The 144,179-nt window shown below is 40.2% G+C and overlaps 4 protein-coding genes across 4 annotated transcripts; 1 reads left to right on the top strand and 3 right to left on the bottom strand.

Moving 5' to 3' along the window:
- Window positions 1-44,711: 44,711 nt before the first annotated feature.
- LOC109428511 (uncharacterized) lies at window positions 44,712-58,535 on the bottom strand. The gene is made up of 3 exons (XM_062857431.1): window positions 58,475-58,535; window positions 49,397-49,698; window positions 44,712-45,502 (listed from the first exon to the last, which is right to left on the bottom strand). The coding sequence occupies exons 1-3, from the start codon at window positions 58,533-58,535 to the stop codon at window positions 45,059-45,061; spliced, it is 807 nt and encodes a 268-aa protein (XP_062713415.1). The 3' UTR covers window positions 44,712-45,058.
- Window positions 58,536-62,134: 3,599 nt separating this feature from the next.
- Window positions 62,135-63,313, bottom strand: LOC109414557 (tRNA (cytidine(32)/guanosine(34)-2'-O)-methyltransferase). The gene is made up of 3 exons (XM_019688400.3): window positions 63,114-63,313; window positions 62,392-63,047; window positions 62,135-62,331 (listed from the first exon to the last, which is right to left on the bottom strand). Exons 1-3 carry the CDS (start codon window positions 63,232-63,234, stop codon window positions 62,188-62,190), a joined length of 921 nt encoding a protein of 306 aa, XP_019543945.1. The 5' UTR covers window positions 63,235-63,313; the 3' UTR covers window positions 62,135-62,187.
- A 1,285-nt stretch (window positions 63,314-64,598) lies between these two features.
- On the top strand, window positions 64,599-65,690 carry LOC109414568 (heme oxygenase 1). Its single transcript, XM_019688410.3, has 2 exons — window positions 64,599-64,845; window positions 64,922-65,690. Exons 1-2 carry the CDS (start codon window positions 64,746-64,748, stop codon window positions 65,536-65,538), a joined length of 717 nt encoding a protein of 238 aa, XP_019543955.3. The 5' UTR covers window positions 64,599-64,745; the 3' UTR covers window positions 65,539-65,690.
- Window positions 65,691-77,046: 11,356 nt separating this feature from the next.
- On the bottom strand, window positions 77,047-137,776 carry LOC109423421 (putative fatty acyl-CoA reductase CG5065). Its single transcript, XM_062858955.1, has 5 exons — window positions 137,338-137,776; window positions 107,460-108,154; window positions 78,211-78,756; window positions 77,603-77,860; window positions 77,047-77,539 (listed from the first exon to the last, which is right to left on the bottom strand). Exons 2-5 carry the CDS (start codon window positions 108,080-108,082, stop codon window positions 77,365-77,367), a joined length of 1,602 nt encoding a protein of 533 aa, XP_062714939.1. The 5' UTR covers window positions 108,083-108,154; window positions 137,338-137,776; the 3' UTR covers window positions 77,047-77,364.
- Window positions 137,777-144,179: the final 6,403 nt, after the last annotated feature.

The raw sequence follows: 144,179 nt of genomic DNA, 5'->3' as shown, positions 1-144,179 counted from the left end.
ATGGGAGTGAATTTTAAATATCTATTAGGAGTTTTTTTTTGTAGAGGCAATGATACCTTGGAAAGTTGAAGAAAAACTTCAAAGCCCGTAGTAGCATATTTTCCCATGCTTTATAGCTCGTCGCACAATCTCAAACTCCCCCTAACATGCTTTGTCTTTTATGGACGCTCCCTAAAGGACATTTTTTCTAGAATTCGTGTTTTCGGTATTTTAAATCGTAGTAAGGACATTTGTTATTATGGTCATATCTCCTCAGTAGACGATCGTGGAGGGACAAACTAACCCTAATTTGAAAGCTCTTCAGATCCCGAGCAGAGGAAAAAAAGCTCAATAATAGCATATTTTGATACGGAGATCAAAAAGTGATATTTGTTTGTTTGAGATAAGAGGTAAAAGTACTGAGAATAATATCTCAATTTTACTCCTGGAACATCATCATCATAGCACATTTAGCTCTTGGTAAGATGTAACCAATAGCAGTGAGCTATTTAATTGATCTTCAAACATCAAATTTTGCTATTGGTTAGATGGTTCAAGAACAAATTTTTGCTTTATCTTCAGTACTTTTACCTCTTATCTCAAACAAACCAATATCACATTTTGATCGTCAGTAATTGGCCTCTGCCCGGGATGTACTTTCTGATAAGGGTATCCTCAGCTGCACCTTTTTGCCCCTAAAAAAGATACATACTTATCCCTGAAAGTCGACGAAAAAAATCATATATTTATCTATAGCTCGTGTTATTTAATTCTTACAGCTTTGGTGTTTTCCGCAAAGTTGCGTATTTTATTGATACATACAACTTTGCAGAACAATTCAACAAATGTATGTTTTACTTAACAACGTGTTTTTAGGGTTAACTTTCAAACACATGCCTCTATCTCCATTGGTGTAAAAATTACAACATTGACGTCTTCTGGAAAGTTGTTTGGAATCAAAAATGCTACAACTTTTCCGAAGACGTCAAGCGTGTATCTCAACAATTTAAGAAAAATATTTTTTCTAACTTTTAGGGGGATTGACCCGAAAATTCTTACTGTTGAAAGATGGCGCTGGTCATTCCCGTCAGCTTTGTCGAAGACACCATTGCTCTATTTCCTCAATTAAGAGCGTAAAAATGGGAAAATAAACCGAAGTCTAGTGCCTTTACCCTATACATATATTGAGGTCGAGAAAAGCAATGTTTTTTTTTTTATTCTTTTAACTTAACCCTTTGGAGCCGGAGGGGTCATATACGACCCCAACATAGAAACGGCCGTATAAATTCACCAATTCGATAAAACTGAATACTGTCTCCGGCAAAGTTGCTGCAAATTGAGTCCTCTATTAGGGAAAAATGGGTAAATTTGTATTTTGGGCTTCATTGACAACCTAGAAAATCCTGAACACCATGAAATTTGGAAAAACGAAATAATTGACATACCATTTGATCTAAAAGCTGAACTTCGATGTGGGTTACGTTTACATGTATTCATTTAACCTTTGTCAAGAATATCAAAAGGTGTTTTATATTCTGGGATGTTCTAGGTGTTCCAAACTGGCCTATAGTGAGGTCCTTCAAATCTACAAGAATAATTTTATGTATTTTCGCCACAAATAATAGCATTGCAAAACCTACTGGGATCCATGAAACTCTTGACATCTACAATGTCATTTATAGACACTATAGGGATATTCCAGGTCAGCCAAACTACCTTGGAGTTCAGAACTTCAGGTCTACACTCGTAACAAGCGCCATATCTGTTATACTGAGTAACGTTGCATAATCAACGGCAGTTACTGTTCTATAATGAAGTCCTTCAAGTCTACAAATCGCCATAAAAATAGTATTGTATAATCTACTGGGCTCCGCGAAGCTCTTGAAATCTCAAATGTCATTTAGTGACACTATGTGAATGTTCCAGGTCAGCCAAACTATCTTGGAGTTCAGAACTTCAGGTCTACACTCGTAACATCAGCTATATGTATCTGACATACTGAGTAACGTTTTATATCAATCGCGGTGACTGGACCAACCTGAAGTGTACTATATATTATTATGAATCTTTGGAACATTAAGGGTCGTTCAAACTATCCTGAAGTTTAGCTCTTGGTAGTAACAGTAGTTATATTCACAATGAACTTGAAACTGTAATCTGTAATCCCCCTGGCATAGCATACGTCATTTCAAGATAGTTTTGATATGTTCCAGATCAACAGCGCTATTCTGGAGATCATACCTTCAGGTCTACACTTGTGATAAGGGGCTGTCCATAAACCACGTGGTCATGAGGGGGGGGGAGGGTTCGGCCAATGACCTTTTGTGTGGACGAAAAAAAAATTTTGTATGGACTAATGACCACGCGGGGGGGGGGGTTGAGAAGTCCCAAAAAAATGACCACGTGGTTTATGGACATCCCCTAATAAAAAAATTTTCACACTTGTTCGCTACCTAGCGAATTCTATCATATCTATCATTTCATTATCCACTTTGATCTCTACTCCCTTATACTATGAGTAGAAAGAGACCGATATAGCCACAAAATCATCAAGTTATTAATAGAATACGGTCGATAAATCTGCATATGCCCCTAATAGCTTTTGCCACTACGTTAAGTAGGGTTACATATTCCACTGTGCTTACCAAAGTAGTTGAAGGCACAATAAGCCATGTTGAATATTTCTCAGATAATAATGTTACACAATATTTTTTTTGATAATTTAGCTATGTCGTAGTCTCAGGTTGTATTCTGTGAGCTCCAGTAAGTATAACAGATTATGCAACATAACTCTATATAGCCAAAACAGAAACTTCAATTGCTGTAGATTTTAGATGATAAACATCATAATAGTTTGAATGGCCCCGCCTGATCTTATGATGTCCATTGAACATCCAGAAAATTAATTGGACATGATAGATTACAAACCGTTGCTTTGTATAATGAAAGAAGTTACCGTTACACCCGTAGACTTTAGGATCTAAACTCAAGAATAGTTTGGATGGCCTAGGATACCCTGAAAAAATATTCTGCATGCTTTTTAGGCTATTGAGCACCAAAACAACAGAAAAATGTAGAAAAAGTTCCATAATAACGCTTGGAAAAATTCCGGCTTCAAAGAGTTAAAGTATGGGTCCTTAAGAATGCTCTGTTAAATTTTCATAATTTCATAGCGTTTGCGCCTCGCCCCTTTATGACCAGCCAGCCAGCGATCAGGCTAAGGCCGGGGTGGCCTCTGCTATACATAGTAGCCGCCTCCATTCCACTCGGTCCATGGCTATTTGTCTCCAGTTCCGCACTCTGCGTAGGGTCCGCAGATCGTCATCCACTTGGTCGACCCACCTAGCTCGCTGCGCTCCACGTCTTCTTGTACCGGTCGGATGACTCTCGAGAACCATTTTAGTCGGGTTGCTATCCGACATCCTGATGACGTGACCCGCCCACCGTTGCTTCCCGATTTTCGCGGTATGGACGATGGCCCAAGTAGCACCTGCAACTAAAATGGAAATGACCATCGTTGCAAACATGTTGCAACTGAGTTTTCATGAAACAAACAATATTAAAATCCTGTTGTTAATGCCAAACTGAGGTGTAACAGTTTTATCACAACTAGCAAAATGAAAACAAACGTCATCATTAGTCGAAACTTGCGAAACCAATTTGTAACTGAAGTATAATCTGATTGTTTCAACGAATCTTGGTTACAACCGTTTACAAACCAAATCAACCAAAACATTGATTCTGATTGTTGTAAACATGTTGCACCTGGAACTTATTTAGAACATAACGAACAATTTTGACAGGAGAGATAAAAGTACCAAAATGTGCGGCAAAATGTTTTTGTGATCACGAAAAATATTAAATGCACTATAAAAAACCAAAATGTTTCAAAAATAACGAAATCATGTACAAATAAAATGTTACCTTTTCTTCATAAATTTATCGACATATTCAAAATTTTATAAAATTTAAGTGGTAGAATAGAAAAAAAATCTGATTGGAAGCATAATATACCGCATTTAGTTCACCACTGGACTGCGAACTGCGACTTCATAAGTGCGAAAACGTAAATAAAAGTGCGCGATTGCATCAAATCAGGTTGATGTCTTCGGCGCACTATTTCTTCAATCTATGGTGAACAAGTGCTCTGAAGACACCGATTTGATTTGATGCAATCGCGCACTTTTATTAGCGTTTTCGCACTCGTGAAAACTAGTGCGATAGTCCAGTGGTGAACTAAATGCGCTATATTGACCCAATAAAATAAATTCGGCCTGAACGGCTGGTACCTACCTCTGGGAAGATTTGAATATATGGGGTTTTGAGAAATCTAACGTAACGTACAAAACTATTAGGAGTTTCCCACGAAAAAATTTACAATAGGTTTACATTTTTTACAAAAAAACGTGAAATTTTCGTTACGTAATAAATGGCCAACCTCTTGTCGACGCAAATGGGAAGTACACGTCCAAGTGTCTGCTTTTTTGGTTATTTATGTCCTACACGGAAAATTCAAACTACCTTATTCTGGGTGGATTTTACCCTAAAATGAGTATATCAAATTGATAAGTCACCCAAAATTAGGTTGTTTTTCCTCTCTCCCCCACAGATGTTGTCGTAAATAAACAGAGATGCGTCTATCCAACGGGGGTCCTTGAGGCCAATAAGCCAATTTTGGGTAAATGTATTTTTACCCAAATTTGGGTTGAATGAGGGTTGTATTGGGTTGAATTTACCTACTCTTGAGTACATTTTTAGTTGGAGGTAATAGCAACTTACCTTGCGTGAGTTTAATCGATTCACTCAAATGTTGACTTATTGGGCCGAACTATAGGATTGCATCAAAAGAATCCAATTTTTGGTAGTTTGGCGGTTCCGTATGTATCTAGCGGTGTACACAATTTCAAGTTCAATTGGTTTGGAATTGACTGAGTTATAATGAAGAGTGCCCAAAATACAGACAGCTGCCCAAGTGGTTCGGTACCCTACATACATTTATTTGTTCAACATCATTAAGGAGAAACTTCAAAGAATACCAATATGGCTGCCACAATGGCCGACTTAGACCCCTACTCACGTTTTCAAGAGCACAAATCTTAAAAAATCGTAAACAAATGCGCTCAATTTGGAAAAGCTGCCTCTTTTTGCAAGTGAGCAAAACCAGGAAAATCAAGTGCGGCTTGGTTCGATGCTTCGTTCGTCAGATTTGTGCCACTAAAGTTTGTATGCAAAATTGCAAAGGGATTTCTTGATGTTTCACCTTAAGACAAGACATAATCAACAATAGTACGCCACAATACTCGGTTTGTGGCTGCCGCTCTCCATCCTCGGTCGCGCCCGATGCTCGCCAAGTCACGCTCCACCTGGTCCGCCCATCGTGCTCTCTGCGCTCCACGCCTTCTTGTGCCAACCGGATCCGTTGCAAACACCAGCTTTGCAGGGTTGTTGTCCGGCATTCTTGCAACATGCCCTGCCCACCGTATCCTTCCGCACTGATAAAATACTTTCGTAAAAGCTCAACGAATATGCTTCGTAAAAGCAGTTTTCGTAAATTGAAAGCAATTTGCGTAAAATGTACAGCTCATTCGTACCACCACGCTGAAACAGTACAAATGAAGTTGTATCATGTACGAAATCACGAATCCGACAGACGCTAAGCTTGCTCATTCGTAGATTTTAGCTCCCGCTTTGTAGAATGAAATAAAACAAACAAATGTCAAACGTTTTTTACTAACCATGCGTAAAAAGAAAATTTCGCTTCGTAGAATGCAACAAAGTTTGGCAGTCATCACTGATGTTTGAGTGGAGCGCAGAGACAACAGAGCAACCTGTTTTTATGTGCATATGACGGTGCGTGTGCGAGAAGAGGAAAGGAAGCATGCTCTCAGTTGGAAGTAAAAGTTATTTATAAATTGAATCAGAGCAGAAAGCGTTCTGGTTGTTTCCGGACGGTTTCAACAAGCGCCTACAGATGGATGTCTAGCACTGGTAGGTATCAATCAGAAGATACGTGTTCGGAGCCTGTGAAAACCAAGCTGATATGCGTGCTATTTTTTTTTTTCAACATGATTTATGTCGGTCCGACAAAAAAAGAGACAGAAAAAATCTGTGTTATTGTGTCGGAGTGATCTTTTTTTACGAAACGAACTCAGGCGCACTACGAATCTTTTCGTTGCAGAAAACAACGAATGGCATTCGTAAACCGGACGAGCGATTTCGTACAATGCAACAAAATATTTTTTCAGTGTAGAGTTGCAAACTTCAAAGTCGTTTTTCTAGAAATTAAGTAAAAGACACATGGTCCTTTCTGACTTAACGCCGACCAATTAGATATGGTAATACCAAATGAATGATAACTGAATATTAAGTTGTCTGATTGTAGAATCAATTAAACGTAAGGCCGACCCTGTTGACTACACACAGCACGGGATGAGCAGCGGGTTTGGATATAGGGATCAGATCAGCAAAACTATAAGCTCCGGTATCCGGTCCCCTTCTTAGAACCAAAACATTGTGTATCAACCTCCCAGCCTGAGCCAGCCATGGATGGGCACAATGGCATAATATCGTCACTGTATAATGAAAACACGCCACGACACTCCACCCATCCCGTCGTCGTCGTCGTCGTCATCGAGTCAATGTGTGCATTCTGTCCAGGTAATAATGTATCTAAATCATGTTTAGGTAATAAACTTAGCCTCACCCGTAGAGAGAGATCCCTTTATCTTTAGCTGCTCATACGTGCACACATAATGTTTCGTTTGTACATCAATGGCCCGGCCAGAGGGACCCGTTTCGTCTGAAGTTGCAGAAGCTGTGGAAGGGATCCCGCTGCGTTGGTGCAGATATTCACCTACTGTTGACAATGCAATGGATGCATCTCGGTGCGGTGTACGAAAGCGTGTTGCGGGTTATCACGTCAAAGTTTGTCCAAAATTTCACGGTCTATTTGTTGGGGTTGATTCCCATTTCAAAGGGTAATGTACCCACATCGAGGCACGGTATGCCACACATCAGTGAGTGCAGTTCTCACTTTCGTGCTTGCAGGAGCATGGACTCGGTGTACGGTTCACTGGGAATTGCATATTGCTGAAGGATGGGCGAAGCAATGACATCTTTGTACAATTATCGTGCTAGTGGAGCCTCGTAGCCGTGTGGTTAGGGTCACCAAGCTTCTAATCGCACCATGCTGTGGGGTGAGGGTTCGATTCCCGCTCCGGACGATGAAACTTTCCGTGAGAATAGTCTCTTCTCCGTATCCACTGGTGCATGCTCCGTGTGTCCGTTGTCTAGTGTTAAGTTTAATTCAGTCTGTGCAGCCTTTGGCTGAAGACTGAAGACGGTGTCCACGTCTTTAAAAAAAAAAAAGTTTAACACTAGTTTTGACTAGTTCGAATAACAATTTTTAAATAGCGAAGGTTAACTATAAGTATAAGTTGATTACTTGCAGATCTGCTGATAGATATGTAGGGGCCCTTTCGTGATTATCAAGAGTTTTTGGAATGGATTGCTTTAGAGATTTCTCCAAGAAGGAATCTTGCAGGATTTCCTCATGGAAAAAATCTTTCATGAATTTCGGAGATCATGCTTGGAGCTATACCTGAATGGATCCTTGGGAGATTTTCTAAAGGAGGTTTGGAGGAATTCCCGAAATTGTAGAAATGCTTGCATGAATTTTTGGACGAATTTTTGAAGGAATTTCTAAAGGAATCTTTAAAGAATCGGTTAGGTGAATTCCACGATGTATTCGAAAAGAATCATTGGGTTGATTTTGACGGTATCTTCGATGACATTTTTGAAGGAAACTGTGAAATAGTAGTGGATGTATTAGGAATACTTTGAGGATTTACGTAAAGAATTCCTGAAGAAATTTTGAAAGCAAAGGGATTTTTTGAAGAATTAGTGACAAAAGTCTCAAAGAAATCAATGGTGGACACCTCAAAGAATTCCTCTCAAATTTTTTTTAACAAATCAAAAAACAATCTTCAAAAAAAAATTGCCATATATTTCCTTGGAGGATTTTTGTGGGACCCCCTGAGGAAATTTCTACAGGAATTCTTTAGGGATAAATGTGTTCATCTTTGTAGCGTTATCTATAGGAAAACTTTGAGAAATCCTGAACGAATCTTTGTAACATAGCTTGAAAAATCCTTGGAGGAAAACATTAAAACTTAACTGGACTTTCTTTAAGGATACTTGAAAGAGTTGTGAAAGATATATCTAAGGAATATTTGGACGACTTCCAACAGCAATTGTTGGAGGAATTTCTGCGGGTATAACTAAAGAAATACTTGAACAAATTCGTAAGAAATCCTTGAAAGGACCCTATTTTTATTTTCATTTCTGTGTATTTTACACTTACAAGAACAAAAAAAAATTAAAAAAAATCGTTCGAGACATTGCAAAAGGAATCCTATTATCACTTAAGAAATATTTAAAGTTATGAATGGAAAAAAACCTAATGGAAACCTTGGAAGAATACCTAAAGGATTCATTGAAAGAATACCAGTAGAATTCCTTGGAGGAATTTCTGTGAGAATTTCTTAAGAAATGTTTTGCATTTTTTTTCTGAAATTTCTGCAGTATTTTTCCGGATTTTTTTTCTGGATTTTTTTCAGTAATTATGTACTTTGGAAATCCGTGCAGCAAATCGTTAAGGAATATTTTAATCCCTTCAGAAATTACTGTGATTTTTTTCTTCGGAAATTCCTTAGAGATCCTCCTTTTCTGATTTCTAGAAAATTTCTTTGGCAATTCTTTTGTAAACTGTCTCAGCTATTGTGTTGAGTTCGTTATTCCTTTCGTGAAAAAACAATTTTTTTAGGATATCCGGTCTCATTGAACATTTCTACGGGAATTCTTTCGAAAAATTGTTAAACAATTCTTTTGAAAACTTCTTATCAATTCTCAGCAATGCTTCAGCAATGGCTTTGCGAACTGATTCAGATTTTTATTTCTACGGAAATTTCTTAAGAAATTTCATCTGCAGCTTTTCGCTGTTTTTTTTTAACAATTTGAAAAATCATCTGATAATTATTTTGGGAATAACTTCAACACTCTTCTGAAAACTTCTTTGTCAATTCCTACGGAAATTGATTGGTTAATTAATTTAATATTTACTTTTGCAATTCATTCGCCGAATTTCCTGTAAGTTACTAGACAAAATCTTACAAATTACCTTTTGCGGAGTTTTTTCGGAATTTTTTTTGGAAATCCTTTTAGCAATTTTTATTGAATTTGAATCAAAAATTCCTATGAGATTATTTTTGGGGTTTTCTTGGACAATTTTTTTGAAAACAATTTCAGCAATTCCATCGGAATTTACTTCTGTAACACTTTTGGAAATTTCTTGGCAATATATTTTAAATTGATTTATTTTCCTTTTTTTGATAATCATAACTTTTCGAAATTCTTTGGGCAATTGCTTTGGAAATTTATCAGGCTACTCCTACGGAATTTAAGCAATTTCATTGAAAGTTTCACCAGCAGTTTCTTTGCTCATATACCTGCCAATTTCTTTCATTAATTCTTTAAGAAATTGATTCGACAGGTACTTTGAAAATTCCGTAGTCAATTAGTTTGTGAATTTTAGAGGCACTTTTTTAAAAACTTCCCGGTAATTCTACAGAAAACTCCTTTGGTACATAATTCCTCTGGAAATTTCTTTTGATAATTTCTTACGAAATTCTGTCTGTTATTACTTTCGAAATTCCACGAAATACACTATTGCGAGAAATTTACGAACAATTTCTCAAAAAATTTCACAAAGCAATTCTTAAAAATATTTTAAGAAATTTCAATAGAATTTCTTGGAGGAATTTCTGTGAGAATTCTTGAAAGATTTTTTTTATTTTTTTATTTGAATTTCTTAAGAAGGATTTCCTGAATTCTTGAATGGCTTATTGGAGGAATCTCTTATGCATTTCTAGCAAAAACACTGGAGGAATTCCTACAGAAATTCTTGGAGAAATTTGTATAAGAATCTTAGAAAAAACCTTGCAGGAGAAATTATGTAAATACATGAAGAAATCCTTGCATGAAAGAATTCCCAAAATTATTTGTAAAATACCTAGGGAAATCAGTTCCACCCTTAAATGACGCTTCTAGGCATTCTTAAAAAATCCAGAGGAAAATCAAAATAGTCTTAGAAGGAATCCTTGGAGAAACTATTTAAAAAATGTTTGATTTGATAAGATACGATATCTGCTGCTTGACTATGCAAGCAAAGGGCTCCAATGATTATCCTATCCAAAACAAAGGAATGAAGCGCTGTTTGTTTTTGAATGATTACAAAAACTACTATCGGAGCCGTAATCGCTTTGTTTCCGAATAGGATGAAATTGGGATTGTTACTAAGGGCTTGTTAACCAGGAATTCTCAGAAAATTTTTGCTTGGTTTCTTGAAAGAATTTTGAAGGAGTCTTATCAAAAATTGCAGTAGAGGAATGCTAGCAAAAACCCCTGAAGGAATCCTTGGGAAAACTCCTAGAGTTGATGTTGATGGATATTGCAGAATTCATTAGAGGTATACCAGAAGCATTTTTCGAAAGAATTCCAATAGAACTCCTACAGAAGTTCCTCTGAAAATTTCTTTAGAGGAACTTCTATAGGAATCCGGAAAATTAAAAAAAATATCCAATGAGTTCTTTGGAAATTTGCTGGAGGAATTCCAGAATGAATCTCTTTGTAAAACCTTTGATAAACGCCTGGAAGAATCCTTGCAGAAATTTTCCGAAAATAAAAGCGTTGCAGTAATTTTTGAAGGAATCTTTGGAGGAGATTCTGAAGAATTCATTGGAATTCGTTAAAAAAAATCTTCAAAAGAACGCCAAGATGCGTTTTGTCTTGAGGAAATGCCATGATAAATTTTTGAAGAAATCTCTGAAAGAGTTATGTGAAGGAATAATTGAGAAATCCTTGAAGAATATATGCAGAAATACTTAACTTAACTTAAACCGTTAAAGGAATACTTGGAGGATCTGCTGAAAGAAATCATGGAGGAATGTCTGAAGAAATTTTAGAAGGACTTCTCTTCCTCCAACGGAATTCCAATGTAATTTCTTGGAAGAATATCTGGTTCCAAAAGAATCATTAAAGATTTTTTTGTAGTATTTTTTTCTGGATTTTTTTTAAATTCTATGGATGATCTTCTAGATCTAGATGAATCCTCAGAGATATCATTAATAGAATCCCTGGTTGACTTCCTGAACAATTGTTTCGAGAAACACTCGATCGAGCCTGTGCAAGAATCTTTTGAAGTACCCTGAAGATATTTTGAGAACATCCTCGAGAAATACTCAATGATATTCATGCATAAACCATTTAAAATATTCTTGAAGACAAATTATTCTTCAAGAATGATTTTTTTAAGAAAACGGTAAAGCCATATTTTTCTTATTCCTAAAAGATAACTTGGTGTAATTCTTAAAAATATTGTTAAAAAAATCGACGTAATTATTAGAACAAAAATCTTACCCTCATTGATGGAACTCCAGGATGTATCCTTGCAGAAATTCCAGAAGAAATTTATAAAAGAATAGGGAAATAATGTTTAACCTTCCGTCAGCAACTGCCAGCATCACGCTTATGCAAAGTACAAAAGTCGAGATTTTTTTCAACGTTTTATACAAAATACAAAAGCGCGATCATTTGAGAGTTAAATGAATAGATTAATCATTGTATGTAAGGACTGTATCGGAAATTAACTATATATGTTCAAAACATCCTAAAAAATAATTTATTCAAGTTATAAATAATTTTATTTTTGGAGGTACTATATAAATCCTCAGAAAAAGGAATGGCACTTTTGCTTTTGTAAAAATAATTATTTTACATGGTCATCAATCTCAAAGTTTAAACGCATGATCTTGAAATTTTGGACACCTCTTAAAAATTTGAAATTGCGGAAAAAGTGGATTTTTTTTTTGATTTTTTAAAATATATTAGCGCAAATATATTCTTTCCCAGATTGCTCATAATATATGTAAAAAAAATTTTTCAAGAAAAAATTCGATTCCATTTTAGTGCAATTCTTAAAAATGAAAAAAGGTCATTTTTCAGGGACCCTATTTTTTGATGCTCATTCAAAGCACGATTACGCAAATAAAAAATACATCAAATTGATGATTCATTTTTTTTTTAATTGGAAATGTTTTTAAACTTCACGACGAGGTAGCTTTAGTAGAGAACGGAATTGTATAACCTTTGAAGATATTTAAAACAGACTGTCAAAGTTCGACAAAAAATTAGTGTTTTTTTAGGATAGGTCATTTTTTAAATGTTGAGGGTTTTTCGATCATAAATATTTTTTTTAAGTTGGTGTTCGGTAATATGTTATGTGTACATAACTGCTAACAATAATTAATATTTTTTTGGATTTTTCGCCGTACAAGTTTTATTCGCTACAGGTTATTGAAACGCTGAAAAATCTTTAAAAAACAACAATTTGTCCAAAATTTTAATTTGTGAGATGTATTCATTCTACAATATTTTCAATAATGCTAAACATTTTTCATTTTTTTTCAGGCTGTTCTAAACTTGACTGTATTGTGAAGATTTCATAGAAGAACCGAAATGATAAGACCAAACATGCTTCGAGATAGAGCATCCTGAATGTTTATAGTTAATTTCCGATACAGTCCTTATCAAATATGTATATCTATAATTTTCATGGGGACCCACAAATTTGATTCTGCACCGGGCCCCTAAATTCCTAGCTACGCCACTGTGCGACAGTCATGGATCTCAACTTTCTGGGTGTCGAAAACTAATTCGTAGAACAGCAAGGCACTGTATGTTGTTCTACGAATTAGTTTTCTTTACATTCTAGAAAAGCCATCGTATGTTCGATTTTGATTTTATTTCGAGCAGCTTTTTTTAATCTTTTCAACTAGTAACCCACAAACTAATCGCAATATTCGAGAAACCAACCCTGTCGCAGCATGCACATAAATACATCGTAATCCCCAAGTAATATTACAGCCAAAACCCTCCGAGCTCATGAACCGGATCCATGTAACAAACTGCAAAAATTATGCCCTTTTTCTTTGCTACACTAATCCCGCTGTTTTTGCATAATCCTCTTTCAGCTTCATGAAAAATAATAAATTTTCACCACATTGCGCAAAACGCAACAACCAAGCGTGTACCGTACCCTAGACCGTACCTGTGTTTGTCCGGGTCCTCATCGCAGTCCAAAACCGTCGTCGTCATCAACGTGTGCCACCCCCACAGCCACAGCCATTACAACTTGCACTTATTCACTGCTCTACGCGGCGCATCTTTGGTTCACTTCCCCATTCATAGACCGCGGAGGGTCCTAGATGGCGGCAGGAGAAAAACATGAGAAGGATCTTCACCAACGAAAATAACCACGACAATTTTCACGGGAAATACAGCGTGTGTACTGTTTGGCTAGGTATGTATGTATGTAGTGCCGTCGATCGTTGTGGATAGTCTCGCACCCAAAAATAAGCACCGGTAACCGAGGTTACACTGACTGTTTTTCAGTATTTTGAAAGATTGTCTTTCTTGCCACTTTCATGGTTCTTTAATACTAATTAATGATATCTCAGTTTTCATCATTTTACATAAACGACCAATGCATTCAATGAATCACAAAAATAAAAGATTACTATGAAATAAACCATCATGCATTTGATGCATCATGGAGATTAGCTGTTTCCCTGTTTTTGTTCTATCTGGAACTGGTTACGAATTCCCTTCAAGTCCAGATTTTAAGACGAATCCAAGCTTATACCCCTTTTTGGGTGTGTGTCACTTGGCATAAAGTCATTTGGCATGAGTCATAAGGGACACTTGACATAATAACGAAGAGTACATTTCGATTGTGTCAAATGACCGTTATGCCGGCTAAGAATAGGACTACTAACCCTTGGACTAATAGGAACAGGAAGATGAAACCGCAGGTAGAAGTTAAACGTAAGATGGATGAAGAGCGAAGGCAGTTGGAAGAGGAAAGAGCCTTATTGGAAAAAGCAATAAGGCAACTTTGATGGCCTTCGAGATGGCCGTTAATCAACTGTGCGACCACTTAGAAGCGACTAATCTACAAGGGCATATGTTGAACCCAACGCTCCTCGAAGAACTGGTGGAGAAATTACCGGCGACCGTGAAACTGGAATGGGTTCGATTCAAAAGGATGTATAGGCAGGCACCCAACGCTTAAGGAGTTTGGCGAATTCATGGAGACGTTGGTAGCCGATGGTAGTGAAGTTACCACTCAACTTCAACCGGTTCTAAGTTGGACAAACTGCCACGCCGCGCCGGGAGAAAGGACAAGTCTTCACCCATGTTTCGTCTTCGGTTGAGAGCAATACCGAAAGGCAGCCCTGTCCCATATGCGGTGGATCAGACCATCGAGTTCGGAACTGTGAGAAGTTCAAGCAAATGGACGTGGAAAGCAGGATAAAGGCAGTAGAACGATGGAAACTATGTGGAGTGTGCCTCCTTGACCATGGAAAGTGGAGATGCCGTACGAAGATTCGCTGTGACGTCTCCAATTGCCAAGGACGGCACCATCCGTTGCTGCACAGATCGGCCACGCCGGTACAGCGAGTCATACAAGTTCATGAGCGGTTGAACAAATCTGTTCTCTTCAGAATCATACCGCTGATACTTCATCACGGAGCTACGGCACGTATGCGTTTTTGGATGAAGGATCCAATATGACACTAGTAGAGGCTGACTTGATCCGAGAGCTAGGTATCAAAGGTGTACCGGAACCGCTCGAACTAAAATGGACTTCGGACATCTGGCGAACCGAATATGCATCGCGACGCGCTGATATTATCGTCACGGGAAAAGGGCCGACAAATAGCTACCGTTGGAACTCAGCCCACACTGTGGACTGCCTCAATCTACCACGTCAGAGTCTCTCGATCAGGGATTTGCACGAACGTTATCCGTATCTACGAGATGTTTCCGTGACGTCGTACGAGATGGCCGTCCCTCGAGTTCCCATTGGACTGGACAACATCGAACTGTTTTCTCCTCTAGAATCTCGGACAGGCGGATGGACCAATAGCGGTTAGGTGCCTACTAGGATGGACAATCTACTGACCGGTTGCGATCGGATCTGTTACCCCCGGCGTCGTCAGCGTCCATAGATGTGGTTGTAATGAGGATATAGATCTGAATGAAATGGTTCGTAAGCAGTACGTGCTTGAAGATGCTGGAATTTCGCCTTTTCCGTTGCCGGAAGCTACAGAGGAGAAGCGCGCCCTAGAGATTTTGGAGCGCACTACGGTTAAAGTCAACGGACAATATGAAACTAGGCTCCTATGGAACATGGACGATATAACACTGCCGGACAGTCGTCCGATATCGGCCTTCTCCAGATTGCGAAGTTTGGAGACAAAATTAATGAAAGACTCCGTGTTGCGATCGAATGTGCACCCGAGGAAGCCCGACAAGAAACGTCTAGTTTGGAATGCTGCAGCTCGCGTGAACGGCGTTTCACTCAATTCTCAACTGTTGAAAGGGCCGGACCAACTTGTTACATTACCCTCCGTTATCTGCAAGTTTCGAGAACGCAGCATTGGATTCGGAGGGAACGTGAGGGAAATGTTTCATCAGCTGAAGATGAGACAATCCAACAAACGTTTCCAACTGTTCCTCTTCAGATTCGACACCAATAAACCGCCTGACGTGTATTTGATGGACGTCGCGACCTTCGGAGCAACATGCTCCCCATGCTCTGCATTGTACGTCATGAGATTGAATACCGACAGCTGCAAAGGAGAGTTCCCGGCCGCTTGTGATGCCATAAAAGAGAACACGTTTGTAATTTGTATTTGTATTTAAAATAATCCATCTGACAATGTTGTCTTAATGAATAAAATATACTAATCTAGTTTACCACAGACCTAATTCTATTAGAAAACGCCCTGACGACTCATTGACCCCAAAAAGCTCCTCAACTGCCGTTAACGTACGGATACACGCAACATAGGTTCATAGTAATGGCTAGTTTCCACTTCGTACGTACTGTGTAAAAAGACGAAAAACGCATTTTAACGATTGGCAATGCTGCTTTTCAGGAACAATGAAGCATAAAGCATTAGTTTATGTTGGATAATCACTGGATTTGCTATTATAATCACAATAAAATGCACTTCCCGCACTTCCACTAGTTCTTCACGAATAAAATTCATGAGTGTTTCTGTTTTTGTTTTGCTTCTTACTCACGAAGCAGGCGGGTGCGAATAAACTCACACGCTGTTTACTCTCGGAATCGTGAGTAAGCCTTGTGTTGGCTTTACACTCGCGAATTGCTTCATGATGAGAGTAATTCCATCACTGCTTATCACACTTTCACAAAGCACCTGCCAACCCCCCCCCCCCCTAGGACCGTGGCGTACTTAATGGATGGCCCCATGCCCCTTCGTCGAAGCATGATATCTTCCACCTTGGCCTTGCCCTAGCCGCCACTTCTTCCACCCGCTGCCTGCTGTTGTTGTAGTCGATACTGTAGCGAACCACCTCGCTGTGATAGCTACGGCTACTCTCCAGTTCGAACTACTTGTTAGGCCAGGTCACGTCAATAATTGACTCCGCATCGTTTCGACTAAAGGTACTCTTGGTACCGACATTAGCCAAGTCAACATCTAATATGGCCAGTGTCTCTAGCAGGATCTGATCCCGCTGGTTCGTGAAGCGGCTTCCCCATTCCACGGTCGATTCATAAAAGTTACCCGCTATCGCCACCGGCCTTCACCCTGTTAACACGGTCGTTATGCGGTCCAGCATTTGCGTGAACTGCTCGATCGTCCACCGCGAAGACGCATAACAGCTAGGTACAGAAGAAGACCCCGTTTACTTTGGCGACCACGAAGCCCTCATAGGTAGTAGACACCAACTCCTGGACGGGGTATTTAGCCGTGTCGTCCATATCGCCGCCATTTTTCTGGACCCATCCGCGACCCAGTTGCCGTTGCCGGCAGGTACTCGGTATGGGTCCGCTATGATGGCGATATCCGTCTCCCACTCAGAAACCGCCTGACAAAGCAGTTGCTGAGCCGCGTCACAGTGGTTCAGGTTCAGCTACGTTACCGGTACTGTGGTTTGTTCACTGCGGCTTTCTTAAAGGCCGGGCACCTTGGGCCACCCGTTGGATGTCTGTTGTTCACGGATTTCCCGATACAAATCATACAAATGGGTGGACTTGCAGGCCCTGGCAGGAGCAAACTGTGCAGGATATGCGGCGCCGAGGCCACCCATTTGCTTGATCTGTACCTTGTAGTAGTACTCTGAGCTTTCGGATAACCAGTTTGACTTACATAAAGACGATTGACGGTGAACGCTATCAGATCAGTGGCCAAATTGACCGAGATAGTACTTGAAAAGAAGCAAGTGTGCGGCTGTCACGTTTGACGTGAAGAACGCGTTCAACAATGTTAGCTGGGTCTCAACGAGAACACCTACTGAGTCCCTTAAAGTCATCCAGGATAGAGAGAGAAAAGCTACAATATCACCGAAGAAAAACTGACAAGAATCCTAGGAAGAGACATACTGAACTCATATACTCGGAGAAATGCTCAGAGGCTCTGACCACCATCAGAGGTGACGCAAAGCTCATCTGGAGCAATCTGGAAACCGACGCGTTGGATTTGCGCAGTGTTGCACCTGTGAAAAGATTCTCAAACTAAGGAACGATACACGCAGAAATTCCTTGCCTACAAATATTTTGCTAGAAGATGGAGGTGATTTTCTGTGATAGCTAAAGTAGGATGGTCATTGAGAATTTACCAGTTACTGCAGGCTTGCATCAGATGTTTCAAACTGGATCATAAATCTCAGCACTGTAAAGGCGTTTGACTGGAACGGAGCGTTACTTTTTGTAGTCCTGGCTCCTAACAAGAAGATCGAGCTGGATATCAGACATGCCTACACTCACAGCAACCACCTGGCAGTTTTTTACTACAACAACATAAAGCAGGGGATGTAGGAAAGGGCGACTAGGCCAAGGCCAAGCCCTTGTGATGGAAGACATTGTACTCGGTTGGTAACGGTTGGTAGCGGTTCTCTCACTCGTATACGATGCCAGATGCCACCATGCCTAGACAAGCCCACCCTATGAATGAGAGACCACCGGCGTATTGATGGAACCTGCGCCGCGCCTGCCTACGGGCCAGGCAGCGGATGCAGCGAGCACGTACTGATGAGGAGTGAATGAGCGACAGGTGGCGGCGTTCAAGACCGAGCTAAGGGCAAGAAAAAAGGCCTGCTTTGACGGTCTCTGTTCAGAGTGCCCGTGAGGTGATGCCTGCAGGATCGTGATGGTCAAGACGAGAGGTATAATGACTCCTACAGAGCAATCTCCAGAGATGTTGGAGGAGATCCTCGAGGGGCTTTTTCCGCGTCATGATTCCAGCCCTTGGCTTCCTTTCGTAGGATAGCCGGGGACTGAGGCTGGCGATGAGGAGAGGGTTATCGATGTGGAACTTGCGGGGATAGCAAAGCCCCTCAGCGTAGGTAAGGCCCCAGGTCCAGACGGAGTTCCGAACCTGGCATTAGAAGAAGCTATTGCAGAGACTTCCGAGATGTTCGGGTCTGCTATGCAAAAATGCCTGGACGAGGGAGTTTCCCCGTTTGCAAGCGGCAGAGCCTGGTTCTATTGCCAAAGGCGGGGAAACCACCCGGAGACCCGGAGACTTGAAGACCAATATGCTTGATCGACACGGCAGGGAAGGTACTCGAAAAGATTACCCACAACATACTGTTGAGGCACACCGAGGATGTAGATGATCTCTTGAGCATCTAGTTCGACTTCCGGAAGGGGTGATTGACTGTAGACGCTATCCTGTTGATTACAAAAACCGCCGAGTTAGCGCTCCAGCGTAAGGGAAGGGGGATTCGCTACCATGCTACCATGCTACTGGATGTAAGGAACGCGTTCAATAGCGTCAGTTGGGCGGCCATTGCCGATGCGCTTCTGCGTCTGGGGATACCCGGGGACCTGTACAAGATTCTCGGAAGTTACTTTCAGAATCGAGTACTACGAAACAGAGATGGGTCGGAAGCAGTCTTCCCACAAACTTGACACATGTTCAACTTCAGTACGTTTTCTCGCACTTGTGTTGAATCTTGTGTTGAACATCGAACGCCAAACATCGGAGTACCCGTGTTTGCTACCGTACTCCGTACCGAAGAGTACTTAAGTACAAAACTTGTGTACCTACAGAAGTACAAAACGAAAATCGATCCGAGCGCAAACCGAGAATGGAACCCGAAGCGGCGTTCGGATTGGTAAACGATTGATGCCGAACTGTCAATCGTCGTTCGAGAAAGTTATTTTTTGCACGATTGCTTCCCACTTCGTTTCGCACCGTACACGTGTACAGTACATATGTTCGAACTTGTGTTTGAAACGAACTTTGAACATAAGTACACGTTTGGGTACAGATTTGTGTGTTGCGGTTCGAAGAACGCAAGTCAGAGTACAGGCGGAGTATAAACACAGCAGTACTTAGCGAGTTGGGTGTTCGTTTGGGAAGACTGGTCGGAAGTGCTTTCTCAGGAGACCCGCAAGGTTCCATCCTGGGTCCGGTGTTATGGAATGTCATGTACGAATAGGTGTTGAGGTTAGAGTACCCAGTGGGAGTGGAGATTGTCGGATTTGCCGACGATATTACGCTCGAAGTCTACGGTGAAACGATCGAGGAGGTGAAGTTGACTACCAACCAGAACAACCCGAAACTGGGTTGGATCCGAGCCCGCGGTTGAGAAAGGGTCCCCGGTAAGGGCCGGGGGGCAAATGGAGACCCTGTTGTCAGCAACCTTCTGGTGCATCTGATAGGGCCTGAAGGGTAGTGAAACCCTCCTTGCGGGCAGATCAGATCGGGTTGCACGTAGTCATCAGTTCTTGATGTCTACAAAACAGTTGGGCGCGGGCGGGGTTGACCCTGCCCGCCTTCCGAGGACAAAGGGAGTGGTGAGGACCACTCGGGAAACTGGCTAAGCGACAGCATGCTACCATGATGGACTTTCCAAAGCGAGTCATCGATGTTCGTTGCTACAGGCTACGCAGCTAAACTTGAGTGTGCGATGTGCACTAGCCCCTCTCTGAAGCAATGCTTTTTTTGGTGGTTCCGGAGAGACGAAGGGTTTGGCGACGATAGAAATGTGTTTAGTGGCTCGAGGAGAGAGTAGTCCTGGCTTTTACTTTTGTTGTAGAAGACGGCCTTAACCCCACACTACCCAAATCTTCCTGTTCGGGTGTCTGTTGAGCAGATTTTCCCACCAAGACACATTTTCAAAGTTACCCAATTAGACAGTACCATAATATTTCGAGCAAACGGAAAAGTCAAGACTGCTTCTAGTGCACCGGGAATAAAAACTGAACAACCAACAACTGCCGGAAATAGCTATCCAGTCAGCTAGCAGCTCTATTGGCTCTCTGTGCTTGGCGTGTACAAATTCCTATTGCTTCTATCCGCTTCCGAGCGAGTAGCCAGCCATAGTCGAGGATATCACTACCGAATGGACCGAGTATGATGTTCGTTGTACCAAACCAATTCATGGCAACAACTTTTACCTACTCCACACAGCGCGGTAAAATAGGAGGAAAACGAAGATAATAACACAAAACAAGAGAAGTGCATTTTTTCATGTTCCTTACTCCACTTGCCATTGCCGAAGCGCTGCAGGGAGACGAAGCCAAACAACACCAATTGGGGGATTTGGGGGGATTGGGGAAAATACGAGAATTATCCTTGGGTTTTTCTGTCGAATGAAAATGCTTCGAATGCCGGTCCCATGGTCTTCCTGCCTGAACGAAGAGAAGAAAGCACAGATGATGAGAGAAAGTGAAAAAGTATAATAAAACCATCATCGAGCACCACCGACGGCCGACCGGTGTGCTATAGTAGTGGCAGTGGGACACGCTGTTCTTGCAGCCATTTATGCTGTGTTGGGTTTTGGAGCAACCACAAGAACCAATTAATTAAATACGTTACCGTCGTCAGTAATGGAATGGAACGGGAGGCGAGAGGACCAACGCTGGAACGCGGGGGTATGAAAGAGTACAAAAGGTGAACCAGAAAAAAGACTGAAGACTTTTGATTAATTTACGATAGATGTTGTTGAATTTCTGGTGGATAGGTAGTTGAGGAAAAAACCGTCTTGAATTTTTAAACATTTCCAACTGAAATATTATTCTCTTCGCTTGTTCTCGAAAAAAAAAACTATCGCTAACTATACGCCAGCAGGACTAATACCCTTAGCATATTTACACCTTCCAGCTTTTTTTAACTAATCACAATACGATAAAATTAAATTTGATAATATTATATTTAAAGCATTTTTTAATTCCTACGAACATTTCGCGACCTTGATTCGAAAATGGATATTACGTTAAAACAGTGCATTCTGAAAAATAAAAATGAGATTTAATATTTTTGAATCGAAAGAAAAATCCTGAGATCTAGATATTTCCCAGATCTCTGAGAAGTATTCCCCAAGAATCTTTAAAGAGACTGCTCTGAAAGGAGTTTCTCTAGAATTATGAGAGAGATTTCTTCAGAATGCTGAACATGATTACACCAGAATCCTAAGCGAATTATGTAGAAAAGAAAGCAAGACGCTCCCGGTATCTTGGTAGGAATTCTCTCTTAATTCTTCCTAGTTTTCTGAGAGAGATTAGTCCATATCTAGTCTCGAGAGGAGTTCTCCCAGAACTATGTGATAGATTGTCTCAAAATCCTATGAGAAGCTTCCCCTTGGCCATTCTTCTTTCCCCTTGGGATTCTCCAAAAATGTTCCAGAATCCCAAGTTGATTTCTCCCAGAATCCTGAGAGGAATTCCAAGAGCGATTCTTCCACATTCTTGAGATGAATTCATCTAGAATGCTGTGGAAGATTCTCTAACAAAAATTTTTTGGGAATTCTAAATTCATCCCAAGAAACTTAAAAGAAATGACCCAGAATCCTGAAAAGGGGAGCTTAGAACCCTAGGAAGGATTACTCCAGAATCGTGAGAAAGGTTCCCTCAAAATACTGGACTGTATTGCCAAAAAAACCTGAGGTATACTCTCACAGAGTTCTTGGAGATAGGATTCCCCCAGAATCCTGAGAATAATTCCTCCAGAATCCTTCAAGTATGCTATCAGAACTCCCCTACAACCCTGGGTAGAATCCTTTAAAATGCTGAGAATAATTCTGTCAGAATCCCGAAAAGTATTCCCCAGAATTCTACGAGTGATTCCCCCAGAATCCTGAGAGGAATCATATGAGGGGTTCCTCCAGATTCTTAAGAGAAATGTATCTAGAAACCTAACATTTTTCCGAAAATCTGATAAGGATTAATTCTGGAAGGGATTACGAAAACTTCTATAATGGACTTCCCCAGCATCTTGTTAAGGATTCTCTGGAGTTCTGAACAGTATTCCCACATAAAACAAAAAAAGTACCGCAGATTCCTGAAAGACATTCCCTCAGAATCTTTGAAAGGACTCCCCTAAACTCCCGAAAGGGATTGTCCCAGAACTATGAGAGTGATTCCTCTAGAATAATTTAAATTATTACACCAGAATATCAAGAGCATCTTCCCATAATCTTGTCAGGGATTTTCCCTGATTACTAAGAAGGACTCTCCCAGAATCCTGAAAAAGGGATTTCTGGGAGCAACTGCTCCAGAATACAGAAAACTGAACTCTACTGGGATTCTCGAAGAATGCTGAGAAGGATTTCTTCCGAACCCCAAAAGAAATCACAAAATCTATGCGAGGGATTCTCCAAAATCCAAATTTCTCTAGAGAATTCTGCCCAGAATCTCGTGAGAGATTCTTCTTTAATTAACAATTCTGAAAGAAAGTGCCCTAGAATATTGAAAAATATAGCCCCAGAATCCCGAGGATTTCTCCAGAATATGAGATAAATTCCCCAGAATCTTGACGGGGACTACAAGAATCTTGAGAAGAGTATCCGAAGAATATTTAATAATATTTTCCCAGACTCTAAAAAGGATCTAACGCAGACTCCTGAGAAAGATACCACTAGAATCCTGTGTGGATTTCCTTCAGAATCCTAAGAAATTTTCCCCCAGCATTCTGAGAGGAATTTCGCCACAATTCTAAGAATGCTGAGTTTGATTATCCAAGAAGTCTGGGAGGATTTCTTGAGAATGCTAAGAAAGATTTCCTCAGAATTCTGAGTGGGATCCTAAGTGAGGGTCATTCAGAATTCTGAGAGGAGTAAACCCAGATCATCCTGAAATTTCTTATAATCCTGAAAGGGATTTCATCCTTGGTAGGGAATCCTGGTAGGAAAAACCCCAAAATCCCTCCTGCAGAAATGTGTGAAAGAATTTTTGGAGGAATTATTGTAAGAATTCCTAATGGAATCCCTGAGTAAACTTCTGATAAAACTGGCAGTTATCCCGCTGGAGGGATTCCCGAAGGAATCACTAGAAAATGTTTAGGCAACTTCTTGGAGAAATTCCAAGAGACATTTCTGGAGAAATCCCTACACAAATTTCGGAAGGAAATCCTTGATAGAACTTATGAAGGATTCCTAGCATAAGTCCAAAAACAATCGTTGAAGGAAACTCGGAATAATTTCTGAACGTATCCCTTGAAAATTTTCTGAAAGAATCCCTGAAGAACATTCTGAAGAAAACCCATCATAACATCCCTAGAAAAACTCCTAGAGTAATCTCTGTAGCGATTCCTGAAGAAATCCTTCCAAGCTCTACAGAATGTACCGCAAGCACCATGCAATCTACGTTATTGGTTACACAGCGTAACAAAAATTAGCTTTCGGTCTGTCTCAAGAGCAAACTTATGTGTCTCTGACAGATTTTGCGCCGCTGAATCCGAATCCGGGCTCAGATTTGCTCCAACACGTCACAATTTTGAGCTATACCTCAATTTATAGGGCAAAATATGCGATTTTGGGCTTTTTTGACTGCAAGCCATTAAGCATGGAAATATTTTTTTTAAGCAATCAAAAAGTTAAATGGTCAATTAACATCTAAATTAACGACTCAAGCAAAATATTTCGTTTTACCACATCGAATTTGATAGTTTTAAGCGATTTATGTTAGGTACGATATTTCCCATACAAGTCACCCTCCTAAAGTTGCATGCAAGTTTTCATACTAACATAAAATGCTTAAATGTATCAAATTTGATTAGGTAAAACGAAATATTTTGCATGAGTCGTTAATTTAGATGTTAATTGACCAATTAACATTTTAATTGCTCAAAAAAAATATTTCCATGCTTAATGGCTTGCAGTCAAAAAAGCCCAAAATCGCATATTTTGCCCTATAAATTGAGGTATAGCTCAAAATTGTGACGTGTTGGAGCAAATCTGAGCCCGGATTCGGATTCAGCGGCCCAAAATCCTTCGGAGACACATAAGTTTGCTCTTGAGACAAAAAAATGTTGCGCTGTGTTATCGGTCATTGTTATACATGCTACTCCGAAATGTTACGAGTAAATCTTTCTGAGGTTGTACGATATTATAGGGTATGCAAAAAGTCCTGGAGTTTGTTCAGGACTTTCAAGGTCTACAGAATCTACCGCAATCACCATGCAATCTACGTTAGCGATTATCGGTCATTTTTATCCATGGTACTCCGAAATGTTACGGAAAAATCTTTTTGTAGTTGTACGATATTGTAAGATATACAAAATGTCCTGCAGTTCAGGACTTTCAAGGTCTACAGAATCTACAGCAATCACATGTAATCTACTTTAGCGGTTATCGGTCATTGTTATCCATGGTTCTCCGAAATGCTACAAGTAAATCTTTCTGAGGTTGTACGGTATTGTAATATATGCAAAATGTCCTGGAGTTTAGGACATTCAAGGTCTACAGAATCTACCGCAAACACCATGCAATCTACGTTAGCGATCATCGGTCATTGTTATTCATGGTAAGTTTGCAAAACGTCTTAGTGCTCTGGACTTTCAAGGTCTAGATAACGTACCACAATCATCATTCAATCTACGATTGCTGCTTCTAATTTCGGAGTACCATGGATAACTATGATAAATAACTACTAACGTAGATATATCATATTAGAAATATCAGAAAGATTTACTTGTAACATTTCGAAGTACCATGGATAACTATGATAAATAACTACTAACGTAGATTGCATGGTGCTTGCGGTAGATTCTGTAGACCTTGAAAGTCCTGAACTCCAGGACATTTTGCATACCTTACAATATCGTACAACCTCAGAAAGATGTTCTCGTAACATTTCGGAGTACCATGGATAACAATGACCGACAACCGCTAAGGTAGATTCAATGGCGATTGTGATAGATTTTGTAGAACTTGAAAGTCCTGAACTTCAGGACATTTTGCAAACCTTGTGATGTCCCGAAACAGTGAAACATACTTCTCGTTCAATTACAAAGCAACTCGGAACATAACTGTCAAAAGCTGCAAAGTTATATTGAATTGGAGCTGCGGTAGATTCTGTTGACCATGTAAGTCTTAACTCCAGGATAGTTTGGATATCCTAGAACATCCGAACAAACCAAATACAGTTGTCTGCTTATGTCTTGCGACTCTATAGAGTATTCTGCATAATAGTTCCATGAATTTATTGCATTGATTAGATTCAGGCGCTTACAGATCATTTGGTTTCAATTCCATAACGTATTGGAGGCCTTGAGGTGATCTAGGTTTACTGGACGTGATCACCGAAGTAAATCGGGTATCAAGAATCTCCGAAACCTATTTTTCAATGACAAAAATCATGATTACAAACAATTTCACGGAACATTTCCGAAAATTACAAAAAAGCCACCTATTTCGACACCCCACCAAAAGGGGGAAGGCGCAGGGGACCATGGGATGTCCATGAATACATCTTATAGTACAACTATTCCCCCTTGATGTATACAAAATTTCAGCTTAAAAGCTTGAAAGACCACTGTGATCTCAATTTTTGAAAATTTTTGGACCGTCCTGCCATTTTAAGGGTTGAAGAATTTCTTGGCAAAAAAATTCAGGATATATTCCTGAAAGAATCGTAGGACGAATTTCTGAAAAAAAAAACTCGTCTGCAGATGCTTCACGGAGTATTCTTGTAGGATTTCATGAATGCTGATCCACGCATTCTTTCAAAAGTTTCTCCACGGATGTTTTAGGAGATCCTTGGAGAAACTTTTGAAAGAATTCCTGGATGACTTTTTGGAGAATTTCCTGGCTTCCTCTACAAATCCTTGAAGTAATTATAAACAAACTGCAGATATTCCTGCAGTTCTTGTGTGCATCTCTGGAAAAGATGATGGAAGGATTTCAAAAATTTCTGGAAGAACCTGAATAAATTTTTGGACAGATCCCGAAAGCAATTACTGAAAAAATCACAAGAGTGGTTTCAAGAGCAATCCCTGGAGAAAATCTTGGATGAATCCTTGGAAGAATGCATAGTAGAATTCATGGAGGAATTCCTGTAGGAATCTCTGGACAAATTCCTGGCGGAATCCCAGAAGGAATCCCTAGAGAAATATTTGAAGGAATCCTTGGATGAATTACTGAAGCAATCCCTAGAGGAATCCCCAGATGAATCCCAGGAGGTTTTCGTAGAGAAATTCTTGTTGGAAGTACACGAAGAATTTCTGGAGAAATCCTTGGAGGAATTCTTGAAGAATCCCAGGAGGAATCACTAGAGGTATCCCTGAAGCAATTCCTGGAGGAATGCCCGAAGGAATTCCAAGAGAAATGGCCGGAAGAATTCCTGGATGGATGCCAGGAGGAATTCCTGAAAGAATATCTGGAGGAATTTCTGAAAGAATGCCTGAAAGAATTCATGAAGGCATTCATGAAGGAATCCTTAGGGGAATGCCTGGAGAAATGACCGGAAGAATTCCTGAATAAATATGTGGATGAGTGTCTAAAGTAGTTCCTGGAGGAATCCCTGAAAAATGCTTGGCGAAATGCATGATGGAATTCCTGGGGGAATGCCTGGAGAAATGACTGGAAGAATCCTTGGAGGAATTCTTGGAAGAATCCCTGGAGGAATCACTAGAGGTATCCCTGAAGCAATTCCGGAAGGAATGCCCGGAGGAATTCCAGGCGAAATGGCCAGAAGAATTCCTGGATGGATGCCTGGAGGAAGTCCTAGAAGATTACCTGCAGTAATTCCTGGAGTAATACCTGTAGGAATACACGAAGGAATTTGTGGGGAATATAATTCCAGGAGGAATGCATGGAGGAATTCCTATAGGAATTCCAGGAGGAATTCTTGGAAGAATTTCTGGAGGAATAACTGGAAAAATTCCATGAAGAATCACTGGATCAGTTGTAGGATGAAATCTTGGAGCAATTCCTGGATGAATCCCCTCAGGAATTCCCGGAGGAATCCGTAGAGTAATCTCTGGAGGAGTTCCTGGAGCATGAAGCATTCCATGAGAAATCCTGAAGGAATACCACGAGGAAGTACTGAAGTCTGAAGAAATCTCAGAAGGAATTCCTAGAGCTATCTGTGGAGGAGTTCCCGGAGCAATCCCAGGAAGAGTTCCTGAAGAAATCGCAGAAGGAATTGTTGAAAAAATCTAGAAGGAATCCCAAGAAGAATTCGTGGAGGAACTTCTGAAGGAATTTCTGTAGCAGTTCCTGAAGGAATCGCTGAAAGAATTTCAGAAAAAAAACAGGACAAATACCGGAAGCCATCCCAAGATAGAGGAATTCCTAAGGAATCCTTAGAAGAGTTCCTGGAGTAATCCTTGGAATAATATTTAAAATAGTTCCTGGAGCTGAGAGAATCCCAGAAATAATCCCCAGAAGTCAACCCCTAGAGGAATTCCTCGAGGAAATCCGCTGGAGGAATCCTGGAAGCAATCCCATGAAAAATTCCTTGAGAAATCCCAGGAGAGATTTCTTAACGAATTCCTGAAAACATTAAGACTCCCTGGAAAAAATTGAAGTAAACCATGTCGGCTCTACCCCATTCGGCATAACGCCATTTGGCATAACGCCGATCGGCATAATGCAATTTGGCATAAAGGTCATTTGACATAATGCGTTTGGCATAATACGAAGAACAGCCTTCTTGGTAAGAATGTGCATAATCCTTGTTATGCCAAATGGCATTATGCCAAATGGGGTAGAGCCATCCATGTCTGCAGTAATTTCTGAACGGATTATTGAAGAAATCCTTAAGGATTTTTGATAGCAAATTTTGAAAGAATTCCTGCTGAAATACCCAAAAAAAATCTTTGGTCAAATTCCTTTTGAAAACACTGAAGAAAGTTCAGAAAATCACTGAAACAATTACTGGAGGAACCTCTTAAATTTCCAGAAGAAATTCCCGCACGAAAGTTTTTCGAAACCCCTAGAGCAATTATTAAGTATTTCTGGAAGAAACCATAATCGTTGACGGAAGCATGGGAAAAAATCCTGGAGAAATTATTCTGCAGTAGTATCTGTCAGAATTTATGAAGGAATCGTACGAGAAATTGCTGAAGCATTGCTTGGAACAAGCCTGAGACAATCACATCGGAACCCCGTAAGACGTCCATGGCGGAATTCACAAACGAGAAATTCCTGGAGAAATCCCTTGAGAGATTCCTGAAGAGATATCCTTCAGGGAGTTCATAACGAAATTCCAGGTTTTCTGTTCTTAGCATGACGTTCATTTGAATTGCATAGGTACTAGTGAAAATTGGTGAATTACGAGCTACTCCACGGTAGCAGCATGTGGTTCTATAAAGCATGTGGTTTTCGCAAAAAAAAGTTTCATAATTTTGGATAGAATTCTAAATTATTGAAATAGTTTATTTCTTGAGAGATTTTTTCTTCACCAAAAATTGAGTTGACTCGAATTAACGCTGGTATCTAGATTGGACCTTTAATTTTATAGGTACCTATTTGCTTTCGGTAAACTCTGAACAATTACTCAGTCATTCGTCCTCATTTTACTCTAGATAATTTCTGCAGTTAAAATCCACCAGCTCAGTCTTCATTGATTTGTCTTGTTTGGCATAGGGCATTAAACAGCACGGAGGCTATAAAAATGCAACTGCATTCAAACACGCACCCGGTTTGTTTTATTGCATCTGCATCAAATCATCTTAAAAGCCACCAAAGCTTCTCGACGCCAAAGGGAAACTCTTCAAAAACAAAAACCGTTCTTGTTTCGTCATTAGCAGCATGCTTGAAATTCATTAAAATTTGTTGCCATACCAAGTTTCAGCCATCAAATGTTTTCCAGCGCTCGAGCTTAACCGCACACTACTGCTCCCCAATCCAGAGAGATACCTACCATACCTCCAGCACTATTGACACAGTTATGAAGTTAATGCTAATTTGCACAACCATCAATCTGCTTAATAACCAACTGCATAAATCCATACTGTGGGAGAGTCTATTACAAGTGGCTTGGCATACTCTGCTCATCCACTTGAGCAGAGGAGTTGTTGCACTACCTAGGACGACGACGACGACGACGGTGTAAAGCACCTCCCGACACGACCACGGGTGGAATCCAAAAGCGGCGGTGACGCTGTGGATTAACCCTTTCACCTCGTCAGAGCTCTGTAGCTCAAACTAAATCAAACTCCTTGCACGGGGCAGGAGGATATGATAGATTGGCGTCAGTAGGGGGACTCCAGAGGGGATGTGACCCCTGAAGATTTTTTTCGACAATTCGACTCGCTTATGTCGATGTCCTTTTCTGACGCATTCACGAGACTTACTTCAGGAGTACCTTCAGGAAAAAGCTCCGAGAGTTCCTTCAGAAATTCTTTTAGGATGATTCAGGGATGCCTCCTAGAGAATCATCAGAAATTCATCCAGAATGTCCTTTAGGGATTCCCATAGGAGGTTCTTTAGAGATTACGCAGAGAGTTCCATCGGGGATTCTTTCTGAAAATCCTTCAGGAATTCCTACAGGAGTTTCTTTAGGAACTAGTCCAGGAGTTTCTTCAGAGGTTCTTCAGAAATTCCTCTAGAACTCCGGCAAGGGATTTCTTCTGACGTTCTGTAGGGATCGCTCAAGGAGAACTTCAGTGATCACTCCGGGAGTTTCATCAAGCGTTTCTTCAGGAATTCTTTCTGGCATCTCTCTTGAAATTCCTTCGGAGGTTCATCTTGAAATTACTGCGGGATGCCTCATACATTTTTTTCAGATTTCTTATAGGAGTTCTTTTAAGGATTGCTCCAGAAATACATCTCCCAGGAGTTCGTTCTGCGATCTCCTTAATAGCTCCAAGAGGATTCAGAGATGCGCTCAGGCGTTCATTAGAAATTCCTTTTAATTAGATCCTTTTGATTTCCTAAGCTATTTCAACAGGAGTTCACTCAGGTATCTTTCCTAAAGTCCCTTCAGAGAATCTTTCATGAGGATTCATAAATGCCTCCTGGACATCCATCAAGAAATCCGTAACAAGTTTCTTCAGAAATTCCTGCCGGAGTACTTAAATCAGTCCAGGAATTGCATCAAATATTCCTCCAGGACTTTCAGGGATTCTTTCAGATGTTTTTTTCAGAGATTTCTCCAGAATTTCTTCAGGGATTCCTACACAAATTCCTTCAGATATTTCTCGAGGAGTTTCTTCAGGGAATCTTATAGGAGTATCTAAGGATACCTTCAGATGAGTTCAGGGATTCCCCCAGAAGTTTTTTTTTTCAGGGATTCCTATATAAAAGTTCCTTCAGGGTATCCTTAGGGGTTACCTCGAGAAGTTTATTTAAGGATTCTTCCAGGAGCTCTTCCAGGGATCGCTCCTGGGATTCTTTCAAATTGTAGATTGAGATTAAGATTTTTCCAGCAGGACTTACGGATGCCTCCAGGAGCAACATCAGAATTTCTCCAGAAGCTCATTCAGGAATTCCTACAGGAGTTCCTTAGGATTATAATCAGCCATTTCTCCAGGATATTTTTGAGGATCTTTCATGGAGTTTCTACAAGAATTTCTCCAGGAAATCTTTAAGAGATTCCTCCTGCAAATCCTTCCCCCAACCCGGACAGATTCTCTTTGAGATTGTTCTGTCCTTCAAGGACTTCTCTTGGTAATCCTTCGAAGACTCCAACCGGAATTCCTTCGGGAATTCCCCCTGGACTTCCTTCTGGGGTTCTCCTGAAGTTCTTTAGAGGATTTCTGGAATTCCTTCGGGAATTCCTCCTAGAATTTCTTCGGAGATGCCTCCTAGAATTCCTTTGATAGTTCCTACTGGAATTGTATCGAGGATTCCTCTTGGAATTACTTCGGGGATTCTTCCTAGATTTTCTTTCGGAGTTTCCTTCTAGAATTTCTTCGAGAATTCTTCCTAGAATTCATTAGCGGTTTCCTCCTGGAATTCCTCTGATGACTCCTCATGTAATTCCTCTAAGGATTCCTTCTGGACTTCATTTTTGAAATTCTCTTAAAATTCCTTTGGAGATTCTTCTTAGAATTCATTTTCTTTCCCCTGGAATTTCTCCTGGATTCCTCCTGGATTTCCTTCGGGGATTTCTCCTAGAATTTCTTAATGGATTCCTTCTGAAATTCTTTCTGGGATTTTTATGATATTCTGTCGTGGATTTCTGATGAATTTCCTTCGAAGATTCTTCCTGTAATTTCTTTAATGATTTTTCTTAGAATTCCTTCGGAGATTCCTCTTTGATTTCCTTCGGGGATTCCTCCTGGAATTGCTTTGGTGATTTTTTATTCGAGAGACGAACCAGGGCTGAAAGTCTCTTTAATTAAATCAAATCAATCAATTAATTTGGTGATTTCTCCTAGAATTCCATCGGGATACCTCCTGCAATTCGTTCGGGGATTCCTCTTGGAATTCCTTCTGGGATTCCTCCTGGAATTCCTTCGAAGATTTCTCCTGGACTTCATATGTAGATCCTCTTGGAATTGCTTGGGGTGTCTTCTTGAAAATCATTCGAATATTCCGCTTGGAAGTTCTTTGGATTTTCATCCCAAAATTCCTGCAGGGATTTCTCCTGTAATTTCTTCGGGGATTTCTCTTGGAATTACTTCTGGAAATTCTCCTGGAATTCCGTCGGGTACTTCTTCTGGACTTATTTCGGTAATTCCTCCTGGAATTAATTTGAAGATTCCTCTTAGAATAACTTCGGAGATTCCTTTTAGAATTCCTTCGGAGATTCCTCCTAGAATATCTTCGGGATTCCTCTTGGACTTCTTTCGAGGATTTCCCCTGAAATTTCTTCGGGGATGCCTTCCGATATTCCGTCGGAAACTCCTCCTGAAATTTCTACGGGAATTCTTCCAATTCCTTTATAAATTATTTCTGGAATTTCTTTGGGGATTCATCCTGAACTTCGTTCATGAATTCCTTCTGAAATTCTTGCGAGGATTCCTCTTGATATTCCGTCGTGGATTCCTCCTGGAACTCATTTGGTGATTTCTCTTAGAACTCTTTCGAAAATTCTTCCTAAAATTCCTTCAAAAAATCATCATGGAATTCCTTTAGGATTGCTTCTGGATTTCCTTCGATTTCCTTCTTGAACTTCTTCGGTGATTTCTTCCAGAATTCCTTTCGGCATTTCTTCCTGGAACTGAGCCATTATTCCTAGAGTTCCTTCGAACATTCCTTCTTGAATTTCTTCGGGGACCTCCTCCTGGACTTCCTATGGGGATTTTTCTTGAAATTTCTTCGGGATTTCCTCTTGAAAAGCTTTTGAGGATTTCCGAAAGATGAATCCTTCGGAAATTCTTCCCGGAATTGCTTTGGATATTCCTCTTAGAATTCATTCGGAGATTATTCCTAGAATTCTTTCGGGGATTCCTCCTGGAATTTCTTCGGAGATTCCTCCTGATATTCCGTCAGGGATCCCGCTTGGAATTCTTTCAGGATTTGCTCTTGTGATTTCTCTCCGAAATGCTTCGGAGATTCCTCCTGGTATTCTTTCGGGGATCTCTTATGGGATTCTTCCGGGATTCCCCATAGATTTTTTTTTATCTGTATTAACGAGATTTTTAGCCCTGGGCTAGTTCATCTCGGGACCCACGTTTTACTTCCCTTCCGAAGGAAGAACTCACATTTTATGAGTTTGTCGGGAGTGGGATTCGATCCTAGGTCCTCGGCGTGATAGTCAAGTGTCTAACTGCGCCTAAGACTTCCCGTCATCAGCAATGTACGGTACCGGTGACCGCCACGGTACAACCTAGACTAGAGCGACTAGAGCAACCGCATGTTGCCTCAGCATACGCAAAGTTTCGAGGCAGCGTTGCCATACGAGGGTATACTCGCTGTGGCCGTCTAGAGGACTGCTGAAGTACAATAAATGCAGCCATCAACGACGCAGCAGAGAGCACCATTGGATATGTGAAAGGAGTCGACGAAATGAGAGGTTTAAGGAGGAGTGCAGAGCGATTTTGGAGGAGAAGAACGCAGCACGAGAGGTAATGCTGCAGTAAGGAACCCGGCAGCACGTGGAACGTTATAAACAGAAGCGCAATGAGACAAATTATTACCTCACGAATGCTCAATCTACTTATCAATTGTGTTTTTATCGCTTGCGATTGAACTGTACACTGCTCAGCGATGACCAGAGGCTAAGAGGTGGCAAAACGAACATGATGTAACTCACAGACGATTTTGCACACGCCGGTCAGTGCTGCCACATGCTCACTAGTATGGGACACGCTTATATGAAAAAAATAAATTCTCGCTCCAGTCGACTTTTTAGATCCCATTTAGGTCCCATATGAACTGTACAAAATTTCAGCGCAATCTGTGAAACTATAATTTAGCGCAAGTGGTTCAAAGTTTCCATAGGATTTACTATGGGAAAAGTTATACTTTCAAACAAAAAATCCCAGAGGTCGCCCTTTGTCTCCTTAATTCAAATCGATCAACGCTTCTTGTAGATTAATCATTTATAAAACTTTCCTTCGGAGACCGCAAAGCGATTGAACGCTTGTGGAAAAAGTTATTGATTTATTACCGATTAGTGATCCAACGAACGACTTTTTGTTTTGTTTTATCAGCAGCACTGCTGTTGCCGTTGTTGCATGGGGTGGCGGGAGGCATCACCACCCCCTGAACCAGCACCAGCCAGAGCAGTAGCTACAGTGCTGCTAATAAAACAAAACAAAACAAAAGGAGTAAAAGAAGGGTAGATTCCAAGCGCTTGAAAGGCGCCGCGCTCGTCATCAAGACCGAACAGTCGGAGTACTCGGGCGTCTTGAAGGCGATGCGCAGCGACGTCAAGCTCGTGGATCTGGGAGCTGACGTGCGCAGTATCAGACGTACTCGTACGGGCGATATGGTCCTGGAGCTGAAGCGCGATAAGGAGCACAAGGACGCCGCCTACACAAATTTAGCGGAAGAGGTCCTTGGCGAAGGGGTAGAGGTGAGGACTCTCACACAAGAGGCGACTCTGAAGGTGAAAAATCTAGACGAGGTCAAGGTGGAAGAGCTCGTCACGGCACTGCGGCAACAGTGCGAGGTGCAGGCGGCCGCCGCAGCCGTTAGGCTACGGAAGGAGTCGGCAGGGACACGGGTAGCTGTGGTTCAACTACCTGTAGCGGACGTAAACAAGTTTGTTAACCCTCTAATACCCAAATTTTTGATTTTGATCTAAATATCATTTTTCGTCATCTAAAATCGATTTTAACATGTTTTGGAAGACGATTCTTTTTAATTCTCGATTTCGTGAATTTCAGTTTTTGATTTTTCTAATTTTTATTTTTGAACATCCCCACACTTTTTTATTTTACCTGGAAGCCTATTAGGGGTACGGATTTTTTTGAGATGAAAACATTTTGAGATTTTATGATTATTGTTGAAATATTTTTATTTTAATTTTTTTTCATAAGAAATTTTATTTACCGTGTAATTTTAAGGAAAATAATTTTAGAGTGTATTCAATTCCCTTAAACTATTATATTAGGATAGAATGATTTGGGAAAAATTTAAAATATATTAATTATAGCGATTAAGTACAAAATAAACAATGACTTCTAAAAGGTGACTAAAACATCAATTTTTCAATTATTTTTTAAAAAATATAAATACATTTTAAAATACACCAAAAACCATTTTGAGATATACAAAACAGTCCTTAATATCAGCCAAAAATATATAAATTTTGATTTTCCACGAAACAAAAATTACAAAAATGCTCAAATTATACCCCGTCTAAAGGCGGGGTTGGGTATTAGAGGGTTAAAGTAGGGAGAATTATGGTAGGCTGGTGCGTATGTCATCTAACGTTGCACGAGTCACAGGAGGTTTGTTTCAGGTGTCTGGAACCACGAAACACCTGATGGAATTTCAAATACCCTGACAGGAGCAAACTGTGTAGGAGATACGGCGCCGAAGGCCATAAAGCACAAGGCTGCACGAGTACACCCATTTGTCTGATCTGTACCGGGAAATCCGTGAACAACATGCATCCAACGGTTGGTGCAAGGTGCCCAGCCTTCAAGAAAGCCGCTGTGAACAAATCACAGTGCAGGTAACGCAGCTGAGCCTGAACCACTGTGACGCGGCTCAGCCAAAGTCCAAATCTGCTGAGTGTGGGACGGATATCGCCATCATAGCGGACCTATACCGAGTACACGTAAGCAACGGCAATTGGATTGCGGATGGGTCTAGTAAACGGAATCTTCTTCTGTAGCTGTTATGCGCCTCCACGGTGGCTGACCGAGCGGTTCACGCAGATGCTGGACCTTTTGACGACCGGACTAACAGGGCGAAGGTCGGTGGTAATAGCGGGTAACTTTAATGCCTGGAATGGGGAAGCCGTTTCACGAACCAGCGGGGTCAGATCCTGCTAGAAACACTGGCCATCTTAGATGTCGACTTGGCTTATGTCGGTACCAAGAGTACCTATAGCCGAAACGGAGCGGAGTCAATTATTGACGTGACCTTTTGTAGTCCTGGCTTAACAAGTAGTTCGAACTGGAGAGAAGATGATGGCTACACTCACAGCGACCAGCTGGCGGTTCGCTACAGTATCGACTACAACAACAGCAGACAGCGAATAGAAGAACAGGCGGCTAGGCCAAGGCCAAGTCCTCGCAGGTGGAAGACATCATACTTCAACGAAGGGGTATTTAGGGAGGCGCTCCGCCGTGAGCGAAACCTTCTTAGTTTAGACGGCGACGAGCTGGTAGCGGAGCTCTCGCGTGCGTGCAATGTGACCACCCTAGAAATGGGAGGCCACCGGCTTACTGGTGAACTCAAGCGGTTGCAGACCTGCGCCGCGCCTGCCTACGGTCTGCAGCGGATGCAGCGAGCACGATCTGAGGAAGAGCGGAACTAACGGCGGGTGGTGTTCGCCGCTGCAAAAGCCGCGGTGAAGACCGCGATAAGGGCAAGCAAAAAAGCCTGCATCGAGGATCTCTGCCAATAATGTGAACCCGTGGGGTGATGCCTGCAGGATCGTGATGGCCAAGACGAGAGGTGTAATGGCTCCCACAGAGCAATCTCCAGAGATGTTGGAGGGAATCATTGAGGGGCTTTTTCCGCGTCATGATCATAGTCCTTGGCCTCCTTTCGTAGGACAGCCGAGAACTGGGGCTGGCGATGGTCAGAGGGTCACCGATGTGGAACTTGCGCGGATAACAAAATCCCCAGATCCGAACAGAGTTCCGAACCTGGCCTTAAAAGTAGCTATTGCAGAGGCTCCCGAGATGTTCAGGTCTGCTATGCAGAAATGCCTGGACGAGGGAGTTTTTCCAGAAGTATGGAAAAGGCAGAGCTTGATTCTATTGACAAAGGCAGGGAAACCACCCGGAGACCCGTCGGCATATATACCAATATGCTTGATCGACACGGCAGGAAAGATGCTCGAAAAGATCATCCTCAATAGAAAGTTGAGGTACACCGTGGGGGTGAGTGGTCTTTCGAGTAGACAGTACGGCTTCCGGAAGGGGAGGTCGACCATAGATGCTATCGTGTCGGTTACAAAAACCGCCGATATATCGCTCCAGTGTAAGGGAAGGGAGATTCGCTACTGTGCAGTAGTAACTTTGGATGTAAGGAGCGCGTTTAATAGCACCAGTAGGCCAGCTATTGTCGATGCGCTCTGTGTCTGGGGATACCCGGGTACTGGTACAAGATTCTCGAAAGTTACTTCCAGAATCGAGTACTAGTTTACGACACAGAGATGGATCAGAAGTGCTTTCATATAACCTCAGGAGTCCCGCAAGGTTCCATCCTGGGTCCGGTGTTATGGAATGTCATGTACGACGAGGTGTTGAGGTTAGAGTTCCCGGTGGGAGTGAAGATTGTCGGATTTGCTGGCGACGTTACGCTCGAAGTCTACGGTGAAACGATCGAGGAGGTGAAGTTGACAACCGACCACTCGATCAAGGTTGTGGAGGCGTGGATGAGGTCCAGGAAACTGGAGTTGGCTCATCACAAGACTGAGGTGACGGTTGTGAACAGCCGGAAGTCGGAGCAGCAGACGGAGATCAGTGTAGGAGAGTGCACTATCATGTCTAAGCGCTCTGTCAAACACTTGGGCGTGATAATCGACGACAAGCTTACCTTCGGTAGCCACGTCGATTATGCCTGTAAAAGAGCCTCCACAGCTATTGCGGCACTGTCCCGGACGATGTCCAATAGCTCTGCGGTGTACGCCAGTAAGCGCAAGCTTCTGACTAGTGTCGCTACGTCCATACTAAGGTATGGCGGCCCAGCGTGGGGCACTGCGCTAAGGTCTGTATCCGCAATAATCCGGACACAGAAACACGGCTGTAACTCTGCAATGGATCGATAAAATTGGCCAAAATTTTCAATGGAAACTCTTTGGTGTATGTTTATTATTTGAGCAAAATTTGATGAAGATCGGTGCGATACTTTTTGTTGTAGCAATGTAACAGTAAAACGTGCGCAAATGAATGTTGTACAGCACCTGGTTTAGCATGTCAGCGCTGTAACTTTTGAAATTGGCAAAGGAAATGGCTGAAACTTTGAGCACAAACCTTTCAATATACATCTACTGTATCGACAAAATTTCAAAAAAATCGATGCACTATCAACAATTTTATAGTCAAAACACGTATTGGGACTAGCCATGGTTTTAGCCTATTCGACGGCAATTAGTTAGCACCTCTTATTGTTCCGATTGTACTGTTGAAAGTACTATTCCAATAATCATGAAATTTTACGGACATAATATATACATGATTAAATAACTTCTGTGAAAATTTCATAAAAATTGGCAGAGGTATTCGATAGTTATGAATGAGCATATATAGCATATGGAAAATACGGAAAATATTCGCAAATACTCACCCACATCAGCAGTGACAGCTTTCCAACCAGTTGATTAAAATTGATGAAATTATGCAAGAAAGAGTATGAATGTATATCATAACTGCTCACGAAATTTCATCATTATCCTAACTATACTTTGGACTGCAGTGGAAAAGAACCATCAGTCATGCAGATGAAAATTGGTCATGATTGTACAAAATGCTTGAATGTACCGCTTTTTGTTTTTGAGCTATAATTAAAAGTATCGCACCGTTCTTCATCAAACTTTGCTCAAATAATAAACATACACCAAAGAGTTTCCAGCGAAAATTTTGGCCAATTTTATCGATCCATTGCAGAGTTACAGCCGTGTTTCTGTGTCCGGATTATTGCGGATACAGACCTTAAGTACTGAATGCTACCGACCTAAGCTGGAAAGTACTTACAGGCTGATGTACCTGAGGGTTGCGAGCGCGTACCGTACCGTGTCATACGACGCTCTCTGCGCGGCACAAGAGGCATATGCATAACTACCCAGTCAACCAGTGATCGTATACGATGTGGCATAAGATGTTAAAGTGGAGGCGATATGCGTACATTTTACATGCGCCTAAATGGAGGCATGCACGCATATGGCCTCCACTTTATCATCTTATGCAAGATCTTATACGATAACTGGTTTTCTGGGTATCAGAATGGCCTCTACGGTCAAATGGAAGCGCGCGTGGGACAGTTCCACCAAAGGAGGGTAGATAGGTGGATTAATAGGCGCCTTGGGGAAGTCACATTCCAGCTGACACAGGTCCTTTCAGACCATGGTTGCTTCCGACAGTATCTACATCGTTTTGGGCATGCGGATTCTCCCGAATGCCCAGTGTGCACTGGTTTAGAGGAAACGGCGGAACACGTTATGTTAGTGTGCCCGCATTTTCGCACAATGCGTGACCGTATGCTTGCCACATGTGGAGAGGACACAACTCCGGACAATCTTGTGCAGAGGATGTGTTGGGATGAGTTTGGCTGGAACACCGTTTCAACGGCTATCACGCACATCGTTTGGGAGCTACAGAAGAGGTGGCGCGTGCACTCGGAGAATGGCTAGTTCAGATGCGATGCGATACAAAAGGTCGTCTAGGGATTCGGAGTCGGCTTCGTAGGTCATACCGGTGCCCTGCGGTCGAGACCGACCCTTGCAGCGATTGAGTGGCCGCGGAGAGAACGTCCTGATAGCGTGCTGTCGTGGCATCGGTCTACTGGATTGGATCCGAGCCCGCGGTTGGAAAGAGGTCTCCGGTAAGGGACGGGGCAGGTGGAAGCCCCACTGTCAGCAACTCCTTCTGGTGCTAGCTAATAGGGCCTGAAGGGTAGTAATACCCTTGCCTTCATCGAGTTACACGGAAGTATCAGTTCTTGGTGCTTGCAAAACAATTGGACGCGGGCGTGGGGTTGACCCTTCCCGCCTTCCGAGGACAAAGGGAATAGTGAGGACCACTTGGGAAACTGGCTAAGCGCCAGCATGCTACCTTGTTGCAGGCTACGCAGCTAACCTTGACTGTGCGATGTACACTAGCCCCTCTCTGAAGCAAATATCTTCTTGGTGGTTCCGGAGAGATATAGGGTTTGGCAACCATGGGAATGTGTTTTGTGGGTCGAGGAGTAAACAGTCCTGGCTTTTACATTTGTTGTAGAAGGCGGCCTTAACCCCACACTACCTGGACCATCCCGTTCAGATGACTGTTGAGCACTCAAGGTTTAGAAGAAAAAAAAAGACGGAATGCACTGTGCTGGTTGCAGATTTAGCTCTTCATCGAGCAGTGTAAGATCGGGGCCATCGTTAAGGAAGCCGTGTGTATGGATTGATCTACGTTTGACGTGCAAAACTACCGGAAGGTAGCGAAACAGTACGTCACTTGATTTAGTCTGGATCGCAATCTATGACACTTGCCTTCAATTTCTTTTTCACCGCGACTAGAACACCACCACCGATGGACTTCAGACTATTTCCGATAATGAAAACTGCCCTTCGCTTCAAAATATTATGAAGTGTCCAATTTTCTAAAACTCTTCTCAGTAAGAATCATTTTCATGGTCTCCTAACTTACGCCTATGAGGAAAACCCTGCAAAGGGCTCGGTAAATCCCAAACAACCGAATCGCATACGCCAGAGTTTACAGATTATAACGTAATAAAAGCAGTACAAGACTAATGAAATCCAGTGATATTATCCTGGGCTGCCATCCTACTGACTGTGATATGTTGGGTGCTTACCTTAAGCTCCCCACGGCACTGATATCCCCACACCGCACCGCAACCACACCAACGACCACACGCTTAGCATACATACCGGCTGCATGAATGACGACGACGACGGACGGAGAGAGATGCGAACGTGTGCCATGCCAGTTTGCCAGTTGGGAGTTGAATTGAGAGAAAGGCCAAAATGCAAAAAGCATCCCGTAAACAAAAACCAAAGCGGAAAAAGCCCACGTTGACCCCATCCGACGCCAAACCAGATTTACACGATGATGCATGTGTGCAGAAGCGCGCGCGCGTTAGTATGTAAATGTGCTTGGCGCGTACTGCAGCAGAGCAGTTATTATGGAGGTAGGTACATACTAGGAAGGTACCCGGCGAAGTCACACTCGGGCTGTGTTTCACAATAAAACAGAAAGTCACACAAAAATAAATGCATAACACGGTTCTCGAGCGATGCGAGGGAGGGAGGATGCGTGGAATGGTTGCAGTAGAGGAATTCCACGGAGTCATGTCAGTCGATCCTGAGCGACCATTTCAAAAATATCTGAAACTTTGCACAGTTTTTCAATTTCATATAAATCGCCATTTTTTGATATTAAACCTTCATATTCACTCACGACTAACTTTTCAAAAGGGTGTATGCGAAAATAGTTCTAAAATATTCTAAAAGCTGTACAGCAAAAACGGATTGTTCGATTGTTATAAATTTTTCAGCAAAGTTAGATAACTAAATGATGATTCCTTAGAAAATATACACTGTAAAAAATTTCTTTTTCTACTTTGAAAAAATATGATATTTGTCACAAAAACTCAAATATCTCAAAACCCTATCTTTTTACCAACTTCAATTTTTTAGGGGAAATGGTCCATTATATCAGCTATCTACCATAAAATTTTGGTGATGGTAAACTGATAAACAAAAAAGTTATGACATTTCAAACATTTCACAATTTTTACATTTAGTAACAAAAAAAAAATTTTCTGTGTAAATTATTTCGAGAATTATATTTTGATGCTGATTTTATTGTAAAGGCTACCGCCTGAATTAAACAAGTTGTTTTCATGATACTTTAGTTTGATTATTCGTAATTACTATAGTATCTATTTGAAACTTAGACGCGATCCAGTGTTGTGATCAAAAATATTGAGATTGTCATACTTTTTATTGTACGTGACTGGTGAAAAAATCCCTTGATAGTGTTGAAAAGCTGTTGATTATAAGAAAAATGGAATTGAATTTATTTTTAAGACAAAAGCTGTATAATAAAAGTTTTTTTATACGCGTATACGTCTAGTTTATCCGCAAAAAAAAAATCCCTCTTACACACTTATTTCTGAATTGCCTGTTCGGTACTTTTTTGACGAGATTATAACAGCAGTACGATCTCGGTAGTTTCGGTAATCGATTTTACTGAGGCTCAGTAAAACAACTGTCAAAATCGTATGGAAAAGGTGAACAATGCATTTTTGCTGAACGAGTTCGGTGCTCAGCAGTTTTAATCTCGTCAAAAAATTACCGAACTCGGTAATCAAAATTAAGTGTGTAGAGAACAGACTTTATGATCGGAAGAATGCGAGTAACTTCAACAACAACAAATGCATAAGAGGTACATACCACAGACAAACAGACGAAACGCCTAGAACAATTTTAGTGAAAATTCATCGCCCAGTTCACACTATCACCACCTGGTGGAAATGTTTCACGAAACACTGCGTTGTGCAATATCGTCATCAGAAGGCGCTAGTGTGAAACGTCAAACGCAAAGAAAAACGATGGGCGCTCTTCTTGTTATGAAAGCCACAACCAAGATTCAAAATGATCGTTGAAGGCGTGGTCAATGAAAATTTCGCCAGTGTTACGTTTGTTTGTCTGTATACATACCTGACAATGCTCACGAAAAAAACAAAAAAATGGATGTCAAAGCATTTTCAACAAAAAAATACTACCGCTATGAATATAAAAAATTGTATAGTATTTTTTTTCTTCAGCCACCAACACCAAACAAGTAAGTTAAAATTAATAAGTGATTTTGTTTATTATAATCTAACGAACAAGATGAACAGTCGCTTTCTCAAAGGTCTTCAACTCAACGCTCTCTTGTAGACCGTTTGATGAAAAAAATGTTCAAAAGAGTTACGAAATCTCACCGAAAGCACCATTGATAAACTGAAAGAGACTGGTTATGCCCAAATGTCCACATTGTGTACAAAATTACGCATTTGCACGTCCTGCCGTCTAGAATTTGACAAACGAGCCATCTGTATATCATCGGTAAAGCAGGGCGCAGGAAGTTCGAAAACGACAACAACTGAGAAATTGCCATCAGCGACATCTGTTTAAACAATTTAATTACGCCCCTTTTCAAAAATGCCCTGTAATATTCTTCAACATCTATACCCATTTCAATATTTTTAACGTTGCAAAACACGCTTTCAACATTCATCTTGAAGAAGAGGGAAAACACTTGTCCTCAAATGTAACAGCAAATTAATGAATAAACGACTAATGCGCGGAGGGCGTGATAAAATCGGAACATTACGGTACATAGTATATTATATTATATGTATATATAATATATAATAAAAACAACTTGTTTTACTCACGCAAGGCCATTAACAATAAAATCAGCATCAAACTTCAATTTCCGGCCGAAATAATTTACACTAAAAAAAATTATTACTAAATGTGAAAATTGTGAAATGTTTGAATTGTCATAACTTTTTTGTTTATTTTCATGGTAGATTGCTAATACAATGGACCGTTTTCTCTAAAAAATTACGTTGGTAAAAAGATAGGGTTTTGAGATATTTGAGTTTTTGTGACAAAAATGATATTTTTTAATGTTAAAAAAAAATTTTTTCACAGTGTATATTTTCTTAGGAATCGCCATTTAGTTATCTAACTTTGCTGAACAATAAAATCAGCATCAAATCGCGATTCCCGGCCGAAATAATTTACACAGAAAAATTTTTTTTACTAAATGTAAAAATTGTGAAATTTTTGAAATGTTATAACTTTTTTGTTTATTAGTTTACCATCACCAAATTTTTATGGTAGATTGCTAATACAATGGACCGTTTTCCCTAAAAAATTCAAGTTGGTAAAAAGATAGGGTTTTGAGATATTTGAGTTTTTGTGACAAAAATGATGTTTTTCAATGATAAAATAGATTTTTTTTCACAGTGTATATTTTCTTAGAAATCACCATTTAGCAATCTAACTTTGCTGAAAAATTCATAACAATCGAACAATCCGTTTTTGCTGTGCATATTTTTGAATATTTTTGAACCATTTTCACATACATCCTTTTGACAAGTTAGTCGTGGCTCTAAATAAAAATTTGATATCGAAAAATGGCGATTTAGATGGAACTGAAAAACTGTGCAAAGTTTCAGTTCAATAGAAAATCATGAATTAAAAATTTTCCTTAATTTTGATGCTGTTGCTTGGAATCGCTCAGTAGTGTTTCGTCGCTGGGCTTAGTTGCTGGTTAATCCCCAGCGATGCCTTTTTCGAGGAAGACCCAACTCCCTAGAGCAACCTATTTAAAGCCTAAAGTTATGAAAGTAGGTATATATCAAATATTTTACTTGTTGCTGACTATACCACCGCAAGTACGCACTATTAAAGGTACTTGAAAGATAACTTACTTCCTCCGACAAACATTAAATGGTCCGGATCGGAAATCCACTTCATTGCATTAATTGTTACATTTTTATATTTTTTGTGTATGCAAAACGCGATGCGAGAACGACAAGGGGGACACGCAGAATAAAAGGAGAAACCGACTCGCATTCAATGCAACTGGAAAATGAAATTAAATTAAAAAAAAAGAAGGAATGAGAAAAATGAAAATGATACTCTTTATGAAGCTGCCTGCACACGCAGAGAGATGGAAAAACCGGTATATGTACCATCCAGGGTCGCGCGCGGTCCGGTTGGCTGGCAAGGGTACTGGACGGGAGGACTGGGTACACATTCATCAGCGCAGTGGAGACGACACAAAGTATTTAGGAAGGTAACTACACACAAACGCCCGCCCGGGTTGCACTTGAAGCAGCAACCAGTCGGTAGGTACCTACCTAGTGGGGTCGAGGGGAGACACCGAGAAACTGGGCTACACACAGCCAACCGAACGCGCCGCGCGCGGAGAAAAAGATGCGCTTCGCGTAAGTCCCCTCGAGCGGGCGAGCGAACGCTCGCTGGCAGGGGCAAGTCCACGATTTGTGCGAAAAATATGATAAAATGGGATGGAAAAAAAAACTGGGGAATTAGGGGGATCCCTTTGACGGCAAGGTAAGGTATCCCTTCGGAAACGGGGTTCTCAAACTTGTTTTAACTCGGGAAATAGGGTTTCTCGGTACACCAATAATAAGACCGCTTTGGTTCGTAGTCAGAACATAACTGATTTATTACTTCCTAATCATTTACAAGCGCAGACCCCTGAAGTAAATCTCTCTCATCTCTCTTGATCAACTCTGAGCACCCAACCTGCGGGTTGCGCTATTTTACCGAATGCTACAACTTCTTTCCCCTTGAGAAAATACTTCAATCATTTTTCAGCTCTTCCTACTATGTTTCTTAACATCGAGATTTACGCCATTCAAATTTTGAAAGTTCACAAATTCATTTAATTAGTTTTAAACTCAAAAAATAAAGGATCTCAAAAGTAATTCAATAATACATATAGTCATCTTTTCTTCGCTTCTTTGTACTACGTTTGCTTCGTCTTTTCACTGGTAGGTCGCTCAAACCAACATGTGTTTCCATTTCTAAAGCAGGCGCGCTTCCGGTGACTTCATCTCGGTCGGACCTCGGATCAGACATCACGGCATCTTGATTGGCCCAAAAATCTCTTGCAGAGACATTCTCCTCCCCAAAAAGGAAAGAATCGGCCGCAAAACCGTAAAAATCCGAGTCCGAATCCTCAGACTCACCGTCGTCATCCCTCTTACGCTTGTTGTTGTTCGAATTTGCATTGTTGCTGCTGCAGGGTTGGACTGCTGTGCTGGGACTCTCTCCATTGAAAACAAAACGTCTAGCTGATTGCCGGCGAGAGTCCGTCGGGATCTTGAGCTGGCGTTTATGCGCCGAAATGATCCGTCCACCCAAAGAAATCTGGAAAACATTTGGAGAAACCTGTATTATAAATTTGACTGGCAACCAAGACCTTATATCTGTTTTATTTGGATTTTTATAGAATATAGTTTGTCCTTTTTGCAAATTAGTAAAATTTCGTTCCGTTGTGTCCTTGTCTGAGTTTGCATTAGTGGAGCATGCATTATCTGGTGAATTGTGTTGTTTATCTTCCGATTCTGTCAAGTTATACTTAAAACTTTTCTTAGGGTTGATTAAATCCAACGTTGTTTTCGGCTTGTAGGAAAGAAGGCGCTCTGAGGGAAATTTGCTATCCGTTCCAAGGCAGATATTACGGTAATTCATAAGAAAATATGAAAGCTGCTCATCCATGTCCAATTTCCTTATCTCCGGATCCAACAAGAACTTTTTCAGGACGTCTTTAATTAGACGTACCATCCGCTCTGCTTGGCCATTACTTTCGGGGTGGTACGCAGGACTTTTCATAACAATAACCCCCTGCTCCTTGAAAAAATTGACAAAGTGGCTGGAGTTGAACGGCGGGCCCCCGTCTGTAACTAATACATCTGGTAATCCATACCGCGCGATTATACTCATAAATATTTTGATTACTTTTTTGCTGTCAGTGCCGTACTTCATCTGTTCAATCTCCAACCACTTGGTGTAGCTATCCACAACTACCAAAAATACCTTTTTTTCAAAAAAGAAAAAATCAGCGTGTATCCTGCTGAAGGGTCTATTTGTAGGTATCCAAGGTGAATATGACGGACGCTTCGAAACCGCTGTTGTTTCCTGACAAATCCTACAGGTCCGAACGTACTCTTCAATATCTCCATTCATTCCGAACCAATACACAGTCCGTCTGGCCAGTTGTTTTATCTTATGCATCCCAGCATGATTGCGATGAAGCAGTTTTAAAACACTATTCTTCATGGAATTTGGTATTACAACTCTGTCCTGGAATATGATGCAACCATCCACATCTTCTAAATCTTGATAATGTGAATACACGTCCAAAAATTTCTTTTCCAACCGGTCTGGCCAACCGTTTTCAATATATTCTCTAATTCTTAAAAGAAATTCGTCCTTTTTCGTTTCAGCTGCAATCAATCTATAATCTAGAGGGAATTCGCCAGTAAAATTTAAGCTCTTAACATACTCACGATCTATCTCTTTAGGCACTTCCTGGGAAACTGGAAACCGCGAACAAAAGTCCGCGTTTCCCATTCTGGTTGATGGTCTATAGATTATCTCATAATCATAGATTGAAAGATCCATCACATAGCGTTGTAGCCTTGTTACTGAAAGAGAATTTCGTCCCTCCTTCCCGAAGATACCTATAAGCGGTTTGTGATCGGTGTAAATAATGAACTTTTTTCCATACAAGTATTTGTGAAATTTCTTCACCGTACTAACAACAGCCAGCGCTTCAAGGTGGAGAATCGGGTATTTTTTCTGGGCATCATTTAGGGAAAATGAGGTAAAAGCGACCGGTCTTTCTTCTCCGCTGACAACGTGAGCAATCACTCCTCCTAAGCCGTAATTACAAGCGTCTGTAACCACAACCACAGGTTTTTCTGGATCAAAAAACTCCAAAACATTTGGGCTTAATAAAAAATGTTTGCATTGGTTGAAAACAAAGTCGCAATCTGGAGTCCATACAAACTTAGCGTTCTTTTTCAAAAGTCCGTATAAAATTCTTATTCGGGAAGACAAATTCGGAATAAACTTGGCATAATACGTTATTAGTCCCAAAAATGCCTTGAGCTCTGTTACATTTCGTGGCGCCTTAGCCTCACGAATAGTTTGAACTTTTTCTGGGCATGGCAAAAGACCTTTCTCAGTCAAAACATGAACCAAATAAGGCAAGCTACTTACAAAAAATTTGCACTTTTTTAAGTTTACTTTAATGTTGAATTTAGCCAGTCTTTCCAGGACCAAATAAAGCTTATTTTTGCAGTCTTCAAAGTCTTTCCCCGCAATTAGAACGTCGTCCAGATAACAGCTCACATTTTCCAACCCTTTCAACACTTGGTCCATGACCTTCTGAAAAATGGCGGCACTTGACGATGCCCCTTGAGGAAGTCTATTGTAGACATAAAGGCCCTTAATGGTGTTTATAACCATAAATTTCTTAGAACGCTTGGAAAGCAAAAGTTGGGAATAGGCTCCGGCTAGATCTAAAGAGCAAAACACCTTAGATCCAGAAAGCGTGGCAAACAATTCCTGTGGCAGTGGTAAAGGGTATTTGTTTGGTATAATCAACTTATTAATAGAAACTTTACAGTCTATAACGAGCCGAATCCCTTGATCTTTCTTAACAACCACTACCACCGGAGACGCCCACTCGCTCGCCTCTATAGGCGTGATAACTCCGTCTTTTTCCAGATTGTCAAGATGTTCAACGACCTTGTCCCTCAACCTCAACGGTACCTCATATGCCTTCTTAAATACCGGGGTGTCATCCTTGAGGATTAGATCACCCTTAAAACCAACGATTGGATTTAAAAGGTTCTTGTCAAATAAAGTTGGAAACTTACGTTTCACGTCAGCTACAGCATCCTCTCTTGCTCCATCTACCGTCAACGCATTCACAAACTGATTCGTCACAACTGGTCCCGCAAAAGCGTTTCTCCATCCGCTGAAAAAGACATCTAACCAGCTGCGACCCATTAGAGGCACGAAATCTTTATCACACTGGAGCACAATCAAGTACAGATCTTCCACAAGTCCATTGAGCTGCACAGAAACCTTTACTTTCCCAAGAATACTTAGTCTGTTTCCATCAATTACGTAAAGCCTCTTGCGACTCTGTTCAACTGGAAATTTACTGAAATATCGAGTATAAAGTGCCTCAGAAATGACACTCTCAGCAGAGCCGCAATCTACCTCCAAAGTCATCCTACGCCCCTGAACAATTGCCTCCGTATAACATGGCTCATTAACTTTGCTTCTAGCCGCAATCATCATACAGGGTGAGTCTTCGTCATCCGAATCATCAGACATTTCTGCCTTAAGTCTTTTAAAAAGACCGGAAGTATGAGATGTGCTTGGTTTGGGTGAGTCAATAAATTTTACTGCCTGCTTACTCTTCCGAGGACTCTTTCTCTTCAGTCTGAAGCAAAATTTTTTGTATGACCAGCTTTATGGCAAAAAGAACAGGTGAATGGTTTTTCCGTGTTCCTATCGTCATCTCTTCTACCATTGCTTCTGCTCCTGTAATAGTAAGGTCGGTTTCTATCAAAGCTTCTACTTCTATTGCTATACGCTTGCTGAGTTGGACCGCGCTCCATTCTTCTACCCAACCTGGCTACAATACTGCCTCTTTGTTCATCATCACGATTAACAAACCTAGTCCTGTCCGACGATAACTCCTGATTAACTATCAGTTTCTCTGCCTTAGCTGCTGTTAAATCTTCCTCGTCGATAGCACGATCTTTAAAAGCTCCAAATCCGCACAGCTCAGCCAATTGTTTAATAGAAAGGACGAAATCTTCCGATTTCTCATGCTGTCCCTGTCTGCGAGTCCAAAATCTATACGTATGTATGACGTCAGAGTCCTTTTTGTCGTATCTTTTCTTTAATTCATCCGTGATCTGCCTATAAGTCAAATCTCTGACATTTTGGCCCGGAAATAATAACTTAACCTGATTGAAAACCTCCGTGCCACACACGGCCAAAAAGGAAATTTTATATTTATCCTCTGAATAATTGTTATGCTCAAAAAGAAATTCGAGTTGCTCTAAATATTGAGAAAACGGGATTGATCCCGGCACATATGGTTCGGTAGTTGTTGTCAGGGACATCCTATCGTCCAAAATAGAAATAAAGCACCAATATAATGCACCCTTAAGGGAAACTGTCTTAAAATCAGACGAAAAATATGGGCAAAAAGAATCCAAACAAACCACGTACCTGATCGCTGCTTCGTTCACCTGACCTGAACGCCAAAGGTATCAGTGAAAGCACACAGCCGCTACCGCAGCAGTAGCAGAACCGATGAAAATAAGGCAACTCCCAACAACAGCAACAGCAAATCTCCAGCAGCAACAATTGTCTCCAACCAGCAGCAACAGCGATCCTCCACGAAACAGCCAGATGCAAAAAACTCCAAACCGCCGGCAGTAAGTCACCACAATGACAAAAGATCTGTGAAGAATTCACACCCAAGGGCAGCAACACAAAAATGCACTTGTGCAATCCGGCCGGTATGGCAGCTCGTTTAATTCACAACTGCAGCTGCATCAAAGAGTGCACTTTTTTCACTTTGGCTGTTTCCACCTGTTCCGATGCGAGTTGTCAGGCTTGACGTCTCCACACTGTCATTCGGTAAAGGGGTGTGGATGGATTTTACCGCCACTCTACCACAGTAGACACCGACAGGGATAAATCAAAATCCGCGCTGTTGACAAAATGAAAATGGTGTTATTTATAATCGACTCCAGCAACTTTCAATGGTGGACAACAAAAAGTCCTTTATCTCAATTGTTTTATGAGATAATCGTACAAAATAAAAGTACGCTTCTATTTCTCCCAATAAAAGGCTGTTAGCGCAAATTGTATCAGCAGAAAGCGCCTAACACGGGAGCAAAAATGGTGTTGCGACAAGAAAAACCGAGAAAAAAAACCACCGAAGCACAATCGTTATGATGTACTGAAATGCACGCTATGTTCACAAACGGCAACCTTGCACTAATCGCCCAAAATCAACTTACACCGCAAAAAATCACGCCAAAAGCTCACTAAATTCACCGGTGGACGTGACAAAAACGGAATAAGTTGACGAATATTTCTCCTCGCCGACACTGTTTTAACTCGGGAAATAGGGTTTCTCGGTACACCAATAATAAGACCGCTTTGGTTCGTAGTCAGAACATAACTGATTTATTACTTCCTAATCATTTACAAGCGCAGACCCCTGAAGTAAATCTCTCTCATCTCTCTTGATCAACTCTGAGCACCCAACCTGCGGGTTGCGCTATTTTACCGAATGCTACAAAACTGAGGTTTTGTGGATCATACATACATTTATTTGTTCAACATCATTAGGACAAGACACCTGTCTGCATCGGCTGATAGTCAGGATCTAGGAAACCGAACAGCTACCGGAGGAGTGGAAGGAAGGGGTGATCTGCCCCAATCACAAGAAAGGCGACCATTTGGAATGTGAGAACTTCAGGGCGATCACTATTTTGAATGCTGCCTACAAAGTGCTATCCCAGATCATCTTCCGTCGTCTGTCACCTAAAACGAATGAGTTCGTGGGAAGTTATCAAGCTGACTTCATCGACGGCCGGTCGACAACGGACCAGATCTATACCGTACGGTAAATCCTCTAGAAATGCCGTGAATACCAGGTCCCAACGCATCACCTGTTCATCGACTTTAAAGCGGCATACGACAGTATCGACCTATGGAGAATCATGGACGAAAACGGCTTTCCTGGGAAGCTGACTAGACTGATTAAAGCAACGATGGACGATGTGCAAAACTGCGTATGGGTTTCGGGTGAACTATCCAGTTCATTCGAATCTCGCCGGGGACTGCGACAAGGTGATGGACTCTCATGCCTACTCTTCAACATCGGTCTGGAAGGTGTGATGCGACGAGCCGGGCTCAACAGCCGGGGAAAGATTTTCACAAAATCCGGTCAATTTGTGTGCTTTGCAGACGACATGGACATTATCGCTAGGTGGCAAAACTGTACACCCGCCTGAAACGCGAAGCAGCAAAGGTCGGACTGGTGGTGAATGCATCAAAAACAAAGCACATGGTGGTAGGTGGAACCGAACACGACCGGATCCGTCTGGATAGTAAGGGGCTGTCCATTAATTACGTAAGGGTTTATGGGGGGAGGAGAGGTTTGAGAAATCTTACGCTCAATACAAAATTTTTTGGATTCTTATACAAAATATCTTACAAGGGGGGGAGGGGGTGTCGGAAAATCGCAAAAATTCCCTTACGTAATTAATGGACAGCCCCTGATAGACGGGGATACTTTCGAGGTGGTGGAGGAATTCGTCTACCTCGGATCCTTACTGACGGCTGACAACAACGTGAGCCGTGAAATTCGGAGGTGCATCATCAGCGGAAGTCGGGCCTACTACGGGCTCCAGAAGACACTGCGGTCGAAAAAGATTCACCCACGCACCAAATGCATCATTCTTACCTTACCGGTCAGGCTAAGGCCGGGGTGGCCTCTGCTGTACATAGTAGCCGCCTCCATTCCACTCGGTCCATGGCTGTTTGTCTCCAGTTCCGCACTCTGCGTAGGGTCCGCAGATCGTCCTCCACTTGGTCGACCCACCTAGCTCGCTGCGCTCCACGTCTTCTTGTACCGGTCGGATGGCTCTCGAGAACCATTTTAGTCGGGTTGCTAACCGACATCCTGATGACGTGACCCGCCCACCGTAGCCTCCCGATTTTCGCGGTATGGACGATGGTTGGTTCTCCCAGCAGCTGATGCAGCTCGTGGTTCATTCGCCTTGCACCATGTACAAAACGCTAATAAAGCCGGTGGTCCTATACGGGCACGAGACATGGACCATGCTCGAGGAGGACCTGCAAGCACTCGGAGTTTTCGAGCGACGCGTGCTAAGGACGATCGTCGGCGGTGTGCAGGAGAACGGTGTGTGGCGGAGAATGATGAACCACGAGCTCGCTGCACTTTACGGCGAACCCAGTATCCAGAAGGTGGCCAAAGCCGGAAGGATACGGTGGGCAGGGCATGTTGCAAGAATGCCGGACAACAACCCTGCAAAGCTGGTGTTTGCAACTGATCCGGTTGGCACAAGAAGGCGTGGAGCGCAGAGAGCACGATGGGTGGACCAGGTGGAGCGTGACTTGGCGAGCATTGGGCGCGACCGAGGATGGAGAGCGGCAGCCACAAACCGTGTATTATGGAGAAATATTGTTGATTCAGTTTTATCTTGAATTTGATGTAATACTAAATAAATGAATGAAACGAATTAGTAAAAAATAAGTTGAGTTGTTTTTATACATTTGGAAAAGTGCCTGCAAAGTTCTCATGGACGTTTTATTAAACAAGAGTTTATTTCTCAATTACACTTAAAAACAATTCGTCACAAATTAATAACAATACATATTATTGTTGCTTGGATCATGTTATTCTACTCTGTATAATCAAATACAAAATCACTTGACATATTTTTTTTAGCTTTCGTTTTAAATTTGAGTACAGTAGATATTGGCAAGGGAAGCTGTCTATTAAAACCTGAGGAAGTACTTATAGAACACTTGCTGAAAAGCAGGTTTATCCAAGTGAGGACGTTTCGACAAGAAAAAGATGAACAATGATTTACTGTTGTTTTCCAATAAATTAAATAAATCTAGTAAAGTACCATTGATAACAATACAAAAACAACTAGTTTAATGGATTCGATTGAACCGATGTTAAAATAAACATGCAATAATATTTGTTGTTATGTTAACAGATTTCGCCTTCGAAAAACCACATATTGTGAACGATTTATGGTATGAATCATATGACCTGAGCTCTAACTTGTGATATTTGACAGTTATTTGAAAAATTCATGGTAAATCTTATCAACAGCTGCCAAGCAATACATACCAGACATCGGCCATTAGTGCTTGTTGCGGGAAATATAAATTCTATGGGTTTTCATAAGCGAAAACTGCTTACAAATAACAACAAATATTATTTTATTTTTATTGTAACAACGATTCATTTGTCGTCATTAAATTTATTGTATTTGTATTATAAGAACAATGAAAAAACATTAGGATATATTGTTTTCTTTTGAAAAATTCCCTAAAAATGTCTCATAAAAACACAATACATTCTACTGCTTTTCGCGAAAAAATGTATGAAAATTTTCTTAAAATTGTATGGTTAAGATACATAACGACCACCCAATGACCACCATTTTTTATTGTAAAACTGCCATTTACCATGCGCCGAATGGTATAGAACAATGGTGTTGTAACAATAAAATTTATCGTATTTTTAGGATATTTTTTATCAGGGTCAATAACCAAATGTCCAATCGAAATAAAATTTCAGGGCCTTTTACAAGGATACTGTAGCTTTCATTTGGTGCTGAGAGAACCCAAATCGGTTGACAGACGGCTGAGATATTTATGTAGCATCACAGCTGCCAACCAGCAATGTCGCATCTCTCTCGCTACATCTTCGTTGCGACACTTTGTGGTGGGCTCGAAATTCATGTCTCATTAAACAGCCCGATCGCAAAAATGTATTCAAACGAATTGTTTGCACCACACATCATTGACTCTATTGAACTATTGAAGTCAAGGAAGTATTGTTTGATGACCTATATAAGTTAGATGCCCAAATGGAATAGATTAGTTTTATCTGGAATTAGAACACGCTGTTTATCTTCCGAGTGTCCGAAACGTCGTTCCATATTTATTATGATACACTTGGTCAAAAATCTCAAAAAGTTTAGTTGTATAACTCCTAAGTACTCTTCGAAAGATATCTCAGTAGTCAAATGTCCAATCGAAATAAAATTTCTGGGCAATCTACTAGGATGTTGTAGCTTTCATTTGGTGCCAAGAGAACTCAAATCGGTTGACAGACGACTGAAATATTCATCAATATGCTAAATGTCAAAAATCTCTCAAAAAGCTAACCTATATTACTTAAAAGTACTCTTCGAAAGATATCTCGATAACCAAATGTCCGATCGTAATAAAATTCAATAGGGTTCTACTAGGATGTTGTAGCTTTCACTTGCAACTAAGAGAATCCAAATCGGATATCAGACGGCTGAGAAACGTGCGTGACTTTTTTTTTGTAACATACGCACACACACATGCACATACACACACACACGCACACAGACATTTGCTCAGTTTGTCGAGCTGAGTTGATTGGTATATGAGACTCGGCCCTGCGGGCCTCGGATCGAAAGTCGGTTTTTCGAGCGGTATTTATACCCTTCTTATGGGTGTAAGAAGGGTAAAAACGTTTGAGAACCACGGTGTAGGTAAGCCCCGGGATCGCAAGTACCTATAGCATTATTTTGAGCGGCACCACCGCCAGTCCCAGGCCAAGCGCAAAGATGCTTCTATACCACGCCACGCCACGCGTGTATTTCATTTCATCCAACCTTGCGGGAGCGGCACGGTGCGGTGTGGCCGCGGCAGCCAGCGTGCAAAACGATCGCGTTAGGGAGGGAACAAATTAAAAAGAAAGAAAACGAGAAAAATGATGCTTTTATACACCCAGATAGAAGATTCATTGCCAACGAAGCGCAGGGCTGGGGGCGGTGCACAACGGTTCGAATCCACAATTTAGTAGGAAAGTAGGTAACTCCAAGACTCTACGTAGTTTATACGGATCTCAAACGATATTATTATTCCGAGCAACTTTGCCAGTCACTTTTGATCTAGCTATAGATTTTAAAGTAGTGACAATTTTTAGGTTTTGACTTAGAGTAATCTTTGAAAAACCATTATAACTATAACACTTTCGTTTCGTTTTATGGTCTATTTTGAATAAAAACAATGCTGTCAAAAACAATAGTTATTTATGTAACTAGTTGCAAAACGTTGATTTTTTTAAAATCGAGTTTTGCAACGAGTTTCATACAAAATTTTATGAAATGTTTTTTTTTTTTAATTTTACAACTCATTTCAGTTGCATAATGTTCATATTGCAACTCAAATGAGTTGCATAATGAATAGTATGCAACTATTTTTCATTATGCAACTCATTTCAGTTGCATAATGAACCGCTATGGAAAAATAAGTCATTATGATACTGAAATGAGTAGTATAAAATAGAAATTATGTTACTGAATTGCATAAAGCCATTTTACTTATATCTTATTTAATTGGTTCATAGGTTTAATAGGCATTGGAAAGGTCACATTCAAGTCCAAATCTGGAGCAAAATTTGTAAAAAACGTTGTTTTTTAGTTTGTCTAAATTGACTTTGAAAACCCCATTAAAAAACGAATAGTACATAAGTACACATTTGTATGATTATCGCAATATCACAGATAAGGTGAAATAAAAAAGCATGATATTTTATTCTTGCAAATTTTGATTTCTTAAAAATATTGCATGTACATATTTAATAGCTTTCAAGTACCTACTGCAATATTTAATAAAAAAAAAATAAAAAGTAGCTCGCTACCATCCCTGTAATGGCAGGGCACCGGGGATGCCGCTGCTGATGCAGCTCATTGCTTAAGGTGCGTCCTCACGGGAGCTTACGCGCTCCCATCTCACATTGCATCCTGGTCCACCGGTAAGTTGTGGAGAGAAAACGAACGACAGCAGATTGAGTTTGAGGTAGGTAGAAGCAACACAGGCGGAAAGAAATGCAAAGGATTCTCGCTTTCACTTTGGTGGTGTGGAATACGATGGTTAAACAGCAACGCAGCGCGAAGAACACAGAACGACAAGACAAGAAAAAACGTTGTTCGAGAGAATGATTAAAGTGAAAAGTGCCGGGAGCGCCTTATGTCTCTAATCACGTAAAAGATGGAAATATAAATGGTTTTTAGGATTACCGAGGACGAGGACGACCCGAATGAATGCGCGCGGTGTGGTGGATATGAGGATGAAGTGCAACATACAAATGTAGGTGAAAAACGGATTAAGGTGACATGATGCATCACTAAGCTGTCATGGGAATCGTTGAAGCGGTAATTCTACAGCCACGCAGCTGAAAAAATAAATTTACACTCATTGCGAGTGTGCATATAGAATGATACTTTTTCATCCAAATATTCACTGGCTGAGATTGATCAATTTTAAATTTCTTTCGGCATATCCAAGATGGTTGCTGATGCTAATGATGGACGACTACTCAGCCTTAAGCGGGGGTATCACGGGTCGACCTGAGCGGGTCGACTAGAATACATACCGTCTTACCCCGCTGGTTCGACACGTTTTAATACGACACTTTAAAGTGTTCAAAGTCACAGCGATGTACACTGTAAATGCAAAACAGTTTGATATTGTGCTTATACTCGCACCCGCAGCAGCTCCTCTTGCAGTCGATAATTCTGGAAGTTCTGAGTTGGTGCTATTCGACACCCAAACCGCATGGAGACCAACCGGAATGAACTGAGGATGGAAACAATCGTAGAAAGAACTAGCTTTTCTTTCGCACCACCGCAATATATGTTGAAATTATGTTTCATAACATATCCGGAAATCAAAACAAAAACAAAAATAGAGTTGCCAAATTTCAATGAGTAAGATGGTGTACGGTGATCAGTTTGTCGAATTAAAAGTTTACCCCGGTTATTCGACAACAGTCGGTGTCGTATTAGCGGGGTAATACGGTATCGTTGAATGAGGTGACGACTCTCTTACCGTGGTTATTGTGGAGATGTAGGCAAATTCTCAACTCCTCCACTCTTATTATTATTATTAGCTTTATTAGGGAGATTTTCAGCCCGAGGCTAGTTCATCTCCAGTCCTCCACTCTTTCATTTCCCAACTGACTGTAAGGACTTGGTCGGCGCTATTGATTATCAATGTATGTGCTGAGGCTCCAAATGTGGGAAAACGTTCGAGAGATATCGATCAAGGCAGCAGTGGCGAAAAAATCGGATGCTTAAAGGTCGAAATCGTCACTACGCCTGGCTACGTACACAAAGCAGAATTACCGGAGCCTGTATCCACAATAATCGGAGCACAAAAGCACGGCTGAGAACTCTTTGGTGTATGTTTATTATTTGTGCAAAATTTCATAAAAATCGATGCATTACTTTTAACTGTGGATGAAAAACAAACAGACGTGGTTTTAAGCATTTGTACAATCAAGACCAATTTTCATTCGCATAATAGATTGTTATTTCACGCTACAGTTCAAAGTTCTGTGATGATATTTATGAAACTTCGTCAGCAGTTATGATACTTATGGAGACATTTTCTTGCAAAATTTCATCAACTTTGATCAATTGGTTTGAAAGCTACTGGTGTAGAGAGGGGTGAGTGTTAGTGAAAATTTTTCGTTTTTTTAATGTGCGATCGCGATGTTTGCATAATCATAACTTCTGAATTTCTCTGCCAATTTTCATGAAATTTTCACAGAAGGTAGTTAATTATGTGTATGTAATGCCTGCAAAATTTGATGATTATTGGTTAGTACCTTCAATAGTACAATCGAAACATTGATTGATTGATTGATTTGTCTTTATTAAAGAGACTTCCAGCCCTTGGCTCGCAATCGAAACAATAAAGGGTGCAGACTAATTGCTGTTGGAGGGGCTAAAATCACGTTCAGTCCCAATATATGTTTCGACTATAAAATTGTTGATCGATTTTTTTTGAAATTTTGCCTATGCAACAAATGTAGATTGAGAGGTTTGTGTTCAAAATTTCAGCCATTTCCTTTGCCAAATTCAAAAGTTACAGCGCTGACAAGCAAAACTAGGGGCTGTACAAAATTCAATGGCGCACATTCCACTCTTTCATTGCTACAACAAAAAGTACTGCACCGATTCACATGAAATTGTGTAGGTGAAATGAATACATCTGAAGAAGTTATTAGGTCAAATTTGAGCAATTTAAATGCATATATTGCATAGTTACAACTGTATTTCTGTGTCCCGACTATTGCCGATATAGGCTTTAGATGTAGCTGAAAGACTTAAGGTAAAAAGTTCATGAAATGTCCATGAAGTTCGAAGGCTGATTGGAACTCAGGAGGTTGCTCATTTAGGAACGAGGCAAGTCTGGTTAAAGTTGCAATAATCCTAAACAGGGTTTCTAGCAAGCAAATGCCACCAGCTCAACTTGATGATGTACAAGGTGCTCTGCTTCTAAAAAGAGCAAACACATGCAACGGTAAACCCTTGGTAAAACCGAAGTTTACCTAATGTTGCTACGAACAACGATATTTGATTCTTGCCTGCAAGGATCAAGCAACTGCGTTGGGGCTGAAGGAGGTTACTCGGTCAGTTACCCCATGGGAAAATGCGGAGCTACCTGCTCTGGATGAGAAAGACATTTCTTTCCTTTTACGATAGTAGAATGTTGGGGTCAATATGACCCAGACGTCGTCGTGCTGCGAAAAATCGAACATCTTAGGAGGGTTAAGCGCCGACTACAGCAATGAGAGACTGAAGGGTCTAATAGAAAGCCAAAAAAATGATGGGATAAATACAGCTGGCTGGATTATCCTTAACCGATCGAATGCAAACAAACATGCAGAGTGTATTTGGACGAAAAATCGTTAAGGACTTTAATTATCTGATCGCACTTTCGCTTTGGCGAAACACAGATAAGAAAAGTCAAAATTCAAGGTAGGAGTCAATTCGAGCGGAAATGAGCCGATACAATACGTAGAGGAAGAAACAACGCCCAGCGTCTCGGAGGCAGGAACAAGTGGAGCCAAAATGGATGCCTCAGCTAAAGCTTCTAAGAAAAGTTTTGGGAACGAAGGGACAACTGACGATCAAACGCGGACGAGCAGGCCCCATGGCGAGGTGAATTTTCACTTGATTCAATTTCTGTCAGGCCATGGGTGCTTTAGGTGGTATCTGCACAGATTCGGACACGCAGGCTCCCCCGCATGTCCGGAGTGTGCAGACTGCGACGAGACCGCGGAGCATGTGCTCTTTGAATGTCCACGTTTCGTGGAGCAAAGGTCGAGTATGCAGGAGGTATGCGGTAGAGATATCACGCCTGACAACATTGTTGAAAGGATGTGTATGGGGGCGGACAAGTGGGACTCCGTTACTTCCACGGTTTCTCGAATCGTACTTGAACTACAGAGTAAATGGCGAGCCGAACAACAGCTAGTTGAGTTGGCCCCCCTTCCCCATCCAGGAGCTTGAGTTCAACGGGTAGTCTAAGTACTAGCCAGGACCCGAGCCTCCAGGGGAGAGTGAACAACTTAAGGCGGTAGCTGGTGGAACGCTTACTATTAGAGTGTACTCATGTACGGTCCCCCCCTTCTCGAAGTCATCCCTAACGGGCGTACCGCGAAGGTAAGGAAGAGAGAGAATGAGTTTTTAGTGGGTCGATCCCCACATCACCCGAGGAACCACCTCTTAGGTATCTGTTGCAGATTTTCTCATTCTATAAAAAAAAAAATACATGTAAGTTGACACGGTAAAGGCTGGGTAATTCGCGCAATACAGATCCCATTAAGATCAACCGGCTCTGCCTAGCAACTCCTATCCCTGCTTCCGATGGCACCGGCCGGACTGCGAGCAATGTTGGGGAAGATCGGGTAACCAACCCCGGTGGGAACTTTGGTCGTAGGCTGGAAAAGGGGTTTGCTTCTGCAAACCTGAGCGTCTGTTCTCCAGGAGGAGCGGCTCACAACTGTGTCTCATCTCCATGTTAGGGGCGGCTGATCAACGTCCGAGTGCCAGGGAAGGACTCTAACCCCAACTGTGCACTATGGTCCTCCGGCTAGTAGGGGGTTGGTGTCAGACCCTACGAATCAGCCGTAAACACCATTGTAAACGGAAAATCAGCAACAGAATAATACGAACCGAGACCAACGGCAACGACCCCAGCGAACAAAAAGGACTTGCGATTGGAAATTCGGTACGAGGAACTGCCGATCTCACAACTTCATTAGGAGCACTCGCATACTCGCCGATCTACTGAAAGACCACGGGTTCGGCATCGTAGCGCTGCAGGAGGTGTGTTGGACAGGATCCATGGTGCGAACGTTTAGAGGTAATCATACCATCTACCAGAGCTGCGGCAACACACGCGAGTTGGGAACAGCTTTCATCGTGATGGGTGATATGCAGAGGCGCGTGATCGGTTGGTGGCCGATCGACGAAAGAATGTGCAGGTTGAGAATCAAAGGCCGATTCTTCAACTTCAGCATAAAAACGTGCACAGCCCACGCTCCGGAAGTACTGATGATGACAAGGACGCATTTTACGCGCAGCTCGAACGCGAGTACGATCGCTGCCCAAGCTACGACGTCAAGATCATCGTAGGTAATTTGAACGCTCAGGTAGGCCAGGAGGAGGAATTCAGACCGACGATTGGTAAGTTCAGCGCCCACCAGCAGACGAACGAAAACGGCCTACGACTCATTGATTTCGCCGCCTCCAAAAATATGGCCATACGGCACCTTTTTCCAACACAGCCTCCCTTATCGTTACACCTGGAGATCACCACAGCAGACGGTATCTCAAATCGACCACGTTCTGATTGACGGACGGCACTTCTCCGACATTATCGACGTCAGGACCTATCGTGGCGCCAACATCGACTCCGACCACTATCTGACGATGGTCAAACTGCGCCCAAAACTCTCCGTCATCAACAATGTACGGTACCGGCGACCGCCACGGTACAACCTAGAGCGATTGAAGCAAACGGATGTCGCCTCAGCATACGCGCAGAATCTCGAGGCCGCGTTGCCAGACGAGGGCGAGCTCGATGAGGGCCCTCTAGAGGACTGCTGGAGTACAGTCAAAGCAGCCATCAACGACGCAGCAGAGAGCACCATCGGGTACGTGGAACGGAATCGACGGAACGAATGGTTCGACGAAGAGTGCAGAACGGTTTTGGAGGAGAAGAACGCAGCGAGGGCGGTAATGCTGCAGCAAGGGACTCGACAGAACGTGGAACATCACAAACAGAAGCGGAAACAGCAGACCCGCCTCTTTCGGGAGAAAAAGCGCCGCTTGGAAGAAGCGGAGTGTGAAGAAATGGAACTGCTGTGCCGTTTCCATGAAACGTGGAAGATCTACGAGAAGCTCAATGCATCCTGCAAAGGTCTCGTGCCGCGAGCCGAAATATGCAGGGATAAAGACGGGGGCATCTTGACGGACGGACGTGAGGTGATCGAAAGCTGGAAGCAGCACTTCGATCAGCACCTGAATGGCGTGAAGAACGTGGGCACGGGAGACCACGGCAACAAAGGAACGACGACATCAGTGCAGCGGAGGACGGAAATGAACCAACTCCCACGCTGAGTGAAGTTAACTAACAAAACAGCTGGCGAGGATGGTATCGCAGCTGAACTCATCAAGATGGGCCCAGAAAAGTTGGCCACCTGTCTGCATCGGTTGATAGTCAGGATTTGGGAAACCGAACAGCTACCAGAGGAGCGGAAGGAAGGCATAATCTGCCAAATTCACAAGAAAGGCGACCATTTGTAATGTGAGAACTTCAGAGCGATCACCGCTTACAAAGTGCTATCCCAGATCATCTTCCGTCGCCTGTCACCTAAAACAAATGAGTTCGTGGGAAGTTCTGCTGGAGGTTCGACTGTATGGTTCCAACAATCAATTAAAACCGGCTACTCAGTGTTGAACTAGGGGAGTTATCAAGCTGGCTTCATCGACGGCCGGTCGACAACGGACCAGATCTTCACCGTACGGAAAATCCTCCAGAAATGCCGTGAATACCAGGTCCCAACGCATCACCTGTACATCGACTTCAAAGCGGCATACGCGCAGAGCTATGGAAAATCATAGCCGAAAACAGCTTTCCTGGGAAGCTGACTAGACTGCAACGATGGACGGTGTGCAAAACTGCGTAAGGGTTTCGGGTGAATTATCCAGTTAATTCGAATCTCGCCGGGGACTGCGACAAGGTGAAGGAATCTCATGCCTTCTCTTCAAGCTTGCTTAATGCTAATGCTAATACTTTGAAAGCGATTTGAATGAAAGTGATATCTTACACATTAATCATATATATTCCTTTAAAATTTGCTTCAAAAGCATGTCCATTTATCGTTATTATTTACTAAGTGATTAATCTTTCTTTTTGTCATACTCTACCTTAATACTACCGTGCTTCAGCGACGTGGTCTTCATTCGCTCTAGCACCTCACTGTACGCCGGGGCCAACGGCTTCTGAACGACATCTCGATACTCATAGTCTTTCTCCGGGTCCAGCTGGAAATCAAAATTAACATGTTGTTATTTGTAACATGAACCTATGTTGTAAAGCCTTACATTCAAACTGTAGGACATATCCGAATCATATCCTCGCAGATCCCCGCAAACAATGAACGGAATAATAGACCGATTCACCTCGGATTCCGTCTCGCTAGCAATCTTTTGCACGTCGTCCAACATCGGGTTGATCATCTGCGGAATGTAGCCCTCCGGTGGTTTGTAGCTCTGGCACACCACAAATGCTTCGATACTGGAATTTCGCGAACTAGCCGGTTTAGCTATGGACACCTTCTCGAAGAAGATCCGCAGCTGCGAGTACAGCAGGGTTGTGTCCTTCCCGCGGAAGATTTTCGCTATAAATGTGCCACCTTCCGTCAGAACGTGCGTTGTGATGTTGAGGGCCGCCAGCAGCAGCTGCGATTGAATGTACTCGTCGATGTCGTGCAGCCCGGTCACATCGGGAGCCCCATCGCAGATAACCAGCTGTGCTTTCTGCCCGTTTCCAAACTGTTCGATAATTGCATTGGCTGTGCTCAGTTTAGTAATGTCACCCTGCAGCTGGGTAACTCCCGGCAGCGGTGCCATGGCTTGCAGATCGACGGCAATGATTTTGACATCATCCGCCTCCTTGTCGCGGTTCTCGTAAAGCTTCTTTGATAGAACCTGGCTCCAGCTGCCCGGGGCAGCGCACAGATCGACGGCCCGGGTCACACCTGTTGGGATGGGAGGCAATCAAATCACGAATGGGAAATCCCAAACAAAAGCAAAACGGGACAAACCTTCAAAAATATTAAACACTTCGTCGATGTGGATCAGCTTGAAGGCGCTCCTGGCACGCCATCCTTCTTCCTTGGCCAGCCGGTAGTAAATGTCCCGTTTATCTTTGCTAGTTTTCCCCATTTTTAGGGACAATTTCGGGATTATTGATTTTTCCTGACCACCGACTACACACGCTGGAACTTCACTTTTTGTTTTATATACAAAGCAAGTAGCTGTCAGATTCAGAGGTTCCGTGTTTTGGTTGGTTTTATTTCGACTAGTAACACACGTACAGCCTTCCACACTGAACGAAGACATATGAATGATTTTCACTATAGTCCACTGCACGAATTTATGCTGGCTTGCTTACTCTCACAGAAATTTTGACGTTTGAGCGGTGCCAACACCTCCCAAACGTCAAATTTCATGTGAGAGTAAGCAGGCCAGTATACATTCGTGCAGTAATCCATTATCACTATTATCACCAGAGGTGCCAGAACGGCCACAAAACTTCGTTTTGATGGATATTTTTTAGCTGCAACGGCAAACTTTGGCTTGCCTACTGCGTTTTCTGACGTTTCAAGTGCAAATCCCTGTTAAAAAGAAATAAAAATATACATACATACACGGAATTACTATTATTTATGCATTTTATATCCGCATCTCTCTTACTCTTTTTCTGTTTTCATGCTATCTGCTGCTTTGCCTGGGTTGATGAATCACTTCGCTTTAACCCAGGTTAAACGGCAAATAGCATGGAAATATAAAGAGAGTGAGAGAGATGCGGATACAAAATGCATAAATAATAGTAATTCCGTGTATACTTTTATTTCTTTCTGACTGTAGCGAATATTTGAATCAATCGGAAGTGAAAAGAGTGTAATGCAATCTATAATGTCAAGTTCCTCTGTATATTGCGGATTTTACCCCGTAAAAACACCTAAAAAAATTTCTCCCATAGATTGAGTTTTGCCACTGCTAACGGATATATCTTTGAACACTCCCGATTTGTGCAATGAATACATGGTTCAATCCGTTCAATCTGACGTGTAAGTATTATTTTTTTTCTTTTCGAAGATTTTTGTTCAAAGGTCTATTATAATATAACGAATGAAAAATGCAATATTCAGGCCAAACATTTCAATAGGTCCTATCTGCATTTGAGAGGCTCTCTTTGTTCACTTTCTCTTCCAATTATTGCAATGTAATGGTATACTTTTCAACTATTTTTGCAGTACAAATCAAAAGACGATTGTTTTGACCATCGTTCAATGCAAGGAGACAATCATAATACAAATAAATAGCTGAGATATTAACGAAAGAGAGGGAAACCAAAGAGAGCCTCTCTTCTGCAGATAGGACCTTTAGACATGTTTGGCCTGATTTTCGATTAAAAAAAATAGTTTAGAGAACAATCTCAACGACCCTTTTTTTCCGTGTACAAAAGGTTAGTTTCATTTCGTTTGGCTCTCGGTTTGTTATTATTTGCGTAAAATTCACAACAAAAACAGTTATTCATCGGCCGGCGAGCTACTGGACGGAACAACGGCACAGCTCATCAGCTGCTGATCTTTTGTTATCACAAGAAGCCAGACGGAGGATAACGGTACTCGTAGTACGCACTATTGTTTTCATAACAAATTTGGAGTAGAATGGCCACCAAAAAGATGTCATTCACAAAGGAGATGCGTGTGGTCACGCGCGATATTCATAACGTTAGCGATGCGCTGGTGAACGCAAAGCTGGCTTTCGGTAAGTCCATTCTTGCATTTTATGCTGCGTAATATTCTTTGTTCCCTGCTAAATTGAATCTTCTTCCTGTTGGTAGCTCTTTATGATAGTGCAGTGTGGGCGGAAGGTCTGTTGATCTTTTACGAAATATTCAAATATCTGGAGCAAAATGTGTCGCACGATTTCCTCCCGGAGGAATACCATCGGGCGCATCAGTTCGAAGAGGATTTGACTTTCTACTTGGGTGCCGATTGGAAGACCGGGCATCAACCTCGCAAGGAGGTTTGCGATTATATCAAACATCTCGAGGAGATTCAAAGGGAAAATCCTAATTTGCTGGTAGCTTATGTTTACCATCTGTATATGGGACTTTTGTCTGGTGGGCAGATTCTTCAAAAAAGGAGAAACCTATCTAGGAAATTCAATCCTTTTGCCAATAAAAACGGCAAACAAGGAGCTGCGTTGACAACATTCGAAGAGCACAGTATCTACGAGTTGAAGCAGAAGATGAGAAAGACTATTGATGATTTTGGGGATCGGTTGGACGACGGTACCCGGAAACGTATGATGGAGGAAAGTCGGAAGGTATTCGAAATGAATAATGAAGTAATCAAGACGGTCAAGGGAGTCAACCGAGCAAACTTGAAAACATTAGCATATATTTTGATCTTGATATTTTTGTACTTTGTTTTGAAACTAACGGTTTTTAATTAGCATAGACGATTTCATTTTTCTCGGAGTGTGATAAAACCAGATAAAACTGTTTTAGTATAATTAGACTACAAACAAAATTGTTTAGGTTAATTTTCGAATGTTCCTTTAACATTCTAAATTCAGTATATTTACAAAAAAGAAGAACAGTAGAACAGTAGTTTTTTTTTTTTTGATAGAACGAAAAGAAAATTTTAAAATTAAATTATGGGTTCTATTTCCATCCTTCTCCAAAAATCTTATAATTTGCAGTACCTACAAGCAACCAAGCAATTTCGGTCACGTCAGCTGCTACAGAAGATTTTATTATTTCACTGGTGTGGTGTATTTTATGAGTTTCATGTCGTCGCCCATTATCAGGTATCAGGTATCAGAAGGCCGGCTCCAGAGGCACGTTATCCTCCATTTGGGACATTTGTGCCATCGCCAAAATAACAGCCTATTTCATCATCTACCTGAGGGAAAAGGAAGGAAAAAGGATTTGGATGGGGATAGGGACAGGTAGGGAAATAGGAAAAATACCCTGGAAGAGGGTACTAACGCACAAGCGTACCACAATGGGTTCAAACAGCGCCCTGAAAAGGGCACTGTAATAACGCATAAAGCGAAAGACCTAAACCTTTTCTTATGGTGTGTAACATTTTTAGGTTTTGCGCATTCTCCTCGTCTAATCAGAAGACCGAACATCACCTTTCATACATTTATTTTTTTTTTTTGTTTCTTTTACATCTGCCCGCTCTCGATATGAAAAACGCCTTCACAATCTTCCCTAACACGATTCGTGCACCATCTTCGCCTCCACGAGGCTAGCAGAGTTTCCATTCCTGCCCACGACCTTCTGCACGCCGCCTAGGTGTCGTCGAGAACGCCACCAAATCTCGTCCACAGACACCTTTGTCTATCGGGATGAGGGTTTCCTCCGTACTCCACTTCTCATGCTCCAAGTGAGGGGACTCCATGCCCGAGCCCACCTGGCTTGCTTCCCGGGCTGATAACTACTGAAGAAGCGCACCCTGATCGCAGACGAACGAACCGCAGCCTCTCACGATAGACGGTGAGAATTCTGCTTGCGCCAGAGAGCCGACGTCTATACCGAGGTCTCCACCGTATCTCATATCTCTCTCCTCCCGCCTGGATTCATTTCAACCACGCGTTTGCTGTCCGAACAATCTCTCGTTGCCGATCGCCGATCGGTCGTCGAATTCTCCGAATGCATCGACTGGTCTGCGTCTGAGGTATGTGGCATTGTTAACTGATGTCTGGAACTGGTGATCGTTGCAGGGGTGCTCTACACGCGGTGCACGAATCGTTACATTTATTAACAAAACCTCGGCTTTACCATGATACATATTTCAACCGTAACAGGTGAAGGTGAAGATATGATGAAGCCACACCTGAAAAGTTATTCGTTTGGTTATCCACTGGTCTGGTGGTGATTTGTTTATTTAGATTTGTGCTCTTGAAAATACAGGATATATTGTCATATCTTCACCTTAAAAAGAAAGAGTTTATCATCTTACCATACAAAAATCCAGCTCATTTATTACAAATCTACTATTCTACCGAACGTGCCCCATTGATATGAATTTGACTTATTCATTGCAGAAAGTGCCCAAAATTGGTCCCCCTGTACTAGGAGACGAAGTGGTGTCAGGGCAGCAGATATTATATCAATTCAATTCAATTTCATTAAAGATTCCATAGTAAAATTACTAACCGTACCTATGATTCTCAACCGACAACAACTTCCAGTCAATTCCACTAAAACACTGTCAACTTAACTAGGAGTGCAGTTAACATTACCAAAAATAATCTTAATTTATCAAATGAGCATTGTATTTTTAACCATACTGTGTTGTAAAATGCGTGTCCTGGAAAAATTAACAATGTTTTGTTGTTGAGACGACTATGATTTTAGTTGAATTTACTACAATGCATTGTAATTTCAAGCATATTTCAATCACAGAGAACAGACATCCAGGCTAGAACAAATTTCATTCGGAAAGTTGTGTAAGGATTTGAATCTTTACTTGAGTATGGTTGCAAACCATACAACACTAACGCCACCAAACACCATATTGCCACAGTCAGTGGTGAATTGAAACATTTCAAGTGGTGAATTAAATTAGTATGGGAAATTAACCGATTGCAGCGCCACGCCATTGCCACTTGTGTTGCCGATTTCAAATGGCCGTTAAATTCCTTACACTGTTTCGGAACTGGACTTGGATGTCTGTTCTCTGTGTTTCAGTTACCTTAACAGATTTTGTTGTCGGTTGAGAATCATAGGTACGGTTAGTAATTTTACTATGGAATCGGTAGTTTCCACAACAAAATTTATTTCAGTGTAATGTTCCGCTAAAGAGACAAAAAGCACTGTGAGGGTTGTTGTAGTGGTGTTACATTGGCCCGTATGAATAAAAAGTAGTAACTACTCGTGCTTTGTAGTTACTACTTTGAAATATGATGCACTCTAAAGTAGTAGCTTTGGTATGAATAAAACCATTTTTCGAACAATGTAGTAGATACTACTTTCGAAATTTCGAAGTAGTATTTACTACTTTATTTGTTTTTATTTTGGTAGTTGATTCTCGGTTGCTCTTCTTCCACCAGTCGGCAATCCAGAACAAACTATGGTCGCAAAATAGCGATTTTACAACAGTTTCCTCATTTAAGTTGACTATACTGAAGAACTACTCCATACCCGAGCAAAGTCTGATAGCAAATTGAAAACTAATTTTGATGTTGTGATATTGCAAATTTTGATAACTCAGGTTGTTGTCGTTTTGGTCGTTTTAACGGTTAAAACATCAAAAATGAGAGCAGAAAAATGTTCCTGTGACAGCAAGTTGAAAACAATTCCTGCTATCGATGATAGCAAATTGATAACTGTTTTTGTTATCAGCGCAAGAAAAAATCTTCAAATATAGAATTCTTTGGTTGATATCAAATCATAAATGCAATAATATATAATTGCATTAATGCTATATCCCTGGAATTACTTTACATAGTTTACTAAAAGATTTAAAACTATTCTAACACTAAATATTAACAATGATTTAAAATGACAGCAAACCGAAAACAAAATTTGAAATCAAATTAAGTAAATATAAACTGATATCAAAATGTAATATCAATTTGTTGCTGAATACAAATCATGTTTTCGATTTGCTGTAATTTTGATGTTGGACTTTGCTCGGGTATTCGTTATACATGATGCCGCAGTGATCGTGAGGGCACCTTAGCAGGATAAAAATTTGTCTCAAATGCGCCATGCGTATCGGCATGCGCTTACGGTCGCCGCTGCGCCACAGGCCACGCTTACAGAATACTCCCTCGGTAACTTCAACTTACCAGAACGTAAATGAAAAGCCGCAGCAAAAGCCTGTAAAAAATCATGAAAATTCAATTGCCACATCATCACCTGGTATACTATACAGCGCACCACTTCCGAAGTTTGGTCCTACGCACGGATTTGGAGTAAAATCCAACTTCGCTAGTCGAAAACTCCGATTTTCAACTGGATTGATATTGTTTTGCTAGAACTTGATTGATCCTGAATCGGTTTCCGGTAATGTCCGTCGAAACTTGCATCTAATTAAACATTCTCAAAGATTACCCTTTTTGTCAAATAAAATAAGCGCAATCGTCAAAAGAGAATTGCAAACACAAGTTGTGATTTCATACACACGCATCACAGGCTTTGTAGCAACCTACATGTTCCACAAAAGTAGTGAGTTCGAAACTTGTAGTGTAGTAAATGCTTTGTTTACTTTTATTCATACCAATAATTGTAGTATTTACTACAAAATTGTAGTAAATTGTGGATTACTACTTTTTATTCATACGGGTTAATGACTGTTTAAATAATAGTAAGCTATAGCTTTTCCTTCCTATAGATACCTGTCTAGATTGTTATTTACATACCTTTTCAAGTTTTTCCTAAATATAACTACAGATTCAGAATTGCTTACAGTAATGGGCAAATTATTATAAATGCGAGGTTCAATTGCTGTGAACCTTCTTCTATCTACCTACATATCTCTGAAGTAAAATTAGATGCAATGATTCGATCTAAATTGCGTGTTTCATATTGATGTGTTATATTTTGCAATTCAATATTATGATGTATATCATGAATGTGTATGGATTATTATTGATTATTATTGATGTTTGATATTCGTGCAAGGCGCCGATTGAAACTGTTTAATGGCCCAAACAGTTAAACAAGTTTATTATAGGATGGATGAATGGAAATCGGTAAATTGCTTTAATACATCGATTTTGCTGAATTTGCAAGCCTCTTAGCTGATGGTTTCCTACCGAACCCCATACACAAATCGCATATTGGTAATGACTATTTATAAATACATAATAAATTTTCAAAAGCACATGTTGAGGAAGTTAGTATGATAGTTTCCTTAGCATACCGCACATTAGCGCGCAACTCTGAACTACACTTTTTATAGCTTTTTATATGTTCCTTCCATGACAGCGTAGAATCGAGAAAAATACATAAATAGGACCCATATAGCCGAGGCGGTAAACGCACGGGTATTCAGCATGACCATGCTGAGGGTGACGGGTTCGATTCCCGGTCGGTCCAGGATCTTTTCGTAAAGGAAATTTCCTTGACTTCCTTGGGCATAGAGTATATACGCATGCAAAATGGTCATTGGCAGAGGAAGCTCTCAGTTAATAACTGTGGAAGTGCTCATAGAACACTAAGCTGAGAAGCAGGCTTTGTCCCAATGAGGACGTTACGCCAAGAAGAGAGAGAGAGAGACCTAAATGTTTGAAAGAAACAACTTCTTCAATTTCTATATTCCTAATCAGAAGTCGAGAATGTGTCGAAACGGTTGTACGAGGCCCTCGGAATAACATGAACTTTGTTTTCATGGCATTTAGTGATAGCAAGGTGTTTTCTAAGTATGCACTAACAATATTTAAGTCCTCTAGCATCATGGAAACAATTTCTTGAGGAGTTTGACCGGCATAAAAAAAAACAGAATCGTCCGCAAAAAGTCTAGAAACTCTATTCAACTGTAGGTTACGCAGATCATTTACATATATAAGTAACAGAAGCGGCCCTAGGTTGCTGCCTTGTGGCATTCCGATTACAACACTACGCTCACTACTCCGGTATCCGTTGATAACGACAGTTTGTTTCCGATTTTGCAGATAGTTCGAAAACAAGGTGTTGAGAAGACCTCGAATTCCACAAGATTCAAGTTTTTTCAAAAGAAACACATGATCTATTGTATCGAAAGCTTTCGACAATTGTATCGGAACTTTTCTACCAGTTCAAGCTCTGCTGTCTGAGTCGAAGAACCCTTGCGGAAACCGTACTGTTTTGTATAAAAGAAATTGTTCATATCCAGGAAAAAGGAAAAAGCTGTTCAAACACCTTATTGATCGCAGGCAGTACAGAGATGGAACGATAGTTACTTATTGGTTTTTCATCTCCGTTTTTGAAAACCGGATAAACAACTGCCGTCTTGTTGCAATCGGGGTATACTCCAGCGGTCCAGCGGTAGCAGAATCGTTGAAGGCATCAGCAATATGGTCGACAAAACAGCTCGATGGTGTTTTAAAGCAGAAACTGGCAAACCATCAAATTCGGTTGCTTTGGAACTATCTAGATTTAGAGTTATAGTCAACACTTCATCTGCAGTCGCAGGATTGAGGAAGAAACTGTTTGACACCTGCCGTATAGTGCCATAAAGATTGATGTTATTGGACGACGATAGTTTTTCAGCTAGTTGATTCCAAATTGACGTGAAGTATTTGTTGAAGATGTTGGAGACCCGCGCAGCATCGGAAACATTCCTATCGTCGATATTGAGCACGATCTCATGAGCTTCATGGTGGGTACCCAGTAGACCGTTAATGAGATTCCAAAGTTCTTTGGGACTTCTGGCATTCAGAAATTGGTTGTAATACTCTTTCTTAGCTTTCCTTTTCGCAACAGCAAGTTTTTTTCGCTTGTTTCAAAATTTCACCAAGTCGTTCGTTAATACGGTTCCTTTTCCACTTCTTTAGAGCAGTATCCCACGCATGACATAGAATTTTCATATCGTAGCTGAACCAAGGACATCCATCCTTTTTGACCCCTACGTGTATAGTTTTTATGGTAGTATTGATGTTCCGTAACTCAACATACTTTTCAGCAACTAAAGATAGCCTCTCGTTGGGACTCACATTGCCCCAGTTGTACGTTGTCAGGAATTCACTGAACTGTCTATCAACAACTTGGTAGTTGGTAATAGACTTTGTCAGAGTACGCTTGCGGTTGATGACAACATTGGGCTTCAGAGAAGTCAGTGCATAGTTGTGGTCATTGAGTGCACAGCTGAATGTATAATTTGTTATTCTATTTAAGTCTTTCACACGCGAAATTGCATGATCAAGAATGTTGTTACTTTGAGGTCTGGTTATGAAAGTGTTTCTAACTACCATTTCATAGGACTGCAGAAGGTCTAAGTATTCTTCCAATCCACGAGTTTCACGGTTGATTGCCACGTTCATATCGCCAAGAATAAATACTGACTCGGAGAGGTTTGACGACGACATAATTTGTTCCAAGATTGTCGAAAAGTGGTTGAAATCGAAGTCTGGGGGCAGTGTATTCCATGAAGAGCACAGGAGAAATTGTTCACCTGCAGATTTAGACTGGTTTGATGATAGCCATCCAAAGCAATGTTGCTTATAACATGTAGGTAATGCACGGGCCATACAGTCTCGGGGCCTGACGAACCCAACCCCTTCCTTGCAAAACAGCAGCGCAGTCGCCAATACATAATAGGACTACTAACCCCAATTCAGGGTGTCAGAGCCTGTGGGGTATCTGGGCACCCCCCACCGCGTATTTCATCCCTTACCGCGTTAATGCAGGGCTCTGGGGCGGTGATTGTCGTTCCTCGTTAGATTGAAGAATGAAGTCAATTTTTTTGTTAGGTTTCTAGCTGCACTCTGAATTAAGTTGAAACCTCTACACTAGACCTGAAGATAGGAAAAGGTGCGTAATCTTTCAGAAGCAGTTTGCCAGACGAACGCGGAAAATGAAATCCATTAAGACACTGTTGCAAACTCAGAAAATTACGATAGAAGATTGGAAAGTTTTCAATTGGCCAGTCAGTCAGGATTTGCCTATGTAGTGTTATGGTCACACGGTTTGTATTTGTCTTCTTGTTTGGTTTTGTGGTATGGTTCACTATGTTTTTCTGCTTTTTAAGTCAGTTTTCGTATGTTTATTTTTTTTTATCGAATCATTCGAATATAGTCGGTCCTGTGTCAAATTGTTTTCTTGATTTTGCTAATTGTTTTCTACTTCTCTGTGTTCATCTCTCGTGTCCTTAAATTGTCATCGGTCCAAGGCCCACAGAAATATGTAACTGAACTCCTGATATGTTTCTGTTGGTGCCATAATACCATCTAAGAGATAAACAAAAATACACCAAGCTGGTCAGTTGATTTCAAAAAGATTTAAAAAATTAAAGATTGTTTGTCAACTATTATTTACAAAAACTAAATATGAAAAATATTCCAAATTCGTTCAATTGTCTATCGGTCCTACCTAGATAAGTCATGTCATTTTCTCAAGCTTAGCGTAGAAATGTCAACCTCTTCATACACAAGTAACGTTGTTCAGTTAATAAAAAGCAGTCAGTTTTTGTCCAAAATGTCACGTCGAACGCATTGACGTCAACAATGCGTTTAAGTGTGCTCTCGTTAGCTTTGAATCTATCAGCACAATTAAGTGCTGCATATCTCCTTCCCACTTTAAATTCGTCGGTTGATTTTATTTACTTTATTTAAAGAAAATATGATCAACATAGTCAAAATTCGACAAGGCGACTATGACAATAAAAAATTACTAATTAAAATCAACCGAGAAACGTGCACGGAGAGACGAAACTACCCAAAAGTGAGTTCTTTCCACCCAACTTCGGGGTTGCATGCGTCAAGCCAATTTTGAGCTGATGGAATCGATGTTTTTGTTGGGTTGTTCCCGCTTGCTTCCATGTGAAAAAAATACCTAATTTTAAGTTTTTTCCACCCAACCGAAATTTTGACTAGGTTGTATTCACTCAAATTTGAGTACTGTGCTAGAAACTCAATGTTGGCTTGACGCACGGAACTGCAAAAGTTGGGCTGTTTCTCTCTTCACTCTCTGACAACAACAGAAAGAGCGCATGAAAAGGGAGATGAAAAAGAACTCAAAATTGAGTTTAAGAGTACCTAATTTTGAGTTTTTCAGTTTCTCCATGTGGGAAAGAAAGCCCAAACAACATTTTGAAGTCAGCTGGCTGTAAAAGGTTCCAAAACCTGTCACAAATCATATAATACCTTTATTAGGATTTGCAACGATCATCAAAACCTTCTCAAATCCAACTGACTTGGAACTATTGCTTGGGAATAGACTCTACTGAGCCCCGGCGGTTCCTCCGTGTTTATCGAGCATGTCTGATTCATATGATCAGCCATAATCCATCTGCAGCAGCCGGTTCGTGATGAACCATTGAAGGCGCATTAAAGTGTTAAAAAAGGTGATATGTTTCACTAAAGAGCACTACATTACAATAATCAAAACGAAACTCCTTCACTTTAATACCGTCAACCCCTGCAAACTTGGCCAGGGATTGAAAAATGAAGTCAAATTAAAATCAAAAACAAACTAGTGCTAGTGGTAATGGCCCCTTCACAAGAAGTAGGTTGGCGAGGTCTCCGTTAAGGAGAAATAAGGAGTCAGGAGCGGGAAACTGCACACGCAGCTCCAGCCTGGGGGCTCCGATCCATGCCCCGGTAAGCCAGCCGGTGGAGATGCTGGACGGATCGTGGTTGTTGAGGGTCATCACCCAAAAAGGAGAAGCGCTGTCCACTCCGTCCACTGAAGCAGCGGCGAGACTGGCAATAGTAAAGATTGCGAAGTCTACCCAGACGAAAGCCTCCACATTTGCAGGAAGTCCAGAAGGTGTGGCGGATGCGACTGCTCATGATAAGCCTTCGCAATAGCGGGCGAGGCAGCCGTTAGGTGAGGAGCTGTCTGGCGATGCCCGCAAGGCTAATGGAATACTAACTCCGAAGATCGGCAGTAATGCCGGCAAGTCGGACCCCAGCCAGGCGTCCCGGAAAGCTGGGAAGGGTGGGCCTGTAAATGCTGGCCCGTCCCCGAATGGAATGGAACAGGGGGTTGCGCTTGGGGTTGCGACCGTTGTTAGGCCCTCAGCAGATTCAGCAGAGTAGGAGGACCCCCTTGGACAAAAGCTGTGTAGAAGAAGGAAAACCGCAGGTCGAGATCAGGGACTCCAAACAAAGAAGGCGTAAAAGAGTAGATGCCAAGCGCAAGAAAGACGACGCGCTCGTCATCAAGACCAAACTGTCTAAGTACTCGGACGTCTTGAAGGCGATGCGAAGCGACGCCAAGCACGTGGATCTGGAAGCTTCGTACTCGTACGGGTACTCGTGGATCCTAGAGCTGAAGCGCGACAAGCAACGTAAGGGCGCCGCCAACAAAAGTTTGACGGATGAGGGGTAGAGATGAGGGCTCTGACAGCAGAGGCGACTCTGAAGATGGAAAACCTAGACGAAGTCACCGTAGCGAAAGAGCTCCTCACGGCACTGCGGCAACAGTGTGATGTGCAGGTGTCCACCACACACTGACTGAGATGTCACGATACATATTACCCAACGTCTCCACTAGACAGAAATGTCTTGCCATTTTGCTGCCAGAAAGAGAAAACGTAACCCAACGTCTCCACTAGACAGAAATGTCTTGCCATTTTGCTGCCAGAAAGAGAAAACGTAACAGAAATGATCAACACCGCTGCTTTCCATGCAAACAGCGAGAGAACATTTCTGTCATGACACATCTGTCCAGCAAAATGGCAAGACATTTCTGTCTAGTGGAGACGTCGGGTTAGAAAACAGTTTTGATGCATTGTAATTGTGCGATAGGACTGTGCGGTGCGTACGTCGTCTCCGCTTTAGCATTCTATACAACATTATATACGATCGTGTGTTTGTCGGGGTGATACCGTGTGCGCACCTAACTTTGCGCAGGTCCAAACTTTGCGCATTCTTGTAAAATAAAGGAACAAATAACTAAATATCAACATATTCACCAGTTTAAACATTGCACTAGCATTGTGTAAACATAAACATTATTTGACAAATATTTAATTGCCATAAAATCTTTGTTTATGTTGAATAATAAACAAAAAATACACAAAAATGTCAAAATTTGCCTCGCTTTAACACGGTTGCCAAGAAGTAACTCTACCAAAAATCAACATTTTCCTCGATAAAACTGTGCAACGAAGATTCATTTTGCAGTTAATTGACAAAAAAGGTGATATTCTAGTAATATCAATCACAGTTCGTAATATTTTTTTCAATTTAATTAGTAAATAGTGGTGCGCAATGTTTGGAACCATTATTTGCACTGTGTTCCTAATTTTTGCGCACTTTCAGTAAATGCATGTTGAACGTGAATACATGACTTATGAACCATTTAAATCTTATGTAACACCAGTACTGATAATTTCAGGCCTACCTCTCCACCATGTAGCAGATTTTGTATAGAAATTAGTAGAAAATTGTATGAGCCGTAGCACTACGGCAGGCACTCTCCATCTGTCTACAATGAGACGTGATTTGTGAACAGTCCTTCATTTGGATTTTTCGGCGGTCAATATTAGGGACGATTCAAATATGACGTCCACCAATTTTTAGACTTTTAGAACCCCCTCTCCCCCTGGGCCACCCCGTCACGCTTCATAGTATACCTAATACATGCATCACACTTTCTCAGACAACCCCAGCCCCTCCCCCCAAACATGGACGTCATATTTAAATGACCCCATATTGTTCCTATCCGTAACGGTCACTTCATTTATCAGGAAGCTTTTACCTTTGATCTTTAGCCACAGAAAACAACCTCTCATGAAGTTTGGATTGTTCACACGGTAGGTGCCTAGTACGAACCGCAGACGAAATCAAGAACTCCGGAGGTCTCCATTCCCCCTCCCTCGTAGGACAAAGTATTTCAACAGAAATCAATTAAAGGCACACTACCTGATCTGAATAACTTTAGTTTAATGGGCAAACATTAAATAATAGCATTTTTGATTACTTTTTTGAGCAATTCACAGCATGCGCAAAGTTAGGCACACTATGCGCAAAGTTAGGAACAATCGAAGATTTTGTGCGCAAAGTTAGGAACAAGGCAATGAAATAGTTTTTCTATTTGAAGTATTTTTTGGTTAATATTATGATTTTTTTTATAATGCAGACTCAAAAAAGGATCATTAGTCTATCGTATGAGCATGTTGTTCATGATATATTTTGTTTGTTTGTATTTTTTATAACGACTAGAAATTTGATTTTTCTTAACTGCGCAAAGTTTGGTGCATAAACGGTACTTGTATGAAATGCAAATAAAAATTGTTGAATAAAAAATGTATCTTATAAATATACAAAATTATTTTTCTCAATAAAAAACTTCAAATGTTTGTAATTTAGTGAACCGAAAAGTTGAGCGCTTTATTATATTACAAACATTGAAATGTGATTCGCGGTGCTATGGTACAAAATAAGGCAAAAAGATCTACACGCTACTTGACAGAAATTGTAAGCAAAACACAACATAACACTATCTAAATGTAGTTACTAGTCATTAATAATATCAATCATCAATCCTAAAGTCTGGAATACATAGCGTACGTTTGCGTCGAATTCGTCAGTTTCCAAATGGGGCAAATTCAACGCAATCGTACGCTATGTGTTACAGGCTTAATGTTCATCATCTGGTCGTCTGGAGCACTGCTGTTAAGTCCTCATCGAATGTGCCCCTCTTGTTGGAGTTATTGTTTTCCGTACTCCGTCGATGGCGGAGTCGAAAACGAACTGGATCGAACCTATCACTACGTCCCAGTAGCAATAGGCCAGCCAGAGGATCAGCGCGTAGATCGCGACCTGCACGAGCTTGTCCATGATGTATAATCTGGGGATGAGAAAGAACCAATCAATCAGTTATATTCTAAGGCAGGTTTTCAATTGATCATACTTTTTCAACAATTTCCGAGCCTTCGGCAGCGTTTCCGGTGGTTCCTTCAGTACGTACTGTCGAACTCCCATGATGTAGTTGAGAAAATACGTGGGCCAATGCACGTGCGACATGTCGAAGTAGAACTTTTCCCGGTCGTCCTCCGACAGGCGGCTGTACATGGCCCGCATGTTGTCGTTCTTGAAGATCCAAACCTTGGTGGTGTAGTACTGCAGCACTTCCAGGCCTTGCGATATCCGTTTCTGGATTTTGATCATGCTGTGGGCGATAGGCGGGTAAAACGAAAAACAAAGCTGTGAAATGCTGAACAAATAATTATATATCACGGTGTTACACGGAGAGAAAAAACTTCTTATGTGATCTATTTGGGGCTGTAAGATTGTGGAAGCCCGGGGCCGTAGCGGATGTGGAGGCCTCGCGGGACTACAAACAGCGATGAGCAAAAAAAAATTTTCTTCGTTTTAGAACAGCATTTGTGCAACGTGAACAATTAATTTAATGTATATAGCAATCAAAAAAAGGTTTTTGTGGGGGCCCGGGCCAATCGATCACATTGAAGTTCATTTTTCGTTGTTGTAACGCAGTGGAATTTACTGTTCAAACGTTACAATGGTTTCTTCCGTAGTACGATCAGCAGGAAATCGATCAGATAGGCAGGCAGGTAGTGGAACAGGATCACGCACAACGTGTGATAGTAGTAGTTGGACTTAATGGACCCATCCGGATACCACAACGCAAAACAGAGCGGGTTATCGTAGAACTTTTTCCTTCCAGTTTCAAGTGCTTCACCCCAAGTCAGTGGATTTACATTAGCTCCCGAAACGTTACAGTACATGATGTCCCGATCGTTCTGGTTGTTCACCCGATCCGCAGCAAAGGCGATGATCGCATTCATTGTGATATCTACGGGCATCAGATCCGTTTCGTAGTCCGGATTACAGTGCATACTGCGGATGATGCCACGACCGCCACCGATCATCAGACCCGTAGGACCATTGGTTCCTTCTATCCATCCGGGCAGGGGTTCTTTCCAGGCGGCCACCACTATTGTGGGACGAGCGATCGCGATCGGAAAACGATCTCGGTAGCTGTAGACTAGACCCTCGGTCAGGGCTTTCGTGTACGCATAGGTGTTGGGCAAGTTGTTGAGTAGACTGAAACGAAATAGATTGAAAATGTTGAATATGTATTTATTGTGTAAGGTCAATCGAAGGCGTAGCCTAATAAACAGCGGTTGCTGAAAATACGGGTTAGGAACAACACGTTCAAAGACAAAACATCTAATGCCAAAACGTCGAAAGGACAAAACGACGAAAAGTGTAAGAATGGATGCCCTTTAAAAGAATAAAGAACGCATTATTTATTTGCTTAGATTACTCAGTAAAAATCTGAAAATATCGACGCATTTTATATTATTTATGTATATTTACGTGAAAATTAGTAGATTTAGCTGAAAAAAGTTGAATATTGTCCAATTTTGAAAAATATTCGTCACATGTTGGCGTCATGCTTATTGGTTTGATTTTTTAGGGCTTACCGTGTAGCAAAAATGAAGTTGTTACGTTTAAAATTGACTTAGTTATAGCAACATGTGCCCAAAATAGGTCCCCCTGCCCAAATGGTCCCAGACCAGACGTAGAGTGAATTCGAGCTGCAAATAATCAGGTTTTGCTAGATTAAACCTTGAGTTAAACTATTACCAAATACCAATTCTGTGAATTTTCTGGATTACCTAAAAATCCTGGCTGTCGAGTCGATAAGGAGAGCGTCCAACATAGCTCTGGTCCTCACAAGTTTCTATTTCATGCTTTCACGGGGGTCAAGAGATGACAAAGTCCACCAGCTAAGAGTTGTGTGCAGCCTGGGCACTGTTGTCCTTCTCTGACTTCAGCTAGATTGAGGAGGTACGACCCGAGCGTCTGTTCACCAAGAAGGTGCGGCTCAAACAGCGTCTGCTATGGCATCCAACGGCTGAGAAAGAAACGATGAATCACGCCCAGCTAGATCCAAGGTGGTAGCCACATCAGCGTGGTCGTCCCAGTATTGGTTGGGACGTTAAACAGAACTGGCACGATGGCCCTCCGGCGAGTGTTGGCGTAGGCCCAATAAGCCACCCCGTAAAAATCCCCATTGCGAATAACATAGGAGAAAATACGACTCGATACAATCGGCAAAGGTCCACGCGACGAAATAAGGACTACGATTGGAAAATTGGAACATGGAATTTCAAGTCACTCGGTTTTGTAGGATGTGACAGGATAATCTACGACGAACTACATCCCCGCAACTTCGACATCGTGGCGTTGCAGGAACTTTGTTGGACTGGACAGAAAGTGTGGAAAAGCGGGCATCGAGCGGCTATCTTCTACCAAACTGTGTGTGATCGGGTGGCAGCCGATCAACGCAAGGATGTGCATGTTAAAAGTTAAGGACCGTTTCTTCAACTACAGCATCATCAACGTCCACTGCCCACAGAATCTATAACAAAAGGTCGAAAGACATAAGGTCAAAGGACAAAAGGTCGAACGACAGACGGTCGAATGGACAAAACGTCGAAGGGACAAAAGGTCGAATGGGACAAAAGGTCAAATGGGACAAAAGGTCGAATGGACAAAAGGTCGAATAGGAGAAAAGGTTAAACAGACAAAAGACAAACTTAAAGACATGAAAAAGTGATCAGAATGTGACAGAAAAACGACAATTACATAAAACTCCGATGAAAATAATAGCACCACTGAATCAGAAAAAAATTTCTACAACTTCATAAAAAACATTATTGAAAGATAGGAAAGTGTCTACTTTAACTTGCAATAGCTCATATGCTCCAACTTATTACCGCATTGCAATTAAAAATAGGTGCCCATAAACGATAGAAAATAATGTTATTCAATAAAGTAAATAAATGTGGAATACAATATTCCTTGAAAGAACAGCCTATGGGTAGAAGAAAGATGAATCATAGATGGAAATATGGGGCATCCCTATCGCAACGCTTCGCACGAATTGGAGAGAGAAGTGGAGAATAAGAAGTGTAGATTGACAGCGCCATTCGAGTTGCGCTTTGCGAATAGTAAACATGTTCTGACGAGTAGAGAAATAAAGTAGTTGATATTTAATATTCCCGATCATTTTATTTCGTACCGCTTCCGTCCACCACAGTTGGTGACCCCGACGTGATTCGTAAAGTTATCGCGAGTTCGCAAAGTTCCGTAAACAATCGAGTTCGGTTTCCGGTTACACAACCTATCGTTCCGCCGGTTCGTCGTCATGACAGAAAACGGAAATCAAAACATCGCGCAACAAGCCGCCAGTGTGTCCGTCAAGCTTCCAGAATTCTGGAAGACGGACCCAGAAATGTGGTTCGCACAGGCGGAAGCACAATTCGTTCTTGCGAATGTTACCAAGGACGAAACAAAATTCTACCACATTGTGGCAAAGGTCGACCAATCGGTGATATGCCATGTCGCCGACTTGGTGTCAGCCCCACCACAGCAGGACAAGTACAAAGCGGTCAAGGATCGTCTGATCGCTCGATTTGCTCTTTCACCACAATCACGACTGGAACGGTTGCTCGGTTCCTTCGATCTTGGTGACATGCGCCCTACGCATCTTCTGGCCAAGATGCAAGAACTGGCCAACGGCCTGAATGTCACCGACGACCTCCTCAAAATGCTCTTTTTGCAACGAATGCCGGCTCACATTCGGCCGATATTGACCATCAGCGACGGAACGTTGGTCAAGTTGGCGGAAATGGCCGACAAAATGGTGGAATCGCCACAAGCATCTGCAGTGTCTACCACGCCAACCATCGACGAGCAAATGGAGAAAGTGAAGGAGCAATTGGAGGTGCTTAGTGCAGAGTTCCGTCGGCTAAAAGCCGGCCCACCAACCGGATCCAGTGGTCGCCGCAGTCGTTCATCCTCACGTTCCAGAACCGGAACGGAAATGTGCTGGTATCATCGTAAGTTCGGGCAAAATGCCGAACGGTGCAAGGAGCCATGCAATTACACGCCAAAAAACTAGATCCCAACTCACCTGAGTCGGCTGAGGTGGGTGGCGTGTTTTCAAGCCGACGACTAAAAATCTTCGATAAGACAAGTGGCATTTGCTTCCTGATTGACACCGGCTCCGATGTCTCAATTGTTCCAGCTTCGAGGCAGGACAAACTCTCTGCGCCAATCCCGTTCGTGCTTCATGCTGCTAACGGTTCGGAGATAAAAACGTTTTCAACGAAGTTCATAACTACCGATCTCGGACTCAGAAGACGCTTTACGTGGAACTTTCTGGTTTCTGACGTCAGCCATGCTATCATAGGAGCTGATTTCTTAGCTCACTTCGGGCTGCTCATCGACATGAAAAACAGAAGCCTTATCGACGTCAAAACAAACTTGCAGTCTTCCGGAGAACTGATCATCGCTGATGTACACACTATCACCACCGTCAGCTGTAATCACCCGTTTCACGAACTTCTGAAGCAGTACCGAGAAATCACGCTCCCATCCACGATGCAAGCGGCGACGCAACATGACGTCACTCATCATATTGTTACCAAAGGACCTCCAGTTTCATCGAAGGCTAGAAGAATGCATCCAGACAAACTCAAGGCTGCAAAGGAAGAATTCGCCCTCATGACCGAGCTCGGAATTTGCCGTCCGTCCAGCAGTAGCTGGGCTAGTCCGCTCCACTGCGTGATGAAGAAGAATGGACAATTTCGATTCGTGGGAGACTACCGCGGATTGAACAAAGCTACCGTTCCTGATCGCTACCCGGTACCACATGTACATGACATCCTGAATTCACTGCAAGGTAAGAAAGTGTTTACTACCTTAGACTTAGAGCGAGCCTACCATCAAATTCCGATAGAAGAGGGTGACATTCCCAAAACGGCGGTCATTACTCCTTTCGGTCTTTACGAATTCACCAGAATGCAGTTTGGCTTATGCAACGCGAGCCAGACTTTTCAACGTTTTATGAATAAAATATTGGGAGACCTCGACTTCGTAGTGACGTTCATTGACGACGTTTGCATCGCTTCAGAATCTGAAGAGGAACACAAAGAACATGTCCGAATTGTCTTTGATCGACTGAAGCAGAACGGCCTGGTGATAAATGTAGCAAAGTGTAAGTTCGCTCAACCCGAGGTGGAGTTTCTTGGCTACTTGGTGAATAGCACCGGCATTAAACCGCTGCCGTCAAGAGTCCGGGCAATCACCGAGTACGTACGCCCATCGACTGTCAAAGAGCTTCGCAGATTCCTGGCACTGGTTAACGTCTACAAGAGATTCATTCCCAAAGCGGTAGACATGCAGTTGGATTTACGCAGGATGATTCCAGACAATCGCAAGAATGACAACCGAATGTTATCGTGGGATGATTCGACAACAGCTGCTTTTGAACGCTGCAAGAACTCTCTTGCCGAAACCGCATTGTTGTACTATCCAGACTCAACGAGGCAGTTAGCTCTAATGATCGACGCATCGAACACTGCTGCCGGTGCGGTTCTGCAGCAATTTTCTGGATCGTCTTGGCAGCCACTTGGATTTTACTCTGAGAAGTTTTCGGATTCACAGAAGAATTACTCGACATTTGGACGTGAATTGACGGCTATGAAAATGGCAGTCAAGTATTTCCGATATTTCTTGGAGGGACGGAAGTTCGTTATTTTCACCGACCATAAGCCTCTTACATACGCCATGACTACGAACTCATCTAGCAGGCTACCCCACGAAGAACGTTATTTGAAGTACATCTCACAGTTCACCACCGACATCCGCCACATAAATGGTAGCGAAAACACCGTTGCTGATGCTCTTTCCCGTGTGGATGCTTTAGCCGGCATCGATCTTTCAGCGATAGCGGAAGACCAAGCAACTGACGAGCAGTTGAAAGCCCTGATGAAGTCATCGGTTCTCAAGATAGAACCAATTCGAATTCCCAACGTGTCTCGACCAGTGTATTGTGATGTATCCTTGAAGAATCGTATTCGTCCTTTCGTTCCAGAGAAGCATCGCGCAGCCATAATGCAGCATTTTCATGGCCTGGCTCATCCTGGGACAAAAGCTACACGTAAGTTAATCTGCGACAGGTTTATATGGGCGTCTATGAACCGAGACATAAACAGATTTGTCCAAGCGTGTGTTGATTGCCAACTATCGAAAATAAATCGTCATACGACTTCAGCGTTGGCCCCATTCGACCCTCCAAAATCCAGATTTCGACACATACATATTGATCTCGTTGGACCCTTGCCGCTTTCGAATGGAAATCGATACGTGCTGACTATCATTGATCGTTTTACACGGTGGCCAGAAGCAGTACCGTTATCGGATATGACAGCTCCTACTGTGGCCAGGGCATTAACTTCATGTTGGATATCGCGATTCGGCTCTCCTGAAACCATTACATCGGACCAGGGACGACAATTCGAGTCGGATTTGTTTCGTGAATTGGTTTACATCCTGGGATCTCATCATATTCATACGACTGCTTACCACCCTCAAGCCAACGGATTGGTGGAACGTTTTCATCGTACTTTGAAGGCGGCTTTGATGTGCAAAAAGGGAAATCAGTGGAGCGAGGAGCTACCATTGGTATTGCTCGGGTTGAGAAGTGCATATCGAGAGGATTTGAAATGCTCTACTGCTGACCTGGTTTACGGACAACCGTTACGCCTGCCTGGGGAGTTCTTCGATCCACCGGCTTCGAATGTTGATCGAACGGATTTCGCAAAATCACTGCATCAACATTTTTCCAGCATGCGGGCACCGGAAACTCGTCATCACTCCAAGCCATCTGTCTTCAAGCACAGTGCACTGAGAGATTGCAGTCATGTATTTGTTCGTATTGATTCAGTTCGACGATCTCTGCAGCAACCCTACGAAGGTCCCTATCAAGTGGTAAGCCGCAACGATAAGCATTTCGAAGTCATCATCTCTGGAAAGAAGCAAATTATTTCAATAGACAGAGTCAAGCCAGCGTTTATGTGTAATCATCAAATCGGAGATCATCCAGAAGACGACACCCGAACGACAGTTACCCCATCTGGTCATCGTGTCCGATTTTTGGTGTAACTGGGGGGGCCCCTATGGGGCATCCCTATCGCAACGCTTCGCACGAATTGGAGAGAGAAGTGGAGAATAAGAAGTGTAGATTGACAGCGCCATTCGAGTTGCGCTTTGCGAATAGTAAACATGTTCTGACGAGTAGAGAAATAAAGTAGTTGATATTTAATATTCCCGATCATTTTATTTCGTACCGCTTCCGTCCACCACAGAAATATTGTGATTTGACCCTCCAATCATTACAGCGATTTGATTGAACCAAACAGTCTATGAATTAGAGAAGGACAAACCTCTGGGTATTAATGAGCAAACAAAATGAAATTATTGTCGTATACAGAGTAATTGGTAGGAATTACCTACCAATCCAAGACGGGTTGATCACTAAACACAAATAATCAATGAATATTTCTGCAGTATAGTTAGGAAGAACAGCTTTTGAATAAAAGAAGGCAAAAATATAAGTACCTAAAGAGTCAACATATCTTGAAAGAACAGCCCATAAATTTAAGAAGGAAGAATTCCTGAACAACAGGATCAAACTAAATTGCCAGTAAATACCACATTAACATAATTTGAAAGAACAGCCTGTAAACAAAAGAAGGAAAAATTTCCCATAGAAATGTTAGTGGCTGAAATGTATATGATTTCTATAACAACATAATAATGTTTCTCTCAATGAGCGGCAATAAAGGCTCATCAAAAATATTGTCGTTTAAGCGTAACACACAAGCTGGTGACTTGGTCAACTAGATTTGTTATTCATTCGACCTTTTGTCCATTCGACCATTTGTCCCATTCGACCTTTTGTCCATTCGACCTTTTGTCCCATTCGACCTATTGGTCTTTCGACCTTCTGTCCTAAAGCCCTGCCCACACAAAGGGAGACCTGATGACGAGAAAGAAGCGTTCTACGCGCAGTTAGAGCAAACATACGATGGTTGATCGCCGCGTGACGTGAAAATCGTTGTAGGCGACATGAACGCGCAGGTAGGAAGGGAGGAAATGTACAGACCGGTGATCGGGCGAAACAGCTTGCACACCGTAGCGAATGATAACGGCCAGCGATGCGTAAACTTTGCAGCCTCCCGTGGTATGGTAGTCCGAAGCACCTTCTTCCCCCGCAAAGATATCCACAAAGCCACCTGGAGATCACCCGACCATCAAACAGAAAACCAAATTGATCACGTTCTAATCGACGGTAAATTCTTCTCGGATATAACCAATGTCCGCACATACCGCAGTGCGTATATAGATTCCGATCACTACTTAGTCGCTGTTGTATGTATGCGCTCAAAACTTTCGACAGGTATCACCACGCGTCGAAGCCTAACGCCGCGGATCAACATCGAGCAGCTGCATAACGTAGAAGTGGCTCAAAACTACGCGCAGCAGTTAGCAGTGGCCACCAATGGAAGAGCAGCTTGGCGCAGCTACACTTGAAGATGGCTGGAGGGACATCCGATTCGCCATAGGTAGTACTTTTGCTGCAGCACTAGGTTTCGCGACTCCGAATCACAGAAACGACTGGTACGACGGCGATTGTGAACAGTTGGAAAACGAGAAGAATGCAGCATGGGCGAGAATGCTGCAACACCGTACGAGAGCGAATGGGGCACGTTATAGACAGGCATGGAACAGGCAGAACTCAGTCTTCTGGAGGAAGAAGCGCCAGCAGGAAGAACGAGATCGCGAAGCGATGGGAGAGCTGTACCGCGCCAAGGACACACGAAAGTTCTACGAGAAGCGGAACCGCTCGCGCAGAGGCTTTGTACCACAAGCCGACATGTGCCGAGATAATCACGGGAATATTCTCACGAGCGAGCGTGAGGTGGTCGAGAGGTGGCGGCAGCATTACGATGAGCACCTCAATGGCGACGTTGCAAGTACCGAAGGTGGCGTGGTAACAGATCTAGGAGTATGTGCACAGGAAGAAAGACTTCCGGCCCCTGATCTCCAAGAGATTGAGGAGGAGGTTGGCCGGTTGAAAAACAACAAAGCCGCTGGAGCAGATCAACTACCAAGCGAGCTTCTAAAATACGGTGGAGAAGCACTGGTGAGAGCACTACACTGGGTCATTTCCAAGATTTGGGATAAGGAAGTATTACCAGAGGAATGGATGGAAGGTATCGTGTGTCCCATCTACAAAAAGGGCGACAAGTTGGATTGCGGGAACTACCACGCGATCACACTACTGAGCGGTGCCTACAAGATACTCTCTCAAATTTTATGCCGCCGTCTATCACCGATTGCAAGAGAGTTCGTGGGGCAATATCAGGCTGGATTTATGGGTGAACGCGCTACAACGAACCAGATGTTCGCCATCCGCCAGGTGTGGCAGAAATGCCGCGAATACAACGTGCCCACACATCACTTGTTCATGGATTTCAAATCGACGTATGATACAATCGATCGAGAACAGCTATGGCAGATTATGCACGAATACGGATTCCCGGATAAACTGATACGATTGATCAAGGCGACGATGGATCGAGTGATGTACGTAGCTCGAGTAACAGGGACACTCTCGAGTCCATTCGAATCCCGCAAAGGGTTACGACAAGGTGATGGTCTTTCATGCTTGCTGTTCAACAATGCTCTAGAGGGTGTAATAAGGAGAGCAGGAATAAACACGAGTAAAACGATTTTTACGAAGTCCGTTCAGCTTTTTGGTTTCGCTGATGGTATAGATATTAGAGTTCGCAAATTTGAGACGATGGCGGAAACGTACATCCGACTAAAGAATGTAGCCAGGCGAATCGGATTAGTCATTATGGTGTCAAAGACAAAGTACATGATGGCAAAGCGGTCCAGGGAAGAATCACCGCGCCTGCCATCCCAAATTTCTATTGACGGTGATGAAATTGAGGCGGTTGAAGAATTCGTGTACTTGGGCTCATTATTAAGAATGGTAGGCTCCCCAAGCTTCATTTATTGGTTCTATGTGTAGCTTCGATTTTCTGATCAATCACGGAGTACCAGCTGCGATGTGTACGGTTATCCTTGATTTGCTTCTGCTACTAATCGTTTTGATAGGCGGAAGAATGGCGACTCAGTGTAATCATCTATCTATAAGGTACACTGGGGCAAGTTGAAACGGGTGGGGTAAGATGAAACAGCGGGTCAACATGATGTTTTTAACCCATATCCGCCCAGTGTTCTATTAATAGGACAGTCCTTTTGATATGAATATCTCCAGAAATATGCAAAATTTTAGAATGCTTTCTTCAGAGAAGATTCTCTCCAAACCCATATCTTGGTCATAGTGGACAATTTAGTTTATGACAGGTTCACTAGGTGGCGTAAACGATGCTGCAAAGATTACATATTGTCTGCTGTTTCGGATACTATGCAATATGGGTATCTATCGATCGGGCTTCATAAATAGAACTCAAAAATGAATATCCGACGCCATTTTGACATCAAAGATGGAGGACCATATCCAAGATGGTGGGCCATATTCAAGATGGCGGACCATATCCAAGATGGCGGCCATGGAATGGTAGTTTGATCTATAATACCATGCTATATGGGTATCTATCGATCGGGCTTGATGAGTAGAAGTCAAAAATCGATATATAACGCCATTTTGAAATCCAAGATGGCGGACCATATCCAAGTTGGCGACCATGGAATGAGAGTTTGAGCTATGATACCATGCAATATCGGTATCTATCGATCGGGCTTCATGAGAAGAAGTCAAAAATCGATATTTTACGCCATTTTGAAATCCAAGACGGCGGACCATATCCAAGATTGCGGTCACAGTATGGTAATTTTAGCTATGATACCATGCAATATGGGTATCTAACGATCGGGCTTTATGAGAAAAAAGGTAGAGGGTCAGGGTAGATGGTAGGTGAGTGGGTAGAGTAAACCGTGGAGCAGACGGTCTGGTAGAGGGTTCGGGTGAAGGATAGAGTAGAGGGAGTGGAGTAGAAGGTTAGGGTAGAGGATAGGGTAGACGGTAGGGAGGAGGGTACGATAGAGAGTAGGGTTGAGGGTAGGAAAAAGGTCAGGGTAGAGAGTAGGGCAGACGGTACGATTAAGTAAAATATAAACTAGAGGGTATGGTAAAGGATAGGGCAGTGGTTATTGTAGAGTATAGGGTAGAGGGTAGGGTAGATAGTAGGGTTGAAGGTTATGATAGAGCGTAGGACAGAGGGTTGGAATAGAGGGCAAAGAAGAAAGTAAGGCTTGAGAATAGGATGAAGAATTGAGATGAGATTAAATGAGATGAGGTTTTTATTTCCGGGATTCTTTCAGATATTGCCTAAGAGATTGCTATACGGATTGCTTCGGAGTTCTCGTCAGGGATTTTTGCAGGGGTTGCTTTGGAAAATCCGGAAAGGATTCTTTTAGTAATTCTTTTCTGTATTCTTTCAGGGATTTGTGCTGAAATTCCTTCAAAGATTCCTTCCAGGGAATCCTCCTGAAAAAAAATGGAAAATTTAGATTTCTTTCGAGATTTTTTCAGGCAATCCTAAATCATAGAGATATCTTCTATGGTTTTTACAGGAATACCTGCTTCTGACCGGCATTCCTGTCATGATCTCTCTAAGGATTACATCAGGTGTTCTTTACGGGATTTCTTCAGCAATAGCTTCAGAGATTTGTGCCAGAATTGCTTTAGAAAATCCTTAAATGATTCTTTCAGAAACTTTAACCACCATTCTTTCATGGATTTCTGCTGTAATTACTTCACAGATTCATTTTAGTATACTTTTTTTTTTTTCAAATCACCGAACGTACTATGAATCTCAGGAAAATGCATCTGTCAAAATTACCGGAACGTTCGGTGCTTTTTACAAATTTACCGTAAAAATCGCAGATCGTTCGGTATGTTTGTTTACGAATGCACTGTCAATATCACTGAACGTACGGTAAATTTCACAAATGATCCGTAAATATTACCGACCGTACGGTAGTTTATCACAAATTCACGGCGATTTTATGCGAGCACAAAAAAACTCAATTTTCATAAAAAGGTCGATCATGGGATTGACCACACGACCTTCTGATCAGGAACCACACTTGCTGCCACTGTACAAGACAGTCTTGCTTGGAGATGATGCGCAAATTCTAATAGAACTGATACTCAAAGCTGCCGGCGTGGCTGTCAAACGCATTGCACAGTAGTACGGTAAAATAATCCCATCACCGATCTGTTCGGTAAAATATTCACAGATCTCCTGTAAATTTGTCTGATTTCACCGGTTCTTCGTTGATTTCTTGAATTTCACCGATTTTCACCTGTAATTTCATCGATTTCGCCGTAATACTGCAGTTTGCTTGTTTACAGACCAGTTTCGGTGATTTTTTCACCGAATACTGTAAATCATTCTAAGTGTGTACGTAATTCTAAATTGTAATTGGTAGATCGAATAAAATTGAGTTTTTGGGTGGTTTATCATTTTTATGTTTCGATGTTACTTTGATAGTGCCCAGAATATCACCATGAAACCCACATATTGTTCACGAATAAAAAATCATGGAGTAGTACAAACATAAGTGGAGAAGCCATGTTGAAATCTAGTTGAAATTTTATAACAAATTATGGAATGATGATGAACCTGGGCGTGTTAGTGGAATACCTGTAAGTAAGAGACATTGAAGACGACCTTGTAGTTGAGGTCGAAATACGTATCTGTCAAAGAATACAAATTAAAAGGAACAGTACTTAACACGATTTTCTTTTTACCATGCAACATTTCTGAAAAGTTTACGTATGGTGCGTACATAAAGAGAGTTTGTGGGGTACTGAAGGAAAAGTTCAATTACTTCATTAGAAATCATTATCTGTGTTAACTTCTACAGTTTTTAACGTTCGGTTATGCTACACATTTTGAGCACTCTTTATTTGATTTTTTTAACCGTTATGTGTCCGACAAATGTTTGGCTTTTTTCTACACCGTGTATTTTGAATGGGTGCTGTAGTCAAAAGTACGTGAAATTTCAAGGATCATGCATTGCATACTTTTAGGCGTTCATCGGGTTATTTTTCTGCCTCAATTTATAAGTCCTTAAGAATAGTGGTTATCATCTCTCTCACTTGTTTAAAGCTGTATTGTATCTATACGGATCAGAATATAACGATAGCGTAGAAGTTGTGCTAAAATAGAATTATCAGATATTGAGGACCTACAATGAAGATTTTTTTGGAACTAAACCATAGACTTCCATTTTTTTGTCAAATCATGCTTATTTTATTGGAACTTGACCTTCGATAACAAATTTAAAGATTCAAATTGTGAGACACCTTGGGCGTTAACGGGTTAATGATGATAAACAGTTTGATTGCCATAATACATAGGGTCTTGTACCATTTGGGCAGGTGTACCTAATTTGGGCACTTGTCGCTATAACTAAGTCAATTTCAAACCGATTGATTTGAGTTTTTGTATAGAGTTAGATACTGTACGTGGCTAACTCTATACAAAAATTCAAATCAATCCGTTTGAAATTGACTTAGTTATAGCGGCAAGTGCCCAAAATAGGTACACCTGCCCAAATGATGCAAGACCCTAGTTTTTTATTCAAACAAACTTTAAGGATATTTTTTAATTTTCATAGAAATTTATTTCAAAACTTCGCGTTTCAACTTGCCCCGGTGTACCTTATGATGCTGATCATCAAGTGAAATCTTCTTCTTCTTCTTTTTTTCTGGCCAACTAGCACCGTTCGGCGCCAGTTGTGTTTTACGTCGGCTGGGTCTAGGAGCTGAGCCTTAAATTCCGACGCCCCAGGGAGACAGCCACCACACCTGAGGACCCTACATATCGAACCCATCAACACATGGGCCGGGACCTACGGCTTTACTTCCTATCCGAGGGAAGACGTGGTCACGGATTTTATGTCTCAGAAAATCCCATCGGCGTCGACGGGAATTGAACCCCGACCGACTGGGGTGAGAGGCAACCACGCTTACCACTACACCACCGACGCCGACAAAAAAGTGAAATAAGTGCTTTGAATTTCTAAAAAATAAACTTTCCGTTATCGTTAACAATGAAATTAACACTGTTCGTGCATTAGCCGATGCTAGGTCATAATGACTTCAATGCACGACTAGGGACAAATTCGAAGAAGAGCGCTCAGGCGTTGATAAGTGACAAACGTAAGATGAAATATTTCATCTGAGAGTTATGCACCTTGACTGGCAGTCGTTTTTCGCTTTATTTCATATCCAACAGCTGAACTAATAATAGCAATCAATGTAATTTAAATGCAAACAACTGTAATAGCGATCAATCGATCACTATAATTAAGATGTAATTAATCGCATCGTGTCCCGCCGACCAAAAAGCAAATATTTTCTATAAGTTGGAAAAACTACTTTGGCAAATCTAGTTCAACTTCCTGACGCCCAAATGATTCTATCTATTTTATTAATTTTTCTGAAACATTTTTTGGCGTATCTAGTGAAATTTGCTGGCGCTAAAATGATTCTATTTATTTTGTTAATTTTTCTGAAACATTTTTGGCGTATCTAGTGAAATTTGCTGGCACCAAAATGATTCTATCTATTTTATTAATTTTTCTGAAACATTTTTTGGCGTATCTAGTGAAATTTGCTGGCGCTAAAATGATTCTATTTATTTTGTTAATTTTTCTGAAACATTTTTGACGTATCTAGTGAAATTTGCTGGCACCAAAATGATTCTATCTATTTTATTCATTTTTCTGAAACATTTTTTGGCGTATCTAGTGAAATTTGCTGGCGCTAAAATGATTCTATTTATTTTGTTAATTTTTCTGAAACATTTTTGGCGTATCTAGTGAAATTTGCTGGCACCAAAATGATTCTATCTATTTTATTAATTTTTCTGAAACATTTTTTGGCGTATCTAGTGCAATTTAAACGGAAATTTAGAGTTAGGGGGGTCAAGTGCCCCCCCTTGCCCCCCTTTGCCTCCGCCAATGCAGCCGACCAAAAAGCAAATATTTTCTATAAGTTGGAAAAACTACTTTGGCAAATCTAGTTCAACTTCCTGACGCCCAAATGATTCTATCTATTTTATTAATTTTTCTGGAACATTTTTTGGCGTATCTAGTGAAATTTGCTGGCACCAAAATGATTCTATCTATTTTATTAATTTTTCTGAAACATTTTTTGGCGTATCTAGTGAAATTTGCTGGCGCTAAAATGATTCTATTTATTTTGTTAATTTTTCTGAAACATTTTTGACGTATCTAGTGAAATTTGCTGGCACCAAAATGATTCTATCTATTTTATTCATTTTTCTGAAACATTTTTTGGCGTATCTAGTGAAATTTGCTGGCGCTAAAATGATTCTATTTATTTTGTTAATTTTTCTGAAACATTTTTGGCGTATCTAGTGAAATTTGCTGGCACCAAAATGATTCTATCTATTTTATTAATTTTTCTGAAACATTTTTTGGCGTATCTAGTGAAATTTGCTGGCGCTAAAATGATTCTATTTATTTTGTTAATTTTTCTGAAACATTTTTGACGTATCTAGTGAAATTTGCTGGCACCAAAATGATTCTATCTATTTTATTCATTTTTCTGAAACATTTTTTGGCGTATCTAGTGAAATTTGCTGGCGCTAAAATGATTCTATTTATTTTGTTAATTTTTCTGAAACATTTTTGGCGTATCTAGTGAAATTTGCTGGCACCAAAATGATTCTATCTATTTTATTAATTTTTCTGAAACATTTTTTGGCGTATCTAGTGAAATTTGCTGGCGCTAAAATGATTCTATTTATTTTGTTAATTTTTCTGAAACATTTTTGACGTATCTAGTGAAATTTGCTGGCACCAAAATGATTCTATCTATTTTATTCATTTTTCTGAAACATTTTTTGGCGTATCTAGTGAAATTTGCTGGCGCTAAAATGATTCTATTTATTTTGTTAATTTTTCTGAAACATTTTTGGCGTATCTAGTGAAATTTGCTGGCACCAAAATGATTCTATCTATTTTATTAATTTTTCTGAAACATTTTTTGGCGTATCTAGTGCAATTTAAACGGAAATTTAGAGTTAGGGGGGTCAAGTGCCCCCCCTTGCCCCCCTTTGCCTCCGCCAATGCAGCCGACCAAAAAGCAAATATTTTCTATAAGTTGGAAAAACTACTTTGGCAAATCTAGTTCAACTTCCTGACGCCCAAATGATTCTATCTATTTTATTAATTTTTCTGGAACATTTTTTGGCGTATCTAGTGAAATTTGCTGGCGCTAAAATGATTCTATTTATTTTGTTAATTTTTCTGAAACATTTTTGACGTATCTAGTGAAATTTGCTGGCACCAAAATGATTCTATCTATTTTATTAATTTTTCTGAAACATTTTTTGGCGTATCTAGTGAAATTTGCTGGCGCTAAAATGATTCTATTTATTTTGTTAATTTTTCTGAAACATTTTTGACGTATCTAGTGAAATTTGCTGGCACCAAAATGATTCTATCTATTTTATTCATTTTTCTGAAACATTTTTTGGCGTATCTAGTGAAATTTGCTGGCGCTAAAATGATTCTATTTATTTTGTTAATTTTTCTGAAACATTTTTGGCGTATCTAGTGAAATTTGCTGGCACCAAAATGATTCTATCTATTTTATTCATTTTTCTGAAACATTTTTTGGCGTATCTAGTGAAATTTGCTGGCGCTAAAATGATTCTATTTATTTTGTTAATTTTTCTGAAACATTTTTGACGTATCTAGTGAAATTTGCTGGCACCAAAATGATTCTATCTATTTTATTCATTTTTCTGAAACATTTTTTGGCGTATCTAGTGAAATTTGCTGGCGCTAAAATGATTCTATTTATTTTGTTAATTTTTCTGAAACATTTTTGGCGTATCTAGTGAAATTTGCTGGCACCAAAATGATTCTATCTATTTTATTAATTTTTCTGAAACATTTTTTGGCGTATCTAGTGAAATTTGCTGGCGCTAAAATGATTCTATTTATTTTGTTAATTTTTCTGAAACATTTTTGGCGTATCTAGTGAAATTTGCTGGCACCAAAATGATTCTATCTATTTTATTAATTTTTCTGAAACATTTTTTGGCGTATCTAGTGAAATTTGCTGGCGCTAAAATGATTCTATTTATTTTGTTAATTTTTCTGAAACATTTTTGACGTATCTAGTGAAATTTGCTGGCACCAAAATGATTCTATCTATTTTATTCATTTTTCTGAAACATTTTTTGGCGTATCTAGTGAAATTTGCTGGCGCTAAAATGATTCTATTTATTTTGTTAATTTTTCTGAAACATTTTTGACGTATCTAGTGAAATTTGCTGGCACCAAAATGATTCTATCTATTTTATTCATTTTTCTGAAACATTTTTTGGCGTATCTAGTGAAATTTGCTGGCACCAAAATGATTCTATCTATTTTATTAATTTTTCTGAAACATTTTTTGGCGTATCTAGTGAAATTTGCTGGCGCTAAAATGATTCTATTTATTTTGTTAATTTTTCTGAAACATTTTTGACGTATCTAGTGAAATTTGCTGGCACCAAAATGATTCTATCTATTTTATTCATTTTTCTGAAACATTTTTTGGCGTATCTAGTGAAATTTGCTGGCGCTAAAATGATTCTATTTATTTTGTTAATTTTTCTGAAACATTTTTGGCGTATCTAGTGAAATTTGCTGGCACCAAAATGATTCTATCTATTTTATTCATTTTTCTGAAACATTTTTTGGCGTATCTAGTGAAATTTGCTGGCGCTAAAATGATTCTATTTATTTTATTAATTTTTCTGAAACATTTTTTGGCGTATCTAGTGAAATTTGCTGGCACCAAAATGATTCTATCTATTTTATTAATTTTTCTGAAACATTTTTTGGCGTATCTAGTGAAATTTGCTGGCGCTAAAATGATTCTATTTATTTTGTTAATTTTTCTGAAACATTTTTGACGTATCTAGTGAAATTTGCTGGCACCAAAATGATTCTATCTATTTTATTCATTTTTCTGAAACATTTTTTGGCGTATCTAGTGAAATTTGCTGGCGCTAAAATGATTCTATTTATTTTGTTAATTTTTCTGAAACATTTTTGACGTATCTAGTGAAATTTGCTGGCACCAAAATGATTCTATCTATTTTATTCATTTTTCTGAAACATTTTTTGGCGTATCTAGTGAAATTTGCTGGCACCAAAATGATTCTATCTATTTTATTAATTTTTCTGAAACATTTTTTGGCGTATCTAGTGAAATTTGCTGGCGCTAAAATGATTCTATTTATTTTGTTAATTTTTCTGAAACATTTTTGACGTATCTAGTGAAATTTGCTGGCACCAAAATGATTCTATCTATTTTATTCATTTTTCTGAAACATTTTTTGGCGTATCTAGTGAAATTTGCTGGCGCTAAAATGATTCTATTTATTTTGTTAATTTTTCTGAAACATTTTTGGCGTATCTAGTGAAATTTGCTGGCACCAAAATGATTCTATCTATTTTATTCATTTTTCTGAAACATTTTTTGGCGTATCTAGTGAAATTTGCTGGCGCTAAAATGATTCTATTTATTTTGTTGATTTTTCTGAAACATTTTTGGCGTATCTAGTGAAATTTGCTGGCACCAAAATGATTCTATCTATTTTATTAATTTTTCTGAAACATTTTTTGGCGTATCTAGTGAAATTTGCTGGCGCTAAAATGATTCTATTTATTTTGTTAATTTTTCTGAAACATTTTTGACGTATCTAGTGAAATTTGCTGGCACCAAAATGATTCTATCTATTTTATTCATTTTTCTGAAACATTTTTTGGCGTATCTAGTGAAATTTGCTGGCGCTAAAATGATTCTATTTATTTTGTTAATTTTTCTGAAACATTTTTGGCGTATCTAGTGAAATTTGCTGGCACCAAAATGATTCTATCTATTTTATTCATTTTTCTGAAACATTTTTTGGCGTATCTAGTGAAATTTGCTGGCGCTAAAATGATTCTATTTATTTTGTTAATTTTTCTGAAACATTTTTGGCGTATCTAGTGAAATTTGCTGGCACCAAAATGATTCTATCTATTTTATTAATTTTTCTGAAACATTTTTTGGCGTATCTAGTGAAATTTGCTGGCGCTAAAATGATTCTATTTAATTTGTTAATTTTTCTGAAACATTTTTGGCGTATCTAGTGAAATTTGCTGGCACCAAAATGATTCTATCTATTTTATTAATTTTTCTGAAACATTTTTTGGCGTATCTAGTGCAATTTAAACGGAAATTTAGAGTTAGGGGGGTCAAGTGCCCCCCCTTGCCCCCCCTTTGCCTCCGCCAATGCAGCCGACCAAAAAGCAAATATTTTCTATAAGTTGGAAAAACTACTTTGGCAAATCTAGTTCAACTTCCTGACGCCCGAATGATTCTATTTATTTTGTTAATTTTTCTGAAACATTTTTGGCGTATCTAGTGAAATTTGCTGGCACCAAAATGATTCTATCTATTTTATTAATTTTTCTGAAACATTTTTTGGCGTATCTAGTGCAATTTAAACGGAAATTTAGAGTTAGGGGGGTCAAGTGCCCCCCCTTGCCCCCCCTTTGCCTCCGCCAATGCAGCCGACCAAAAAGCAAATATTTTCTATAAGTTGGAAAAACTACTTTGGCAAATCTAGTTCAACTTCCTGACGCCCGAATGATTCTATTTATTTTGTTAATTTTTCTGAAACATTTTTGGCGTATCTAGTGAAATTTGCTGGCACCAAAATGATTCTATCTATTTTATTCATTTTTCTGAAACATTTTTTGGCGTATCTAGTGAAATTTGCTGGCGCTAAAATGATTCTATTTATTTTGTTAATTTTTCTGAAACATTTTTGGCGTATCTAGTGAAATTTGCTGGCACCAAAATGATTCTATCTATTTTATTCATTTTTCTGAAACATTTTTTGGCGTATCTAGTGAAATTTGCTGGCGCTAAAATGATTCTATTTATTTTGTTAATTTTTCTGAAACATTTTTGGCGTATCTAGTGAAATTTGCTGGCACCAAAATGATTCTATCTATTTTATTAATTTTTCTGAAACATTTTTTGGCGTATCTAGTGAAATTTGCTGGCGCTAAAATGATTCTATTTAATTTGTTAATTTTTCTGAAACATTTTTGGCGTATCTAGTGAAATTTGCTGGCACCAAAATGATTCTATCTATTTTATTAATTTTTCTGAAACATTTTTTGGCGTATCTAGTGCAATTTAAACGGAAATTTAGAGTTAGGGGGGTCAAGTGCCCCCCCTTGCCCCCCCTTTGCCTCCGCCAATGCAGCCGACCAAAAAGCAAATATTTTCTATAAGTTGGAAAAACTACTTTGGCAAATCTAGTTCAACTTCCTGACGCCCAAATGATTCTATCTATTTTATTAATTTTTCTGAAACATTTTTTGGCGTATCTAGTGAAATTTGCTGGCGCTTAAATGATTCTATTTATTTTGTTAATTTTTCTGAAACATTTTTGGCGTATCTAGTGAAATTTGCTGGCACCAAAATGATTCTATCTATTTTATTCATTTTTCTGAAACATTTTTTGGCGTATCTAGTGAAATTTGCTGGCGCTAAAATGATTCTATTTATTTTGTTAATTTTTCTGAAACATTTTTGACGTATCTAGTGAAATTTGCTGGCACCAAAATGATTCTATCTATTTTATTAATTTTTCTGAAACATTTTTTGGCGTATCTAGTGCAATTTAAACGGAAATTTAGAGTTAGGGGGGTCAAGTGCCCCCCCTTGCCCCCCTTTGCCTCCGCCAATGCAGCCGACCAAAAAGCAAATATTTTCTATAAGTTGGAAAAACTACTTTGGCAAATCTAGTTCAACTTCCTGACGCCCAAATGATTCTATCTATTTTATTAATTTTTCTGAAACATTTTTTGGCGTATCTAGTGAAATTTGCTGGCGCTAAAATGATTCTATTTATTTTGTTAATTTTTCTGAAACATTTTTGGCGTATCTAGTGAAATTTGCTGGCACCAAAATGATTCTATCTATTTTATTAATTTTTCTGAAACATTTTTTGGCGTATCTAGTGAAATTTGCTGGCGCTAAAATGATTCTATTTATTTTGTTAATTTTTCTGAAACATTTTTGACGTATCTAGTGAAATTTGCTGGCACCAAAATGATTCTATCTATTTTATTCATTTTTCTGAAACATTTTTTGGCGTATCTAGTGAAATTTGCTGGCGCTAAAATGATTCTATTTATTTTGTTAATTTTTCTGAAACATTTTTGGCGTATCTAGTGAAATTTGCTGGCACCAAAATGATTCTATCTATTTTATTAATTTTTCTGAAACATTTTTTGGCGTATCTAGTGCAATTTAAACGGAAATTTAGAGTTAGGGGGGTCAAGTGCCCCCCCTTGCCCCCCTTTGCCTCCGCCAATGCAGCCGACCAAAAAGCAAATATTTTCTATAAGTTGGAAAAACTACTTTGGCAAATCTAGTTCAACTTCCTGACGCCCAAATGATTCTATCTATTTTATTAATTTTTCTGGAACATTTTTTGGCGTATCTAGTGAAATTTGCTGGCGCTAAAATGATTCTATTTATTTTGTTAATTTTTCTGAAACATTTTTTGGCGTATCTAGTGAAATTTGCTGGCACCAAAATGATTCTATCTATTTTATTAATTTTTCTGAAACATTTTTTGGCGTATCTAGTGAAATTTGCTGGCGCTAAAATGATTCTATTTATTTTGTTAATTTTTCTGAAACATTTTTGACGTATCTAGTGAAATTTGCTGGCACCAAAATGATTCTATCTATTTTATTCATTTTTCTGAAACATTTTTTGGCGTATCTAGTGAAATTTGCTGGCGCTAAAATGATTCTATTTATTTTGTTAATTTTTCTGAAACATTTTTGACGTATCTAGTGAAATTTGCTGGCACCAAAATGATTCTATCTATTTTATTCATTTTTCTGAAACATTTTTGGCGTATCTAGTGAAATTTGCTGGCACCAAAATGATTCTATCTATTTTATTAATTTTTCTGAAACATTTTTTGGCGTATCTAGTGAAATTTGCTGGCGCTAAAATGATTCTATTTATTTTGTTAATTTTTCTGAAACATTTTTGGCGTATCTAGTGAAATTTGCTGGCACCAAAATGATTCTATCTATTTTATTCATTTTTCTGAAACATTTTTTGGCGTATCTAGTGAAATTTGCTGGCGCTAAAATGATTCTATTTATTTTGTTAATTTTTCTGAAACATTTTTGGCGTATCTAGTGAAATTTGCTGGCACCAAAATGATTCTATCTATTTTATTAATTTTTCTGAAACATTTTTTGGCGTATCTAGTGCAATTTAAACGAAAATTTAGAGTTAGGGGGGTCAAGTGCCCCCCCTTGCCCCCCTTTGCCTCCGCCAATGCAGCCGACCAAAAAGCAAATATTTTCTATAAGTTGGAAAAACTACTTTGGCAAATCTAGTTCAACTTCCTGACGCCCAAATGATTCTATCTATTTTATTAATTTTTCTGGAACATTTTTTGGCGTATCTAGTGAAATTTGCTGGCGCTAAAATGATTCTATTTATTTTGTTAATTTTTCTGAAACATTTTTTGGCGTATCTAGTGAAATTTGCTGGCACCAAAATGATTCTATCTATTTTATTCATTTTTCTGAAACATTTTTGGCGTATCTAGTGAAATTTGCTGGCACCAAAATGATTCTATCTATTTTATTAATTTTTCTGAAACATTTTTTGGCGTATCTAGTGCAATTTAAACGGAAATTTAGAGTTAGGGGGGTCAAGTGCCCCCCCTTGCCCCCCTTTGCCTCCGCCAATGCAGCCGACCAAAAAGCAAATATTTTCTATAAGTTGGAAAAACTACTTTGGCAAATCTAGTTCAACTTCCTGACGCCCAAATGATTCTATCTATTTTATTAATTTTTCTGGAACATTTTTTGGCGTATCTAGTGAAATTTGCTGGCGCTAAAATGATTCTATTTATTTTGTTAATTTTTCTGAAACATTTTTTGGCGTATCTAGTGAAATTTGCTGGCACCAAAATGATTCTATCTATTTTATTCATTTTTCTGAAACATTTTTGGCGTATCTAGTGAAATTTGCTGGCACCAAAATGATTCTATCTATTTTATTAATTTTTCTGAAACATTTTTTGGCGTATCTAGTGCAATTTAAACGGAAATTTAGAGTTAGGGGGGTCAAGTGCCCCCCCTTGCCCCCCTTTGCCTCCGCCAATGCAGCCGACCAAAAAGCAAATATTTTCTATAAGTTGGAAAAACTACTTTGGCAAATCTAGTTCAACTTCCTGACGCCCAAATGATTCAATCTATTTTATTAATTTTTCTGAAACATTTTTTGGCGTATCTAGTGAAATTTGCTGGCGCTAAAATGATTCTATTTATTTTGTTAATTTTTCTGAAACATTTTTGACGTATCTAGTGAAATTTGCTGGCACCAAAATGATTCTATCTATTTTATTAATTTTTCTGAAACATTTTTTGGCGTATCTAGTGAAATTTGCTGGCGCTAAAATGATTCTATTTATTTTGTTAATTTTTCTGAAACATTTTTGACGTATCTAGTGAAATTTGCTGGCACCAAAATGATTCTATCTATTTTATTCATTTTTCTGAAACATTTTTTGGCGTATCTAGTGAAATTTGCTGGCGCTAAAATGATTCTATTTATTTTGTTAATTTTTCTGAAACATTTTTTGGCGTATCTAGTGCAATTTAAACGGAAATTTAGAGTTAGGGGGGTCAAGTGCCCCCCCTTGCCCCCCTTTGCCTCCGCCAATGCAGCCGACCAAAAAGCAAATATTTTCTATAAGTTGGAAAAACTACTTTGGCAAATCTAGTTCAACTTCCTGACGCCCGAATGATTCCATTTATTTTGTTAATTTTTCTGAAACATTTTTGGCGTATCTAGTGAAATTTGCTGGCACCAAAATGATTCTATCTATTTTATTAATTTTTCTGAAACATTTTTTGGTGTATCTAGTGCAATTTAAACGGAAATTTAGAGTTAGGGGGGTCAAGTGCCCCCCCTTGCCCCCCTTTGCCTCCGCCAATGCAGCCGACCAAAAAGCAAATATTTTCTATAAGTTGGAAAAACTACTTTGGCAAATCTAGTTCAACTTCCTGACGCCCAAATGAATCTATCTATTTTATTAATTTTTCTGGAACATTTTTTGGCGTATCTAGTGAAATTTGCTGGCGCTAAAATGATTCTATTTATTTTGTTAATTTTTCTGAAACATTTTTTGGCGTATCTAGTGAAATTTGCTGGCACCAAAATGATTCTATCTTTTTTATTCATTTTTCTGAAACATTTTTGGCGTATCTAGTGAAATTTGCTGGCACCAAAATGATTCTATCTATTTTATTCATTTTTCTGAAACATTTTTGGCGTATCTAGTGAAATTTGCTGGCACCAAAATGATTCTATCTATTTTATTAATTTTTCTGAAACATTTTTTGGCGTATCTAGTGCAATTTAAACGGAAATTTAGAGTTAGGGGGGTCAAGTGCCCCCCCTTGCCCCCCTTTGCCTCCGCCAATGCAGCCGACCAAAAAGCAAATATTTTCTATAAGTTGGAAAAACTACTTTGGCAAATCTAGTTCAACTTCCTGACGCCCAAATGATTCAATCTATTTTATTAATTTTTCTGAAACATTTTTTGGCGTATCTAGTGAAATTTGCTGGCGCTAAAATGATTCTATTTATTTTGTTAATTTTTCTGAAACATTTTTGACGTATCTAGTGAAATTTGCTGGCACCAAAATGATTCTATTTATTTTGTTAATTTTTCTGAAACATTTTTGACGTATCTAGTGAAATTTGCTGGCACCAAAATGATTCTATCTATTTTATTAATTTTTCTGAAACATTTTTTGGCGTATCTAGTGAAATTTGCTGGCGCTAAAATGATTCTATTTATTTTGTTAATTTTTCTGAAACATTTTTTGGCGTATCTAGTGAAATTTGCTGGCACCAAAATGATTCTATCTATTTTATTCATTTTTCTGAAACATTTTTGGCGTATCTAGTGAAATTTGCTGGCGCTAAAATGATTCTATTTATTTTGTTAATTTTTCTGAAACATTTTTGACGTATCTAGTGAAATTTGCTGGCACCAAAATGATTCTATCTATTTTATTAATTTTTCTGAAACATTTTTTGGCGTATCTAGTGAAATTTGCTGGCGCTAAAATGATTCTATTTATTTTGTTAATTTTTCTGAAACATTTTTGACGTATCTAGTGAAATTTGCTGGCACCAAAATGATTCTATCTATTTTATTCATTTTTCTGAAACATTTTTTGGCGTATCTAGTGAAATTTGCTGGCGCTAAAATGATTCTATTTATTTTGTTAATTTTTCTGAAACATTTTTGGCGTATCTAGTGAAATTTGCTGGCACCAAAATGATTCTATCTATTTTATTAATTTTTCTGAAACATTTTTTGGCGTATCTAGTGCAATTTAAACGGAAATTTAGAGTTAGGGGGGTCAAGTGCCCCCCCTTGCCCCCCTTTGCCTCCGCCAATGCAGCCGACCAAAAAGCAAATATTTTCTATAAGTTGGAAAAACTACTTTGGCAAATCTAGTTCAACTTCCTGACGCCCAAATGATTCAATCTATTTTATTAATTTTTCTGAAACATTTTTTGGCGTATCTAGTGAAATTTGCTGGCGCTAAAATGATTCTATTTATTTTGTTAATTTTTCTGAAACATTTTTGACGTATCTAGTGAAATTTGCTGGCACCAAAATGATTCTATCTATTTTATTAATTTTTCTGAAACATTTTTTGGCGTATCTAGTGAAATTTGCTGGCACCAAAATGATTCTATCTATTTTATTCATTTTTCTGAAACATTTTTGGCGTATCTAGTGAAATTTGCTGGCACCAAAATGATTCTATCTATTTTATTAATTTTTCTGAAACATTTTTTGGCGTATCTAGTGCAATTTAAACGGAAATTTAGAGTTAGGGGGGTCAAGTGCCCCCCCTTGCCCCCCTTTGCCTCCGCCAATGCAGCCGACCAAAAAGCAAATATTTTCTATAAGTTGGAAAAACTACTTTGGCAAATCTAGTTCAACTTCCTGACGCCCAAATGATTCAATCTATTTTATTAATTTTTCTGAAACATTTTTTGGCGTATCTAGTGAAATTTGCTGGCGCTAAAATGATTCTATTTATTTTGTTAATTTTTCTGAAACATTTTTGACGTATCTAGTGAAATTTGCTGGCACCAAAATGATTCTATCTATTTTATTAATTTTTCTGAAACATTTTTTGGCGTATCTAGTGAAATTTGCTGGCGCTAAAATGATTCTATTTATTTTGTTAATTTTTCTGAAACATTTTTGACGTATCTAGTGAAATTTGCTGGCACCAAAATGATTCTATCTATTTTATTCATTTTTCTGAAACATTTTTTGGCGTATCTAGTGAAATTTGCTGGCGCTAAAATGATTCTATTTATTTTGTTAATTTTTCTGAAACATTTTTGGCGTATCTAGTGAAATTTGCTGGCACCAAAATGATTCTATCTATTTTATTAATTTTTCTGAAACATTTTTTGGCGTATCTAGTGCAATTTAAACGGAAATTTAGAGTTAGGGGGGTCAAGTGCCCCCCCTTGCCCCCCTTTGCCTCCGCCAATGCAGCCGACCAAAAAGCAAATATTTTCTATAAGTTGGAAAAACTACTTTGGCAAATCTAGTTCAACTTCCTGACGCCCGAATGATTCTATTTATTTTGTTAATTTTTCTGAAACATTTTTTGGCGTATCTAGTGAAATTTGCTGGCGCTAAAATGATTCTATTTATTTTGTTAATTTTTCTGAAACATTTTTGACGTATCTAGTGAAATTTGCTGGCACCAAAATGATTCTATCTATTTTATTCATTTTTCTGAAACATTTTTTGGCGTATCTAGTGAAATTTGCTGGCGCTAAAATGATTCTATTTATTTTGTTAATTTTTCTGAAACATTTTTGGCGTATCTAGTGAAATTTGCTGGCACCAAAATGATTCTATCTATTTTATTAATTTTTCTGAAACATTTTTTGGCGTATCTAGTGCAATTTAAACGGAAATTTAGAGTTAGGGGGGTCAAGTGCCCCCCCTTGCCCCCCTTTGCCTCCGCCAATGCAGCCGACCAAAAAGCAAATATTTTCTATAAGTTGGAAAAACTACTTTGGCAAATCTAGTTCAACTTCCTGACGCCCAAATGATTCTATCTATTTTATTAATTTTTCTGGAACATTTTTTGGCGTATCTAGTGAAATTTGCTGGCGCTAAAATGATTCTATTTATTTTGTTAATTTTTCTGAAACATTTTTTGGCGTATCTAGTGAAATTTGCTGGCACCAAAATGATTCTATCTATTTTATTCATTTTTCTGAAACATTTTTGGCGTATCTAGTGAAATTTGCTGGCACCAAAATGATTCTATCTATTTTATTAATTTTTCTGAAACATTTTTTGGCGTATCTAGTGCAATTTAAACGGAAATTTAGAGTTAGGGGGGTCAAGTGCCCCCCCTTGCCCCCCTTTGCCTCCGCCAATGCAGCCGACCAAAAAGCAAATATTTTCTATAAGTTGGAAAAACTACTTTGGCAAATCTAGTTCAACTTCCTGACGCCCAAATGATTCAATCTATTTTATTAATTTTTCTGAAACATTTTTTGGCGTATCTAGTGAAATTTGCTGGCGCTAAAATGATTCTATTTATTTTGTTAATTTTTCTGAAACATTTTTGACGTATCTAGTGAAATTTGCTGGCACCAAAATGATTCTATCTATTTTATTAATTTTTCTGAAACATTTTTTGGCGTATCTAGTGAAATTTGCTGGCGCTAAAATGATTCTATTTATTTTGTTAATTTTTCTGAAACATTTTTGACGTATCTAGTGAAATTTGCTGGCACCAAAATGATTCTATCTATTTTATTCATTTTTCTGAAACATTTTTTGGCGTATCTAGTGAAATTTGCTGGCGCTAAAATGATTCTATTTATTTTGTTAATTTTTCTGAAACATTTTTGGCGTATCTAGTGAAATTTGCTGGCACCAAAATGATTCTATCTATTTTATTAATTTTTCTGAAACATTTTTTGGCGTATCTAGTGCAATTTAAACGGAAATTTAGAGTTAGGGGGGTCAAGTGCCCTCCCTTGCCCCCCTTTGCCTCCGCCAATGCAGCCGACCAAAAAGCAAATATTTTCTATAAGTTGGAAAAACTACTTTGGCAAATCTAGTTCAACTTCCTGACGCCCGAATGATTCTATTTATTTTGTTAATTTTTCTGAAACATTTTTGGCGTATCTAGTGAAATTTGCTGGCACCAAAATGATTCTATCTATTTTATTAATTTTTCTGAAACATTTTTTGGCGTATCTAGTGCAATTTAAACGGAAATTTAGAGTTAGGGGGGTCAAGTGCCCCCCCTTGCCCCCCTTTGCCTCCGCCAATGCAGCCGACCAAAAAGCAAATATTTTCTATAAGTTGGAAAAACTACTTTGGCAAATCTAGTTCAACTTCCTGACGCCCAAATGAATCTATCTATTTTATTAATTTTTCTGGAACATTTTTTGGCGTATCTAGTGAAATTTGCTGACGCTAAAATGATTCTATTTATTTTGTTAATTTTTCTGAAACATTTTTTGGCGTATCTAGTGAAATTTGCTGGCACCAAAATGATTCTATCTTTTTTATTCATTTTTCTGAAACATTTTTGGCGTATCTAGTGAAATTTGCTGGCACCAAAATGATTCTATCTATTTTATTAATTTTTCTGAAACATTTTTTGGCGTATCTAGTGCAATTTAAACGGAAATTTAGAGTTAGGGGGGTCAAGTGCCCCCCCTTGCCCCCCTTTGCCTCCGCCAATGCAGCCGACCAAAAAGCAAATATTTTCTATAAGTTGGAAAAACTACTTTGGCAAATCTAGTTCAACTTCCTGACGCCCAAATGATTCTATCTATTTTATTAATTTTTCTGGAACATTTTTTGGCGTATCTAGTGAAATTTGCTGGCGCTAAAATGATTTTATTTATTTTGTTAATTTTTCTGAAACATTTTTTGGCGTATCTAGTGAAATTTGCTGGCACCAAAATGATTCTATCTTTTTTATTCATTTTTCTGAAACATTTTTGGCGTATCTAGTGAAATTTGCTGGCACCAAAATGATTCTATCTATTTTATTAATTTTTCTGAAACATTTTTTGGCGTATCTAGTGCAATTTAAACGGAAATTTAGAGTTAGGGGGGTCAAGTGCCCCCCCTTGCCCCCCTTTGCCTCCGCCAATGCAGCCGACCAAAAAGCAAATATTTTCTATAAGTTGGAAAAACTACTTTGGCAAATCTAGTTCAACTTCCTGACGCCCAAATGATTCTATCTATTTTATTAATTTTTCTGAAACATTTTTTGGCGTATCTAGTGAAATTTGCTGGCGCTAAAATGATTCTATTTATTTTGTTAATTTTTCTGAAACATTTTTGACGTATCTAGTGAAATTTGCTGGCACCAAAATGATTCTATCTATTTTATTAATTTTTCTGAAACATTTTTTGGCGTATCTAGTGAAATTTGCTGGCGCTAAAATGATTCTATTTATTTTGTTAATTTTTCTGAAACATTTTTGGCGTATCTAGTGAAATTTGCTGGCACCAAAATGATTCTATCTATTTTATTAATTTTTCTGAAACATTTTTTGGCGTATCTAGTGCAATTTAAACGGAAATTTAGAGTTAGGGGGGTCAAGTGCCCCCCCTTGCCCCCCTTTGCCTCCGCCAATGGTCCCATCGCCCGATGACTCACCCTCAATTACGTACCTAGGCGTGACCAAATCCAGCACATCGCTCTCCACCAGATCGGCCAGCTTGGAAATTCCTAGTGGATTGTGGGGCGCAGGGTAGGCTCTTTCCTCGACCACCTCCTCGTTGCACTGACAGTACGCGGTGGACACGTGAACGAATGCCATCAGTCTCTTCATCTGCTCTGCCAACTTTAGCACCCTCAAGGTCCCATTCGTATTGAAATTGATCGCCTGTTTCAGTTCCTGATCGAACCTCACATTCGCCGCGCAGTGAAAGATGATTTCCACGTTTTCGGACAGCAGCGCCCGATCCGATTCGCTAATTTCCAACCCTTCACTCAAGATATCACCGCGAATCAACTTGACCTTGTCCAGCTGCGAGCGGTTCGTCTCCCGGATCCGATCGAACACCAGATGCTTGAGGTAGTCATCCCTCCGCTGGGCGGCATCGATGCCCTTCTTGGTACGAATCAGCAAGTAGATGCACTTGAGATCCGGGCAGTCGCGAAGCAACTTTTCCACAAGGACTTTGCCCATGAAACCCGTCGCACCGGTTATGAACAGCGAGCGGCCGGCGTACGTGTCCGGGATGCTCCGGTAGTGGTGCTGGTGGTGGTGCGGGGACATGATCTGCTCCATCGTTGCGCCCGTGCACCAGGCCCGGCAGCCCAATGTAGGTCACCTCCTCGACCTAGCGACCGGGTGATGATGCTGCGGAAAGGACGAAAAAGAGAGGGGAAAATCTGTTGAATGGTGGATGATGAAACAAAAGACACACTCGCGATCGTGTTTTCACGGCCAATTCAGGGGCAAACTTGTGCATGATTTAGCACCTTAAAGTTTCCTTCACAGTGCAAGAAGCGTGTAACGCGTGGATGAGGACAATTAAAATATCATTTATCGGTGACAACTTATTCACTTTTAAGTATGTGCTGCGTTACCGTCATTATGTAGCAAATTATGGATATACCCTTGAAAGCGTTTTTATTTTAATAAGTACCATCCCAGACTTTGCAATAACTGGACAAACTTAAGCTTAAATTGCTAGATATGGCAAGAATAAATAGTTAGTCGACCGATTTTAGAATTTAAGTTTAAAATAAAGATTTTTTCATCTTTGATACAGCCTTCTTCCTTACAAATGTAGCTCAAAATAAGTTTGAAGACGAACTCGAAAGTGTAGGCTTGCTTTTTGAAACGAAATTAAAAAGCAACAACTAAAAGAAAAACAAATAACCTTATGTCAGCGTATTTTCAACGGCGACCTTGGTTCGAGATTCGTCCGCTAGGCAGCGCCAATGTCAAAAAAATTCAAACTACTATATTTCAGAACTCTGATAAAATAGAATGATGCCGACTTCGGCAAAGTTGTGTAACACTATCAGGCAATTGGGTCTTTGGCACGAAATTTATCCGCTAGGTAGCGCCTAGTATTAAAAAAGTTCGAACACGTAAACCTCGAAAGGGAACGTCCATAAATTACGTCACGCAAAAATCGACCGTTTTCAACCCCCCCTCCCCCCTATGTCACACTTTTTGTATGAGACCTCTGAAATTTTTGTATGGGTCGTCACACTTTGCTGAACCCCCCCTCCCCCCTCAAAGCGTGACGTAATTTATGGACGTTCCCAAACTCTAATGAGCTAGAAAGATGTCGTTTTCAGTAAAGTTGTTCAGCAGGTATAGAACTATCTGGCAACGATGATATTGGTTCGAGATTTCTTCGCTAGCTGGAGCTAATGTCCAAAATATACCAACATTTTTAACTCTTAATCCTTAGTTCAGCAAGCTATGAACTATCTGGCGATTTGGGTTTTTGGTTCAGAAATTTAATCAGACGTCTGTTTATGTCATGTGGTTTAACAAATAAACTTGTGTAGGTTCCGTAATACAAGTCATCAACATTTTCAAGTTTTTTTCTTGTTTAACCGATAGTTGTATGATGCTTTTTGGGAAAACTTTCATATTTCAGATTCGTGTGAAAGCAATATTTATAGAAAGGTGGTCTATCGAACGATATAGAGGCTAGGAACCGGAAAAAGGATTGATTTGGTTTACTTTCCACGAGGAGCTCATTTAAAGTGGATATTATTAGAGAATATTATATGTTCCTTAGAAGCTTCAGAAGCTACTTAATTTGATAATGAGGTCCCACTATTTAGACTTAGTAAGCCTCGAAGTAAGTCCTTGAAGGAACTGCAGATGAAATCTCTGAAAAAACTTCTGGACGAATCTCTGAAAAAATCGTAGACTCCTGCAGGACCTGCTGTACGAAATGTTGATGGTGCTTCTATAGGAATCCCTGACGAATCAAGAATATCTCTTAGTAAGATCCCTACAGGATTCCAGGAAGAATTGCAGCAATTCTAGGAGGAATTCCGAAAGGAGTTCCAGGAGGAATCCCCGAAAGAATTCCAGGAAGAATCTCCAAAGGAATTCCAGGAGAAATCGCCGATGGAAATTGAGGAGGAATCCCCGAATGAACTTCAGGAGTAATCCCCGAAAGAATCCCAGAAGGAATTCCAGGAGGAATCTCTGAAGAAATTCCAAGAGGAATTCCCGAAAGAATTCCAGAAGGTATCCCTGAAAGAATTCCAGGAGGAATCCCCGAAGGAGTTCCAGGAGGAATCCCCGAAAGAATTCCAGGAGGAATCCCTAAATAAATTCCAGGAGAAATCCTCGAAGGTATTGCAGGAGGAATCCCCGAAGGAATTCCAGAATGAATTCCAGGAGGAATCCCCAAAAGAATTCCAGGGGTATCTGTAACCGCTGGTCCCATATTTGTTCCTTGTTGGCTTCTCCACAAGTTTCCCTACCATTAAACCCACCTGACAGTGAGCCCCTAACGCCTGAATCCGACCCTGGAAAAACAGACCTGACAGCCTCACTGGTGGCTGCATTCTTAGCTGTCAGGCAAAATGTGCAGAGCCATACGCTTATTTGATTAGCACTCGCCTCAATGCTCGCATTCACACTCATTAACAGCGGTTTGAGCCAGGATCTCAACCTGCCGACTGAGAGAGCTGATCTAATTAACGAGTCTGGAATAACAAAGAGGAGAAACGTCAAAATTGGAACAGCCGATTTGCTGTCATCCCCATAGTTCCAATCGAGCAGGAGACCTGTCAAAACGACCAGGATTCGCCACTTTGGTATACTCGAGACACCTTAGACCTAATCTCTTCTCTGCACTGAAAAACAAGAGAACCCAAATTTGAGTATTTTTAAACTCACTTTTGAGTTCTTTGTTGCATCTTGTTTCATTCGCTCTCTTTATTGTTGTTAGAGAGTGAATAGCAAAACAACCCAACTTTGAGTGTTCGATGCGGGAAGCCAAAATTGAGTAAGTGGCACAGTACCGAAAGTTGAATAATTTTAACTGACGGTTGAGTAAAAAGAACCTTGACTTTAGGTACTTTGGCCGTATACGCCTAAATGCAAACTACCTACCTAAATATCGACTCCAGCAACTTAAAATTGGCTTCCCGCACGCAACCTCGAAGTTGGGTGGAATGAACTCACTTTTGGGTACTTTCGTTTTTCCGTGTGTGGAGAAGAGGGGTGCAACCTTTAAGCCGAATGGTTCAGCCGTGTTCGTAAAACTTCGGTTTATTTCTCAAATTTATCTACGATTGTTAAAAATGCCCCGAAACGAAAGACCTGGTTTGATTCCGCAAGACTAGCTAGAGAGTAAAGTGCGCGTCGTGAATATATTAGGAAAAGTTACTTAAAAAGGACGTTACGAACAAATTAAAATTTATTAAAACTAGTTGATTAATTCTATTAGTACGGTTTAACAATAGGCAGTGAACAAAGGCTGCTTTCTACAAAAGTAAAGCAAAGAAAAGGTAAAAGAAAACATGTGTGTACTTGTGCGGTTAGGGAAGGGAAAAGTGTGAGAAATTGACATTGGTGTACTAATCCATCGGATTATTCTGTTCTTTTGTGCGGCTGGAGTCATCGTCCAGCGATTTTCTACCCTCTTTAGGACGGTCTATGGTCTTTGGAGGAGGCTAGTGCTCGAGAAAATCGGCCAGTGTAGTGCGACGCCATTTTGAATCACCGGCCCGAACAATTGGGCTGCCAAGCGGCCATCTATGTATTTCGAGGACAATTGCCCGCCAAATCCGGCTAGCCGCTGGCTTCGAAACACTATCCGGCGCCGCTACTCGACTCCGACAGTTCGTTCACCGAACTCAAGCCAAACCGGACCGTCGCTGGTGGTGGTACACCCTATCCGGCGCCAACCCCGAGTCCGACAACCGAACACGTGTCAAATCCAGCCCGCAGCACGTGGCGAAGGCCCGTGGTTTTCAACCTGCTTTGACGATCCGTTGGCCGAATTACGACTCAACCGGCCCGCTGCTGGTGCGTAGCCATCCGACCAGCTGCTGGCGTCCCAACCATTCGGCATACCAGCCGAACTCAACCGAACCGGCCCACAGTCGGTGCTCCGACACCCCGTTTCCGATCCGAAAAAGCTAATAGGAAGAACACGCCGCGATATAGGCATACCTCTATGAACCGAGTGCGAATTTCGAAAAAGCTACCGATCGATAGAATTTGTGATGAAAACAGAACAATACATAGGCAGTCGGGTGCCTGAAACTTTTGCCAGTCTTGGTAAGGTGGTATGAACTACCAACCAAGCCGATCTGTTTAAGGTGAAACGGGACGCCGTGTTATTTTTCCTATCTTGCCTCTCTTTCTAACAATTTGCCTCGCGATTTTGAAGATGGTAATCTCGAGACCTATCGCACTAAAGATGCTGAAAACCAATCAGCATATGCACTGCAAGTGAGCATACACAATGATAGGTTTTTGTTGCAAAATATGAAGTAGAATCTGAGATTACTATCTTAGTAGCAACAGAGCAATGGCGGATATTTTCTCGACCGTCCCGTCCGCCCTTAAAAGCACAGGTCGCACGGCAGAAGTTTCACGCATTCGATGTATTCGTTCAATACATGGCCTACTTGCCTAATTTCACCTTCTATAAAAATTTTCACACTTGTTCGCTACCTAGCGAATTCTATCATATCTATCATTTCATTATCCACTTTGATCTCTACTCCCTTATACTTATGAGTAGAAAGAGACCGATATAGCCACAAAATCATCAAGTTAATTATGGAATACGGTCGATAAATCAGTACATGATATGAAAAGTTTGGCTCAAAAAGAAAAATGTTCTATCCAATAAGATCGAGAAAGCTAATAGGAAGAACACGCCGCGATATAGGCATACCTCTATGAACGGAGTGCGAATTCCGAAAAAAAGCTACCGATCGATAGAATTTGTGATGAAAACGGATTAAAATACAATTGACACGTTGAGATGAGCAGTCGTGAGGCGATAATTTGCAACATTGCGTAGAAGCCACTCTGGTTAAAGCCAGCATCATGACTGAGTCCCAGTTCCAACGAGCAGGTTCAGCAAGAGCACTCAACCCGAACTCAACCACGTGGGAGCGACGTTAAAGGACATATAAGAATCCCGGATCTAAGTATATGAATTAAGGTGGATATATGACGAAGCCACACCTAAAATTTTCAAGAGCACAAATCTGAAGAACCGAATGTCGGTTTGCGCTGAAAAGTTGATCGATTGGTTACCCGCTGGTGGTGACCAACCGATCAACTTTTCAGCGCAAACCGACATTCAGTTCTTCAGATTTGTGCTCTTGAAAATTTTAGGTGTGGCTTCGTTATATCACCTTAAAGTAATACGGTAGGACTTAGTCTTCTGGATATTATCGTTTCTTGACGACTGACCTCGCGTTTTAGAAAATTCTAATTTCGATGCGTATTTAGCTTAGGTTCCCTAATCTACACACCCGCTCTATATAAATTGCTGTTAGTTTCAGTGCAGCGGAGTACTAGGGTTACGAGACGTGAACATAGGAGACAGACCGAAAAAGAATAATTAAGAGTTTTTTTTATTAAACAGGAAACTTTCAAGCAACTAGAAAATTATGTGTGGCACAGACAAAAGAATCACGAGTTGTATCAAGTACACAAGGCAGCCAATTATTATAAAATCGTGGGAAATTGTTCAGTATTGATACATCACACCAATAATCTTGAAAATAGCGTTCAATTACACCAACCCTCAAAGTAAAAACATCACGAATGCACTGCATTTGTCATCTTCTAAGCTATGCAGCAAATTCGAATTAAGTGCATCATGGAGTATTTTCTGCCCATTTCTGCTATCTTGTTGCCATCTATCAACTAAGAAACAACAACAACTACGTTTTGCATTCAGTAATGCAAAATCAGTGATCGGTCGCCTCCGTCATAACAAAAACAAAAGCCAACCTTCTGTTTGTTTTACACTGCTGACGCGGTGCCCACCGCAAATCGTGCCGGCGGGAACGAAACCGACTAATCTTTTCCCAATAGGGCGCCAACCATGCAACATAAATGGTTAAAGTGCCCCACACAATGCATACGTTTGCGTGTGCGTGACAGTAGTTTGACACATTTCCCATGGGAAAACTGTCAAAAAAACGCAAACCTCGACGGAACGGACGCTATGTGTTCCAGGCTTAAGCTACAAAAGGTGCGCGGTGGGAATGCATACCTACTATACTAATTTCGCGCGTCGCGCACATGTGGTTCGCCAGTAAATGAGGTGTGCGTTTCTGCCATTCTTGGGCGATCTTGATCCATTGAATGGCATTGAAGTCTGCACAGCGGGATGAACTGTATATCAAGCGAGAATTTTTGAGTTGTTCCACTTTCAATATCTTCTTGAAATCATTTCAATAACAATTATTCTGCGCTTGCATAGTTTGGCCTGAGGGCACATGCTCTCGTGATCGATCGATCCAAGAGTGTACCTACCTACAGCAAGAGACATAACGCAGAGATATTGCGACCTACGAGCAGGGCCATCCACTGCACTTCAAGTTATGGGTCAACTTATCTGCTAGAAGGTACCCATGCCGGGCCACACCGCCGACACACGACACGGAGAGTCGTCGAAGTGCCATAAGGCACACCATTTATTTTCCCTTTTTGTTTTATGACGAACCTATCTCATAGTCACCGCAGCAGGTCAAAAAGTGCTACCGTCATACGGGGTAGCTTTGATAGTGCAGTGCAGTCAATGTGGCGATTTGCAGGAAAGGTAGGGTATGGGTCCGGGTGTCACAAGCACATTGAAGGGGCATCAAATTATCAATTTCAGTGTGGATTCGTCTTGATTTTACCGCACCGGTTAATTCCGTTATTTTTGTTGTTGTTTGTTATCATGCGCTCTTACTTGAAACTTCATGGGCTACAACTCGTAACGGTGAGTCTACGCCAAATGAAGCATTTGCCTCTACTAGTCTCGGTTCTGGCTCAATCGCTACCAGTCGCCCTGGAACGTTCAAAGTCCTTAGGCCCTCCTTAACTGTAAAAGCCAACGTGTGCATGGCCTACCACGGCCTCCGAGGCCAACGGCCCCTTTTTGGTTCTCTGCTGAATATGATTTCAGCTTGTCGTTCCTCCGGCATACGAGCAACGTGCCCAGTCCACCACAGCCTGCTGTGTTGTATTTGCTTCACTATATCCATTTCTCTATAATATATTTGGTACAATTGGTGGTTCATGCAACGCCACAAGATGCCATCCTACTGGTTCCAGCCGAGTTTGTTCGCAGCACTTTACGTTCGAAGACTCCAAAGGCTCTCAAAGGATCAGCTTCTCTTAACGTCCACGATTCACGGCCATATAAAGGGCCGAACCGGAAAAATCAGAGTCTTGTGCAATGCGAATTTTTTCTCCGTTTGCAGTCTACGGAACTTCAGCTAGGTTTGCAGACTGAAAAAGGCCCGATTCGCAGCCACAATCCGTCTCTCCACCTCGCGGGTAACATTATTATCGCATATCACTAGGGTAAAAAAAAAAACAAATTCAAATTTCAATTCAAGACCAACAATTGAAAAGACCGCATCAACATTTTGTAAACAAACATGTTTCCGTCGACTTGGGGTTATCTGAGCTCCACCCACACACCTAACCACCACTAACAGAAAGCGTAAACCTCAAGCTTCCTGTTAATGGTGGTTAGATGCGTGGGTGGAGCTCAGAAGGCCTCAAGTCGACGGAAACGTGTTTGTTTACGCAATGTTGATGAGGCATTTTCAATTGTTGGTCCTGAATTGTTCTTCATCACCACAGTCGGTAATAAGGAGACGCCTGTAAGTTAGGCAAACAGTTTCAACAGTAAATCAATCGCCTCGCTCATCATACATGTGTTCATAAGAGATGGATATATTCAGGGCCGTATTAACAAATGTGGGGCGTCGAGGCCACAGTGTTGTGGGGGACCTTCATATAGAGAATATATTTTTACTCATACATGTAATATGGAAAAAAAAACTAAAAAATACTAATCATTCTTACAAAAATGTTTTAATGGAGATAATAAATAAAGCCGTTGTGGAATAATTTGAATCTAGAACAATAAGTAGAGCTATAAAAAATGTTGACATCCACTAAATATATTCATGACAGATTTGAAATTCTAACGTGAAAACAAAAATACCGTCAAGGCACCATTCACCGTGGATCGAAGAGGATTCGGGCAAATAAGGGCTGTCATTGGACACCAGTCTTATAAACATTGTTGGTGCCGCTTTTAATTTCCTTCATTATAGGTTAAAATTAAAGCAATATCCACAGAAGTAGAAAAATTTTCACAAAATTTGGTGATATAGTACAATTAGTAAAGGGTAGTAGGGTCGCCTAATTCCGTGGTAGGTCACCATTCACCGTGGTAGCAGAGACCCATTCACCTTGTATGAGAAATTTTATTCTACACACTAAACGCTTTCAGCAATATTTTGCTGAATTTTGCCGAGCTGAAGGGTTCAGAAAATTTTTTTGCTGAACTTTCAGCAAAGTTTGCTGTATTTCAGCAAAACGTTACTGGTGATCAGCAGAGTTTACTGAACAAATCAGCAAAATTTTGCTGAATTTCTGCAAAATGTTTACTGAAACCTTCAGCTCGGCAAAGTTCAGCAAAATTTTGCTGAAACTCTCAATTGATTTTTGGTGTGTACTTTGTTTAAAAATGATTAAAACAACCCAGCCAAGGGAATTTTCTTCGTTTAAATTCATTTCAAGTACATAATAACTTGCAAGATTTTATTAGAAAAACGAATGTTCAAATTTTCGATTTTTTCTAGATATATGGGACAATATGGGGCACGGTGAATGAAGACCATTGATTTTTAGGGTACCCATTTACCGTGCCTTTTTGTTTCAATTAAAAAGTACGAGTAATCGTACTTTCTTGTTAAACTTACTTCGGTAATGCAAAATACATATCTGATATGTGAATTTAATTGCTTCTTGGTGGAATAAAAACGTTACTACATTTAGTTTATCGCTTAAATCACCTTCTTCGCTTAAATCACCTTCTTCGCAGTTTTCGTTTTTTCACTATGAATGCAGTGAACGAGCAGGAACCCGCTTCATGTAAACACACTTTAGTGTCAAAATGATACTTTTAAATGTTTTTAATGAGCGTTTTGACATGGTAACAATACATTAGTGTTGTATTGGTGAAATTGAAAGGAAATTGTCATATCATTCAATCATAATATGGAAATAATGACAAAATATTCGAAGGCACACGGTGTATGGAGCCCCCACGGTGAATGGCGCCTTGACGGTAGGAGAAATTTAAATAAAATAGAAAACGCTTTCCGAGAGTGTGCTCACGGAATTGACCACACGGATTGGTATACCGAAGACTTTGCACTTAAGTCGTAAACAAATTCATCCACATCAAACTTTTCACAACCTAACACCACTTTGTCGCCTCTACTACAGCCTGACCGGCGACGTTGACCACCAGCAATCATGCACTTGGTATTTGTGGTGTTGATTGTTGGTCCAATTCTCGAGGTCTTTCTCTTAAGAGATATGAACGCCTCTTCCACGGCCCGACGGTCGATTCCCATGATGTCGATTTGACGAAAAATTTGAAACAAAAAAATATAGAGCGATAAAACGATCTGTTCTAGCGACACCCTATGAAAACTGCTCTATAAGTGATTCTTGGCCAGTGTTGGGAATACTCACTTGCAAAAAAGTTATACTCACTTGCTTCTATCTCAGTCCAGAAGCGTGCTATCAAAACACGGTGTTCTAAGAATTTTAGATTGTAGTTTAGTCTAAAAGTTTGCCGTATAAAGTAAAGGTCGCACATGCATACCAAAATCGTGAGAGAGCTGTGGAGCAGAAGGTGAGTAGAAATTAGACTAATTTTACTTACCTCGTACTCACAGCTCTCTCACGACTTTGGTATGCATGTGCGACCTTCACTTTATTAGACACACTTTTAGATTGAACTACAATCCAAAAGCCCTTCAAATATCATTTTTTGATAGCATGTTTCTGGACTGAGATAGGAGCAAACGTGAAAAAGTAGCATCCAAAAAACCGTTTTTTTTTAACCACCCTAAGCTTATTCCAGGGCTGTTACAAAAGTATCGATTTAGAAACCGCAAAATCCGCGCCAAGCCATTTGAAATCCGCGCCGAGGTAATCAAATCCGCGCCATTCAAAACATATCGTTTTGATGACTCGAGTGCTTTAAATCCAGAATTTTTCAGAGAAAATTCATGACTTTGTTGCACTCCTGGTGAAGAGCATTTATTTTGATGAATTGTTTTTTGTTTAATGATTACTAATCCATGACTTTGGATGACAACATCTAAATCTAACATTCGTGTTGCAAACAGGCTAGTTTTTTTTTTAAATTGGAATAGAATATTTTGGATCAATAGTTCCTTGATTGATTAACAATCAGGGTGTCTACTATTTTACGAAAAAAGGAGTATTTTTGGCGAAACTTTTAAAATAATTTATAATCAACATTATGTTAGAAACCCTGAAAACATAAAAGATCATTTTAGAGAGTTGCAAGAATGAAAAAGGAAACATTTCATAAATATTTTTTTTTGGCAAATGTTCTGAACATAAGGCAAAAAATATGTAGAAAAGTATTAATTTATTGGAAAAAGTTTCTGGTCATACAACACCCTCAAAAATTACAATACTGGCAAGAATAAAGTACACACTGGCCATTTTTCATACAAAATAGTTAACTCTGGAAACCTGTAGGATCTACGGCACCTATCAACCTGAAATTTCAACTGAAGCTTGGAAGTAACTTGAAATTTCATTGACGGAAAACTTATGGAATTCTGTTCAAAACCTTAAAAGTTATTAAAATTTTCAAATTTTGCAAAAAAATGATGGAAATTGGATTTTGAAAAATTTTGAAAACAGACAATTTTAGAGTTTTAGTTTATTCTACAAAGTTGGATGTATTGTTAAAATGAGTAATTTCACCGAAGCATGTATTGCCCTAAACATTCGCATTTCAGAGTTATTTCAATTTCAAAATTTCATGATTTTTCTCAAAATAACAGTTTTTGAATAACTTTTTAATAGTTGTACAAAATGTCATACATTTCACAGAAATTAAATTTCAAGTTATTTCAGAGCTGCAGTTAAAGTTTCAGCGCAATCGGTGCTTTAGAAGAAAAGATACATCCCTTCAAACTTAACCATTTTGTATGAAAAATGGCCATTGTGTACTTTATTCTTGCCAGTACTGTAGGTGAGGATTTCAGCAAGAATGTCAGTCAGTCTTAGCACTAACAATTTCGAAGTATTTTGTATTCTGCACATAAAAAATCTTCCGAAAATTCTACCAAGAAACCCTTTAATCTTTAATAATTATACCCGCAACGCCCCTCTCAACGAGTGCTCCGATTGGAAATCATAGTTTTTAGCAAAAAAAAAAATGATTAGGCAGAAGTTCCACTAATAATTAATTCAGGAATTTTGGCAATTCCGTCATTCTGAAACTCATCCATAATCAATCAAGAAAATTTTGCGTGTTCAAGAAAAATTGTTGTGATTAATATTTTGTCCAGAGTTTTTCAAAAGCTTTTTCCATGAAATTCTCTAAAAATACAATCATACAAATCTTCAAGACTTCTTATCAGATCCTACTGTTTTGATTTCTTTCGCAACACACACAGTCTACAAAACCAATTATTTTCATTACGAGATTCTGTTAAATTTGACTACAAAATTCAACCAAATGTTTCTCCAAAACTTCCGGCAGACATCTTTTGCAAATTGCTAAAAAATGCTTCCAGGATTACCAAGAAACTCTAGCAACTATTTCAGAAATCTTACCATGATTCAGTGTTTTATAGAACTTCAGTCATTACTGTATAAGTTCCGTCCAAAATTTAAGTTCTATCCAAAATTTTAAACAAAAATTGATTTCAGAATTAAGACAAAACTTACTTCAAGAGTTTGACTAAGAAATTCAGAAGAGGATCCTCAGTTTTAACGAGCATTTAATGCTGAGGAGCTTATCTAGCACTCCAAACTAGGGACTATTAACATTATTTTTAAGCAAGTACAAAATCCCATAACTCTAATTTGAAAATGATATTTTTTCTGATTGCGTTGCGTTCCTTGTCTAAATGTTTGATGTAAGTGCATTTGGAAACAATTTTCGCAAAATCCGCGCCGAAATTAGCAATAACGCGCGAAATGCAAAAACCGCGAAAAAAGGAAAAACCGCGCCACCTGTAACAGCCTTGTTATTCAGAAAAATATGTCCAGATCAGTCAATTTCAAAGATATATAAAAACTGTCTTCAGCAAACTTTCTCAAAATCTATGAATCTACAACTTTGCCGAAAAATGTATATTAGGCCGTCCCTATTTTTGGAAAATTGGAAATGTTAAAAGTTCAATATTGCAAAACGATTGTTTCAGCTAAAAAAACATCATGACAAAATTTGAAGTCCGTATCTCAAGGCTAAGTGGTCTCCCACGGGGCCTAAAGTTCTTAAAAATTGTATGGGGTCACAAAAATCATGAAATTTTTTCGACGAAAAAAATACACTGTTCTACTAAAATCGGAAGTGCCAAAAGTGCTCAGAATTGCGGTATCTCTTTTCGTTTTTGAGTTATCGGACAAAATTTGGCAGGTTTTCTCGCTCAAGGACCCTAAAAATGGTCAAAATGTTGATTTTAGGTAGTTTTTTGTCAATAACTCAGAAACGAAAAGAGATATCGCAATTCTGAGCACATTTCGTCGAAAAAATTAGATGATTTTTGCGACTTTATACAATTTTTGAGAACTTTAATGCCGTAAATCGCATATCAGTCTCATCTTTGCTGGATTTCCTATGCATATGGGACAAATATGCGATTCACGGCAGTTTAGGCCCCATGGGGGACCACTTAGCCTTGAGATACGGACTTTAAATTTTGGCATTAATGGTTTTTTAGCTAGAACGATCGTTTTGCAATATTGAACTTTTAACATTTCCAAGTTTTGCAAAAATAGGGACGGCCTAATGTAGGTATATGGATATTCTTGCAAACAAAAAAGTATGGTTTCCAATTTCTTCGAAAATATGGACCACCCTAATTTTCATGTTCATTGGAAAGCGGGCCTTATTATTAGGAACAACTTTGTAGAAGACCATATTTGTCTAAAAAACCATACGAAGGCGCTGAATGCATCTTTCCTCGTAAATCTAGGTCCTGGCAATAGAAATACACTAGAACTCCAATGGCGCTGTAGTCAGTTTTCCTATTTAATTATTTTAATAACTTTAATTGCAATAATTTAATATTTTAAAGTGTCCATCTTGTAGAGGACCTTTTGTTATGGTAAACAAAATTAACTTGACACTTCTAGTACCGCTGCTGACGTTGTAAGGGCGTGGCAAACTAGATGTTAGTCACACGAACAGTCGCGACATTGGACTTCTGTGGCTAGTTATTCTACTGTCCTGGCCCACAATCCGTGAAGATGGCGAAATTTCATCAGCAATCTGTACACTTGATTTCGATCAGTCAAACATCGCACGAATCAGTATAATCAGCTTCGCCGGACAATCATGTTCGATCATCATCTGAAATCAATTTACGGATATTTGGATGTTGTCATTGAAAGGTTTAGGTCCGAAGGATACGTTTGTTTAACGTTTAGGCACCAAAACGATATACTGGAACAAACTCATCAAATTAACCAATTCCAGTACCCTTGAGACGAAATCGTTGACTTCCATTTGCGTCTCTCCGCATAAGGGGCGTACAATTTCGTTTCAATGACACACTTTCATGCAACATTTGAATGAGTCACTTCAAGTGTTTCATACATTTTTCTAATGACTCGGTTGTTAAAAAAAACTTTTCCACTCATCGTAGCACTCGGTAGTCTCCCACCCGGTCGCACTGCTTGTGTTTCACCCGTCAGAGCATTAGTGTCTCACTGGTGCGCGCTAGTCTCTCAATGGTTACGGGCGCCGGTTAATTGGATTTAAGTGGTCGAATTTATTATCCTCTTTCATAAAACATAATTATCATTCTATTGGCGTGCACCACTATTTAAAAATGTGGTTTAAATAGTGTTTTTGGCACGTTGAAGTATTTCAATGACTCATAAATGAAACGAAAATCCAAGTGTATCATCCCATGTTTCATACACACTTGTTTCTGTAGCAGCAACGAACGAGTGTGTTTCTGGGTGAGAGATGAAGCATCACAGCCAGGGTCGTGCAATTTCGAAAGGAAAACATGACGTACGCAGTGTTGCGAAACTCATGCTCACGAGTAAAAAATACTCACTCACCTTACTCATTTGCGAGTAATGCTCACGCTGTGAGTTACTCGCGTATGAGTATACTCACTAGCCTGGTACACGGTATATATGGGAAAATACAAAAAATGGAAAAACTCAAGTTCCTGTATACTTTTTGAGTTCCACTTTGGTCCCATATCAACTATGCAAAATTTCAGATCGATCGGAAAAACTATATTTTAGCGCCCGCCATTCTTAGTTTTTCATACGATTTACTATGGGGAAATTTTACTCCTGCAAAGAAAAATCGCTAGGAGTCACTCCTAGATCCCTAAAAATAAGTCAACGAATGATTTCTGTAGAAAACTTCACTAGGAATCAGACCTCTGAAGACAGCAAATCGATGCGACGTTCGTGGAAAAAGTTATTAGGCCTCACCCGATCGATAAAATAACGAGATTTTATTATTTATTGTTATTCCTTACATGTTAAACAGCGTTTGCATGCCATTCGGTTTTCAGTCAATAACTTTTTTCACATGCCTCAGATCGCTTTGCGGTCTTCGGAGGGTTGGTTCCTCGTAAAATTTCCAACAGAAATCATTCATCGATTTATTTTTAGGGGTTAAGGGGCAACCTGTGGCGATTTTTCTTTGAAAAAATGATTTTCCCCATACTAAATCGTATGAAAACTTAAAATGGCTGGCGCTAAAATATAGTTTCTCCGATCGATCTGAAATTTTGCACAGTTGATATGGGGCCAAAATGGAACTCAAAAAGTGTACAGGAGCAAAATGTCTTTTCGTGTCCCACGCTAATACTCACGCGTGAGTTACTCATTTTACTCACGGTGAGTTTAGTGAGTAAGTTATTTTTGTTGGTTTGAAATGATGTTTTCGTTTGTTCTGTACTGCAATGGTGATTATTTATATACAAGGCACAGTTTTCGAGGAAAGGTGGATCTGCTCGAGAGCTTTGGCACCATAGGCTAAAAACTCTTATTGTTTACCTACGCATGCAAAGTAATATCATCAATTAGGAAATCTCTATATTTCACCATACTTTGTCAATGGTATAACTTTTTTCGCATACGTCGGGTCACTTTACGGTATTCAATAAAGATGTTTGGCATATATTTACCTACCTTCAAATTTAAAATGGTAGGGTCAATTATAGCATCTCCTAGGTCCAAACATTTAAAACTTTTCTTTTCTGCATACATTTGATCTTCCCATGTGGCTAGTTTGTATTACTGTGCAAAAATATAGGGCATATAATGGACAAATAGTGGTTTCGCTTCAAAATTACTTGAGTAGGCAAGTAAGGAAAAAAAGTTTTACACTGGTAACGCCTCCCTTGTAAATCTAAAAGAGCTGTAGTTTTTTCTGCGCGGAAAAATAGTCCGTTCTATTATTCCGTAAGGAAAAGTAACGTTTTTCCTCATACTAAACACTTGATCAGTTTGTAAGTTAAAATTTACATAAAATAGTAAATTTATTTGAGTACTCAACTTTCGGACATGAAACTTACACACTAAACGCATCCAGCAAAGCAAAAACCAGCAAAACGAATAGCAATTTTTTGCTAGAATCCGGTACAACTTTGTGCCCTATCAGCACAAATTGCTGGATGTTTCATAAAAAAGTGCTTAGACTTGATAGAATTGGAACAAAACTTTATTGGAACTTATGGGTGACAAAAGGACCAAATTGCCCGTAGCGTAGTGGCTACACGTTCACTTCATAAGTGGATGGTCATGGGTTCGATCCCAGCCCGGCACTTGCAATTTTTCGTCAGTTGCTCTTCCCCCCGAGAGCAGCTGGCACCTGACCCTCTTCAGAGCATATGCTCCAACGGACCCGGACACCTGGATATCGGCTAACGGTAACTCATAATGGACCCCCAATCGGACCGGAAAAGGAACAAGAGTCACACATCAACATCCTCGTGCTCATCATTCTACCATGATAGTGTAGAAAGTGAAAACAGCGCAACGGAATCCAGTTCGATCTAGTAGAATTATAATAGAATACATTTAGGAGCTGTACAAAGTGTAAGTACATCTTCCAATTGGAATCGCTCACGCCCTGGTGGACAAAAGAGCTGTAAATTAGGTAAAGTGATTGAATAATGAAAAAAAAGAACAAATTCTGAAGGAATCCCATGAACTTTTTCAAGTCTTAGTTTTTTTTCATGTAAAGTTGTTGTAAGTTTTTTCATGTAAAGCCTCGGACCTAAAAAGAAAAAAAACTGCCGAGCAAATTACTACCAGTAACATGGCCAGTAATCACACCCAGGTAACCAATAAGCAGCTAAAATGGCATTAATTCAGCACTATATGCGCCTTTGCAGCAGGTCTGCTGCTATAGAACTGTCAAATCCAAGGTCAAATCGGCTACCAATCGAGCACACCACACGATTCCGTAAAATTACTTTTTCTTAATTGCTATCTCTGCCAAACCCCTGAAGAAAGCGTTAGTTCTTGAAGCCGGCTCGAACAGGCTCGTTTACGAAATTTCAGCCTGCCTTTCAATCTGCTACGTGCGGAAGCGAACTTTGTCGTACGACTTATCGTGCATTTGAGAAACGATCGTTTACACATTTGTTCAATGCGTTTAGTGTTCTTTATTAAATTTACAAGACGCACAAGCATGCAAATACATTTCGTCCATTTAAAACAACGCTGAACTCAATTATATGTGAATGTCACGCCAGTTATATGTGGATGACAGCCATTTCAGGGGATTGATCTCTGTCTACAAGAGGTTTGAGTTCAAACAAAAGCCCTCACGTTGAGCTGTTGGGCTCAAAGGGGACCTCATCAGGACCGCCCATAACGGAGCGCTTGGAACTACCAGTAAGATACTATTCACTAGAATAAAAAAAAACAATAGAATAATTGACAAGCAACCTTGTCTACTGATTCAATACATTCGCCCCAATGAAACATACCATTTTAATGTTTGATAGGATTCCAAGCCTTTAGATAAATTTTAGATTACCGTATGAATATGAGTAAAGCATACTCGTGAGTGAGTATCTGCACGTCAATACTCACGAGTGAGTGTGAGTTGTACAGCGCTTACTCAAATGTGAGTAATACTCACGGTGAGTTTAAGGTGTACTGCTCATACTCACTCGTGAGTTTGACTAGTTGTGTGAGTACTCGCTCATTTCGCAACAATGGACGTACGACGACTGTAGCAAATCGTTCCCATGCGAACGGACTGCTGTGATGCTTCATCTCTCACCCAGCAACATACTCGTTCGTTGCTGCTACAGAAACAAGTTTGTATGAAACATGGGATGATACACTTGGATTTTCGTTTCATTTATAAGTCATTGAAATACTTCAACATGCTAAAAACACTATTTAAACCACATTTTTAAATAGTGGTGCACGCCAATAGAATGATAATTATGTTTTATGAAGGAGGATAACAAATTCGACCACTTAAATCCAATTAACCGGCGCCCGTAACCATTGAGAGACTAGCGCGCACCAGTGAGACACTAATGCTCTGACGGGTGAAGCACAAGCAATGCGACCGGGTGGGAGACTACCGAGTGCTACGATGAGTGGAAAAGTTTTTTTTAACGACCGAGTCATTAGAAAAATGTATGAAACACTTGAAGTGACTCATTCAAATGTTGCATGAAAGTGTATCATTGAAACGAAATTGTACGCCCCTGATCACAGCAGTCCGTTCGCATGGGAAACGATTTGCTACAGTCGTCGTACGTCATGTTTTCCTTTCGAAATTGCACGACCCTGCTCCGCATATCCAGCACCAAACTCTCACAACAATCGCAAAATATCCTACTCAACACTTCGTTGTCCGCTGAATAAGGTATAAAAAATTTATTGCGAACACCGAAAATAATTTGCAAGCACTTTTTGAGGTAAAATTTGCAGTGGTAAAACGCAACCACTCGCGCGCACAGCCTGCTACCTTGACGAAACCCCTTAATTGTTTATAATTTTTTGAAAATGAAGATGTTCTTAGTAATATTATGCTTTTGGTTGAAATCCGAAGTGACCGGCGGTGCGAAAATTAATTTTTAACCTACATGGAAATGTCGCAACTCAATTGGGATTAGTGCAAATTGTAGCTTTTAAAAAGCTCAATGATGCAAAACCGAAAAACATAGATTTGAATTTACTTCGCAGCTACAGCTTTGCATGTGTTTCAAGCGACGACTTCGGTTTGGTGCTGCGACGATAACAGTTTCGTACTAGGAATACATATAAAGAAGAGTTCAAAGATATTTTTTTGCAGTATTTTTTACAGATCGTACTGAACAGTTTCTGAAAGAAAATATCGAGTCTTCTTGAATTTCCTCTATAATTAGTTGCTGAAAAAATCTAGAAGGAATTTCTCATAAAATACAAAAAAAATCCCACTATATGAAGCCATAATTAGGAATTATGATTTGTTCCAAAATGTTGCTACGAAATATAAGCCACAGTGCGTATAATATGATATGGCTTTCATTTCATAGCAAAATTTTGGAACAAATCACAATTCTTTGAGGCAATCCTGCCAGGCTAGTACAGCTTTATCAAGCTTTTAATGGAATCCCCTGATTTTTTTTCATTTTTTTGCGACGATTTTATGATAAGAATTACGAATATGTTACACAATTCATGAGCTTATATAAGCGATGGCAATTTTTCAGAGGATTCCTTGACGATAACGGAAATTTCGGAATAATTTCAATCGCCGTGAACTGCTGAGTATTTGAAATAACAGTAAAAAGCTTAACGATGGAAAGTGAATAGAATGAGCTGACTGTTTGTTTGTGCTGATACCATGACAAACTATCAAAGCTTTACCATTTCACGGTATCCGTAGAGCCCCACGGGGGTGGCAAAGAATGCACCGGCGAACGGCAAAACTGCATCGCCGAGGTGACGTCGCTGAGACGACGGTGGCGGTAAATGCAACAACAAAGGTGAGAGGAAATATGCACGGAGCTGCAATGAGTCGGCATCGTCGTATTGAGGTTAAAATTTAATAACATGTAGATGGGATTGCAACAACAGAGCTCTGATGCTCAGTGCGGTCCGTGGGTCCGTAGTTGTGATCAAGTCTTTCACATTTTTCTGAGTCCAATCTTTCCTGGGTGGTGCGAGAGTCTACAGCGGGTATCATTGCATTTTCATGCAGTTCAAGTTATTATTTATAATTGTGTTCAATGCCGGAGTGTTGGACATGTTTCTTGGAGATTGGAAGGATCAATATCATTTGTATTAGCAAAATCAATTGTGGTTCTGATGAACTGCAGTTCTAAAATTTAAAATTCTATTATGAAACTTGAAGACAGTTCACCAGTTGCCCCTTTAGGATGATCCTAGAAACCCTCACGTCTCATTATAATATTAATAATACTCACGCTACCAATTTGTATTGCACCACCACCAATCTTCAGGAGAGGTGACAAATCGCCCGTACTACTACGGGTAATGGTGATGAACTTTTCGGCCTTGCCTTCTTCGGTACCCACCGATTGGCTGTTGTTGTTCGGTGGCGTTATTACAGCTCCATGAAACAACGAGCAGTTAGGATAGGACGAAGAGAAGGCAAAATAATCGAGAAATCGAAACGACACTTCTCAATAAATTTGCATACTTCATTGTGACCTAGTGAGGCCTTACCAGGCGGTCGATGACAACGTATTGGCTGCCTTGTACTACACCTTGTTTGCGTATAAGGAGAAGAACGCAGCGCAGGATTATCAATTGGAGCAAAATGGAACTTACGGAATGATGAAGTAATGAAATAACCAGTAGTAAAGTTGTTGGGTGGAGCGGACCTAATGTGCAAATACTTTACATGCCGAGGATGTTTCGCTTCTCATATTTACAAGAAACATGATAAAATTGAGGATAGTTTACTCACGTAGTAAATGGTAACTCACGTTGCTGCTTGAGTTACAGGGGGTAAATTAAGCTCCAATTGAGAACCACTGTGCTCTGTTCTAGTTGATTACTGAAACTAGACTGACACGTTCTACGGGTTATGTATCATGCATATCGATTTTTAAACATTCTTCATTACTCTTGTTGTCCGTTCGACATGATATTAATATAACAATGATTATTTATTGAACGCCGATTATGTATAACAATAAAATTGTGATTCTTGGAATTCATCCATACTGCCTTATTTTGAACACTAACGCACTGATTCTCCAAAGGCTTCTATTATTTACAAATAAATGTATGTAGATTTTTTATTGTAGTACTTCACAACTCTGAGATATGGCTGGTAAAATATAGGTTTTTTATGTGTTGTAACGATACAAAAATCAACAATTTTGAATTTTCTAAAAATACAGTAAAAGTACCAAACATAAAATTTTGAGTGATCTTTGCATTCTAGAGCATCTTTCAATTAGACTAAAAGAAAGAAAATCGGATGACTGAATTTCACCAGCTTGAATTTTGTAATGTAACGTCACAAAAAAGTTCTGTAAAAAAGACCAAATCTTTCTGGCTTAAATGGCAACTGCAGTAGACAAACGCAGTTCTATATTCGAAACGATATCCTTTTCGTTGTGTTAAAGATCTGTTGTTGAGGTATCATTCATAAATTACATTTGGTTAGAGCCTGTTATAGTACTAAATGTAGATTCTTGGGAAGGGTCGATGTATGGCAAGGTGGTGTAGGGGGATTAGGGGCATAATGGACACCCTAAGCAAATGAGTATGTTAGGCCTGTGTAACAGACAAAAACTTAACATATTATCAGTTGGCTTACAACTTTAACTTGTTTCCTACGTATTTCAATCATTTGCAGCAGGTGGAATGTGATTATTGTGAAGATATAATGGATTGTAAACCGTGTGTTTTTTGGGACTGGCAGGAAAGGTACGGGGCGAAATGGACACCCATCGGGGCATAATGGACACCCCTGCATATTTTATGCTGTATCATTGATAATATCGACCAGTTAATTAATTTTCCTACGGAGATCAATACCACAGATATAATACTCCATCTTAGACGAGTTTACGATGTTATGTAAAGTTAATTAAATAAAAGTTAGGCTAAAATAATCGATTTTTTTTCCAAACTCTCTAAAACGCCTAACAGTATGCAACGCACGTGCATCCATTCATAATTGCCAGTGTTCATTTCGCCCCGAATCGACTACAACATTGAAATTGCTATAAGTTCTGATCAAAAATATAATACTTCATCCATTGCTAATCTGTGTATATATGTAGATAAGCTAACAATTCACTTGTTTTTATGGTGGACACACTCAGACACTCGTAATACCTTATTTGCTGCTGCTTCGAAATTATAAGAAATCCACCATATGAAGAACATACTTCAATTTCAATGATATTTTGGTTATTTTGAAGGAATATAAATGATACTTTTGAAAAAAAGAACAATGACTTGTTCCTTTAAACTTATGCATTAAAAGTTTTACATGAAAGTCTACGGTTTCGGCAAAAACAGGGGTGTCCATTTCGCCCCGGGTGTCCATTATGCCCCTAATCCCCCTATAGCCAAAATCTACGCTTAATTCAAATTTCGAAAATTTTGTATTATTTTCATTGTACTGTGATCTTGTAAAATGTTTAAACCGCATTCAAATACCACTCAAGCCAACGAATGCTGTGATATCAGAGTTAAACCTCTAATACTCAATCCCGCCTTTAGACGGGGTATAGCTTGAGCATTTTTGTAATTTTTGTTTCGTAGAAAATCATTTTTTTTTATTTTTGGGTGATATTTAGGATGATTTTGTATATCTCAAAATGGTTTTTGGTGTATTTTAAAACGTATTTACATTTTTTTTAAATCATTGAAAAATTGATGTTTTAGTTACCTTTTGTTTATTTTGTATTGAATCGCTACAATTAACATATTTTAATTTTTTCCCAAATCATTCTATCCTAGTTTAATAGTTCAAGGAAATCGAATACATTATAAAATTATTTTCCTTAACATTACACGGAAAATACAATTTTCTACGAAAAAAAATAAAATAAAAATATTTCAACAATAATCTTAAAATCTCAAAATGTTTTCACCTCAAAAAATACGTACCCCAAATTGGCTTCCAGGGAAAATATAAAAGTGTGGGGATGTTTAAAAATAAAACTAAGAAAAATTAAAAACTGAAATTCACGAAATCGAGAATTAACAAGAATCATCTTCCAAAACATGTTTAAATCGATTTTAGATGACGAAAAATGATAATTAGATCAAAATCAAAAATTTGGGTATTAGAGGGTTAAACAGACGAATCAATGACAAAATTGCCATTTCATATATTGCGGATTTTTTAAAAAATTTCCACTCTGCGGTAGCCACCGAGTTCTACCGCAGCTGTCAAAGTCCTACCGCAGCCCTGAAAATCATCATATCATTGAAACAGACGGTTTAGTCAATGTATGCTTGCAATGTGAATTGCTCTGAGAAGCAACAACAAACAATGATCATCGGCGTCGTATCCAAGGCATCTTTGACCCGATTGATGATAACTTGATGAAAATCATTAGTCTGACAGCTGCGGTAGCTTTCTCAATCTTCCGTAAAACGGAATTTTTTCTCTAAATTAGCAATATCTCAGGATCTTGATTACTTGGAGGTTTGGTGTCTTCAGCAAAGTTGTTTGGATGGTCAAGGACCTATAGTTGATGTACAGTTTGGTTCGAAACTCCACCAACAGGCGACGCTAGAGAACTTTCAAATTTTATATTCATATAACATTAATCATACTTTTGAAAAGTTGCAACTACCGCCATGGTGTACTAGAAACTCAAACCAAACGGCTATTAAACTAAACGTCTATCTTTCTTATACATACTTTACTGAAGCAATTATCTTTCTTATTAATCAGGATCCTGAGATGAGCGGAACTAAACATATGTATATCCCGCTGAATCAAATTTCAACCATCGTGCAACAATAATGACAATGTCACAACCTGCATTTGTTGCGACGATTGCGACAATTCACAAAATGCGACATAGGTTTGTCCCAACTTATATAACGATCGTATGTACACAACGAGTTTAGATATTCTTAATCCTTGCATTGCGATTGTCGAGTGGTAACTTTGTGTCGGTAAACACTGCAAAGCTGTCGAAGATCTACCAGTTTGAATTTGTGTTAGTTATATATAACCGATTATTTACGATTTGAAAAGTACGCAAAAAACATTGCTTCAGTTTTGTCATGAACAAAAATTTCGAGATAATGTTAATATCTGGTTATTATCTGGAAAAAGAGTAATTGCCGCGCCTTCATAGGTGCTTGTTTTGTGTCTATTTTGTCCAACAATTCTCCTAATCTCTGATCTATTTCTATTGATTACCGAAATTTCGTGAAACCCTACAAAAGTAGATTATAGTTTACAGAAATTCTACGGTAAGCTGGGGCTTAGCACTACCGCAGAAATTCAAGATTTTTTTTATAGTTCACTGAACATTTTATTTACCCTACGTTTGGCACGCCATTCGATTGCCGAACGAATTACCGAACGTTCAGCTGTTGAGAATTCGATAAAAAAAATACCGAATACTGTGAAAAATCTAATCTATAGATAAGGCGGAGTGACAATGTTTTGACTAAGTGTTTGATTACACAACTATCAGCTGTTCAGTTGTCAGTTTTTGCGATCTCGCCAAGTCATTATCAAGGCCGCTGTTATCATGTAGTGCTGTACTATGGTAGGAAAGCGACCTTCTAGTGTAGCAGTTTACAGTTTGGCTGACACTAGTTTGCGTCAGCGAATTATTCGTAGCCTTTTAACACCCGTTCGTATGATTTATCGAAAACGAAAGTTCATCTTCCAATTAGGTCAATGTTGTGATGCATTTTTGGAAATAAACCTTGAGAAAGTTTTACCCATGGGTGCGCTTGTCTCGTTTTGACACCACAGTGTAAATTAGCTTTTAATTGAACATATAACAATAAGGAGAGAAGCCTGCTCTACAGTTTGCATCAACTACTCATTCTGTCTTTTTGATTTTTTTCGACTGAGAGAGTTGCAGCGGTAATTTCTTTCTGTCGTGTGAAACTTTCCAACTTAATGCTCGTGTGAAACTTTCCAACTTAATGCTCTACATGCACTTCCACAAATATTAAGGTACACCAGGGCAAGATGAAACGCGAAGTTTTGAAATAGTTTTCAATACATTTTAGAAATTTTTCTTTCGCCAAAAGATTGTTTGAATAAAAAAACTATGTGTTATGGCATTCAAGTTATTCACCATCATTGGATAACATCATGTTAACCCACTGTTTCATCTTGCCCCGGTGTACCTTAACTGACAGCTGCCTCTCCCAATGACGAGTTTGCATGTGTATAATATATAGACGATAATCGTCTGGCAGGCACAAATATATTCTATGACCACGGAAAACAAGCCAATTTTCTTTACGAAAAGTTCCTGGAAAAATTGCCAATGAACAACATGACAGTGTAACTAGAGAGTTCATTAGGTTAGCCTGTAATGAACAGAAGAAAATTTATCTTGAAAAATAACTAGTACTTTTTCTGCCAAACAACTCTGTAATAGTATATACTTAACTCGAAAGTACGTTTTATTATTAAAGAGAAGGATTAGAAGGAAAAATCTCTGATAGGGTTGAAAATATTGACAGTATGGCTGCAAGTCTTGAAGATTATGAGTATTTTAAGGAAATTTACTGGTGCCAATGTCCTCATGCTAAGTACAGCTCATACTATCTCAAACATCTTCAGAGTTGATGACTATTCCGCCCAATAAGCTTTTGGTCTAACGATATTGGGCCAAATGGCCTATAGTCGTTCATTTGCCAACACTGAAAAAAATAAATGAAATAGCTTTCATGACCAAGCTATAGTTAACGGGTTCGATTTCCGGTCGGTCTAGAAACTATATCCAAATAATGATTGAAATGTTGTGGCGGTCAGGTTATCCCGAGTAGAGGAGAATAGCAAATTGATAACTACAAAAACACATAACCTGTTTTGTATCTTGTTTTGTTATTATTGAAATTTCAAGACATAGCTTTGTCATAATATATTTAGTTATAATATATTTAGTCATAATATATTTAGTTATAATAATATCAAGCTATTGATATGCATATACATTAAGGTGGCCCACACTTATATGAAAAACAAAAATTTCGAAAAATGCCAAGTCTTACCTCCTCTATCAGTTGTTTTGGACTCCCAGAAGCTACGTTCAAAATTTGAGCAAAATCGGTTAAGCCTAAGGAGGCGCTCAAAACGCTTGAAGTTTGTATGGGAAAACCCACTTTGCCTAGGGTATAACTTTTTTCACAGCTGTCGGATCACTTCGCGACCTTAGACAAAGTTCTTTGGCATATAGTCACCTACAATAAAACCAAAGGGTTTGTTTATTGAACGCTTACAGCGTCACCTAGTGGCAAAATTCGAAAACTTAAAATTTCTGCATACATTTGGCCAAGTTTTCCCATACAAAATTCAAGCATTTTGAGCGCCCTCTTAGGCTCAAGCGATTTTGCTCAAATTTTGAACGTTGCTTCTGGGAGTCCAAAACAACTGATTTAGGAGGTAAGACTTTTTCGAAATTTTTGTTTTTCATATAAGTGTGGGCCACCCTAATATACATACAGCCTATTTCAATAAAACGTTTTATTTGTTTATACTAGCCCTGATATCAATGTACTATCGAAAGTGTAGCACAACAATAACAAGTTCTAAAATAAAAACTACACAGAAAAAAATATTCATGTAAAATTCAGCGAGAAATCATGCACATAAAGGGAATGCTAAAGTTAGTGCATATTTACATGAGATATCATGTAAAATTACGTTACGCTCGTGTAAATTTCCGCTAATAGTCGCGTAACAGATTGGAGTCCATGATGGTTTACGCGATGATTGGCAGAAATTTACACAATTGTGATGTAATTTCACATTATATTTCATGTAAAAGTGCACTAACTCTAGCATTCTCTTTATGTGCATGATTTCTCGCTGAATTTTAATTACATTTTTTTTCTGTGTAAACCATTCGAGATTTAAGTTGTTTACGTGGTTTTCCATAATGAGGAGTATGTGCCTGCGTTGAATATTTTACATCAGTACTTCTTTTTACCTTTTCTGACATTACGTCGTCGGCAGAGTCGGCTTCTGGACGTAGTGTTTTGTAAGCTTTTCAACAATTGTGGCCTTTGTTTCATTTTTGTATTCAGATGGAAGATCGCATCTTCCCGCGGGCCGCACGTGATATCCAGTTCTCTATGTTGCCGTTGAATTCCTACAAATGTTTCTTGATGAGGATGTTCTACTCCAGAACTAATAAAAAACGTTTTAAATGTTTCACAAATCGGTTCCGCTGTTGCAATACGAGCAGTTGAAAAAATGGGTCTGAGGTTCCCACAAAATAACAATTTTTTTTTAGTTTTCAAGTTAGTTCAAATCGATTTTCTAAAAAGTTATTCTTCAATCTATTTGAATAAACTTTGCCGAAGACACCAACTTTGTAGGCCTTTGGCTCACAGAAGTTTTCTCTAAACCTACAAATAAAGTTTATAAACTTCCCATAAGTATCAAGAAGCTTTCCATGAATTGAGTCAGATATTTTTTAAGAACTAGCTGGCCCGGCAAACTTTGTCTTGCCGTCTTGTGGAGGTTTGACAACTGTTGAGCTCAAAATAGTACCGCACTCTAGATTGGTTCCATTTTAGATCGTGTTGATTTTCTTCCCAGTTCATGAAAAATCAGTAATTTATCAATTTTCTTACTTTTCTAGTTGATTTTCGTAACATTTTCTGCATATAAACACAGGCATCATGAATACGAATCAAACCCTGCATAAGCCATCCTGATCGGTTCACCCGTTCGTGAGTTTTGTTGCCTCAAAGGGACTTCAAACTCATTTTTAAATATATACTACACAGAAAAAAATGTAATTAAAATTCAGCGAGAAATCATGCACATAAAGAGAATGCTAGAGTTAGTGCACTTTTACATGAAATATAATGTGAAATTACATCACAATCGTGTAAATTTCTGCCAATCATCGCGTAAACCATCATGGACTCCAATCTGTTACGCGACTATTAGCGGAAATTTACACGAGCGTAACGTAATTTTACATGATATCTCATGTAAATATGCACTAACTTTAGCATTCCCTTTATGTGCATGATTTCTCGCTGAATTTTACATGAATATTTTTTTCTGTGTAGCTGTCCCGGCAAACTTTGTCTTGCCATGATATGGTGGTTTGACAGCTGTTGAGGAAATCGCAGCAATGCACTCTAGATTGATTTCATTTGAATCACGGCAAATTTCTTCCCGGCCCATGAAAAAATAGTATTTTTACATTCTTTATACTTCTTGAATGATTTTCGTAACTTTTTTATGTATATAAACACAGCCATCATGAATACGAACCAAACCGTGCAAGAGTCATCCCGATCGGTTCAGCCGTTGGTGAGTTTTATTGCCTCAAAGGGACTACAAACTCATTTTTATATATATAGAAGATATAGATTGCCTAAAAATTCGTATAACTAAATCCCGTAGAAATTCATTCCGGATTTTCACTAATATTTGATGCAAAACATTCTCAATAAGTTGTATTAAATATTTACAAATATACTTTTTATACTGAAATGTTTGTGGGTTTAAAAAATCTTCAGAAATACGTTTGAAAGCGCCAGGAAATACGAATGGAATTGCGACAGGAATCACTAAAACAATGCTTCCTGAAAAATTATCCTCCTCCTCCTCTCCTCTTCTTGGCGTAACGTCCTCACTGGGACAAAGCCTGCTTCTCAGCTTAGTGTTCTATGAGCACTTCCACAGTTATTAACTGAGAGCTTCCTCTGCCAATGACCATTTTGCATGCGTATATCGTGTGGCAGGCACGAAGATACTCTATGCCCAAGGAAGTCAAGGAAATTTCCTTTACGAAAAGATCCTGGACCGAGCGGGAATCGAACCCGTCACCCTCAGCATGGTCATGCTGAATACCCGTGCGTTTACCGCCTCGGCTATATGAAAAATTATCCTGAAACACTTTAATGAAACGACTGAAAATTATTAGATTTTCACCAGAACTTGCTTCAAAATTTTCTTAAGAAAAATGAACAGGAATTTTTCTAAGGTATCTGCGAAAATAACGTCAAATCCTCTTGATAGTCCTCTATTTTTTATCACGCAATCACATGATTTTTCCAAAAAAAAATCACTACCGTTGTCCGGGTAACATTGATCAAAATTCTCGGTTGTTCATGATCAATTGCGAATGAAAGTTTGGGAAGCTAAATAAATGCTACTTGAGTATTACAGATTTTGCTTAGAAATGTTTACAGAATAATTCTCATTTCCTTTCATCCTGATACTAGTACATGAAAAACATCTCTATTAAAAAAAACTATTAGATGATATACCACAAATTGAGCTTCCTGTTTTAAACTGAAGATTTTCAAATGCTTATTATTTGAATGCACTTTACACATTTTTGGAATATATATTTCAAACATTTGAAAAAAAAAACACATGTACATGTCTTCCTGTTTTTTTTTTTGTGTCTGTATTTGAGAGGCTTTCAGCCTGGTCGCTGGTTCGCCTCAAGTCTTCCTGTTAACTGATATTATTTTATATGTCCATCAAATATGTGTAGGGTACGAGTGCTCTTAGTAATCTCATGTTCCCAAATTCATCCTATTCGAAAACAAGCTATTACGGCACCGATTGACTCCGTTCTTTTTGTTTTCATGCGTGCTCACTTCTAACAAAAAATACAAAAATAAGAAACAAAACAAACAGCGCTTCATTCCTTTGTTTTGAGTAGGATAAAAATGGGAGCCACATGCTTAATATGGAAACCAATACCCTATATGTCAATCACAAATCCTTAGAAATAGTCTCATTTACAGTGTTTTTATTCACTTGCAGTTAAATTCTCTAGTCACTTGATTTGCGATTGCAAACTCGTTTCCACTTAAGCGTCGCATTACCAGACCGCTATTTGCTTTTATTACTTATGAATTATTTAATAAGCTCTATTCTGGGTCCCACAGTAATTGTTTTTTTTTACTGTTTCAGGCAGCAACAATCCCACAATAATTGCACTGTGTTGTTTGGGATTCCAATTCTTCTAGTTTTCAGCCAGTCTTTCCACAATATAGGTAATTCTCCAACAGTTATTTTATAATTGTAACATTTGTCTGATTAACCGTTAACCCTATATTGAATTTTAATGTCAAAAATAGCATTTTTGAAATTTATCCTTTTCATTAACACTCACATTTCACCAACCACGCGATCCCACAGGTGAACAGCTGCTACCCTGCAAACCACCAACCACCGATCACACACACTCACAGAAAAAAAGGATATTCCGCACGTCTCGGGCAACGGAACTCCCGGGGATGCCAGAAGGGCGACAATCCGCACACGAAAAACCGCCAAAACCGCGTCCGCGTTGCTCAAAAGATGAACACCGACTGAGTGCAGCCCTAGTAGAACGCCCGCATAACTAAGTACATGCAACTACAGCAGCCGGGGCCGTGTGGTAGGCCAACATTTGCAGCACCAAGCTGCACCAAGTGCAACGACAGCTCATTGAATGTCAAAGTACGGCGTACTTAGCAGCCATGGAGCCCGGCTTTCTGTCGTTGTTGTTTTGCACGCCTACCTACCTTACAGATCGATGTAACCGAGAAACAGACGGGTGGATGGGGACAGCGATGTATTGCCGCTAACTGGTGGTGACCGTCGCGTTCGCCGATGGAGGCGCATCATAGCTGGTATCGTTGATGCCCGCAATGCGTTGGGCACTGCAATGCACTGTAGTAAACTTCTGCTCAGAGCGAGTATTAGTCTTGCTTAAAAATAACTTTATTTTCTTTGACGGCATCAATATATAACTATTCAAATGTAAGTGGAAGATTAGTAAAGAACAATAAATAATTTACCTTCCAAAGAGGACTAGCTCAGACTGTAAGTAGAAATAAGTTAGAGTCCCCTCGTGCGGATTCGTCTATCGATAATTGCATGTTGTTGTAAGCGAAATTGGCTTGATCGATAGTTCGTGATGTTGTTTGGTTTGCGTTGCATTGGTTGACAGTTTTCGGCTTCTCTATCGTTTCTTATTTATCGCAAAAGATGAGACACAGTCTTGGTCAAAGTTGGATGATTCAGTTATGATAAAATTGAGGTGCGGTACTTATGCGGTATTACGATCATCATAGGCGCAAATTTAGAAGAGAGCATGAATAGTTGGCCCTCCCCCTCAATAATTTGCGAATTTTGAATTGGCTCATACCGAACCTTACTAATCAAACTAAGGCCTGAGTGTCGTCTCCATTCTACTCGGTCATCGCTGAGTGTCTCCAGTTCCGCACTCTGCGAAGGGTCCATAAATCGTCCTCCATTTGACCCACTCACCTAGCTCGCTGCGCACCATGTCTTCTTGTACTGGTCGGATGACTCTTGAGAACCATTTTAGTCGGGTTGCTATCCGACATCCTGATGACGTGACCCGCCCACCGTAGTCTTCCAATTTTCGCGGTGTGGACGATGGTTAGTTCTCTCAGCAGCTGATGCAGCTCGTGGTTCTTTTGCCTTCTCCAAGTCATGTCTTCATCTGCACTCCACCGTAGATGGTACGCAACACCTGCGGAGTCCAAAGTAAGCTCGATTTTCTGCCACAATGCATCTCTAAATTTTTCTGCTGGATTGGCTCATACAATAGTTATTGATACAACGAGTTGTAAAACGTAGTTTTTTACAGCACAAGCCGTACATTTAAAGCTATAGCATATATGTTCACTTAGAATCCGGAATCATGTCACATTTTCTAGTGGCGCTCTCAATGAACATAATCATCATTCTTTTGCAGCACTCTGATCATACACTAATCCTCTTTAAATGGTGAAAATTTCATCGATTTTCTTGCAACGAGTGAAAAGTTATTTTATATTGAAGACAAGAGGAGGAAAAAAATCTTGCACAAACACGTTGAAAATTTAGCGTGGTCAGGTACGACAGTCGCGAAAAATGTTAATATCGTCAAAACCATTATGTGTTATGTGCACAGATGTTGTTAACCATGGCATAAGGAAGTGTCCTCGGAAGAAAAAAGCTTGGGTTCATTGATAAATCTGCTTTGAATTTGAAGATTTGGCAAGAAGTTCGAACTCTGGGCATGGTTTTTTCGCAACAAAATGATGAGAACCAATTCATACAAGGATGACAGCCTCAAGAATCGCGTGCTGCTTTTCAAAAACGCACACAAGGGATATGTAGAGGTTTTACCTATTTTGATGAGCTGCCAAGACAGTCGGAGACGTTCAGTGGTAGCGTCACAGATGGGTAGTGTTTATCAACGAAAAAAACACTCAAATTTCGCGTTTTCTCAATTCACTGAATTGCCCCTCATTTCGCAATAAAAAAAGTTTGGCAATTTTTCTTCGGAATCCTAGTCAGACTAGTCAAGGCACTCAGGACACTGCATAGATGACCTGATTGTTGAACAAACGTGCGGAAGGGGTTGATGCTAAAATTTACCACCGTTGTGCAGATTTTTAGAGAGGTCAACACTGAAAAAGTGAGAAAATGTGTGAAAAATAAAAATAAATAATTTCAATGATATTTTTCCATGAAAGTACAATAAATAACCTTTGTTTTGAGAGTTTCACCTTTTATGTTTGTTATTCCATCCCTAAGATATACGTGATTTTGTCATTCCGGATTCTAAATGAAAATAGCTTTAACCAAGTAGGCTTGCCAAATTCGAGAAGTATGACGAATGCTAAAAAAATGCGACAAATTGCTTACAATATTTTTTTGAAATAACAAAAGAAGTCATTTATGACTAGAGAATTCACGATTCGAAATCCGTGAAATTGGACTATGACCGCGAAATTTAAAAAAATCCCACGAATTGCTGCAAAATCTGACAAAATTGAGGGAATACCCTACGAATTTGACCATGTGTTGGCTGACAACTTTTTACTGTGTAAAGTAATTTACAAATCCGTTTCTGCATAATAATAAAAAAATAATTCCACCTTTTTTCTGATTTTTCTTCAAAAATTGTTACTCTTTGGATACATACATACATTTATTTGTTCAACATCACATTTAAGACAAGACATAATCAACAATAGTACGCCACAATACTCGGTTTGTGGCTGCCGCTTTCCATCCCCGGTCGCGCCCAATGCTCACCAGGTCACGCTCCACCTGGTCCGCCCATCGTTCTCTCTGCACTCCACGCCTTCTTGTGCAGACCGGATCAGTTGCAAACACCAGCTTTGCAGGGTTGTTGTCCGGCATTCTTGCAACATGCCCTGCCCACCGTATTCTTCCGGCTTTGGCCACCTTGTGGATGCCGTAAAGTGCAGCGAGCTCGTGGTTCCTCCTTCTCCACCACACACCGTTCTCCTACACACCGCCGAAGATCGTCCTTAGCACGCGTCGCTCGAAATCTCCGAGTGCTTGCAGGTCCTCCTCGAGCATGGTCCATGTCTCGTGCCCGTAGAGGACCACCGGTTTTATTAGCGTTTTGTACATGGTGCATTTGGTGCGTGGGTGAATCTTTCAGTTTCTTCTGGAGCCCGTAGTAGGCCCGACTTCCGCTGATGGTGCGCCTCCGAATTTCACGGCTCACGTTGTTGTCATCCGTCAGTAAGGATCCGAGGTAGACGAATTCCTTCCTCCGCCACCTCGAAAGTGTCCCCGTCAATCGTAACATTACTACCCAGACGGATCCGGTCGTGTTCGGTTCCGCCTAGCAGCATGTACTTTGTTTTTGAGGCATTCACCACCAGTCCGATTTTTGCTGCCTCGCGTTTCAGGCGGGTGTACAGCTCTGCCACCGTTCCAAATGTTCTGGCGATAATGTCCATGTCGTCCGCAAAGCACACAAATTGATCGGATTTTGTGAAAATCGTTCCACGGTTGTTGAGCCCGGCTTGTCGCATCACACCTTCCAGAGCGATGTTGAAGAGTAGGCATGAGAGTCCATCACCTTGTCGCAGTCCCCGGCGAGATTCGAATGAACTGAATAGTTCACCCGAAACCCTTATGCAGTTTTGAACAACGTCCATCGTTGCTTTAATCAGTCTAGTCAGCTTCCCAGGTAAGCCGTTTTCGTCCATGATTCTCCATAGCCTTGCGCAGTCGATACTGTCGTATGCCGCTTTGAAGTCGATGAACAGGTGATGCGTTGGGACCTGGTATTCACGGCATTTCTGGAGGATTTTCCGTACGGTAAAGATCTGGTCCATTGTCGACCGGCCGTCGATGAAGCCGGCTTGATAACTTCCCACGAACTCATTCGTTTTAGGTGATAGACGACGGAAGATGATCTGGGATAGCACTTTGTAGGCAGCATTCAAAATAGTGATCGCCCTGACGTTCTCACATTCCAAAGGCGACCATTTCTTGTTAAATGGGCAGATTACCCCTTCCTTCCACTCCTCCGGTAGCTGCTCGGTTTCCCAGATCCTGACTATCAGCCGATACAGACAGGTGGCTAACTTTTCTGGGCCCATCTTGATGAGTTCAGCTGCGATACCATCCATACCAGCTGCTTTGTTGGTTTTGAGCTGGTGAATGGCATCCTTAACTTCCCTCAACGTGGGAGTTGGTTCATTTCCGTCCTGCGCTGCACTGGCGTCGTCGTTTCCTCCGTTGCCGTGGGCTCCCGTGCCTACGTTCTCCACGCCGTTCTGGTGGTGATTGAAGTGCTGCTTCCACCTTTCGATCACCTCACGTCCGTCCGTCCAGAGGCGTCCGCCTTTATCCCTGCACATTTCGGCTCGCGGCACGAAGCCGTTGCGGGATGTGTTGCTTGGGAACGGCACAGCAGTTCCATTTCTTCACACTCCGCTTCTTTCAGGCGGCGCTTTTTCTCCCGAAAGAGGCGGGTCTGCTGTTTCCGCTTCTGATTGTAACGTTCCACGTTCTGTAGAGTCCCTTGCTGCAGCATTACCACCCTCGCTGCGTTCTTCTCCTCCAAAACCGTTCTGCACTCTTCGTCGAACCATTCGTTCTGTCGATTCCGTTCCACGCACCCGATGGTGCTCTCGGCTGCGTCGTTGATGGCTGCTTTCACTGTACTCCAGCAGTCCTCTAGAGGGGCTCATCGAGCTCGCCCTCGTCTGGCAACGCGGCCTCGAGATTCTGCGCGTATGCTGAGGCGACATCCGGTTGTTTCAGTCGCTCTAGGTTGTACCGTGGCGGTCTCCGGTACCGTACATTGTTGATGGCGGAGAGTTTTGGGCGCAGTTTGACCATCACCAGATAGTGGTCGGAGTCGATGTTGGCGCCACGATAGGTCCTGACATCGATGATGTCGGAGAAGTGCCGTCCGTCAATCAGAACGTGGTCGATTTGAGATTCCGTCCGCTGTGATGATCTCCAGGTGTAACGATAAGGGAGGCTGTGTTAGAAAAAGGTGCTACGTATGGCCATATTTTTGGAGGCGGCGAAATCGATGAGTCGTAGGCCGTTTTCGTTCGTTTGCTGGTGGGCGCTGAACTTACCAATCGTCGGTCTGAATTCCTGCTCCTGGCCTACCTGAGCGTTTAAATCTCCTATGATGATCTTGACGTCGTGGCTTGGGCAGCGATCGTACTCGCATTCGAGCTGCGCGTAAAATGCGTCCTTGTCATCATCAGTTTCTGGAGTTTCCGGAGTGTGGGCTGTGCACGTTTATTATGCTGAAGTTGAAGAATCGGCCTTTGATCCTCAACCTGCACATTCTTTCGTCGATCGGCCACCAACGGATCACGCGCCTCTGCATATCACCCATCACGATGAAAGCTGTTCCCAGCTCGCGTGTGTTGCCGCAGCTCTGGTAGATGGTATGATTACCTCTAAACGTTCGCACCATGGATCCTGTCCAACACACCTCCTGCAGCGCTACGATGCCGAACCCGCGGTCCTTCAGTAGATCGGTGAGTATGCGGGTGTTCCCAATGAAGTTGAGAGATCGGCAGTTCCACGTACCGAGTTTCCAATCGCAAATCCTTTTTGTTTGCTGGGGTCGTTGCCGTTGGTCTCGGTTCGTATTATTCTGTTGCTGATTTTCCGTTACAATGTTTTTTTTTTGCGGCTGGCTCGTAGGGCCTGACACCAACCCCCGACTTTCCGGAGGATCATAGTCATAGTGCACAGTTGAGCTATTAGAATTCTTCCCTGGCACTCGGATTTTGAGAAACCGGTCCTAACATGGGGATCAGACACTGTTATGAGCCGCTCTTCCTGGAAAACAAAAGCTCATGTACGCAAAAGCAGACCGCCGGTGCCACGCGGAGGTAGGAATAGGAGTTTCTGGGCAGAGGCTAATGAATCTCAATCAGATAGCGCATTTACCATGCTTTTCTTGGGCTAGAGTATGTTAATACCTGCCACACGATATACACATGCTAAATAGTCATTGACAGAGAAAGTTTTCAGGTGGTAATAACTAGGGAAGTGCTCATAGCACACTGAGAGCTGGCTCTGTCCCAGGGAGGACGTTACGCCAAAAAGGAGAAGAAGTTCTCTTAAGATAGCTTATTAAACACATCCACAAATGAGCTGTTGTAATAAATATCAACAAGTTCATGGGCCGAGTCAGACAACAAGAATGTAGTTCGTTATGCTTGGTAATATAGCGTGGTCCTAAATAACAAGCAGTTGACATTGGTATCCCTTCCGAGTCCACATGGCAAGCATAAGAACCTACAATTCATTTATCCTTGCTGAATTCAAGGCAATATTTACGACAGACTATACTCGACCGACCACGAATTGCAAACCTGTTGTGAGGACGGCTCCATTCGATGGCAACAGAGAGGGTGTCCAGTCCGCCAAGGTGCAATGAAAGTGCATCCATGCACTTGAGATTGTTTACATGTTGGCTGCATTTTTGGGACCACTTCGGTTTATTGGGAAAGGTCAGCCACTTTCAATTCGCAACCACAAGGAGGAAGACTGAGCAACGAGGAGGTGATCTGCGGTCAAGATACAGCCTGCTTTCAAGGGCTCGTCGCTTGCTGTGGCATTGAGGTCTTTCGATAAAGGGGAAACATTGCGCATTGCATTGCAGCATTGAATTTGATTTTCTTTAAATTGAAAACCTGCGGTTCATTA

This window comes from Aedes albopictus, chromosome 3 (genome assembly GCF_035046485.1).
Source record: "Aedes albopictus strain Foshan chromosome 3, AalbF5, whole genome shotgun sequence".
In the NCBI taxonomy this organism is placed as follows: Eukaryota; Metazoa; Arthropoda; class Insecta; order Diptera; family Culicidae; genus Aedes; species Aedes albopictus.
The sequence above is the reverse complement of the archived record's forward strand: the minus strand, read 5'-3'. Positions and strand labels throughout refer to the sequence as shown.

Excerpts from the sequence above, each read along its gene's own strand:
- LOC109428511 (XM_062857431.1), bottom strand. The coding sequence starts at position 58,535 with ATGTTCGATTTTTCGCAGCACGACGACGTCTGGGTCATATTGACCCCA. Across the intron at positions 49,699-58,474 it reads GACCCCAACATTCTACTATC|CTGCCATACCGGCCGGATTG; the intron begins GTAAAAGGAAAG and ends GAATTAAACGAG. Across the intron at positions 45,503-49,396 it reads GTGAACGAAGCAGCGATCAG|ATTTCTTTGGGTGGACGGAT; the intron begins GTACGTGGTTTG and ends AATGTTTTCCAG.
- LOC109423421 (XM_062858955.1), bottom strand. The coding sequence starts at position 108,082 with ATGGAGCAGATCATGTCCCCGCACCACCACCAGCACCACTACCGGAGC. Across the intron at positions 78,757-107,459 it reads CTGGATTTGGTCACGCCTAG|TCTACTCAACAACTTGCCCA; the intron begins GTACGTAATTGA and ends ATTTCGTTTCAG. Across the intron at positions 77,540-77,602 it reads GCTCGGAAATTGTTGAAAAA|ATTATACATCATGGACAAGC; the intron begins GTATGATCAATT and ends TCTCATCCCCAG.
- LOC109414557 (XM_019688400.3), bottom strand. The coding sequence starts at position 63,234 with ATGGGGAAAACTAGCAAAGATAAACGGGACATTTACTACCGGCTGGCC. Across the intron at positions 63,048-63,113 it reads AGTGTTTAATATTTTTGAAG|GTGTGACCCGGGCCGTCGAT; the intron begins GTTTGTCCCGTT and ends CCATCCCAACAG. Across the intron at positions 62,332-62,391 it reads ATATGTCCTACAGTTTGAAT|CTGGACCCGGAGAAAGACTA; the intron begins GTAAGGCTTTAC and ends TTTGATTTCCAG.
- LOC109414568 (XM_019688410.3), top strand. The coding sequence starts at position 64,746 with ATGGCCACCAAAAAGATGTCATTCACAAAGGAGATGCGTGTGGTCACG. Across the intron at positions 64,846-64,921 it reads GAACGCAAAGCTGGCTTTCG|CTCTTTATGATAGTGCAGTG; the intron begins GTAAGTCCATTC and ends TCCTGTTGGTAG.